We start from the raw sequence: 144,179 nt of genomic DNA on the forward strand, positions 1-144,179 counted from the left end.
ATGGTGTGGGGGCTTGAATTGGACTCCTCATGTGTGGAGGTTCGAAGGGCAATGTAGGCTATAGTACCACATGAGTATCTAGATAATTTGGAGTCTTTGCTAGAATGGGCAGTGTCGGGTCAAGGGTTTGATGTGGCTAAAGATATCCCACAACAGCACCGAGAACTTAGGGGCAAACATATGCATATTCCTTTCCTCCAATGACGAGAAGAGGTGAAGGCCAAGTTTTGTGAGACGACGAGCAGAGGATGGGAGGCTCTGAAATTGTATGTGCAAATTATGAAATCAAAAGAGGTTATTAGGCAGGCCCGCATGGAGGCAGAGGTTGAGGAAGGTGGTGGAAGGAGTCAGCATCCGATGACTAGACGCAAGAGTGTAGAGCTGGCAGAAAAGAACATGCCTCTGGCAATTCTCCTAAGTGAAGGATGAGGTGGGATGGGTGGAGAGGCAAGTGATGCGGCCATGGGATGAGAACAACCCAACTAGTTCTCGGGTACCTCTGTTTTTTGTCTGCTTTGTTCATAGATTTTGTTTAAAACTGTACTTGAAACTTCAAGTTTCATCTGTTTATTTCAACAGAATCGTATAAACTTAGCTCTACTAGTTAATTTTGTATAGCAATGACGTATCGAACCCCTTTTTTGAGTTCGAAAAACTAAATTTGTGTTGTGGGGTGGTGTTTTGGTGGGTTTATTGGATGGTGGTATTGACATCTGGTGTTTGTTGGGTGGAATTAGAAGGGGGGTTGGGGTGGTTTGATATTTGAGGATAATCCTTGTTGACAATGTACTGCTTTTTGCATAATATAATAAAATAAATCATATTACCGTTCAAATTTTTTTTTGGAAGAACTCTTAAGAGGATAGTGGAAGTGGTGGGGTGGACATTCAAGGAGCACATGAGAGTTTCTAATTTAGAGCACATTGTACACTTGAGATTGCAGTTGCTAGAGCGATTATGCATGAATTTTCTTTGTGCTTATTTAATTTATTTTCTCTTTGAAAATCTATAAATATCTTATGGGGTCTTGCCACCAATCTTCCAAATTTTGTGAAGTCATTTCCATGGTCTTCTTAGAGAAGTACTATTTTATGTTTAATTTGAGATATATTTTTATATTTCAAAATGAATATATTTTTTCCTTATTTTCAATAAGGAAATTTATAATTAGATATTTGAAAAATATTGATCAAATTTTATTAAATCATTTCTAAGAAAATTGAATATCTAAAATTTATAAAAAATATATATTTGAAGTAGTCTTTGGGAAATGAGAACCTAATAGCATGGGTTACCACAGTATCATTTTTTTTATAAAGATGTCATCTGCTTCTCAATCACTTCTAGTAGACAATTTGGAGGAAGTAGGGAACAAGAATCAACTATGGTTTTATAAAATATTTATAGGCTAATGGTCAAACAAAGATTGTCAATCAAATTACTTGCAACTTGCTTAGATGTTGGTGGTAGATAAGCTCATTTCATGGGACATATAATAACTTAGTGAGCTCATCAATTGAAAGAAAACTATTATTGTGGTGTATGGAATTGTAGATAGGAAAATAGAATGCATCAAAGCAATATTAAACTAGCTAACCACAAAACTAGATTGCAATGAAATGGATCCTAATACATTCAACAAAGGCATGAAGATGAAATACAAAAATAAAATGCAAACCATAGCATGCATCTCCTTCATTGTTCCTCCATTGTTCTTCTTTCTCCTTCAAATTTGTGGATGCCACCTACAAAGCAAGTGTGTTGCAAGCAAGATAATGATGAAATTGACAACATAAGGATACTCGAAATGCGGTTGATTCTGATAAGAAAAGATTGAGAAATTTATAGAAGATTGAAGACAAGATTGGAGAATCAAGATGGATTCAAAAAGATGGCATAAAGCAACTTTTGATTGGGCATATCTCATTTTTTGAATTTTAAATTGAGATTAAAGAGATATTTTCCAAGAAGATAAATCAACCAAATCAGAAGTTGACTGGTTACTTCTATTTTCAATTTTTAGGAAGATATGATAATGATTTTTGAAAATCATATAAAGCAGATGATGACATACTTTCCATTTTTTTAAATTGGGAGAATATGAGAAATAATTTATTTAAATTGGATAATGATTTATTTTATTTTTTAAATCATTTCTCGATTTATTGCCATTTTTTAATTTGGATGATGATAATTAGAAATTAAATTAATTAAACAAAAAACAAATAAAGATTTGTTTCCATTCTTGATTTTTGGAAGAAGATAATTAAGATTTTATTAAATAAATAAAAATTTATTTAATTGTGATGAAATAATTAGCTAATTAAATAATTTAAAGAAATTATTCAATTATGAGAAAAATGAAAGTGAATTTAATTAAATAATAAAGATTTTTTAATTAAAGTAGGATTGAACTTAATCAAATAGTAAAGATTATTCAATTAATGTTAGGAAATGAATGATTAATGATGAAATGATTTAAATGATTTGGAAAATAGAAAATTTAAATTAAAAGAATGACATAATGTAATCATATGATGAAAATCAAATGCGACATAGAAAACATGTTAGAAATTAGGTTAGCGACGCAAGAGTGATGACCAATTTTGAGTGTCTACATTTTGCCTCTCTTTGAGATAATGTGATTATGAGCGTTGTTTCAAAGAAAATTGAAAAAAAAGTCATGCCCCAACAAACTAAGGGATGGAGGTAGGATGCCCCCTCGAGAGATTGTTGATGGATGAAAGAAATGAATGATCTCTAGAAAGAAGAGAGGAAATGTTAGAAAGAGAAAATATGATGAAGGAGAAAAATGTTAATAAGAAGGGAATAATGTTAAGGGATTGTAGAAAGAGGGTTGATTGATATCAAATGAAGAAATTCTTGATTGATCAAATAGAATAGATAGCATGAGAATGATTGATTTGATGAATAGATAAAAGGATTGGTGAGATAGAAGAAATGTTAGCCAAAAGAAACACAAGTGATAAGTGGAGAATGATTAATGTGATGAAATCTTTCTTTCACAAATGCAACTAGTAGGTGAGATCCTTTATTTGATATGGCAAAACGGATGCGGCGCACCATGACAATGAAGGCCAGGATGATAATGCAATCCCTTTGCGTAAGATAGACATGTTCATAGACAAGGAATGGTTCAAATATCCTAAGACATACTCGCCCCAGAATGTTATGAAACACTCCACAAATAGAAGACAAAAACATTAAAGGACCATGAGCCATCCCGACCACTCTAAATCATTCAGTGACATCATCGAGCAACATAGGAACATGGTCGAAGACAAAAATAAATCAATAAAAAGATAAAACATGCAAATGCAACAATATCAGACTCAATCACTCGATCTAAATGTGGGTTCGTCAAGCAATGAACCACCACAATATGAGACAGTACAATTGGGACCACCTCCATATTATGATCCCATATTTGTGCCAATGAAAGTAGGATTTGGAAGTGTTCCACCAACACCATCAGGGAGTGCACCATTCGATTTCAATCAATTAAATCAGCAATATGACACGCAACCTCCAATTTCATATGAGGAACAAAACCTTATACAAGGATTTGGATCAAACCAAGACCTTCAACAAGAAATTGATCCAAATAACCCATCAAATTCCTCGTCAGATTTTGATGATTCAGATGATCTTGAAATGTTTATTAGCAGTCCAAAAATTAAAAATAAAATGAACAAGTTCTTCAGTAAAGTGTTTAGATTGTTTCCCGACAAGTATAGAAGCATGCTTGAAGTCGCTACAACCTCGAATGATCAAACTAATGTACAAACGGAACATGAATTTGATAATCTTTTGAGTTTTGAATCTCATCTAGATGAAACAAATGCACAACAGGAAGTACCAAGCACACCACTTGAGAAGAGTGTCTCTAAATCCTTGGGCGTGAGTGTTCCACTGAAATCAACCTTTGATACAATTAATAATCCATTGTTCAGCACTACATCATTTCCACAAGATCAAATGGTGATGGCGAAATCATTTACAAACGCAACGTATCCAAAGACATCACAAGTTGTCCAAAGTGGACTGCAATCACAAATGCAAGAGAATTTTACGACTGGAATGCCAAACATTACAGATCTCCAAACCAATCCAAGGATACAACAAAGTTCTTATGTTCACTCAAGTTTAGTACATGCGACAAATAGACATTCGCAAATGACACAAATTTTATTGACGAGACCTTCAATTATGGCAACAAAAGGAACAAATAGTGGCACACAACCGCAACAAATATTGCAACAATTTAAAAATGCAAAACAAGCACCATCGAATATGCACAACAATTTATTTGATAATGATTTATTTTAATTTTTAAATCAGTTTCTCGATTTATTGCCATTTTTGAATTTGGATGATGATAATTAGAAATTAAATTAATTAAATAAAAAACAAATAAAGATTTGTTTCCATTCTTGATTTTTGGAAGAAGATAAATTAAAATTTATTTAATTGTGATGAAATAATTAGCTAATTAAATAATTTAAAGAAATTATTCAATTATGGTAAAAATGAAATTGAATTTAATTAAATAATAAAGACTATTTAATTAAAGTAGGATTGAACTTAATCAAATAATAAAAATTATTCAATTAATATTAGGAAATGAATGATTAATGATTAAATGATATAAATGATTAGGAAAATAGAAAATTTAAATTAAAAGAATGACATAATGTCATCATATGATGAAAATCAAATGCGACATAGAAGACATGTTAGAAATTAGGTTAGCGATGTAGGAGTGATGACCAATTTTGAGTGTCTACAGGAACAAGTCCACATGGTGTCATAAATCTATTGAGGGTCCAAGGGCATACAAAAACTGAAGGGGGTTCATACACAAGTCAAGAAGCAAGTGGATGAGAGAAAAAAAAATCACAGAGCACAAACATATGTGTTTAGAAGGTAAACGAATTATTTGGAAGGGGAGTTGGTCATTATGCACCTAAGAAGAGTGTTTCCTTACATAACTTATAATAAGGACGAAAGCACATAAGTGATTCTTACTTTTGGGCTAAAATGAAAAATGTGGCCAAACAACACACCCAAAATTGCCTTAGTTAAATCAAAGGTATGTTTGATCAAACCTAGTCAATACATCCATGGTTTTATGGAGCACATTGGAGTGGAAAATTTTTAAATGGAAAAACCTTTGATCAAACTTACTTCAATCAAAACCCTTTGGTGTTTTTTCTATGAAAGAAAACATTAACCATTTATTTGAGCACTTCTTCCTATATACCAAGAAGATACTTCCTTGTGTGCTGAGAGTTGGTTTTAAGTAGGAATTTTCCTCCAATTGGCTAATGTCATCAACTAGATAGAGGAAAACCTGAATCTAAATCTTAGGTAAAAATACAAATTTGAGTCACTTTTATAAAGAAAATGGTCAACACAAATATAAAATTGTTAACATTGACAACTTAAAAGTGATTTTTTTTAAAAAAAATTTTAAAATGATGCAAGTTAATGAGATATAAGATCCTTAATGTAGTTTATGTTTATATTTTTTTTTAAATAGTTGAACATATATTTAATAATTTTAAGAGAAGAATTTTAATTGCCAATTTTGTTTTTTAAAAGAATGAGATCCATGGAGCATCACAAAAAATAAAAATAAAATCTAATTTTTTTGCCACAAATTAATTGAAAATCTAGTGCATGAAAATAATATTTTTTTAATTAAAGTTGAAGTTAATCAAAAGAGCAAGATTTCTTGGGTGTATGAATCTTGACCTTCTATGAAGAACCTATTTGTGAGCACACTCACAAAATATTTGATTAGGATGTTTGATGCAAGAGCTTCCTAAGGAATGAGCAATCTCATGTCAGCCAAAAATATTTCTTCCTTTTATTCTATTGTAATTATTTGCACAATGGGTTGGTTGTTTTGTTTTTAAATCTTTTTTGTTAGTTTTTGGTTTGAATTTTGTATGCATATATTTTTGGATCTTGAGGAATCTACCATGATAACATAAAGATTAGTGGATGTGACAATGGTGCCCCATGTGAAAAGAAGTTGAAGTTGTCTTGCTTTTCATAATTAGAGTGTGAATCATGTGGAATAGTGTAGAGAATGGTGTGTCATTTGTGTGCAACCTAGTGTTGCACAAGCTTGTGATTCCATGTAGGATCCAATCCATGCTTCAGAGATTGGATATGCAAAGAATCCATTTAGATCTCAAGAGGTGGAATAATTCAAACACCCTCTTGTTAGATATGTTAATTTATGTTAAATGCTAGATATGTATAAGTGGCATACAAAGGTGTTCTAGAAATAGTTAAGAAATGTGTAGATGGAAGTTGAAACATCATAAGATCTTGAGGATTTGATTATAGACAAGTGATGTTTAAAGGACTTATAATTACAAGACATGTGGGAATATCAAACAATAGTACACCAACAAAATGATGCTTATTTTCCTTCTAAGGACAGTTCCAAATCCTTGTGAGATTGAGAATTGAAAGTGGGGATGAAGTAGCATTTATAACAAAGTATTCATAGGCTTAACCATATATAAAAAAATATTCTTAGCAAATAGGTTGATTACTATTGACTAGATAAAATTGATTGGTTGGGTTAAAAACATTTTGGAATTCTCTGTAGAGTGTACAATTCTTTTTGCATATTAATAAAGCTTATGTTTTTTAAAATATTAATTTTTATTTATCCTCACTGTATATTTATTATGTAATTTTGTACAAGTGTAAGTCTATTATTTACTTAACTTGCTTACTATTTCAATCACACTTATTCAAGTAATTAAAAATAGAAACATTTATGCTGAGAAAAAAAAAAACATTCTTATTGACCATAAATATTATCAATATTGACAATCATAAAATAAGATAAGAAAGATGCTAACAAGGACTTTGATTTCTTCAACAATTTAATTTGGTGGTGAAGTACAACAAAGTAATTACAAATGTATGATAAATATGCTATGTAGACAACAATTTAAAAGTATTTTTTAGCTTCAATGATAATTTCACAATGGGAACCTTTCATAAAAAGGGCTTATCAGGAAGCATATGCACTAGATTTAAATTTTGAGGATGATAAAGTTAAAGGCTAAATACAAATTCAACTCTAGCTCAAAGATAAGATAGTCTAAAAATTAGAGAAACGCTTGAAAGGAAGATTTCAATCATCTATGACTATTTCCACATAACCCAAAGAGAGAAATTCATGCAAACAAGTATTTAGAATTTGCATGCAAAAGAATAGATAACATATTGTCAAATATGACATAAGATATACCCTAAGAAAATACTCAAGAGAGAAAAACTTAGCCTTCAAAAGTATTCATCCTCAATGTATTAATCACAATAAAAACTACAATACATCTACAAAGTCTCCATGAACACTTCTAAAGTATCAAGATCTCTACATCCTCTCCAAGTGAGTAAGAAACTTAGAATCGTGTAACCGTACATCTCAATCCACACTTCAAACCTTCACATGTGTAACCTAAAAGAGATGCAAACACAAGGAAACCCCAAGTTAGGGATCTTTTTTCTTACATGACATTAGAGTTGAGATTTATGTTGAGCTATTGTGATCACTATGTTTGTGGCCATGTGTTGTTATTGCACTTCATTACTTTTGAGTAGCAACTTGGAGGCTCTGTAATATCTTTCATTTGTTGAGTGTAGATAACTTGAGAGAGTTATGGAGACTAGTGGTGAAACTTGTGTTGTAGCAACTTTCTTTGTAGGTTTTACATATCATTGTGGATGCTTCTTAGTACTACTTGATATTGATTACTCTTTCTATGTTAGTGTTGTTAGTGGATCTTTAGATGCCTTTTTTTATATATATTTGATATTACCCATGTAGTGGAAATTAAATAAGATAGTGGGATTGTAATTGTGGATTGGATTGGATATTTTGATGGTATGAGGTTTACCTATTATGATGAGATACCCAGACATGTTAGCAACTAGTTGTGGTTTCTCTTTCAACTATGTTGATAAATACTTATCAACTACTCAAGCGTATTTGTTACCATTGAATTTAGTGTTTATGTTTGGATATTAATTTGAGGTAATACTAATTATTCCATGTGACACTTGGTGTGGCATCTCTTTGGATTGGACCTTATTTTATATGTATTGGCACAATGGAGGATGAGAGTGTTCTTGCTTGAGATGGTGATCACTTTGATTATTGTTCAAAGTATCTTGATGGAGCACTTGAATGTCTTGATGGAACATGTAGTCTATAGGGATTTTTCCCTTGATGTTTTGAGTTTACTTTTGACCCCCTATACAATGTATGCAACAAATGGGAAAGTGTTGGGAAATGGTATTGTTGGTGATATGAGCTATAGGCCCCAAATTTGTAAGGTGTTGTAATCTCCCATTTGCCAAGGGTGTCATCTTGGGGAGATCACTATAAACCTATCTTCAAGATAGGAAGCTAAGAACCAATGGTTGAGGTGGATAAGATTTCCTTCACTTTTTTTTTCAAGACCAAGGGGGGTTTCCTTAAGGTACTCCATTAATGATTAAAAGATTGAACACTTCCTCATCGAAAACTATATCCACTACACAATGTATCCAAATACTAGTGTCACAATATATCGATGTGCTAGGTTGGACAAGTAAGGCTTAGTAGCTTATTAAATAGATAACCTTCTAGATAAACATATGAGAATGTGTCTTATGATAATAGCTTGTGATGTTATGCACATTCAAATGTGGCAATAGAACACACAAACTAAAGAAACTAAAAATTATTTTGGTTGATTGATTTTGAGTGTGTGGAGGATGGTGAGGAGAGAAAACCAGTAACAAACTAGTGTCATATCCATCTAGGCAACATAATCTTGGATTTAATCAAATATGTAAAAATTGTAAATAAGGTGATGCATTAATAAACACACCACATAAGACTAAATCTTCCAGAATGTACAAGCAAGTTGGGATATACTTGTTCATTCATAGATGGTTGCAGAATATTAATCTAGTCTACTTGTAATCCATATGCTCATACATTTTATTTACTATGTTGAGAACATGCCTAAAAAAGCTATACAAGGACTTTACAAACATTTGATTGAAAAACTAAACAACATATAATCCAAAAATGCATACCATACAAAAGGAGACACTCAACTCAGGTTGATTCTACCTTTAATCATTTAATCTTCAAATGTTTACAAGATGAAATTACAATTGGGATAAACCTCGATCATTCCAATAAAAAAAATATGATTTCCCAACATTGGAAGTGTGAAACCTATGGCTTCTTGTGTTAAATCTATATCCTAGTGGCTTTGCATTGTTATCTCCTCTAAACAATGATATTATCCTCTGAAAACAAATTTTAATGTTCAATAAACCCATAACAAGTCATCTTGCAAACTTTTATAGGGTCATACCACACACACAAGTGCTAGTTGTGTCATCCCTCAAATGTCTAGATGACAAGTGTCCATAAAAATAAAATATGTTCATTAGGAGGTATGAATAAACATCACTCTAATCTACACCTCACTTCAGTATTAATGAGCCATATATACTTGGGTGAGAAGAACAAGAGAAATTACCCACAAGATATACTTAAAAATCACACCTAGAAGGATTCGTTCTAACATAAGAAGCCTACAAATCATTAATTAGGAATGGGTGCTATAATTTTTTCCTTATTCTTGCACTAAATTGCATTTACCATATTCTTTAAAATACTTGCAAATGTGATCATCTATTAATGACACTTTGAAATTGTTGGTGGAGAAATTTATGCCAAATTTGGTGTAGTGACACCCATTTAGGCCTTTGATGGACTTTCAAGCTTGGGCTTGTCCTCGTGTTGAAATAAAAAGCATTAAAAAATTCACAAGTCTAAAAATCCTTTACTTGCCAACCATCAAACTTTCATTCTTGTCAAGTAAAATCAACAGAAAAGGTAGGAGGAAATGTGAAAGGGCAAAAGGTTCATGCTAGTTAAAACTAGCACTCGCACCTAGAAGGGGTTCAAGGGTTATGTTGATAGAAAAGTATATTTAAATTGTCATGTTAAGAAGACATTTCCTTTATTGTCTATCTAATTTTATAGTACGACTTTAACATGCATAAAATATTTTTTGAAACATTTGAAAAATCTTTGTATTAAACATGTTTGCTTATGGTTGACTGAAGGAAACAAAAGCATATTTAAGTTGACACACTAAGGAGGCATACTCTTTATTGTCTATATAATTTTGTAGTACAATTTTGACATGCATACAATATTTTTTGAAACATTTGAAAAATCTTTGTATTAAACATATTTACTTATAGTTAATTGAAGGAAACATTTGTACCATTTTCAATTGTGAATATTCTACATAGATAATTGTTTCACATTGACAGTTGCTCCCTTTGTTTATATGAAAAAAAAATATTCAAAAGATGAAGAAAATTATATTGATATATAATTTACCAACACAATATCCTATTTCAAAGTGAAATAATATAAATATTGATATATTATCAAAATTTAAAACAAGAAGAAAAATATCTAACTAGTTTAATTAAAAAAACTTAACTTATGTAGTAAAAAAATTATCTCATAAAATATTTTGGATCCAGTTTTTTGAGATTTCATAACTAAAGAGGACATAATATAAATGCATTAAGGACATAATATAAATGCATTAAGATCTTCAACAATGGTATTGCTTAAGTCTAATTAGAGAAAATAATAATAGGAAATATAAATGACATGCTTGATCTATTTGAATAGAAAAAAGCATACATCAAATACATTACTAGTTAAATATGTATGCCATTATAATTAGTAAAGTTTACGAAATGATTTATTATGTAAGATGTTTAGTTAAAACGTAATTTATAGCATCTGAGATTACTAATCATTTCATTGTATATTAAATATTTATTTATATTTCAATAAAAAACTTATGACCTCTTTACAAAAATATAATTGTTTATCAATAGACCAATTTTAATGTAACATAATACTTCTAAAACATATGTATGAGAAATATTAACAAGATAATATGTAGTTCATGGAAGGATTTTGTAAACTTCCCATTACTACATTTTTTTTGTAGATCTGAAATGCCTAGCCCTAATTTATTTAGAAAAATAAAAAAGTTTAAATAAATTAATATTCATAATAAACAAATTAAAAATAGAACTTATAATAAAATAAATATTAAAAAATATATAATAAAATGTAGAAAATAAGTTCTATTGGATTTTTATTGAAGATCCAAAGAATGAAATAAAAGACCCTCCATTAAAAATAATGTTAAAGGCAATGATGAAGAGCAAAATAGAATGTGAATAAAGTTTTTTTAATAAATGTGTAAGAGATAATATTAACAATTGTCATGTAGTGGAATGTGTAAGATAGAATATTAACAAGTGTCACCTTAACAAGCACCACGTATTGACGAGTACTTATGTTTTAATATTGTAAGAGAAGTAATAAATGTAATAGGATAAGTATCAAAGATTTTAATTTGTTGTAACTATTATTATCTTTTAATATTAAGAATAAGAATAAGAATGGTTGTTTGAATTAGTTGATTATTAATCTATCTAGTAAAGTTTTATGAAAGTGAAATCATAAGGTTGAAGTTATATAATTTAGAAATAGAAATAGTCAATGTGATTTAAATTATAATTGTAACTTAAAATTGCATAGGTTGTAGTTAAATTTATCTCTGTTGTGATATGATTTTAATTTTCATTTTAAGAAATGAAGTTGTATTGAAACTAATAAGATATATTATTATATTATCTATTTCTATACCAATTATAAGTGATAGTGTATTAAATTAGATGAAGATAACCCTAATCTAACTCAAATAAATAATTTTAATATTATAACAAGTGCCACATAGTGGTGAATTAATCCATTTCAATATTGTAATAAAAGTAATAAATGTATATAAAATTTAATTTTTTTTGTAACTATTATTATCTTTTAATGTTAAGAATAAGAATGATTGTTTGAATTAGTTGATTATTAGTCTAGCAAAGCTTTGCAAAAGTAAAATCATAAGATCGAAGTTATATAATTTATAAATTGAAATAGTCAATGTGATTTGGGTTAACAATGGGTTTAATTATGGTTCCAATTATATCATAGTATTTTAATTATAATTATATATTAATAATTTTTATATCTAAATTTTTACCCAATTACATTTTAGAAAAATAAAATTTATAACTAAAAAGGTAATGTGAAAAAAAAATCATATAGTAGGCCCTAATTAGTATCTGACCTCTTTTATTTTGGGTTGAAGGTTCATTTTCCTATCTTGGCAAAAGTTCCCCACTTTTTCTTTACATTCTTTCATTTAAATATGGTATTAGTAAACATCTCTTGCAAGTAGCTAGCTTGAATATTGTCATTTTCAGGATAAAATATAATACCATTCAATCTATACCGTGTAATCTGGTTCTCAATTAGATTTCAGGATAAACTAGCAGTTGTAGGGGGAGTGCTTGCAACAGGACGACGATAGGTGAAAATGAGTTAGTTGTCATTTCAATAAAGTGAAGTGAACATAACATAATGTGTGTTAAGAGTAGGTATGTAAAATCACCATACAAAATTGTGAAGGGAAATATTTTTGAAGAAAAGAAGAAGTGAAAACTTAATTAAATGAAAATGTGAAACTGTACATAACCCAACCAATGTTTTTTAGTTGGTCCCAAAATTTGAATTTAACCACCCACCAACCCCCATGTTGCGAAAGGCAACATGATGTATAGTACGACATAGCAATCTAAAGAAAGCAAACTATTTTAGACTGTATAAAACTCAACCAATTTGATGTGTTGGTCCTAGAAAATCAAAATTATCCACCCTTCAACCCCCATGCTAGATTTGCCAGCATGTTATACAACCATCTAAGGTATTTAATTACAAAGTACATAGACCAAGTTATCTAATATGTTGGTCCCAAAGCTTGAATGAAAGCATTGAGCAGTTGTTGCTCTGAGAGAGGCATTTTGATGTAGAAATGGAGAAAGCCTTGTAATCTCAATGTTGTATTGTATTGTATTGAGGTTGTTCATCGTGGTGTACTTGTGAGCATTAAAATTGTATTAGAACATTGTAGGTGCATTAAATAATTTGAAGTGGAAAAAGCTGGAGATGCAAAAGAATAGGAAAGGAAGACACTCAGAGTTGTTGAAAGTGATGTGGATGATATGTCTGATGAAAGTTTGTCGTGGTTGGTAAATTTGCAAAGAAGATGAGAAGTGCAAGCAAAAGTTAGCATTACTAAATTGGAAGGTCAAACAGATTGTCATAGCCTTGAATCATGTGTGTTTGAAAACGATCTTTTTTTGATGGCCTACAAGGAATGAGAACAAGAGATAAGTATTAGCAAGACATGAGATACTATAATTGTAGGAAGTAAACAATAAAAAGAGGGTAACAAAAAGGAAGTAGAACCATGTGAAGTGTGAGTGATGGTGCTAAGCAAAACTATATTGTTTGAATGTGAACGACAATGAGAAAGATAAGTATGTAAAATTCTAGAAGCAGTGGAGAACGAAAGATAAGCATAGCTGGAAAACTTTCTTGTTGCGATAGAATCTATTACATTTGTTGTTGGCCCTGCAAGATGCAAGTGTTATGACATGTGGAAATACATGAAATAAAATATACAATATACTAAAGGGTATAAACATTGTGCTTGCAGTACCTATGTTGGGATTTTTTGCAAGTGATTTGTCTTTGTTATCTCAGAAAGCTTAAGTAAACGAGCTTCTTCATTCTTTCTGGAAATGGTTGATGGACCACCTTGCAATTTGGAGTACCTCTCGTAAGTGAAGGTTGGGTGAATCCAGAGATCTTAATTGATTTTACTCAAGATAGCGCTGTGAATGTGAGACCTGGTTTTTATGTTTTGACAATGTTAATTGTTGCAAAGTCTAGTGTGAGTCCCTGCAATTTGTGGATAGTAATACCCCAAGCCATCATTAATGGGATCTGTGTGTAGTTTCCCCTAGTAATTGGTGGAATGGGAACATATTTTGGATTGGTAGCATCTCATGGTGGTCCAATTTAATGTTGAAAGAGGACAACAACATATTTTGGTAAATCTGGTGGTTTAGAACCTGTATCATAGACAATCATTTTGATTTGTCCGAAAGAACCATTAACAAGACCAACTTCAATCCATAAATTTGCAATGAGCATGACTTACGAGTCTATAGAAAGAAGAATTTCAAATGGGAGTGGCTCATCTTGTTGACTATGTTTGTCTTTGTGTGTTGCTATGATTGTTGGTGCATGTGCAATGGGTGACTGCAATTGCTTTAACATTTTAATATTGTGCAAGTTTGAAGCTGCATTGGTTGCAAACAAATATTTTTTTTAGTCAAAATGCCTGTTTTGGTCAAGAGTGAGGGCATGTGTTGAGCACATTTGCAAAGTTTCGCAGTCTGATTGTTGAAATGTGGCAATTGATTAGCAAAGTATTGTACACTCAGCACGTATCCTTGCTAGGGTCTGGGGTTAGGCAGGGGTTCGGGGGCGGGAGCCCTCGAGAATTTTTTTTTTGCCTTTTTTCGTTGATGAAAACCGACATTGTAATAAAACCCTAAAAAGGCTGACTTTGTTTGTTGCCCTAAAAATGCATGTTATAAGCGGCTGGGATGCTTAAGGCATTGTAAGGTTGATGTACTGTTTTTGTTGGATAATAAGAAAGATTGGACGACTGTGTATGGTGGACGTAACCCATTCTGGGTGAACCACGTTAAATCTTGTGTTATCTGTGTCCTGTTTTATTTCTTTATCTTTTGTATTTAAATCTGCATATAATTGTTAGTTCATATTTGTTTTGGATCTGCTTGAAACTCTAACACTGATTGCAGTGGTGTTGCATTGCGGACATTTAGTGAAATTTGGCAGAATTGCATCTATGATGGGGAGAGGCCTTGTTATAGGAGTTGAGAAAATACAACACCACAGGAGCCCAAATGATCTCTACAAACTGAAAAACCTGTTACAAGGAGAAGCAAGGAAGCAAATACAGAAAAACAAATACACAGAGAATATGCTCAAAAAGAGAGAGCTCAATATTCACAAAAATATGTAATGTGATTCTTCTTACAATGAAAAGAAAGAACTCAACCTTTAATAGGTCAAAAAACCCTAAAAGGGAAAACCCTAGGCTTGCACATAATAATTAATAAAATAATTATTTAATATGCACCTAATGTTAGCTTAAGTGTAAAAAGATAATTGGGAACTTAAAGAATTAAACAAATATTGTTTAATTAATCAAGTAAATACCCGAATACTCTAACACCCCCCCTTAAGCTAGACTTAGGGAGAAGCTAAAACCTAGAACAACTACTGAAAGCAATAAAGATGGGTCCCAGCAACAAGGCCTGATTAGGTACCCAAATACAATGAAATCTCTATGAACTGGAGAAATAGAGAAAACCATGTGGGAAAAAACTCTACTCCAAAAAGAGATGGAAAAGAACACCACTGAAGCATGAAGAACCTGCAAACTCTGTCGAAGAATAATTGCTGATCTAAAGAACCTCCACTGAAATAGAACATGACCAGGTAGAGAAGACTGTAATTTGTATGAGTGCCCTCAAATGACACTACTCGAATCAGATGGCAAACAAGGCAAACATTGATCTCGAAGATACAGATGGCATGAGAAACCAAAGCCTGAAGAGCTGATCAATCGAACCACAGAAGCATTAGAATCAACAGGATAAACCTCCCCATAATACGGAAGAGGGAGAGGGACATGAACACTGAAAAGAACAGCCACGAAGAACTGCATGACGAAGAACCAGGAACATCAAAGGTGTTGAGAAAAGTACATGGTGTCGTGGAAGGAACACTCACTTGACACGCATCATGAGGTGAATTTCGTGGAAGGAACACTCACTGGACAAAGGCAGATGGCAAACAAGGAAAACATCAACCCCCTCATGGCACTTTATCAATAGTGCATGCACAACAAGGCACACAATGTGCAAGATCCCAAGTAAACAATGCATGATGGCACTTTATCTCAATGCGTTTGCATAAATACAAGCTACAATGATAAGAATACTGGAAATAGAAACGAGAACCAAAATAGAGACACCCTACTTAGAAAAGAGATCCCAGGACCCGAAACAACCATGATATCCACCAGAGTGTTGAAAAGAAAAAAACTGAATAAAATATGCATGGAGTAGAATCTGGAAATAAAACTCATATATCTAGAAAGTACACAACACACTCTTTCCAAAAATATAAAGTTTTTGAAAAACGGAGTTTGGATGCTCATTCTATGTCTCTCGGAGTGCAAAAATAAGACCTCACTTTGACTGGAAAAAAAACACAGTCAAATAGAAAAATTGGAAAAAATTACCAACATGACGAGGTCCGGCTCGGAACCATCTTTCCGACGCCTATTCGTTTTCAAAAAAACGACTCCGTATGCCCAAGATAGGGCCAAAAAACCAAACCCCCCCTGAAAAAGGCCAAAAAAGGAGGTCTGGTGGCTGGGCGGTGGTCCAGTGGCCGAGTGGTGGTCTAGAGGTCCAGAGGAGCTCCGGTGGTGGGAGTGGAGCAGGCCAGGGCTAAGCGCGGGGGCCAGGAGGTGCAGCAGCGACGACCGCAGGGAGGCCGTCGGTGGGAGCTGCAGGCGGTAGGGAGGCCGGGGCTGAGCACGGCGGTGCAGGCGGGCGGATCCTGGCTGAGCACGGTGGCGGGAGGCCAGGGAGCCAGAGGACCGATGGGGGTCGGGAACCAGAGGACCGACGGGGGTCAGGAAACACTGCTGGCAGTCGAAGGATGTAGGGAGGTCGGCAGGGGGCCGGGCCGGCGGGGGTTGAGAGCCGACAGGGGGCTGGAGACCGGAGGCGTGGGGCCCAAGGCCTGTAGGTCTGCGGGAGCGACAGGGGCCCCATGGTACCCTGCATACCATGGGAACCCCCCCCCCAAAAAAAAAAAAAAAAAAAAAAAGATTTTTTGCAAAACAACAACAAAAAAATTATAAAACCCTTTTTCGCCTCTTTTGATATATTTTTTTCAAAAATATCAAAATCTGGCCTGCATGTCGTAAAAAGGCAATATATATATATATATTTTTGAATTTTTTTTGAAATGCGTGCCACGGCCGTACGACCTGGATTTGAGAAAAAAAATACTGCCCAGAGGCTCAGGAACCAAAATAGGTCAAATTTTATATGACCATAGGGGTTTTTGGGCCTTTTGAGCACGATGGTGAAGTCTGTTAAGGCCCAAAGTGCTCAGAAAAAAGGTCAAACCCTAGGTACATAAAAAAAATTTGAAACCCCAAATCTGCTTCCAAAGCAAAAATTCTCAAAAACAAGAACAGGTAGCTGCAAATCTGAAGCTCTGATACCATATAGGAGTTGAGAAAATACAACACCACAGGAGCCCAAATGATCTCTGCAAACTGAAAAACCTGTTATAAGGAGAAGCAAGGAAGCAAATACAGAAAAAACAAATACATAGAGAATATGCTCAAAAAGAGAGCTCAATATTCACAAAAATATGTAATGTGATTCTTCTTATAATGAAAAGAAAGAACTCAACCTTTAATAGGTCAAGAAACCCTAAAAGGGATAACCCTAGGCTTGCACATAATAATTAATAAAATAATTAATTAATATGCACCTAATGTTAGCTTAAGTGTAAAAAGATAATTGGGAACTTAAAGAATTAAACAAATATTGTTTAATTAATCAAGTAAATACCCGAATACTCTAACACTTGTTGGCGGAAAGAAACATCTAAGGTGACGACATCAATGAAGGAGTGCCACAAAGCGAGTGTTGTTGAGTGGGATGCATACAATGGTTTGTCCATAACTGGGGGCAACTGATCGAGGTCGTCGACCAGCACAATTGAGAGGCCTGTGAATGGTTCATGTTGTCTCGTGGGAAATGCCTCTTGCAATCTGTTATCAGATTTAATGAGTAATTGTGGGCCAAGGAAGCTCATTTCATCAATTAAAATGTATCATAAATGCTTGCATTGCTCTTGAAACATTAATAAGGAATTTCCCGTTAAAGGGAGATATTCTTGAATAGGTATGCAGAGGGCAACATGGATTGTTGTTGCTTGAATGTTATATGCGGACACACCTGTTGGTGCAAGCACAAGAAATGGGTAGACTTTTGGATTTAAACTAATATTTAGCTTACTTTGTATACGACCAATAAGAAACAATTTACCAATACCTGTTGCGCCTTGGATGATTAACTGTAATGGTGAGGCATTCAAATTTTATGCAGCGCGAGAGGTTATAATATCAAGTGCAAGTTGTTGATTTGCTGCAAGTTCAAAAGTATTGGGGTGACTTGAGTGAATGTTGCCAAGGGTGGCGACCGATTGATTTTTTTCAGATGAAATGAATTGAGGAGCTATGCTATGAAGGAATTCACTAGGTAGGGATGCACTCCAATTAAAGTGGAGGTCATAATCATGCCTGCCAAGCATTTGAAGGGTAGATACAACAAAGATGTTTGAAGCACCCATTTGTGAGAGGAACTCCCACTCATAAAGTTCTTGATCAGTAGATTGTGGAATATCTTCTAAGTGTGGGTCTTCATCATTTTCAGGAGTGGAATTTTCTTGGATACCATTAATGTGCCATCGGACGTAATGAGTGCTATGAAGTTGTTTCCAATTCAGTATAACTTCATCAGTTGATGTTCCTATGTGTAGAGAAATGTAGCGGAAAGGCTTGTACAAAAACAATTTACTCCAACAAAAAGATTCAAATGTAATGTCATCTTCTGCAGGCAAGGATTTGAACTGGGGGAAGACATTTACAATGGCTTTTAGTTTTTTTTTTTGCCAGTTATTTTTTTTGCGATGTTGGTTGTATGTATATTGCTGGGCTGAATGAAGCAAATTAACGTTAGATAACTCAGTTGATCTTTTCATGTAGGCAGAAATGAAAGAAATGGAAGGCTGAGAAGGTTCATCATAGTTTGTTATACATTGGAAGATTTTTTTTCCAACATTGAGGGTGACAAATTGACGTGTGCAGGAGATCAAGGGGAGTTTGAGCAGCATATGGCAAGTTTCCTGAGCACTAATGTCCCTATCAACAATAATGCCCATCATAAATCTTTGATATGCTAAGAGAATTGCATCTTCTGTATTTGTTGATGTGACAATTTGTTTGAGCATGTCAGTATAGCTCTTTGATTTGCCTTCAGTTTTTGATGCGTATTTAGAAATATATTGGAGCACTACCTTTTTGAGCAGATAGGTTGGCAATCAACATTTGCCCTCCATATGGCTAGCATGGTTGGGTTGTGAACATTGAGATGACTATCATTCCTTGTTGGTTGATAGCATGGGCTATTATTATGGTCTATTGTTAATGTTGAATTTTGTTGTTCAGCCGAAGGTGCTTTGTAACGACATTCGAGAGTTGTGTTCTTCTTTTTCAAGCAAGTAAACTCTGAGCACTTTGTATGACACTAAACAACATTGACTAATTCAACATAGTCTGTGGAAGGATCAAATATTAAAATGACTTATGTGTTTGATAGGCATGGATGTGAAACAATAGGTGTATATTGCCTATTTGATCGCTCGACTTCACTGCTTGGATTCCATGATGTGATGTATTTGTCAAAGAAGGTTTTAGCTAATTGAACGGGTTCATGATTTGTCCAGTTAAGGTTGTCCATATTAGGTGCATTTGGCAACCATAGAAAGCCATGTAAGTGTGCGGACCCTCGGTGTTGCCATTCATACCTATACCAATGGTTGGTTGCGTGCAACAAATTGACAATTACTTCATCACAAAATATCTGGAATCTTAGATGCAAGTATAAAGTGGTTATATGCAGGTTATTGACAAGATTCTCAATACATTGTTTTCTTGTGGGTTGTAAAATATTTGGAGGTCTCTTTGGGAACATTTTATGTAGGTCAGGCCATTTTGTATCAGCTAAGCTTAACGTGAAGAAAAGTGTTGGTGGTCCCAACTGTTTTATCATTGTGGTGAGGTCTCTACGAGATTTGCTCCAAAATGCGTGTGTGCAGCGTAAGGAAGCAACATAGCGCATGATGTGGTTAGGCAATTCACTTGAAGGTGTGTTTTGCAAGTGCTCTCTCAGTGTTTGAACATTATCTGGAAGAGAATCTTCCAAATTTGTCTTAATGAAAACAACAACTGATTGTTGGGAGCGGTGCCTCATCATAAGATTGTAGATGTAATATCTGAATCGCACATGTTGACCAAATCTTTGATCATGATATTTAATCAAGTGCAAATCATATTCATGTAAATGTACATGTTTTGGTCTATCTTGAAGTAGCAAAGCCAATCCATTAGGAAACAATGTTGGAAATGCCATTGGGAGTAAACCTTTTGTATTGTATTCATTGATAGGCGAGGAACTGATTTGTGGCCAAGGTATCACATTATTTTTGGTAGTATATAGATGTAGTATTGTCCTAATTGCATCAAGTCCAGGAATTGAGGATGGAAGCCTTGGAATAAATGAGGAAGTGTTTTCCACTGCATCTTCGTAATGGTCGGTGGAGGCTACATCATCATTGTTCTGCATATGTTGTTCTTGAGGTGTGTGAACTCTATGTAACAAATCTGAAACATTAGTACTTATTTTAGGCAATAGGTCTAGTGCAACAATATCAATGAGTACATCTTTGTAATATTGGACATGCTGAATTTTGAAATTCAATGCATCCATGACGTGATACCTATGAATGTAATAGTCATAACTTTTCCCTCCCAAATTAGTTCTATGGACAACAAGGATTTCTAAATCCTGTATTTTTCGTGGTAGGGAAATAACAATTTCATAAATGTCCTATGGGAATTTAATTGTGTGGCTTGTATATTTATATTAGCCTCCCCTTGCATGGGAAACTTGAAAAATAGGAGCAACCCTTGCTATGAGCATTTCTTCTACTTGGGAAAGACGCTTTAAAATAAAAGGTCGCTCGCCTGGGTTCATATTGTTCGATGAAGAGAAATGGTGAATGCCTCTCTTAGTAGAACACCTCATGCAAGCAATAGCATGCTCTGCACGTTTAATAGTCATGCCCACATAGCTTTCTTTACAAACATAACACATTTGTGGGAGTCCTAACTTGTCAAATTTTTTTTTCGGAAGCTAGACAATGTGTGTTGAAAAGCAGGAGTGTGGAGGATGAGTTCAGGAGTAGTGGGAGGTGTTTGGGGAGCACTGTTTGGATGAGGTTGATCGCTTTGCATTCCCAACAATGTTTGGAAGTCACTATCGGGCGCTTGTTGTGCATGTCATTTCATTTGCCGTTTGTTGGAGATATCCACTCTATTCTTTGCATAGTAAATTCTATTTGTTTCCTCCACTTGGCTTTGACCACAACACCTTTTTGTGTGGAAGTTGAAGGGATATCTAGTAGTTGTAAGAGAAGAAAAGTGTATTAGAAGTATAATAATTGAAAAGGGTAAAGATGGAAGCATGTGTGACAACAACGATACAGTTACAGTGTTTTATATTAATGGAATTGCAAGAAAATGAAGGCACATAGTTAGACATATAATGCATATATCTATACTTACATATTTCTATATAGATAAACACGTTTGTATATGTACACACATGTAAATACATATGCATACATACATACATATGTAAATAGATATACGTATATTGTCACAACCCTCCTTTATCACTTTTGGATTTAAAAATACAACTCTATTATATTTTTGGATAAGCTACTTAAATGATTGAATAAATGTTCTAAAAAGAATGAAAATAATAATACCCACACACACACACACATAGAAAATATACATTATTTTTATTTATTTATTTTCCACATCCAATTATGGCACATGTTGTAGGAAGAATAAGAAGTTTCTTGAGGATTCTCCACCACCTTGCATGTAACTCCCCCACTAAGTTTAATCAATTGCATGAAGTCCAAAATTGGGAAAGAATCTCCCTTTTAATTAAATTTTCTAGATAGTGGAATGGAGGGAATTTTCTTATAAAATTGTAGGCAAGTTTCAAAGAAGGGAGTTGATTATGTTTTGAAGGAAATTTCCCAAGTTTTTTTTTTGTAGTCTCATTTTTGTTGCAAGATTTTTAAGTTGCTGGTTGAAGGATATCTCTCAAGCTGCAAGGAAAGATCAAAGGATAGCTAGAGGATTCAACATCAAGCTTCAGTAAACCAGGTTCTCTCCCTTTATCTTATGAGGAATTTGTATTAATCAAAACATATAGTTTCTAGATTCTTTGGTTGCATATAGTATTCTGAAGAAATCATTTCTCAATTGCTAGATAAGAAGAAAAAAAAATCTATTTTTGTTTCCTTTAAAGAAATACAGTGTTATAATCCCTTCTCTTTTAAATACAAATGCAAAATTCTCTTGCATATCTTATTTAATCTATTTAAAAGGTAGAGAATCAGATTTTTGCTTTTCTGTTTTCTCTTAGATGATATTGAATATAAAAAGAAATAAACCTCTATGTGTGAAGAAATAAACCTCTCTGTGAATGAATAAATTAATCTTTCCCTATATAAATTAATCTTTCTCTGTGAATAAATCTCTTTGTGTGAAGGAATAAATCTCTCTGTGTGAAGGAATAAATCTCTCTATGAATGAATAAATTAATCTTTCTGTGTGAAGGAATAAATCTCTCTATGAATGAATAAATTAATCTTTTTGTGTGAAGGAATAAATCTCTCTATGAATGAATAAATTAATCTTTCTCTGTGAATAAATCTCTCTGTGTAAAGAAATAAATCTCTCTGGGAGTATTGATTGAATCTTGTGAATATTGTTGAATAAATCTCTCTGTAGCTAAATAAAAAAAAATCTCCCTGTGAATGTTGGTTGAATAAAAATCTCTTTGTTTCCTGTGTTATCTCCTCCCTGTGTATTAATGTTTAAACTTGATTATTTTACATTAACTTTCTTTTGTTACACTTATATTTGTTCATAATTGTTCTCTTATGCTACCAAATAAACTAAGTAACCATGTATATATATATATATATATATATATATATATATATATATATATATATATATATATATATATATATATAATACTTCGCAAATAATTTTAAAAGAAAAAAAAAACCTTAACAAAAAAAAATATGTATTAAACTTGCACTGTTATCGAGAAAGATTATCACGATAACCAGTGCATGGGGAGGCGGAGGCGTACAGGGGCGACGGTTAATGTAACTGCCGGAGGGGATAGTGGTACCCCCCCCACAACCCTGCGGTCACTGTCATGGCAGTGGCCGCAGGGGAGTGGAGGGGACCACGGTGTCCCCTCAATCCTACGGGCCTGCGTATGCAGGACCGCAGGGGGATGGGACCCGCAGTCCCCACTCCCCCCCCCCGATTTGCTAAATAAAACAATAAAATGAAATTCGCTTAACTCATTTTTTTTTTGTAGATAGTTTTTTTTAATATATATATATATATATATATATATATATATATATTCTTTTATTTGCAAATTAGAATTTTTAGTAATTGCTTTGGGATTAAAATTCAATGGCTTAAATTTTAATTTTTAATAATTGTAATTTGGGAAATATTAAATTCCTTCCTTAGTATAAATTTTAAGTTGTTAAATTTAACTTAGAAAGGTTTATAAATATTGGGGATTATTGTGTAGTGAATTCATGATTAAGTATCCTTGATAAATTTTATATCCGCAAATTATATTGGATCAAATTCTTTTAATTAGAGTCATTCATTCCATGTAAGATCCATTGGGCGCTTAGTTGGCCTTTAGCAATTAATTCACATTAATATGATTTGGAACAAATGTCTAAATTAATCACTATTTTTGGATTGCTTAATCATGCACGCAAGTTACACTATTCTTATATCATGCAAATTACTTATAAATTAACTACATTTATTTGACGTTATCATATCCATGCAAGTACACATGTAATTAGTAATATGCAAGTTTTCGTATGCAAGTTATATTTCAAGTTATGGTTTTTATTCCACGTAATTCATCAAGTAGTTATTTCAATCAATTAAAATTATGCACGTTCAATTAGTAATTGTTTTCAAGCATGATGTTTTCATAGCTCCTTAGTTAGAAAACTTAATAAAGGAAGATGGAAGCCTAAACCTAGTAGCGTTCGGTATATACGGTGCCTCTGGGTCACGCTTACGGGTAATGTCGTCGTGTTGAACTACTGCACTTAACGCCTAATAAAGCTACATCAACGACGTCTATGGCGTCATCCCTATAAATCGTCGGGGAGTAATAAGGGACACTTGGAAGTTAAAAATCCAAGGGGCGGGTAATCCCCCTTGGATCGATAATCTAATAAGATAACTTTTAAATGATTTCACGTCCGTTGAGATAAACCGTAGTAAACTCCCTTTAGGGTTGGTTAAGTAAAATGCTTTTATGAAATTGATTTTTATCTTGAAGAGATATTGGTGATTGACAATTTGGTCAAGGGTGACGCTCATGATAGGTGTTAGGATGTAGTTGTTAGGCCACAAACAATAGGCCATCTTGAGCCTTTGTTTAAGTGCTACCATCATGGGTAGCAATCGTAGATAAACTGTCTGGGACATTGACCCTAGAAAGGGTTGCGTACCCACTAATCAGTTTACATCAAACCATAGAGTAGAAAATATAACTACATACTTTATGCCTTGATCCCGTGCCGAAGCGGGTATGTAGGCAGTCTTGGGACAGAGTTGTCCCTCATACTCAGGCGTTCATGGGTGGGGTCTAGGCTTGGTAAAGGAAGGATTGAGTAAGAATCCTATTTTAAAAGATAAGATAATTAAAATTGGAAAAAGTAATTCAATGCATACTCGGAAGGAATCCCGTATGGATTCGCTTGACTTCCCGAGGCTTTAAGCTAAATTCCGAGGCGGAATTCAAGCTTGTATTATGTTATTCAATTATTCCTAAGGACGATGACCTTGGTGCACTTCTATTAGAAGAGTGTAGTACTTAGCAAGTGACTCAGGACCCGAATGGTCCCGATGAGTCTAAGTCTCTGGCCAGAGCACCTCCTATCCCGATTGGATAGATCCCTACCCTGTATGGGTAGATGTGTTAGCAATATTACAAGGATATTGAGAAGGTTGTTGATGATTATGGACATAACTAATTAAAGATGTTTTACTATCTTGATATTATTATTTTGTCATTGATGTCAAGAAATTGATTTTCTAATTCAGTATGATGTTGCCATATCTTAAGAAATATGATATGAAGATTATAAAGAAGTCGGTAAAGACACAGGAAAGAATATGATGAATAAGGGGATAAGTTATTCAATGGGCAACTCTACCGAGTCAAACAATGATGAGATCTTGATGTTTTAGATTGTTTTAACATCATACATATGTTGTAAAATGTAAAGGTTAATACTATACTATGTTATCAAGCAAAGAACCTAATCGGTAAACCCTAAGGAACCTAGTCGGTAAACCCTAAGGTTATCGCAGTCGGTTAATGAAGACAGAATGTCTACCGAGTGAAGTTTAGTATTCACCGAGTTGTAACCAAGCTATAACAGAATGCATTAAATGTTTACATGTGATATTTAATGAAAGATGCTGATGAGCTGGAGCGGATCTATGATTGGCAAGCTGTAAAAGAAGTTTGTTAAATGAATCTAAGGCAATGGAAAGTCAGCAAGAAGATCTATAGCTCAGATTGAACCGCATTACCCTAACACAAGTTCCAAGGTGATTGTGCAAGTTCCAAGGCGGGGTAAAACATTTTCAGATCGAAAGATACAATGAACCTGGACAAGATTGAAGATCTGATGGCTATGATTGATCATGGGAAATGTGATCAAGGAGATTAAGCGGTTAGAAGATTGTTTATAAATAAGGAATTGTTGATAAACAATGTATGCGAGCAAGTGTATGCACAGGGATGCTACATAGTGATTACCAAGCACAGAAGCTTGAAGACCTGTTAGAATAACATAGTATTGATGCCCAACAGATAGACAAGATTAGTTCTATGTCTAGATTGTATTGAACAAATAGGAATCTGCTTTAGCATTTCAGATGTGAAGTTGCAGATAGATTGTATTACTGTTATTTTGTGAAAGTGACAGGAAATCTCTTAACCGAGTGGACTTAACAGTCTTATATGTAAATCCTCTAACAAGGTGACATTCCGATTGAGTGTTTGAAATCCTTTGACAAGGTCACTTCTAACAAAGTGAAGATCCTAACAGATCTGAGGGAAATCCCTTAATCGGGTCACATCTAGAAATGTGTTTGTAATCTTTAACATGATTTGCTTTTAACCGAGCATACTCTAGAAGAGTATATTTCTTAGTGGGTCTGAAATCCCACAGTGGTTTTTCCCTATTTGGGTTTCCATGTTAAATCTGGTGTTATGAGGTTTATATTGTTCATATGCTTTTGAGTTTGCATGTTTGACAGTTTTTTATTATATGACTAATATATGTTATCGAGGTTGAATCTGATGTTTTTATGGATGATTAAGTTTGTATGATTCACCCCCCCCCTCTCATCTTGTTGGCTATTGGATCTGTACTTATATTAAGTATCAGAACTATCAAGATGCCTATCCCATATTGGATAGATGAAATCTTATGTCCCGTATGGACAAATGCCTAACCCGTATGGTTAGATGCTCATCCCGGATGGATGGATGCCTAATCCAAATGGATGGATGCCCAGAGTATGCAATTGAATCAAACACAATGATTAAACCTATGAATGTTGGTTGAATAAAAATCTCTCTGTTTCCTGTGTTATCTCCTCCCTGTGTATTAATTCTTAAACTTGATTATTTTACATTAACTTTCTTTTGTTACACTTATATTTGTTCAAAATTGTTCTCTTATGCTACCAAATAAACTAAGTAACCATATATATATATATAATACTTCGCAAATAATTTTAAAAAAAAAAAACCTTAACAAAAAAAAATATGTATTAAACTTGCACCGTTATCGAGAAAGATTATCACGATAACCAGTGCATGGGGAGGCGGAGGCGTACAGGGGCGGCGGTTAATGTAACCGCCGGAGGGGACAGTGGTACCCCCCCCCATGACCCTGCGGTCACTGTCACGGCAGTGGCCGAAGGGGAGTGGAGGGGACCACGGTGTCCCCTCAACCCTGCGGGCCTGCGCATGCAGGACCACAGGGGGATGGGACCCGCGGTCCCCACTCCCCCCCCCGATTTGCTAAATAAAACAATAAAATGAAATTCGCTTAACTCATTTTTTTTTTTGTAGATAGTTTTTTTTTAATATATATATATTCTTTTATTTGCAAATTAGAATTTTTAGTAATTGCTTTGGGATTAAAATTCAATGGCTTAAATTTTAATTTTTAATAATTGTAATTTAGGAAATATTAAATTCCTTCCTTAGTATAAATTTTAAGTTGTTAAATTTAACTTAGAAAGGTTTATAAATATTGGGGATTATTGTGTAGTGAATTCATGATTAAGTATCCTTGATAAATTTTATATCCGCAAATTATATTGGATCAAATTCTTTTAATTAGAGTCATTCATTCCATGTAAGATCCATTGGGCGCTTAGTTGGCCTTTAGCAATTAATTCACATTAATATGATTTGGAACAAATGTCTAAATTAATCACTATTTTTGGATTGCTTAATCATGCACGCAAGTTACACTATTCTTATATCATGCAAATTACTTATAAATTAACTACATTTATTTGACGTTATCATCTCCATGCAAGTACACATGTAATTATTAATATGCAAGTTTTCGTATGCAAGTTATATTTCAAGTTATGGTTTTTATTCCACGTAATTCATCAAGTAGTTATTTCAATCAATTAAAATTATGCACATTCAATTAGTAATTGTTTTCAAGCATGATGTTTTCATAGCTCCTTATTTAGAAAACTTAATAAAGGAAGATGGAAACCTAAACCTAGCAGCGTTCGGTATATACGGTGCCTCTGGGTCACGCTTACAGGTAATGTCGTCATGTTGAACTACTGCACTTAATGCCTAATAAAGCTACATCAACGACGTCTGTGGCATCATCCCTATAAATCATCGGGAAGTAATAAGGGACACTTGGAAGTTAAAAATCCAAGGGGTGGGTAACCCCCCTTGGATCGATAATCTAATAAGATAACTTTTAAATGATTTCACGTCCGTTGAGATAAACCGTAGTAAACTCCCTTTAGGGTTGGTTAAGTAAAATGCTTTTATGAAATTGATTTTTATCTTGATGAGATATTGGTGATTGACAATGTTAGAGTATTCGGGTATTTACTTGATTAATTAAACATTATTTGTTTAATTATTTAAGTTCCCTTTATCTCTTTTACACTTAAGCTAACTTTAGGTGCATATAATTAATTATTTTAATTAATTATTATGTGCAAACCTAGGTTTTCCCTTTTAGGGTTTCTTGACCTATTAAAGGTTAAGCTCTTTCTTTTCATTGTATGAAGAAGGATTATTTTCACAATACATTTTTGGAGATTATTGAGCTCTCATCTTTTGGAGCATATTTTTCCTGTGTTTTGTTCCTTCTGTGATTTTCTTCCTTGCTTCTCCTTGTAACAGGTTTTTCAGCTTGCAGAGATTATTTGGGCTCCTGTGGTGTTGTATTTCCTCAACTCCTATAGACAATTTGGTCAAGAGTGATGCTCATGATAGGTATTAGGATGTAGTTGTTAGGCCACAAACAATAGGCCATCTTGAGCCTTTGTTTAAGTGCTACCATCATGGGTAGCAACCGCAGAGAAACTGTCTGGGACATTGACCCTAGAAAGTGTTGCGTACCCACTAATAAGTTTACATCAAACCATAGAGTAGAAAATAGAACTACATACTTATGCCTCAATCCCATGCCGAAGCGGGTATGTAGGAAGTCTTGGGACGGAGTTGTCCCTCGTACTCAGACGTTCGTGGGTGGGGTCTAGGCTTGGTAAAGGAAGGATTGAGTAAGAATCCTATTTTGAAAGATAAGATAATTAAAATTGGAAAAAGTAATTCAATGCATACTCGGAAAGAATCCCGTATGGATTCGCTTGACTTCCCGAGGCTTTAAGCCAAATTCCGAGGTGGAATTCAAGCTTGTATTATGTTATTCAATTACTCCTAAGGACGGTGACCTCGGTGCACTTCTGTTAGAAGAGTGTAGTACTTAGCGAGTGGCTCAGGACTCAAATGGTCCCGATGAGTCTAAGTCTCTGGCCAGAGCACCTCCTATCCCAATTGGATAGATGCCTACCCCGTATGGGTAGATGCCTATCCCATATTGGATAGATGAAATCTTATGTCCCGTATGGACAAATGCCTAACCCGTATGGTTAGATGCTCATCCCGGATGGATGAATGCCTAATCCGAATGGATGGATGCCCAGAGTATGCAATTGAATCAAACACAATGATTAAATTAAACACAAAAAAAAGAATGGTCAATTTTGTTGAGTTAATTATGGTGGGTTATTACATATATAATTGTATTGAGACATATGCATATACATAAAAACGTGCATATGTATATAAAAGTATATAAGTACACATATATGTATTGATGTGGACATATTTAGGTGTATACAAACGTATTCGCTTGCAGCATAATTTAATCTGAGTGAGTTGGTATGTTGTTTAGTGGTGGTCGTGACGTGTGTTGTGCATGCATCTTGAGGAAAACAACAATCCGTAAGTGGAAGCCTTGTGTTTTGGTTTTCATTGCTCACATTGTTTTTTGTCTGCAAGTTTTTGTTTCATTAGGGTTCCATTTGGCATTCACTGAGTGCACGCTTTGGCTGCAAGACCATTTGGTGAAGGCATTAGAATATGTTTAGGTGTGTTTTTTTACTGTGCACAAACATTATGTTTGTGTAATGGTAACCTAATTTGTAATTTATGTGTGTGTATATATACATATATATACATATGTATATATAGAAATATATCTATGCATATATATACATACATATATATATATATGCATAGATATATTTCTATATATACATACAAATATACATATGTATATGTATATATATGTACATATACATATGTATACATATGTATATGTACACACACACACACACACACACATATATACATACATATATATATATATATACATACATATATATATATATACATACATATGTATATATGTATGTATGTATATATGTATATACATATGTATGTATATATGTATATATGTATATATATGTATGTATATATGTATCTATGTATATGTATGTGTGTGTGTGTGTACACAACTATACATATGAATGAAAATATGTGTATAAATTTATAGACACATATGCACATATATAAATATATGTATATGTATATATAGCTGTACAACTATGTATATACATTTAATTGGACATACATGTATATATATACATATCTATATATATTAATATATATATATATATGTCTATGTTTATATAAAAATCTATATATACATTTATACATATATACATATGTATTTATATTAATAAATATGTATATGTATATTAGTTTTCATGTGTAGATTTTTTTTTGATGTTTTCTATGTGTATGAAGATTCAGTACTTATATATGGAAGACATCACAAGGAAATCAAATTTATTCTGCAAGGCAACTAACCAACATAGATGAGTATGTATTCAAAGACATTGAAGTTTGACAGAGTCTGGGACCTTGCATTGTGCAATGCAGCGAGGAGTGTTGCAACAGATGTTAAGCACCTTGTATATTTGCAAGTACATTTACATATGTATTTATCTATATGCAGAGATGCACAATCTTGTAATTCTTGTTGGAGACATTGAAAGAAAGAAGTTACTTATATAATAAAGAATTGGAAGCATTTTTATATTAGAATATGTAACTCTACATAAACGAAGTGCAAAACTAAACTTGAAAGTAAATTTGAAAAGTTGGAAATAAAGTTGAATGAAGAGAAAGTTTAAAGTGTAGTGTAAGCATCAGAGAAGGAAAGCATTTGTAAAGAAATAAGTTACAAAAGAAAGAATACACTTTGTTATATCTTGTTTTGCAATACATTTATATTTGGAACAATAGAATAAAGAAATCATTTAAAGGATAATGGGTAAACATTTGGGCAATAGGTTATAAAAGCAGTATATTTTTCATCATCATTTCATAGAGTGAAACATAGTGGAAAACATACTGACATAGGAGGAAGCATTTACAAATGCAAGATATATATATATATATATATATATATATATATATATATATATATATATATATATATATATATATATATATATATATATATATATATATATATATATATATATATATATATATATATATATATATATATATATATATATATATATATATATATATATAGGTACACCACCATTTACAGAAAGAAAGCATACATATATGCACATACAGACATGGAGACATATAAACAAAGGTGTAGATGACGTAGTATTAAAAGGAATAGTGACAAGCTTATACGAACATACAAAGGTACAACTAACTATAGAATTATGTGCAGATATAAGCTTATTTGGTTAAAAACCTAATTTGTCTACACTACTATACCTGCATATGTGTATGTGCACATATGAAACCCTTCTTGCACAAACTAAAGCCTTTAGGAAGGTATTGGAACCCAAAAGATATGCACATATAAACATGGAGGCATATAAAGAAAAATGTAGATATTTAAAGAATGAAAGGAATACTAATAAGCTTTTACAAACACAAAACGTTATAGGTAACTATACATGTGTGTGTACATATAAGGTTGTGGACTTCAAGACGTATAAATGGAACCTTAATCAAGTCAAAACTCGCAGATGGATGCACACACTCACCAAATGCACAAACCGAATGACAGATGGAACTCTAAACAAAACAAAACTTGCAAACCAAAAATATTTGAAATGATAATGGGAAATGAAAACCAAAGAAAGCACAACCCATCAGTTACTGTTGGCCACACCTCAACTCGGTCTAATGCATTTAGCACTCAACGAACACAAAACAAAAACCTAATCAAGTGAAAAATTGCAGAGGTTTGCATGGAGGCAATGCCCAAGAACCCTAATCAACAAAAAAATCGTAATCAAAACACCCAAAAACATGACATTAAACAAACAAAAGCCTTTCTACGCAGTGAAAATAGGTCACCTGCAACCACTCTAATGCATTCACCAAATGCACTCACAACCCAAGCCTACACTCAATGAATGCCAAATGGAACCTTAATTAAGCCAAAATTTGCAGACGGATGCATGCACTCACCAAATGCACAGACTGGACGGTAGATGGAACCCTAAACAAACCAAAACTTGCAGACCAAAAATATTCAAAATGATAATGGGAAATGAAAACCAAACAAAGCACAACCCATCACTTATATTAGACACTTCTCTGAGATTCGTGTAAGGGACACACGTCCAAATCTAAGCAAAACAACCAAGAAGCCAGCTGCTGCTTGCTGGGAAAAGTGATCAGTCATCGAAAAGAAAAAGTCACCGAATTGTATATAAACAAAGGTGCAGACAACGTAGGAATGAAAGGGATAGTGAGAAGCTTATACAAACATACAAAGGTACACCTAACTATAGAGTTCTATGTAGATATAAGCTTGTTTGGTTAAAAACCTATTTTGTCTACACTACTATACCTGCATATGTGTATGTGCAGATATGAAACCCTTCTCGTAGAAAGGGAAACCTTTAGGAAGGCATCCCAACCAAAAATACATGCACAACACATAGAGGGATATAAAGAAACTTGTAGATATTTTAAGAATGAAAGGAATACCAATAAGCATATACAAACACGAACGTTATAGGTAACTACACATGTGTGTGTACATATAAGCTTGTGGGCTTGAAGACCTATTTTGTCTACACTCCTATGCCTCCATATGTGTATGTGCACATATGAAACGTTTGTTGTAGTAAGGCAAGCCTTTAGCAAGATATGCAATTTATAAAAGGACACAAACAATTATAAAGAAGAATCAAACATATATGCAGCTACACATGCAAACAAGCAAACAAACAAGGCTATCATCAGAATAAGAATGAGCCCAATAGTTGGAATGGCTATGAGTGCATGTGTACATACATGTAACTGCACATAGAAAATATTTTACTGAATGCATTTGTAGATGTATCTTAGGTGAATGCAAAGACCTGTAAAGTGCAGCTAAGTATTAATAAACATCATCAGAATTGTTCGCCATTGTTGTCAATGGCTTGAAAATTTTAGAAACGTATTGGTTATCTATCATTAAAATAATTGGCATATAATTGTCTATAATGTAGCAGGATTGTATGCATATAAAATATGTAAAAATGCAAAAGAGGAAATGTGATAAGTCTTATATGAGACTAAAGTATTTTAAATCATGAAGAGGTGCAGTTTAGAGCTAAGGTTGTGCGGAGAGGCGAGCAATCTCTGCAAGTAAAGCGTTGCACTCAACTATATAGTCAACCTTGCAGACCTTGTGAATTGCAACCTTCAACTTAGGCTCAAAATTGTATGTGTCAGTAGAAACCAACATAGTGAACGTGTAGCGATGCAAAACAAATGTATTAATGATAACACGAGGTGCTTGTGTTGTGCTGACATCATTTTGGAGCATGTAAAGCTCTTTTGTAGTTTTTTTTATCAAATCTATTCCTACTTCATCAAAAGCAGGTGCCCAAAGAGTTCCTGTTGCATCTTGCAATTTCATTGGTAAAAGGTAACTATAATTGCATTCTGCCATGCTCATTTGACATCTAGGACAGAACCATGAATCATTAGCCTGTTGAGTGCATTTGTTTTGCAAGATTTACCAATTAACTTTAAGTGGACAAGTTGCATAGTAGAAGTCATCATCTGTTACGTTCACAAATCTAAGAACAACAACTATAGTGGTTTGAATTGTTTCTGGTCTAACACTCATGTGTTCACGGATTGATGCACAAGTCATCCTGATGTATCTTCCATCAATATAAGTAAATCCCAAAGACAAATCATGAGGTTGCAATGGAACAAGTCCTCTTAGCATGAGGGGTTCTGCCTCTGGGAAAGGAGGATTAATATGTAGTGTTGTTGTAGATGTCATATTGACAACCTTCCCATTAAAGTACCCTGCACAACCATTGCATACAAGAAGGATAAGAACAACATCAAGGTTTAACATATTTTTTAATTCATGGCCTCTTTATTCCGATGCTGGCCCCCATAGATTGACATCAATTCTGGAAGTAGAGAGATAATTAATTCTAACAATTAGTTTCTTAGTTTCACTGCCATCCTTTCTATGGATTGTGACGACATCTCCAACATAGACAACGACACCGATGATGTCAACCAATGTATTATTAGTCAACTGAAGCACTTCACTAAGTGGGATGAAAGGGGAGTGGCTCTGAGCATAATCAACATCAGGGGTGCAACGTTTCAATATTGAAGCATCAGATAAGAAGATCTCTAGATGGTTGTTTAATTTATTGTATTTTGTGTTTGCCTCCTTTATGGAGCCCTTTGAAATGACATAGTGAGCACCCACCTCAACACGATCACAATGTAGTTAAGCTATTTGATCGAAGCATGTGACCCTAACCTCACAACCCTCGGTGTCTACAATGTCAAAGTTGAAGACTTGGCCATTCTTGGTAGTTGTACTATATGGACGTATTTGGCATTTGCTGGTGACTTTTCCCTTGATTGTCCATATGTTTTGATAGGGATTTAAACTTTTGATAGGGCTTATGTTATCAGAGGTCGCGCTTTGTGGAGATGATAGTGCACTACTAACTTGAAGGGAACATTTAGAGGATGAAGGTGTTTCTTGGCCCAATAATTTTGGTTGTTGTTCTTTGAATAGGCATGCAGGTTTACCGAAGAATTGACAATTACTTTGTTTGACCTCTAGACTAAGTATTATAATAGTCTTGTAAAATGAAAAATAGTTTTGTTTAAGTTTGTAAAGTTTGTTGCAACAAAAGATTCAATATCAAAGAAGGATATTTTTACAAACATAGAATCTTTCCTACCATGTGTTCCATACATATCTGCAGGTATAACTTGTCAAGAGAACCATAGAACCTATTTTTAGTTTGTCTGAAAGTATCAGATCTACATACTTAGGTGGCAGGATTGTCACCTACATGTATTTTCCATCAGACAACACAAGTTTATATCTGTGCGTGTCATCTTCGTCACCCTGCATTTTCTAGAATGACAAAACCTGGAGCAATGCTGAAGGAAGGTCATCTCCAGCATTGATAGATTGAATTGCACATGGGTGGGGACACAGTCTTAGGCAAGTGCCTACAAAAAGATAATATCAACACTGAGGACTTAATGTGAAGGGGTAGTAAGAAATATATATGACCATCCCTTCACATAGAGTTGAGTTTTTTGGAATGCACACAATTAAAGAATCTTGAACCATTGAATGCAACAATCCAGTATAGAAAAACATTAATTAAAGAATGAATAACTATATTTTTTATGGTAGAAAAAAGAGAGCATGTACAAATGGAAGGCATGCAATCAATTTAAAATGTATTACGAATGAGGGATATTATGAAAGTAATGACCGCAAAGTTGGGATTCTAAAAAGGTAGAGCATATCAGCTTACCAAAGAGTCTGTTGCTGACTGTTGTGAAGATTCAGAGGGAGTTGATGGAGACGACATATTGAAACAAGATCTTTCAAATCAAGAGGAAGACTTTTCTATGGGAGCATTAAACATGCATAAGAGTACACATTTATTAACAATCTCTTATAATATTTCGCAAGCATATGTTTTTTTAATCTAAAAATTGAATATTGCACAGGTTGTTCTAAAACTAAGCTATTCACAGATAAAGACGTGCAGAAACCAATAACTTAGTGATATGGACATAATTTTGTGTGTTCTTATTTAACCATAGAAAATAAAGCATTTCATTTGCAGAGAAGATAGATGCACATTGGAAGAGAAGGATGGATTACTTGACTTTCAGTGGAAAAATGATTTCAGTTTCACTGTGAGGAAAGGAGTGTTGTCGTCTAGAATGGTATGTTGCTTTGTAGAATAAAGTTGATTGTGACCCTATTAGCAAACACATTGTAAGGAGGTTGCAAATTTCCTTATTAGAAGACACAGAATGACATAATAGATTGAGGAATTTTGTGTTGAGGATAGGGACCAAACTAAACCTTAATGAACCGAAAACTTGCAAATTGAAAACAATGCACACACAAATGAGAAATGGAAACCAAAACACACGAAAAGTTGCAGATATCCACTTCTTTTAATAATCGACTTAATTACAAACTCATTGGGAGGTGTATTAGAATGTTGTTGTAGATATTGTTCCACTTTACATCTCACATATTTTCATATCGTTTGGTACTAGTTTCAATATTAAACTATTCAGTATAGTTGTATAAAGGGCACCCAAATGGGCCACATTCTAATTCAATTAGGATGGACTACTTAAGATTTTCGATAATTAAAGTGCATGTCTCCTCCTCCTAAACTATTAATTACACACCCATTTCTCATTTTAATCTCTAATTCTCATCTATCAAAGGACACTTACAGTATATGTCCTCTCAGTTGTTAAGGTTGAGGAAAGGCAATACAATTTACAGAGCAGTAAAAGATTCTAAGGAAGACCCGAACTCATACTCAACATTACAAGGGAAGCTCAGTATTGAAAATAATGGGAAAAACCAAAGGAAGATAACTACAAAAATTGAAGTGGAATCTCCCCTTGATGCAATTTTGAATGTTTTGATAGTTTTTGAGAAGCTGGCTAACTTCATTCCAGGACTTGCTCTCTGCCAGTGACTAGAAATATGAGAGAATTATGATAGGCTATATCAGGTATTCATCCAGGCTTCATTGTATATATAGATATATGTATCGAAATAGATCTAGGGTCATACGCTATTATGAAGCTCCTAGGTGTTTGCAGTAGATTCATATTTGTGTTTCTTTTCCTTAGGCAAACAGGGTTACACTGCTTAGAGAGCATACCATAAAAGTATAAAACCTAGGACAAATTTCAGCTAAGAAGCTAAATCGTGATGGGTATTGCATCTAGCATTAATGGTAATTTCTTCTATCTTACGAGTAGAAAATAATGGGAAAAACCAAAGGAAGATAAGTGCAAAAATTAAAGTGCAATCTCCCCTTGATGCAGTTTTGAATGTTTTGACAGGTTATGAGAAACTAGTTGACTCCATTCCATGACTTGGTCTTTGTTAGTAACTGGAAAGATGAGAGAATTATGCCAGGCTATATCAGGTATTTATCCATACTTCATTGCATATATAGAATTATGTATCCAAACAGATTCAGAGTCATATGCTATTATAAAGTGCGCTGATCTTAGCAATATATTCATATTTATGTTTATTTTTCTTAGGCAAACATGGTTACATTACTTAGAGAGCATACCATAAAAGTATAAAACCTAGGACGACTTTCAGCTAAGAAGCTAAATCGTGACGGGTATTACATCTAGCATTAATGGTAATTGCTTCTATCTTACGAGTAGAAAATTGCTAAATAATAGCCACTCCACTAAAATAGGAAAAGAAATCAAATTATCCTTTTCTCACAATTTAAAATTTGTCTAAAAATACTTCAACTCTTTAAAATTACACACTTAGAGAGTCATGTAAAACAAAAATTAATATACCTAACTATACACCATTAAGGTGAGAAAAACAATTGCTAATTGTTTTAACATATCTTACAGGTACTTATAAACATCCAAAGCATCCGATTTTACAATTATTTAGCTCTGATGCTCTGCAAAAAGGATTAGAAAATCTACTTGATGGCAACACACACAAGAGCACAAGAAACAAACATTAGTGTTAGCAACAAAAGATTATCCTAAACAGGCATATCAAGAGAGATATTAAGCATGAAATAGAAAGCATACAAACATCGAATAGATAAACTATACTCCTCCAAATGCTAATCAAGATGTTCATAGTTGCTCCTCCCTTGTTCCTCTCCTCTCCAAGTTCCACATGAGTGTAACTTTCAGCTTTTAGCACTAGCCATGGATGCCATATGGAGATTCAAGATGGTTGAATATGATAAGCAAATGCTATTCAAGTGTAGATAGTGATGCTATGAAAAAACTCTATGCTAATACCAGTATAACAACAATACTCTAATGCTTCCTTCTTTGCTTAAGGAGAAGGGTTCTATTTATAGAAGAAATGGGGAAATGAAGGGTTAAGATTGAGCAAACTTAACAAGGGTTAGGATTGAAAGATATTCAATCCATGTGAGACTTTCAACCCAATCCAATGTTGACAAGTGTCACCTTGAGGAGGCTTGAGAGGAGAGATAAGGAGCATTAAATGTTTAAGGGGAAATGATGTTTACCCTAGGGGGTTGGGTTAGGGTTAGGTTAATGGATATTCTTTTTATCCAAGGGATAAATGAATGTGCAAGGGTTAAATGGTTACCTTAGTCAAAGAAATAAATGCTTTGAAGAGACCCATGAGTCAAAAGGATGGTTAAGTTAGAGGAAAGTCTCTAACCAAAGGTAAAAGGTGAGTTAACCATAAATGGTTATGTAAGAGTCTTTAATGGTTTGGAAGACTTTAGAGGTTAACCATTTGAAGACTTAAAGCCTTAATTGCCTTTCAAAGACTTTGAGGGCTTTGAAAAGTGACTCCAAGTTGTTTAGGAATGTGACAATATTTAGGGGGTGAATTAGGCTAATTAGAAGGAGTTAGAAGAATCTAGAATGGATTTAGGCATGCAAGTGGATTTTGTAAGAGAATGCAAGTGGGAGGAATTTTGGGATTTTCAATTAAAATAAAATCATTTATTTCAATTAAATGGTGTAATTTGCATTTGGATAGATATTTAAATAAATATTAATTTATTTAAATGTAAATGTGAATTTTGGATTTAAATAAATCTTAATTTATTTACATGAGAAAAAGGAAGATAAAACATTTAAATGCTTGAAGACTTTGAGGGAAACCATTAAAGGCTTAAGAAGACTCTAGAAATAAGCCATTAAGTTTGAAGACTTCAAGGGAAACCATTAAAGTCTTAAGAAGACTTTAAGGGAAGCCATTAAGTTTGAAGACTTTAAGGGAAACCATTAAAGGCTTAAGAAGACTATAGAAGGAAGCCATTGAGTTTGAAGACTTTAAGGGAAACTATTAAAGGCTTGAGAAGACTCTAGAAGGAAGCCATTAAGTTTGAAGACTTTAAGGGAAACCATTAAAGGTTTCAAGTGGGCGAGAATAAATAGGATTTTAAATAAATAATTTATTTAAAATAGTTGTGCAACTTGCATTTGTAGGAAAATACAAGTGGGTGGAGGATAAAGGTGATTTAAATAAATGTTAATTTATTTAAATGTGAGAGGTGGGATTTTGGGGGAATTTAAATAAATATTAATTTATTTAAATGTGAGAGAAAATTTAATTAAATAAATATGATTTATTTATTTAATTAATGGTATGAATTTTTTAAGTGAATTAAATCAAATAAATTGAATAATTTATTTAATTAATAGGAGAAGAAGGTTAAGATGAATTAATTAAATATATTAATTTAATTAATTATTGATTGATGGTTAAATAATCAGATAAATACTAAATATTCATTTAATTAAGTGGATAGATTTATGTGACTACAAGCTCAAATAATCCAATGTATTCGTATGTCTCTATAAACAAAGAAAATGTCAACATTCATCGTAAAACATACAATGGACTAGAAGGAAACCCAAAACAGAGTAAAGTAAACCAAAAGAGAAACAACAAAGTGTCGTGTGGATATTTCTTTTCTGTTAATTGTAATAGGTAGACCAAGACAAAAACTCACAGTACCGATTTATGAGTTCTACATATAAGAATGGAGTACGAAAAGTATGAAGATCACTTCAAATATCAAAATATTATCAAAATTAGAACTAAACCCATGAGACAACGACTAAACAACTCTAATAAGTATCTACCCATGCAACCCACCCATCTTGGTTATCATTCCACTAAAGGATCTTATCTCCTAGTTCAAAAACACCTACTAGATCAGTTAACTATTCAATAGTGGGTATAGGAAGAGGCCGAAGACTGAGTTCGTTAATACTATCATCATCATTCCCCATACTGGGAATGGTGGAAACAAGAGTGGCAACAACAGGAGGAGGAGTTATGGCCTGCCTGATCATTCTATGTTCCAGTTGATCAAGAACCCTTCTGAGGTTCTCCTTTATCCTGTTGCTCTCTTCCAAAAGCTTCCTGACGATAGTGGTAACGTCCTCTCTTTTTTGGATCCCTCTACTCATTGTAAAATTTTGTTCAATTATTTGTGTCATTATTCTGTGGGAACCAACAGCTGAAAAACGCATCAATAAGAAAATTCTCAAATATCATTAAAACAACATGTTACCTTGCATATTAGTAAATGCATATTCAATATTCTAGTTTTGTTTTGGGTTGACTGCCCTTTTCTACCTCGAAAAAGGTAAAAAATGAGGAGAAAAAGGCGGCAAATTCCAAAATAAAGCAGAACATTGTTGAAGTATGCAAGAAGGAGTGTTTCAGTTCCCACGACAACCACCAAACTAAACCCTAATCATCCAAAAACTTGCAGAGAGAAAAAAAATTCACAGGAAAATGAAAACCATAAAACAAAAGAGAAGAAATTACAGAAACCGTTTTGATTCCTTAATAAAAAAACAAACACGAAAAATTGCAGGGGACCCTTAAATAAAAGAATTAAACCTTCCTAGGCGGTGGAATAACTCATCTCCACATGGAATACATTCAACACTTAGCGAACACCAAATAAAACCCTAATGAAGTGAAAACTTGCAGAGGTTTGCACCATGCCAATGTCCAAAAACCCTAATCAACAAAAAAACCGTAATCAAAACACCAACAAACACGACATTAAACAAATAAAAACCTTTCTACGTGGTAAAAATAGGTCACCTGCAACCGCTTTAATGCATTCACCAAATGCACTCGCAGCCAAACCCTGCACTCAACGAACGCCAAATGGAACCTTAATCAGACGAAACCCTAAACAAACCAAAACTTACAGACCAAAAACGTTCGAAATGATAAAGGGAAATGAAAACCAAACAAAGCACAACCCATTAGTTAACTTGCAAACAGATGCACGCACTCACCAAATGCATAGACCGAACCGCTCTAATGCATTCACAAAATGCACTCACAGCCCAAGCCTGCACTCAACGAACGCCAAACGGAACCTTACTGAAGCCAAAACTTGCAGACATATATACACACTCACCACATGCACAAACCGAATGACAGATGGAACCCTAAACAAAGCAAAACTTGCAGACAAAAAATATTTGAAATGATAATGAGATATGAGGGAAATGAAAACCAAACAAAGCACAACCCGTCAGTTAACTTGCAGATGGATGCATGCACTCACCAAATGTATAGACCGAACCACTCGAATGCATTCACCAAATGCACTTGCAGCCCGAGCCTGCACTCAACAAATGCCAACGAGCTTGCACTCAACAAACGCCAAACAAAACCTTAATGAAGCCAAAACTTGCAGACGAAACCCTTTAAAAACCAAAACTTGCAAACCAAAACATTCCAAATGATAATGCAAAATGAAAACCAAACAAAGCACAACCCATCACTTACCATTTGCCACTTCTCTGAGATTCGTGCAAGGGACACACGTCCAAATCCAAGTCAAACAATCGTGCAAGGGACACACGTCCAAACCCAAGTCAAACAACCAAGACGCCCCCTGCCGCTAGCCGAGAAAAGTGACTGGTCATTGGGAAAGACCCCTCGCTGGAATGTCTTACACTTCGGTGAGCAAAAATCCCCCACTAAGGCTTAAATAAAGTATCATTCAGTCTATACCGTGTAATCTGGTTCTCAATTAGACTATGAGCATGTTCATTTGATTTTGATTTTTAATTTTATGTAAAAAAATTGTCATATTCTTAAGTAAAATTCAACAAGTGTTTTTTACTTTAATTGCTTTGTTAACAGGTCTTAAGTTCAAATCTCAAAAACATTGTTCAATAAAAACATTCTTAGTAAAAAAAATTCCAATTCGATGAGTTGGGAGGCAAAAAAGATGCATGCTTAGGGTAAAACCGCCTAATGCACGTGTTGGCACCTCCCATCCTCTTTTGAGAGTTTATAAGGGTCTTCATACCAATAATTTAATGGAGGATCTTGCCATTTTGTATGCTCTAGATCGTAGTTGTGCTCTTGGCTGGAAGAGGATTATTTGTGAATTAGATTCTCAAGTGGTGACTTTGTTGTTCGAACAACAGTTGGATGATGTTAATTGGCACTTAGTTGTGGTTATTAGACAGATTTTGTGGTTATGTGGCTCCTTGGAATCTGTTTCTTTTAGTCATATACCTAGGGAGGGGAATTGGAGTTGCTGACTGTTTGGCTAAATGGGATCATGAGCATATGCAGGGTTGGAACATTGTGGATAGCGTGCAATTGTCTCTAAATTTGTCTTTGTATTTCTTTCTCTATTGATTTTTTCTTTTTTAATCAATAAATGGTAAAGCTAGAGAAAATTATATTTAAAAGTTTAGCCGATTACATGAAAGAGTCAAAAACTTTAGAGTTATAAAAAAAATTAAGGGTAAACTCCCCAAATAAACCAAATTCTTCAACAGAGGAAGAACTTATGAGAGTAATCTCCAGATTTTAACGAAAAAGAGGCAACCTAACAGCCTCAAAAGTCTTAGCTTTATAACCAATCCCGTCTACCTCCTAAATTCTAAGAGATTCAACAAAACATTGATCAACAATTTCAAAAAAGACAGAAGTTTTCATAAAAAATAAAATTCATGTATGTCCTTCATATTCCTTCCAGCCCTAAGATGAAGCTCCAGCTCGAGCATGACCCCTGCCTCTCAGACGACCTCTTCTTCTACCAGACTCACCCGTCTGCCCACAATCTCAGCCCCCTTGCAGAGCAACACTACTACCAGCAGGTGCCAAATCCTCATCACGTTCTACCTTTGGCAAAAGGAAACCATTAAGTCTAGCAAAGTCTAAGAATTCGTTCTCCCTATCTTTGTTGTTTGGTTCATCCCCTAGAAGCTTCCACTCGAGGAACCTGACCGCCATTGTTACAAAAGCCTTATGTTGCGTTAGGGCAGGGCCTTTGAGGTCTAGAAGAAATGGATAATAGTTAATTATTTCTCCCAGAATTGAGAAAAGGACCATGTCTCCTGGATGGGGCATCCCAGTGTCAAGGATAGCTCAGTTAAGGACTATATCCAAACCTCCCAACACCTCCTGCTCAAACAAATGGATAGTCAATGCCATCACCTGTGCTTTAGGTACCTAGTTGGCAAGAAGAGATGCCACAAACCTTGAATAAATATGAGAATTGTCCCTCAGATATTCCCGATGGCTCCGAAATTAAAAGGAGCCTTTTAAGCCTTAAGGCTGAAATATCTCTGAAGGATACTTGACGGCTCATGTAGGAGAGAGAAATGGGAGTATCTGCCCCAAAGCAAGAGATTGGTTGTGGGAAAACTCTCAATATGAAATTGAAGGGTTCTTCCATTTTTGGCTGAGAAACTAGAGAACTAATTTATTTTTGCAACTTAGATGACCAGAGCCGAAAGAAACTTTTGGAGTGGCAGAATGACAACAAGAAGCATCGACATAAGCAAGAGTAACTACCCCAAATTCTTGCTACTTCCAACACTCATTAATGCAGTATGCCTTGATTAAATGAATCAGATGGGAAAGGTGGCGGAAAAGCCTTCTTCCAAGATATGGAAATTTAATATTCTTTCCTTGGAATTCTGCCAGCAGGACAACTCGACTCTCCACTTCATGATGGTGACGTCCTTTCAATCTTTTGAGGAGGATTTGGCAGATTTTGATGACCTCATCCGTCCAACTTGGGACATGCCATTTTTGGTTCATTTAATGATGTCAGACTTAGATCGTCACCAAATTAGGGGTAATTCGTCAAATCTCTAAAGCTCCTCTGTCTTCTAGCAACAGTCTTATCTGAGTAGACCATACCTAGGCGAAGGGACACCGCAACATCCAACTCAACAATTCCAACGCGATCTGAAGGAGTCAAATCTGAGTGGTTCGTGACTAGATAGTAATGCACCGCAACTTTCAGCTCAACAACCCCAACGCAATCCTCACTAAGGTGAGAAATTTGATACAAAATAAGAGCTGTTAGAAAACTTAACGGATAGTAACATTCACATTTTAACCAAAATTCCATACAATGGAAGACCTTGGGTGAGCCAAGAGAAAATTACGATTTAAAATGAATGCTTTAGCCGTTTGAAAACCTCCCTGTTTCGATAACTGGAGTAATTAATTACTGAGATCATCTGCCCACCAACTGAGTGAGGTACCATCAGATGTGATCTTGGAGAGGGCATCCGCGTCAATGTTTGCTTCTTTGTAGATATGTTTGCAGGAGAAGTTGTCAAACATGGACAGGATCACTAAGATTTTATCCAATAGTGCTTGCAGCCTCCAATTTGGGGGTTTTGAGGTTTTGACTGCATTAATAGTTATTGTGAATCCCCTTCAATTGCCAAGATCTTAATTCCTCTTTTGGAACACTCTGCAAGGCCTATCAGAAGAGCCTTAAATTATGTAATGTTATTTGTATCCAGAGGGATGGGCACAACCATCTTGCCTTTAACTATTCCTCTGTGATCTCTCAGCACACAACCAACTCCAGAAGCACCTGGATTACCTTTTGACGCCCCATCAAAATTCAATTTTAGCCAACCAGTCTAAGGCGGGGTCCAACTGCACTACCTCTGTTGTTACTCTTCTTCCCCATAAATGGGGGAATTTTTATTCCATTCCACCTGAACCTTATACTCCCATCCCAAGTCGTGAAGTCTTTATTTAGATTTGAAGAGAGAGCTAAGAGCTATTCTAGTATTTATATTCTCAACTATTGAAGCTTCCAAGGAAGAAAGGACTGACTCTAAATTTCTAGTGTTGTCTTCAAAGAGTCTCTTGCTACGCTCTTTCCAGACCTCCCAAACAAGGCAAGAGGGAGTAATTTCCCACAAGGAACTCAAGATGCCATCTTTTGGTCTTATTGGCCAACTTTGAAAAAGTGAAACAATGTCATTTGGGAGGGTCATAATCCAACCAAGTTTGGCACATAACCACCTCCAGCACTTGGTTGAGAAGGGACAATTGAGGAGAAGGTGATCTACGGTTTCTTCGTGATCTTTACAAAGAATGCATCTGGATGGACCCTCAAATCCCACCTTTTTGAATCTCTCCGCTGTAAGGATTTTCTTTTTAGCTGCCAACCACGCAAAAATACTAGCCTTGGGAATAATTTTACTATTCCAAAAAAGCTTTTGAGGAATTCCCTGATCCTTTGAGGCCCCTTGGTTTGCAAGAGTATTATATCCTTCCTTTGCTCTATATTGACCTGATTTGGATTGGGTCCAAATCAGTGAATCTGCCTCTTATCTAAAGAACAGTTGCCTATCCTTAATTAACTCAAAAAGTTAGTTTAATTCATTGGATGGGAGAGGAAGGTCCTCCATTTTCTTCCAACTCCATCCAAGGAAAGAGTTCTCCGTTGAAAAGTTAGCATAGTCCTTGATGTGGATCCCCTAATGAAGTCTTCGCCATTGTCTTGTTGTTGGTCTCTAAATTAAGCTATCTATACTTGGATACCCCACCCATGAATCTTCCCATAAGAGGCATGATGTTCCATCATGGACATCCCAAGAGACAAAATCTGCTATAAGATTCCTACACTTGAGAATAAAGTTCCAGATTTGAGATCCTTTAGGGAGGTTCATGATCTGCAAAATATTAATAGCTTCCCCAGCTGCTACTTATTTAGTAAGCATCATTCTAACCCATCTTGCTTTGGGATCCGTGAGCATTTTTCAAACTAATTTAGCTCCCAAAGCCTTATTCTAGATCTGAAGATTGCAAACTCCCAAACCTCCTAATGATTTAAGTTTGCAAATTTTTTCCCAAGCAATTAGAGCAACTTTGTGCTTTTTTTTCTGTATTTTGCTAGAAGAAATTCCTCATCTTCTGAATGATAAAGGAATTCATACCTGTAAAGAGGGCTAAAAAAGACATGAGATAAATAGGGAGAACTGAAATAACTACTTGAAGCATAATGTCTGCCCGCCCAAGAGAGCCACTTTCCTTTCCATGAATCAACATTTTGATCCATTTTTATCTTCAAAGGATCCCACAAATTTGAGTTCCTCAATCCCCTATCCATGGGAATTCCCAAATAAATACAAGGCAAAGTACCCTTTTTGCAGTTAAAAATTCTTAAAATCCTATTTTCCGTGGACATTGATGTAGAGAAAAAGTAGATTTCTGATTTATCCTTGTTGATCACCTGACCTGAAATTTTGCCATAAAAAACTAGGAGCTCCTGAAATTGGGTTGCCTCCTTCGATTTTGCTGCTCCAAGTAGGATATTATCATCAACAAATTGTCGATGCATGGCAACAAAGTTGGTGGTAATCTTTATTCCTTCCAAATCCTTACTATAGTGCTTATATTTTATAGCTCTTCCTAGGGCTTCTATCATTATAATAAAGAGAAAAGGGGAGATTGGATCCCCTTGACGTATGCCCTTATAGGATGAAAAGAAACCCTCTGTCTTACCATTAATTAGAATAGAGAATCTAGGTGTGGATATGCATTGAAAGACCCAATTGATCCATTGTTTACTTAAACCAAATGCTTGCATGGTTTTGCATAGAAAACATCAATCCACATTATCATATGCTTTGGATATGTCCAATTTCACTATCATTCTTGGTCTTTTCGTGCTTTGAAGAGTATGAATTGCCCCCTGTGCCACGATTACCCCGTCTAAGATCAATCGCCCTAGAACAAAACAAGTCTGCTCTTCTAAAATAATGCTATCCATAAGAGGTTTCAATCTATTAGTCAGCACCTTCGAAAGGATTTTACAGATAATGTTGCAGAGAGAAATTGGTCTATAATCCTCTAAACGAGTAGCTTTCTCCTTCTTCCGAATAAGGGCTATGAAAGTATTATTAATTTCCTTTAGAAGATTCCCTGATCTTCTAGCAAATTTCCGTACATCCACTAGGTCATTCCTAATAATCTCCCACTTGTAGAAACCAGTCGGGAAGCCATCTGGCCCTGGAGCCTTGTCAAAGGAGAGTTTATTTAGTGCAACTGATACCTCCTCCAAAGAGAAACTTTCATTAAGCATTTTGTTTTGATCATCCGAGATCACTTTGGGAGTCAAAGATAACAACTTCCTTTGTTCTTTTAGGTCAGAACCCTCCTCATTGTTGAGCAACTTAGAAAAAACAAACAATTTCATTTCTTATGGCCACTGGGTCATTAATGGAGCAATTACCTTGAATCTCCAGCCTAGATATTTTTTTTTGTTCCTTTGGATCCTCGTGACGTTATGGAAATACTTTGTGTTCCTATCCCCAGCTTGAAGCCATCCTTCTCTAGATTTTTGCTTCCAAAAAATTTCTTCTTTGGAAAAAATATCCTCATACTCGGCCAACAAATGTTTTTCCTCTAGAAATAGACTTTGTGTCATCCCCTCCTTAATGATCTTTTCGTTTAGTTCTTCAAGGTGGGCTTCAATATTTTTTTTGACATGAAAGATGTTCTGAAAGTGTGAAGCATTCCAGTGTAACAACTGCTTTTTGACATATTTAGGTTTGGACACAAAACAAAAAAGCCTAGAACCCTCAAAGCTTGCTTCTTTCCACCATTGGCCAATTAAAGTTAAGAAGGAAGCGTCGTTCATCCACATATTCTCAAAACTGAAAGGCGTTTTTGAACATCATGAATCACCATGAAGGGAAAACAGAAGCGGAAAATGATTAGAGCCCAAACAGGGCAGAACAACACAATCCATAGAAAAGGGAAATGACGATAGGTCACCAGCCAAAAGAACCTATCTATTTTCTCGGCTATATAACTAAAACCTTGCCTCCGATTATTCCAAGTGAAAACGCTATCACCAGATTCTATCTCCAGAAGTCCATTTCTGTCAATCCAATCATTAAAATCCTGTTGGGATCTGCCAAGTATAGTGATGCCACCCCTCTTATCCTTAAGACTTCTAATGGCATTGAAGTCCCCTCCAATGAAAAGGTATTGAACCTGAAATTGAGAAATCACTCCATCCAGTTCCAACCAAAGAGCACGTTTGAATATAGGAGATGTTGGCCCATAGACATTAAGCAATAGAAAATAAGCATTTGTTTGGAGATGTATAGCCTTCACCAACAACCAATTTCTATTGGAAGCTACTCCCTCAATTTGGACCATGGAAGGTTTCCATACTATCAGCAGTCCCTCGGATGCACCTTCTGCTAACACAACCACTTGCTTGCTAGCAAGGTATTGATGCCCAAACCCTACACCAAAGGATTCCACTTCTTGGCAATCTAATTTTGTTTCCTGAAACATTACAATTTCTACGCTGATCAGAAGAATTCTTCTTTTGACCAAGCACGGCTTGTTAGGGGCATTACATTCCATGATAGTATTTTCATTTTTGTTCAGGAAGGGGGGGGTCCCTTCCCTACTTACCAAAGATCAGTAATCTTGACCTGACCCTCATTATCACCATCCTGTGTTAATAACTCAGGAACGGATTTCCTGCCTCTCTTAGGCAATAGAATACCAAACTCATGAGCTTCTTTCCCATCAATCATTTTCTTAAGACCCAACTTCCTCTTTTCTTTGATTTTGGAGTACATGGCTGCAAGGGGAGTCTCCATGACCTACTCTGGATCACTTTCTTCATCCAAATAGTTTTTAAGAAGATTCTTAGATTGGAATCCAAGTTCATGTCAAAACAAGAAGCCTGCATATTAGGAGAGTCCATGAAGGGAATAGGAGATTCCAAAGAGAGGTTAAAGTATCTCTGCTTAATAGGAGAATCTTTGAAAAGGGGAGCCATGAGAAATTTCAGAATCCTTCTTGAGGGCTCTTTGGAGACTTGTTTTAGGAGGCACCTCCGGAGCCTCAAAATGTTGGATAGAAGGATCTTTGGATGCATTCAACTCTTGAATAATATCTTCCTTGAGAATCTCTGCCTTGAAAGAAGATTAGATAATGCAATATCTTTGCCCTTATATGGAGCTACCTGGTTAGAGATCCCCCCAGCTAGCAGCCTTCTAATTCGATTCCATTTTTTGGATGCCTTACTCAGTTTGGGAATGAGGACATTGAACACACCCCGATTTAGGAAGGGTTTCTTCCTTGGGCCAAAAAGTTTCCTTGAGGCATTTTTACCATTCAACTTTAACCTTGGAGCAAGGATGAGGTATGAATCAACATAACACTCATGATCTTCGGAAGGGTTTGAGTAACCTTGTCCAACTGGAATCTGGATATCCTCAATGGGCTCTTGATGGGGAGTGTCATCTGAGGTAGCTTTCCCATGTTGATCCTAGGTTTCCGTAGAAGGCGCCTGTTGGAGGTTACCGTGTGTGTCATCGTGATGAGAATGCTCCTTTGTCTAGAATAACAGACCCCTTGAGCCTTGCATATAGTTCTCATTTACTATCTAATTTCTAAGAAGACATTTGCCAAAAACTCCATCATTCATCCTTTTGACCTTTTGCTTCCATCTCCCCACCTCAAATACTATTTCCATCTCTCCATAGCAGCCTAGTTCTAGGTCTATTTCAACTAATACATTAGCAACATCCCTTTTTTTCCCATTCAAGAAATCCTCTTCTATACCCACCAGGGAACCAAGAACATCTCCAATATTCAAGAGAGCCTCCGAACACCAAAATTCAGAAGGGAGTCCTACTAGGCTTAGCCAAATCAGAGCTTTTTTTATTCTATGGTTAACAGGGTCAAAGCCACGAAAGAAAAGAGGACTACCATGAATAATGCTTTCTTTCAAAGTGGAGTCTATACACTCTATAAATAAAAAAATCATTTTGCTAAGGACAAATGGAGACCATACCAAAGAAGGAGCGAATCCACTAGTCCATGATTTCTTGGCTCTCACCCCCTATACCACACCATTTAACAAAGAGAGCATTTTCCTTTAGGCACCCAATCTTAGGATTCATCGCATTCGTTGGCAAAACAAAGATTTTACTACCAGGTTCTTTCTTCTTCCAATCTACATTCACAGCCTTTGAACCATGCTCTGTTGTAGCCAAAAAAGGGGGGCTCTTCCAACCCACCTTTCCATTATTTCTGAAATCTTACGAACCTTGCTTTCCATTGGAAGTGTACTAAAAATTGTTATTAGAGCCTTTTACTCTAGAAAAGTTAGAATAGCTTAGTTTTGCCAGAGTATTAGCTCGATGACCACTAAAAGAGTCCTTCACATTTTCTCTTTGGACACTGTTAGAGTCCTTCACCATCGAAGGAAGGACCCCATTTGTTCCATTGAAGCTTCTATTAGACCAACAATTGCCTCGAATCTGGAGGGGGATGTTGTTCGCCCCAGTAGCCACCCTTTTCCCCCAAGTAGATAAATCACGCATGCTCCTTTGACCTTTTGAAGGGATCCTCGGGTTACTTTGTGGCTTGGAGGATGAGATCCGCAGGTCTGTAGAAAACCAACTAAAATTTATCGATTGATTGCGAGCAAAAGGAAAAAGATTGGGCCCGACATTAGGATGGAAGCCATGAAGGGAGGAGGACTGCGGTCGGGAATGAAACTAAAAGCTCCTCGATCCAACATTAGGATGATAGCCATGAAAGGAGAAGAACTGAGGCTGGGAGTGATATTGAATGTTCCTCGCCATTTTTATTCATCTGTATTATCTCTCCTCACCATTTGAATAAATTTTTACCCCTCTTTTAAGTTAATATTCCTTTGAAAGATATTCAGGGATAAATTAAAAGAAAATTACATTAATTTAAATTTTTGCAATATAATTTTTCATCACTTGATCGATAATTGAATATTCCTATAGTTGAAAGATTTTGAAGTATAAATTAAAAGAAAGTTACAACTGCAATGGAAAAATCATAATAGTTATGGGAAAGAGCTAAAATTCATGAAATTTCAGTTTTGCAACTGGATACTATAGTACAGGAGGAGATAACGATGTTTCCAAGAACATAAGATGAGAATGGCAGCAAGACATAGTCAGGAAAGACCACCAATAATCAAGTGCCAAGAGAGACCTAGTTTACATTCATTGTTACATCTAGAAAACAATTTAGGAAACTTGTTCTAGAATTATCAAAATATTTGATGCATAAACTATAGCAGAGGTGCTGGTTTTGGTTCCAAAAGCCTATGAGCAAAAGAAAGTAGTTGTCGGAAGTAAATTTTTGTCTCCCAAATAAGAATGAGATTGTCTAATTAATGCAATCAAATCAACATGGCTAGTATAGTAAATTTTTGTGAGTAAATTTTTGTCTCCCTACCCTTCCGCCTTTTTTTAACACAAAAATTTAGAGCAGGAGTAGATTATCATATTGAGCTTCTCACTTAATATTTTTGTTTATTTCAATGATCAAACATAATAATGAAAAATGTTATTTAAATTAATTCAGCTTTTTTTTTCCCAAAGAGCAACCCATTGAATGGAAAAAGATCCACGATACCTGAGCTATTTCAATAACACCCTAAACGATACCTTGAGTCTTGGAGAGAATTTGATCCCTTTTCAAGAGGAACAAACCATTCCACGAGTAGGTGGTGAAAACCTGCATCAACTGTAGTCAATGTACTCACAAAAAATGAACTATACTAGCCATTTCTTCATCATTCATATTCATAAACACAATGTAGAGTTGTTTGATAGGGAGGTTTCAAGGATTTTGGCCAAGTCTTGGGGATCTTCACAAGTGGATCTTAGAGACCTAGGGCCCTAATATGGTGAGTAATGTGCAGATCTACCCATGAGCTCGAGGCTTCTTTGTGGTTATCTTTGGCAAGGTGGAAGATAGGAATACAATCTTCTGCTCATCTCTTTGGAGGTGGGAGTGGAAACATACTTTGTTGCTCAAACCCTAGCATCTAGCATTTAACCCAGTCATTGAATCTTTTGATCGAATTCCGATTTGTGTAAGACTTCCTAATCAACCACTTCAATTTTGGCTTGAATCTTGCTTTAAAGCAGTAGGAGATTCTTTGGGAAGAATTTTAGGTGTTGATAAGGGCTCCTTGGATTATCTTCATACTACTTATGCACGCATCTTAGTGGAAATGGATTAATCCAAAATCCCACCTGCAGAACTCGTTTTAAAGTTTGTAAATGGGACTTGGGTGCAGTCAATAGATTACGAAGGTATTTCATTTAGATGCGGGAAATGCTTCCAAATTGGGCATAGGGCAGCCAAATGTGAGAAGCAGAATAGCAATAGGAGGGCCTCTTGGTGGAAGGATGTCTCCTTTCATCATTATTCGGTGAAGGATGTAGGGAACATCCGAAAAGCAACCACAGACAATGAATCTTTTGTGGATGGACAGGAGAAACCATATTTAAATGCCTTCAACTAGGAGATTGGCAAAGGCAAAAAGGATAAACAATTTTCAGACTCCTCTCCTCCAAACCCTGGAAGGGTAGTAGAAACAAATCGACAAGAAGTATTGAGCCCAAAGGCTAAGACCGAGACAGGTTCTTCAAGCAGGAGGAGGAGACCATCAAGTATGGGGTGTTGAGCATGGGACTTTCAAGGGTCTCCCTTTGCTCCACATAGGCGACTTCCTCCCAGGAGGGAGAATGGCAGGAAGTTAGAAGAAAGAAAGGAAGGAAAGCTCCAAATGTGATTCCTTCCAGCCCAAATCCGGAATTGACACAATTTTCTAGGATGGCTTCAGCTTTGGCTGGATAGCTTATTGGCCCTACCTTTTTTTTCAAGTTAGATCAAGCCAGTTTTGGAAATTTCAAACTCTGTTTGAGGTTTTTGAGTTTTCTATATTATTTTATCCATAATTATATGATTAAGTTCTGGTTTATTGCTTGGAATCCTCTGGGTTGTGCAATCATATGTAATTTTCTACAGTTGATGTTCGGGATAACAGTTCAGATCATGTGGATCTGAAAAATGTCTAATGATGAAGATAAGATTAGAGCTCCGAGTCAGTTGCTCATGGTGGCTAAAACTGTATTTTTTTGTGGTTTAGCTATCATCCTGGTCAGCAAGGACCTTTCTTGTTTAAATTTTGTAAAAAACAACTTTTTATTATTGATATAAATCTCTTGGCTCTGCCTTTTATCGATTAAAAAAAAAAAAACAATGGTTAAAAATGATCTCATGTCAGTTTTTCCCAACAGTGTTTAAACCAGTCGAAGAGCTAGTTCTAAACCTTTTTTAATAAAGAAAAAATATTTATTCAAAAGATAGTAAGGTTACCAAATTTGTTGTCAAAGTATTGACCTTAGAGAGGAAGAATAAAAGGACCAGTGAATGGAATGCCAACATCCATAACCAGAAATAGTATTGAACTAGTGAAATCTTACAGCAAACGAATAAAACAAGAAGATTTACTAGCTGAGTTTTGAAACCATCATTAACATAGTATATATTGAGAGAGCATAGATTTAAACATATAAACTCTTGAGATCATTTCAAATTCCTATTTGCAGAGCATTGATACTAACCTACTTGACGCTGAAGTAGAGCAGCCATCGATGCTCAAAACCCTGTTAATAGTTCCTTCTCATGTGGCTTCCACTTGAATGTCCCAAGGTATACCTTAACAAGCTCCTTTGTTGGCATGGAAATTTTTGACTGATTAGGGCCATTTGGGACCAAAGCTATGTAGAAATCATTTGGGACAGCAGAGTTTTATCTTCAGATTAGTTCAGCAGATATGATTCTTTCAATGGCTTTCGTATGGTTGAGTCGAGTCTGGTAACACTGCCTCAGAACCACTAATTCTTCGTTATTATTGAGGCACCCACTCATGGCCCTTTGATTGTTTGAATGGCTTGCAAATTGCCAAGTAGCAGTTTAACAAGGTGGTGGGTGCTTCCTTGCTGAGATATTTGAATCTCAATTGCTTTACTAAGGTCAACGAGGATATTATTAATATTGGCCAGAGCTATATGAATAAGGGTCTCCTTGCATTTTGGAGCTGTTATGGATTGTGTTGCATTCTCCTCAGAAGGGTTCAGTAAAGGTAATATATAGGAGTGACATTTTCCTCACAATTTTCACTATTGTTAGAAAGCATAAAATGAGCACCAAGTCTAAGTGAAATTGAGAAATGAGCACCAAGTCTAAGTGGAATTGAGTGATACATTGCAGACCTGCTGTCCACATTTTGAAGAATGGGAATGCTGGTAGTTAATATGGTGGAAGAATTTTTAAACCTCCATTCAGTATACAGTATATATTACTTTTCTGAAAAAATAAATTATATTATAGAACTCAGTTTTCATAAATATAAGAGATAATGTAATTTCCTTGACATGTTTCTAGTGACAACTAAATTTATCAGACACCAGTAGTTTTTATCTATGAGAATTTCATCAACCTGCAGATATAATCTTCTCCTCATTTCTGTCTGTAGGAAATGGAAAAACAACTATAAATGATGTAAGGATTATTTCCATAAACATCGCAACAAGGAAAGGAAAAGAATGGTTAGCATATTACAAGTAATAATGTTACAATTTCATGACTGCAGCTGAAAAGATTTACAGCTCGTCATATTTTGCCACAACTTGCTTTGACTATAACAGCTAGACTTGCACCTCAAGCCTTCTGTATACAGGATATCAAAAGATCATATTTCTTCTCCAGCATAAGGCTTTCATGAAGCCCTAGCAAGGCTTACAAATTTTCATAAGATGTAACATAATTTACACAAGATTGTCAAATAGTAAATGTAAGCCATGCCAAAAAGCCCGATCCTTTGTTAGATGGCCTAAATAGCTCACTTCATATGTTGCTGCAAACTGAATACTTTCTCGATTGCAGTCAGTACAAAATCCAACAATAGTTGTGCTCAGTTTTGGTTAGGATATTTTTTCCACAATTGCCACATCTGTTACTCTACTATTGTAAAGATTAATGAAACCATATACTCTCCAGCATGCTTCAGATAGACACCAGAAAAATTATTTGCTGAAAGGGTGTTACATCAAAAAAGTATTAGGAGATTTTATGTTGTCATCTTCTTTGCTTGTATAGAAAACATTATAGTTGTCCTGTGATCCCCTCCACATTGTATTTTTCATATATTCGCAATCTGTTCACAGCCCACCATTCCTCTGCTTCTCTTTCACTGAAACGCTTTCGGCTGCAAAAATAATTTTTGACAAACTCAAAACATGAAGAAACAAGTAAAGAGATGACAAAAAAAAACTAGAAAATGGATACATTAAACATGGGATAAAGTTTATTTTCTTTTGTGTTGGATATTCCACTATTCCTCCTGCCAGTATTCATTACATGCTAGAGATAATCCTCTTAAATGCTCTATCTAAGGCATAGTATTCATGTTTGAAGTGTTCATTCATTTGATAGAACGTTCAACGGAACCAGAAATCCATATAACTTGTTCACGCATCAAATGTGTATGAGAACATGACTCACTAATTTTTTAACCAGAGCATTAAAAGTGAATAGGACCTCTTCTATAACGAGTTAAATAGTAATATTAATTCCTCCCAAGTTTTTCAGACTGTTTAAAACCAGCATTAATAATGGCTCTCTACATTCGGAATTGGAGTCCATAGTTTTCATATGGATGGATATTTATGAAAATTTGCTTTGGACTGCAGCCACAGGTCCTCAAAAGAGGCACTAGATTACTCAGCGAGGCCATTTAAAAGAAGTGCATTATTATAATGTCAGAATGTATTAACCTTGATTGATTAAAATGAAAAGGTTTGAAAGCAAATAAAGTACCTTTGTCTGTCAAGAGTTGAAAAATCAGATCAAAAAGCACCCCAAGATCAAGAAGGAACTATAATATCTATATTAATGATAACCATAACTAATTTGAATATACAAGATAGTAACCTCTACACTATTTTAAGCGAGTTTAGTTGCATCCACAATATAGAAACTTAAAAGTCAAATTCCTCTTTCAATCCTAAAGGAAAAAAAATTGTATTACAGCTTCATAAGACCATTTATTTGCCTTTGACAACTAACAATCATCATACATGTAATTTAAATGTGGACCAACTAATTCAGATATCTTAGATATACCTATCTGAAAAATGCTGAGACATATCAATCTTAAGGTGCCTATCATACCAACATGACAAATCCAAAAATAAGGTGCCTCAAGAATGATATATGTGAGCATTCTTTAGGTAGATATCTAAGATATCCAAACTAGTTACTCGTTTTGTTCACAATAGTCTCATGTTAAAAAATTCATGGACATTACTGACTATGACCACCCTCAGATGCAGCTATAGGTTACATCTCTCAGACTTATAGAATTAATATTATTATCATTATAAAGTGAGTTCCATAGAGATGCATGCCCAGCCTCCAAGCCCAGTTCCCATCCCCAATGGCATTTTGTGTATGCTGGGACAGCAGGGGACATCCCTTGGCCATTCCCAAAATTCTTTAAAATTCCGAAATGTTTCTGAAATACATTGTGCAAATAGGAAACACTGTGGGGACATTTAGCTGTCCTCAAGGCGGCCGAGGAGATCTGATATATCCGTCAACCGTCCCCAACATTGACAACAAGGCAAGTTTTTATATTGTTAAAAAAAAAAAAATCATTCATGATATAAAAATTGTTCTAAACAGCATATCTAAATATTCCTTTAATCTGTTTTTACATAATCAGAAACTGGAATATCATCTTGAAGAGAAGGTATGCTTCATCACTAAACTATCTTTTGATTCCTTAAAACTTAAAAGTTTGTTAAGATTCTGATATCTTTGATTCCAATTGGACTATTATTTTAGAAACTCCCTTCAAGGTTGGCTCAATATCTTCTGAAGTATGATTGCCATAGTTCTCGGGATCTGTGAACCTATAACCATGGCAGCCTATGTCACATGATAATATTTCAGCAAGCTACTAATGAAGTCAAAGCGCATCCATAGTCTTTGAGGCATGAGATGCATTTTCAGATTCGATACATTAAGTTCACTATTACAGGGGGGGAAATGATGCAGAACAAACATCCAAGAATTTATTGAAAACTGGGATGGCATGGGTAGAGAATACGATAAAAACGAAGTAAATTATAGGCTAGTCACCTTGACAATATCTTTGTCAACAAATAAGCCCATGGTACAAGTAAATTACTCAAATAAGAGTAATCGCAAGCACTAACAAAACCTGAAATGAGAACACCAATGATTTAAGAGCTGACATTAGTCTGCCACAAAAATGCATTAGTCACGACTCAACCAATTACCAACCAGACCTGCTATTACCCATAATACACATATAACCTGCCATTACCCTTTTTTATATATATATATATGTATATGTTATCTGCCCCTCTGAACCAGATCGCAGGCCTTCTTACCACCTAAAGAGAAACCCGAATTCTTGTTTATGTCAACAAGTTCTGCGCACACTTGCGACAGGAGTCACTGTAGCTTTTCTTGCTCTTACTGTACTATAAGCAAAGCAAAAGACAGACGGTTATTACTCTTTCTTTCCTTCTCAAATATGTATTCTGCACAAGATCCTTTCTCATAATTTGACCAAGAAAACAAAAACTTCCCTTAAACTGTTATGTCAATATGAAATTCAGGTGCAAGAAAGAAAATTATTTAATTAAAACAAGTTGTAGATATACCTGAATCTCACGCGCTTAAGATCTTTTTGACCATCTGCTAAAGACACGAATGTGAAATACACACCAGGCTCATCTTGTTCTACCCATTCCGTGTAAGGTGGGTGCCCATTGTCTGATTTGCATAGCTTATCAATGTTTTCTTTGATCTTGTTTCCTGTACGCCTTGCACCTTCTGTTGACCTAGCTGAATTTTGATAATCAAAAGCCCTTCCTAGAGCACTCGTTGGTGTGTCACGTGTAACAGGTGGACTGCATGAACCATTTACTCGTATGTCTTTAAGAACACGAGTAGTAGGACTCAAATAGAACTTATGATCATAGAATTTAATATCTTCTTTTTCTGGAACCTCTGTGTGACCAGTGTATGTTGGAGATAACAATTCATGCAAGGCATTCAGATGGGGTGAAAGAAATGTGCTCATATTGCTTGTTTGTGTTTTCATTGGGAGTTTCTCAGCCATATCCTTCAGCTGCATAAAACAAACACGATAGAAAGCCCCATATTTTCAGTTAATGGATTGTACTCGAGTGTCTAATTCAAACATGTTGAAATTGAACAATAAAGTTGGAATCACAAACATATGAAAGATATCACTGAATTTCATTGAAAAGTTTATAATGATATAGATGGCTGATCATTTGGTAAAAAAATAGGTGATAATTATATGTATTGCAGCTGATTAAATAAACAAGTTGCTTTTCCAAGATTGCTAGCAACCCACAAAAATAATTTAGTTCCATGTTTAAGACAACTTAGGTATATATGTTTTACAGAATATTATAACAACTGTTATTAATCATGACAAAACATCAACAGTTACTTTCAGTCTTCAGACAAGCCTTCAGCCAAGATAAGGATCAACACATTTTTCAAGAAATTTAAAATTCACAATTTAATCTTGTGTGTTTATTGATATAAGTTGACTTAAAATAGTCATGAATTTATATAGGCCTATTATTCTTTCTAAAATCATCAGTAGCATTTTAAAATATTCATAAAAGATGCAAAAGCAGACTCAGAAAGACCAAGTTAACTTGGTCAAATCCAGGAGTCAAGTTGAACATTACTTTGTGATTTTGTATCTTGAGAACGGGGACATAATATTTTTGTTTATGAAAGCTCCAGATTTATTATCTAATCAGATTTGTGTTTGATGTCAAAGTTTTGTATAATGGACTGCACGCAGGTTACATGGTGCAGTTACTACCAGTTGATGATGTAAAGATCACCTACTATATATCAAGATGATTTGAAGCAAACATGACGATTAAGCGGAAATTGGAATTTATTATATTTTGTTAAATGAGATAAAATTGTAACTTCGGATAAAACCCAAATCATGCAGAAGTTGATCTGCTTCTTCATTAAATATTTAGACCTTTTCTTCTCTTTTTCATGTTTTTCTCACATACTATTATTATATGACTACCGATGGCATCATATGGTTGAAGACAGATTAATGAAGTTGCATCTCAAGTATCTCAAGGAGAGATCATTCCTAGGATTCAATCATCATTATATCATATGGTCATTAGAGTCCTAGTTATCAGGTCTAAATGCCATTGAATAGATTTATTTTATTTTTTTATGGAAAATCCATACTCACTGTCCTTTAGTTATGAAGTTTTCTTATATTTGAACAGATTTGTCCTTGGTAAGGTGGCCAGGATTTTTATTTATTTTTTAATGTTCCCTTTTTGAAATAGGATTTAAAAATAATTAAAATATAAAAAATATAATAATAAAATATAAATTTAATTAAGTTTAATGAATGGCCAAAGGGCATGAAATAAAGAGTTATGACTATTGGAGAACTAAAGGTATAAAAGGAGTGAATCAATCTATCAGCTTGGGAAGGAATGGAGGAAAATAAGTGACTTGAGGAAATATAAAATTAATAATTATTTTCAAATGGCAGTAATTAAGGCTGAATAGATGTGACTCTTTTAAAAGGTAGAAATAGTGAAAAGGTGCAACTCCCTTCCAATTTTAAATATAAAAAGGAGATCAAATCATTTGGAGTGGCACCAATTCAGATCACAACAATTCAAAGCAGAAATTCAGAATGACTCTCAGCAATAAAGGAATCCAAGAGATTTGGAAATAATTTATTATTCTCAAAAGGCAATAATGAAGGGTGGTGATTCAAATCTTGTGAAAGGTGGTGACTCTTTCACCAATAAAATATAAAGGAGAGATCATTCCTAGGATTCAATCATCATTATATCAATTTGGCAATCATTCAGTCATATCATTCACCAATACATGAAATCAACAATTATTAAATAATCACTCATGAATCCATCAAAGGAAATCATTTAATCATCCAACAATCATCATTGGAGATTCATCAATTCAGAAATTCATCATCAAATATCAATTCATTCAACTATATATACAAATTCAAAAATCAATCAACAACCATTTTATAATATCAATTTACAATCATCTATTATCAATAAAATAACTCAATTCACCAATTCAATTGAGGATTCCAAAAATACACTCAACAATACAGATAATTTCAGAAATTCATTCAATAATCATTCCTAGGAACATTCAAATATCATTCAAGGGATTGATTGTCAATCCATCAAGAGATATTATTTAGCAATTGTCTAGTACATATAGCAATTTATCAATTTTGAATTCTAGTTCGTACTTGTGAACCGAACGGAGTTTGGGCCCAAGGGGTGGGCTAAGTTTTGGAAGGATGTGGTTTTTTCCTACCCTTTGGTGAGCTAGGGATGTGATCCTTGGTATTGTCACTGGATAGGGTTTAGGCTCACAAGGTGAGCTAGAGTTTGGAGGGGCAAGGTCCTTTTCCTACCTTTGGCAAACTAGGGATAGGATCCTTGGTTTCGTCATTGTGGAGTTAGGGACGGGGTCTTTAACTCAGCAGATTTGCAAGGTAATTTATGGGAAATTCAAGATTTTGGTCAACTTGAGTATTTCTAATGATGTATTAACTTGAATACGTTTATATAGATTGCATTTTTTCTATAAAACTACTATATCTTGAGTGAATTCTATTATTTTAAAGAATATCCTAAAAGGGGACATTACATTTGTATTTACGGATTTATATTATCTCATACCTATTTGTCTTTTAGGTAAAGGTTCCTTGGAGTGTAGCTCCTTTCTTAGGTGTCAGCATATTCCTTACAAGGAATTTGCAGTGTAACTCCTTTTTTAGGTGTCACTATATTTCTGGCTAGGAATGCTGGAGTTTAACTTATTTCCTCTGCACCAGTGTGCACACCTCGTCATGAGGAATAGGACACAAGCACACACTAATGCTAGGTGGCAAACATTGAGGCTTAGAGTTATATGCATAACTTGAGTTGACGGATCAGGCTCAGTCATACAGCAATTTTCTTCCTCGAAATCAGTATGGATGGGTTTGGCCACATAAAATATATGCATATTTGATATCCCCGTTAATGTGGTTGGTGGGATTATTGCCTCTTCCAAAAACAAAATGGTGTTGCCCCCACCCACAAGTGGCCACCTAAAATTGAATTTTGATGGAGCTACTCAAGCCAATCAAGGTATATCCAGAGCTGGTTGTATCATCAAGAGTGAGAAGGGGGAGTTAATATAGGCCATATCGAAGAAATTAGGGAACAGAAAAAATAATAAAGCGGAAGTGCATGCACTCCTAGTAGGGTTACAAGTTTACAACTATGAATGCAGAAGCAGCTCAATAACATTCATATTGAGGGTAATTCAATAATATGCATTAAAGCAGTTTGTTGTTTAAGGACTGCTAATTGGAAATTGAGGAACATTGTACAAGTCTTCTGGCCAATTATTTAAATTATAAATATAAGGCATTGCTGCAAAGAAGCTAATCGTCATGTTGATCATTTGACAAACTATGCCTATGATCATGCAGAGAAGTTGATAATATTGAATATCTAGGAAAGTTGGAATAACTTCGAATTACAAACAGCTTAGAACATATAATGAGATGGATTACTAGCTTGCATAAAGGATGGAGGTGTAAGCTTGCAAACTTAATGGGTAATTTTTTGAGGATTGTGATGATCTTTAGAAATTAGAAACAAAGTAACTGTAAGATTACCATATAACCATCCCATCACACCAACTCATAAAAAATTCTATCCCAACATTGAATTTCCTCATTTATTGGGGAAGCACATTATCCGACTGGATCAGCTTTAAAAAGAAAAGTAGTTGAGCATCCAATCCAAACAATGTCTAGCAGACTGCTCATTTGTGAATGTGTTTGTGAATGCAGCAATGACAATGTCTTTACAATTGAGGAGACATTCTGTATAGGCTCAAATGAGGCGGAGAATGCCCTAAAAGCTAGGTTACTGGTTCGGATCTGATTTGGCCCGGTATCCAAGTTCAGTTCGCAATGGGATCCGCCTAAGCTCCTTTAAAATCACGGTAGGTTTGTCTGGGACGAACTCAAGCTAATTTGGTATGAATTTTTCAATATTTTTTTCTGCTACTGCAACAAACATTCATTTTTCCTCCCACAGGAAGACAAAACGAAATAGTTAGTATGTTTTTAACGCCTCTGTATATTGCAACGCGACTATAAAAAGGGCATATTTATTCTCACGAAGTATCTTTTGGTCTGATCATTCAATCAAACCACAAACCCGACGAAGGATCGACGCTCCTCTAGGTGATGTTTCGTCTACTAAAGGTCAAAAAAATGGTGCCCTAAATCAGAAAAGGAGTAAGAGAGTAAATTGCGTGAAAATACATAAATGTTCATACGTTATGATTTTAAAGGTTTCATGATCATCTATCCACTTTTGAGGGTGAATGTATTACAATTTTATTTTTTGTTTAGTTTTAGGTTAGAATTTGGGTTAATCTATTTATTTATTTTTATATGTTTTAAAAATTAATTCTAATTATTATTAAATTTGCAAGGTTTATATTAGAATAATTGTATTATTATAATTAAAATAATAAATTTTATTGTAAAATTAATTTTTAATTATATTATTTTATTAAAGTTAGGCTTATCATTAATATCAGATAAATATAATTAAAATCATATAACTTAGTATAACAATTATGTAAATAAAATAAGTAATTTATTAATAATATTATTATTAATAATAAAAATTATTAGTATCTATGTTAATTAATTTCTAAAATTAATAATATATACTAATATTTGAGGGCGGGGGACTCGTTCCATTGGCTCAAGCAAGTGGTCAGGAAGTCTAGTCTTCCCCTATCCTTGTGGTACCAGGTCACATGAAATTTTTTTTACCAGACACACTACAGTTTATAAGGGGCGCTACCCAATTCCTACAGTCTAAAACAATAAATCTAAAATTAATAATATATACTAATATTTAGTCTTTTTTCGAAGACTGACTTTCTTTATAATTTTATTATTATATATATATATATCTGCTTTTATATGTTTTTGTATGGATGAACTAAAAACGATAACAACCCCAAAAACCGAACTTGCAAACCTGAACCAGTATCAGACTCGATAACTTAGCATCAAAGTCATAATTGGCTTTGAAGGAAGGAATATAAATGATGACCATTTGATGGAAGAGTGACTAACAGACATATTACACATAATGGGCCAGAAGATGTGGACCAAATCGGTGGCTAACAGCTGTATTCAGAAACTGTTATGTGAAGCTGGTATCAGTGTTATATTGAACTTCAACAGAAACCCCCAAAGTTGGTGTGATCCAGTGAGTATTCAACATCACCCAAATGTGGGATAATGGAGACCTAAAAGAATCAATGTGTCTATTCAGGAGAGGGTTGGTTAAGCACAAGATGGAGGTCTTCAAGTACCTTCTCATTCAGCACCTGACTCTATTTACTCAGCAGCAAAAGGACCAAATTAGAGAGCTAATTGAAGGCCTCCAATTTTTTTTTTATAACAAGAATAGGGGAGGACATGAATCAAACAAATAGCATGTAGATGGAATTATTTCCTTTCCAGTCTCCTTGAAGATTTGTAATTTTTTTTCTTTTAATATAAAAGGGAGCTACCCCCAAGGCAGCAACTTATATATATATTATAATAATTGACTTCTCTTCCATCGTATAATTACCACACTGTGGCTTAATTTCAAATGCACATACAACTCTTCGATCATCATATATGCCATGGTTCATCGTCCAATTATAGGCAGAAGCCCATTAAACAACATGCAAGCAAAGAGTTCTAACCCATGAAACAAGATATAGTAGCAGAAAGAGACAAGTGTGATAAACATGATGAATAAATGAGGCCTTGGGGATCTATTTGCAGTCTTTCTTTGATTTTCATTTGTTTTATTGGTGGTGATATCTACTTATAACTTTCCTTGTGGCTAACTACCATTAAAATTAGGGCTGGGCATGGTTTAACTGAAATTATATGGCCTTATCATGCTTTGTACTAATATCTTTGCAATGTGAAAAGCTCTCATAGATGGTAGCTTGAAACATTCAAATATTAACTACATGTCCACATTTTGGTTTTCCCTATGGAATGAAATTTTGAACCTGTAGAAATAAATTCAAGCTGCTTTCCAGGAAACAATCAGTTCTGATGCATTTCCGAAAACATTTAAAAGTTAAAGGCACCATCAACCAGACATAATTATTTCAGCCCTAAAACTGTGTAAAACATGATAATTACTTTTAGAAACTAAGTTTGTAGAGGTTACCCCCTACATTGAAAAAATCTAATGTGATAAATCACATGAACATTTATTAAAGAATTTTGCTTGAATACTATATGAATGTGAAACATATATATATGCCTTGTAAGTTGTAAGTTATAATATCTTCCAAGTATGCAAGATTTTTTTGTGGTAAATTCAAACTCTTAGAGGTGTTACATAGTCATCTTGCTATCTTGAAATTCATTTATATTATATATGTGGGGTTTTCTTCCGTCAAATGGTTTCCCCACTTCATGAATCTTTTTCAACTTTGTTATGGTACGATTTTATATTATTTGTTAGAAAAAATCTTATGATTTGATGTCTAGTAATTGATCTTCACATAATATTTTTCTGACAAACGGACAAAAAGTAAGGATCACAGGTTATCAAATTATTCTTCATTTCAGATGTTTTATGTAGAAGCAAAAACTGATTGATAAACTTAGGAAATAATTAATGAGCTTGAAGAAATTGTCCAACAAGTTCATAGGTTTATTGCACAGGAAATTAGCAAACCTCTCCAGAAATCTGTAGGAAGTTAAAAACTAATTAAGCAAAGAATAGACAAGACCTACTTTAAATGCTACACTACAAATGCAACAATATACAAATAAAAGGAACGGACACCAAAATTGATTGTATGAGAATATTGCAATTTTATGCTTTCGAGGGAGGGCCATATATAAATCAGGATACATCCCTGACTGCAGGAATTCTACTTAAAAGGCAAAGAGTTATCAATTAGACCACAACCAATGTGTAACTGTTTCTAACTATTTATCAATGATACCCAGGGACATGTTCCCGATTTTTCTCCAGGCATCCGCATATGCCTTGGAAACATCCTCAAGGCTGTCCTTGGGCCCCTGGCCAGACCAAAAGTGATTGGGAGATACAGGGGAGCAGCAGAACATGTCTATCGATGTCCCCTGCCATCCCAAGGATGCCCATGCATCCCCTGATGTCAACACCATTTGAAGCTCCCTTTAGCTAGGGTTTTAACTTAGAAAATAAAAACAAATAAAGAAAAATGGAAGGGGTAGGGGCCCTGCAAGGTCATTAATTTTTTTGATAAATCTCAGAAAATAAAATATTTCTGATAATGTTCTCTTCTCTATTTTATTTCAAAATCTATATGGTATGATATTTTTCTTCTCAACACCTGTAAAATTTAAAAAATTTGTCATTGCATGAATATCATATATCACACAGTCTCTTTGAATGATTTGATTCCCAAAACAAATCAAGCTCTCAAACAAGATATAAACAGGGAAACATGTCTGTAGAACAATAGAAGAGGATCCAATTTTGTCTATATTACAGTTCTGTGAAGTTTAGTTCTGTTTTTGCCCGAACACACACAAATCTGTACTTATAAATTGTTGCATTCTAATAAAGGTTCTGAAATACAACATTCAAGAAACTAGTGCAGAAGGTTGTCATAAAGAAGCTGAACAAAAATAAAAAAGTACAGGCTGAGGATAGTTTTGAAACATTACAGCAGGGGCAGAGCCATCATTATGGGTCTCTTTTCATTTATCAGCACAAATTCTCTTCTTATAGATATTAAAGATGGTTGTTGAAGTCTAGTTGATTTGTGTTCCAACTCTCATGTGAATTCTCCATTAAACTCTAATGTTCTGTAATGTGGTTCTACGATGAATATGATGAATTGACTAATATAAATTTCTAAAATATACCTGCTTGTGTAACAAGAACAAATTATAATAAAATCTGCCAGAATCATAAAACCAGCTCTCAGTAAAGCAGTATACAATCTTGTATTCAATTTCCAGAATATATTTGGCAAATCATTATCATGAGTCTAGAAGATAGAACAAAGAGCAAAACGATGTTTCATCTTTCAAATTAGAGTTCTAGCGTATAAACCATAGTTTGCAAACTTTGTGAGTACTCTCCGAGTTGCCAAGTACTCTATTTTTTTTGCTGGGTGAGTTTTCAAAAGTTTAAATCTCGTGTTTTAATAGATGCAAAAAAACATGGGCAAAATGTCAACACAAGTAAAACGCTGGTTAAAATGCATTTTGCACGTGTTATTTTTGCTATATAACCATGCATTTTCTCTTTTGAGATGTCAATTTTTAATTTAATACATTTTGTAATTGAATTTTACAAAAAAAATATGTTTCTTTAATAGATTTTAATTTTTAGTACTTTCCAAATTGCCAGTTTTTGTCAAGCATTCGCCAAGTTGAAAATTTTGGGCTTGCAGAGTACTTTCCAAGTCCGAGTCTATGAACAATGGTATAAACCATACTCTGAGAATGAGAATATTAGAAGCATACCGATCCTCCAATGGAGTACATCCTCGGATTTTGGCATAGGTAGGAAACGATGTAACCTTAGCGCTTGTGTTTATAATCGCAAGCATCAGTCAACTCAAGTTGGTTTTGTGTCATGTTTTCCGAAGGTAGCTTATCTGTTGTGGCTGCCAACATCTATAGTCTTGCCCGGATCGAATTGAATGCTGCTTATTGCTCAATCCCGACAAAGACTTCTTAGCGATCATAATAATTTATTCAAATTGACTAAGAGCCTCTTTCAATGATATTGCCCTCCTAGTCTCTAGTAGCTATGGCTCCATGTGGATCTTCGATTACACCCGGTGCTCCAACCTTTCAACTTGCAGCAACATCCTTGCTTCTATGATCACTATCTTGATGTCTCTTTGAATGGTCGTCCCAAATAGACTCCTCACACCCAATAATCGCAATTCACCCATACATGTGGAAGCATACAAAATATAAACATTAGCATATAATATGAATCGGCCTCCAATTATCCCCACCAACCTTAGGGATGAATAAGCCCAAGCTAAATAATCTCCACCACTATAAAGTCCTGCCTGAAATATGTTATTTACTCTTTAAGTAAATATCTCTAATGTTCAGTTCCTCCAATAAACATAAATATTGCACCAATATTAAAGACTCACAAATTGATGATATAACTGCCACCAATAACTTTAGAAATTGATATTATATTGTTTTAGACTGCATATGAAGATTATTGATCACAAACAATAGAATATATGAAGCCAATCTTTAAGCAATATAAACTCTGTAATGTTCCCTATTCGAAGCTGTCATGGTTCAAATAATTTATCAATCATTAATGAATAAATTGTCAATTTATCATACTAGATAATTAATTCTATCATCCCTAATCCATAATTCTTAATGCAATGTACCAACCTTTGTTACTACTTCAGCTTTAAGGAAGAAGGAGGATATGTATGTTACCAAAGTGCTTAAAGACCAACTACAATAGGTTCCCTCAAAGTTTACAGATCCAAGCCCTTACCTCTCTTGGGTCTATACCCTCAAGGCTTATGGGTCGCTGATCCCCACCCTATCTTGGGACTTAACCTATTGCTTGGATTTAGACTGCCCCTCTTTGGAACATCTCATTCCCATCTTCTTAAATACTGACAGTAATAACTTGATTTAGACTATAAGTATACTAATTTCTTATGTATTATGAATATATATCAAATTAAGTATGACTGTCATACATATTGCAGTCCATATTAATATTACTATTAATTCTGCATAAGAACATTATCGGGCTTCATATATTAAGCATATTTATTAAACACATTCCCATGCATACCACCAAGAACAAAGATGTTACTGCCTGTAACTTAATAACAGTTCTGATCTGATCTGATCCATGGTGATACCACTAGATGCTTTTGATTCCATCCCTTTATATCTCTCAATGTGAGGGAGAGGTCACACCTCTTCATCATGTATGTCCTTTGGCAAGAGACACACCCTTTTACCATTAGCACCCTTTAAAAGAGTGCAACTCTTCATTCTTTCTGCCCTTTGAAAGGGACACAACCTTCCACAATCAGATCTGCACTTCTTATTTAAATTAGATCTGCACTTCTCATTTTCCAAATTCTCCCCTCATCAAATGAGTTCTCTCCTCCCTTTTATACCTCATATTTGCAGGAGTCACAACTTATCATTTCATGCCTTTGACCATTCATTAACTTTAATCAAATCTTAATTATATTTAATTATATTCTTTTTATATTTTTATTTTTATTTTTATTCTATTGCATTTTAATTTTATTATTATCATTTATTATTAAATTATATTTGAAAGTGGGGACATTACAAACTCTTTGCCATCAAAAATATAAATTTCACCCATAAATATTCAGAAAGATAATAATCCTTTTTCCCAATGAAAATACAGATGCAAATATCTCTATTTCTGAAACAAACCGTTACAAATTTGTCTCCAATGAGACTTCACAAATTTGGCACAGCTGTGAACTTTGTCACGAATCCACTCCTAGGAAGAGTCAAGTTTCCGTTCAACCCCTCTGTCAACTCCTGAAGGTTCTCGTCTCCAGAAATCATAAGTCATTTATCATATCCATAAGCATACCTCCTACAATCCCAGGAACCTCCTTATAACGACCTCTAGGAAACATCTAGAAGATTAAGCCGACTGGAGACTTTATTTAATATGCGACTTATTTTATTATTTTTATTATTTTCACTTTATTTGATTATTAAATTAATAAATTAAATTCGTCCTTAGGAAATAAAATTTTATGTTGGACAACTTAATTAAGTCACTTTATAAAAATTTGGGGACATTACAATCCTCGTGGCCCAAGCATTGCTTGTCCTCAAGCAATTCTCTACTACACCACTGGGATCCCAAACTAACCATATGAAAAACACTACATCACTCCGCTGCTCCACTCTGATGCAACTAGTAGTTCTAATGTCTGCTATTCCATTATCCTGAAAAATTCCCACTGTCAAGTTGATTAATGGATCATAAATCATCAGGTTCTCACACCAACGAAAAGTGGAGGGATAGATGTCTCTTATCATGCCACCAATGCTCAATGTCCATCTAAATCTGTATGAATTCCCATGGATGTGAACAATGATCATCCGAAGTGCATAATCAGTCATGACAATACACCATATGCTGCTGTTATGAATCAGGACAGCATCTATCCGACTAAGAACTTCACTCCAAATGAAGCAATAAGTACCCACAATGACAAAGGATGATGGGAGTTTATCAATAAGCCACCCTCCAATAAGAAAAAGATGATACAATCCTCTCTGACTCCTCCATTGGCCGGTTTCCCCAAAAGACAACCTAAAATCTTTGTGGTCAGCAGTACAAAGCAGCTGTCTAACACCAATGTGTGGACTACAACCCAATTAATTAAGGTTGAATTGCTTCTCTTGATATGTAATTCATCATGCCATGCACTAGGGCTCAGCTGAATCTTATCCACTCCAAGTAAATGCCACTCATCATGAAGAACATTGATCTTGCTTGAAAATCATCATGAAGAACATTGATCTTGCTTGAAAATTGAACAGCTCCATACTCCAATAATGCAGCATGAGAGAGAAATGTATCAATAGCTTCTCCAAGAGTGTCCACATGCTTAAACAAGGCTGAATCACCAATGCCCCTATCCATGTACACTCCTTCATAGGCTGGTCCAAAAGATGTAAGCTCTACCATGTGAGCCTCTACAAGAGATAACTCCTTAAACTCTCCACGAATGACCAAAATCTTAACCAAATCACTTAGGCCTCCCTCTATGTGTGTAGGTATAACACTAGTGGCTAGTCCAACAATTGTGTGCTCAACCATCCCATCTTCCTCTACGATTTGAGCCTTCAATGGGTTCTCTAAAAGAGGAAACTCATGAACCTCATGAAGCCAACTAGATACCCCGACAGAATTTTCTGAAACATACCTCTTTTCTTGTTCACACACAACTACATGTTCCTCTTGCTTCCTCATCTCAAGAGGCTCATCCCTTGTATGCTCCATCTCCATGTCTTCTTCCCTTGGAAGAAATAGTGAAAGAAGATAGCTTCTCTTCGTTGTCTTGCTTGTTCTATATGATTGCAGCGTTCCTTGACCTCTTGAAGTGCTGTCTTGTTTGGGCAGCCAGCAACCTTGCCTCCCTAGCTCTTTGTAGCCACCCATCACACATAATTTGTGTCTTTTGTAGATCTTCCATGCTGAAATATTGAAAGATCCCTTTCCAACTGTTAAACTGATTTTCTAAGTTTTGAACTTGCTTTTTGAGGTTTTTTGTGGAAGTTTGAAGTGGTTTTGATTGCTATTTGTTCTCAAAGGATCATATAGGGTTTATGCTTGCTTCTTTGCCAATGAACAAGTGATTTTGAATGCAAAATATAATAAAATAATGGACTGATAAACTATTTCAGAATTCTGATTTTTATATCAGCAAACAATAACTTCAAATTACAGAGATTTATTACACCAGAATAGCAAGTAGCATACTAGGAGTCCAACACTAAGCTTGGAAATGAGTGTTTTATTAAGGGTTCTGGAGAAACTTCACAATATAGGCGCCTTCAGGAAGTTTCAACACCACCAATGTGGTTTATTTGCATCTACTACAATTATCAAAAACAATTCATGAAAGAATAGGCAGACCTGCTACAGTTTCTTCCAGGCCTCCAAGCATTTGACTATTTTTCCTCAAATAATTGCTGATATCAATCACATGAACCTTATTTAGCCTGATTAAAACCCTGATCTGCTGTTATTAATACTGACAATGGATTTCCAACCTAATCCAAACCCTTATTGCTGTTATATAATGAAATTGATACCATAGGTGCCTCCAAGTGGTACGGCCCAGCTAGGATTAGAAAGAATTAATAAATGGCGGCATTCCCTTCCCGGATCTGCATCTCCACAATTCTAAATTCTAATTCTGCCTTGTTCTGCAAGTAACTTCAATAATTTTACCAACAATTGCTGCTAATTTGCTGTAATGAACCTTTGCTGTACCTGCCTTGCCTTTCTGATAATTAGGGCCTGATCTATCCATTGAAGGTTGGATTTAGGGCCACAAAAGGAAATTACGGTTTTCTGCAACATTTAGATATTTTATTTTATATGTCAGCAGTAATATTAGATTGGTGGCATAATTATTGCAACACAAAATACATACACGACCCATTCTAGATTTTGAGGATTTTCCAGGTTGGCTGGGCTACCCATCCAAACCCATCCCGTCTCTTAAGGCTAATAGGGCCACCTGAGGATGGGCCCAGCATACCCCTGGCTTGCACTCATTATCTTGAATGTACTAACAAACAGAGGATATCAGGAAGATAACAAATGCATACATAAAACATAGATTCATGACTATATTAGTTGGTTAACATTTATCCATTATATATAAATTTGTAGGGATTAATTCATTATATTTGTGCCTAGTTGCAAAAACATGACTATCATTAATTAGCATTCCTTTTCTCTACATATTAGTTGTGTCTGAGAATGAATGAATTATTTTTATTCTTTTATCTATCACTAAAGTGTATTTTAATGCAACATTCTAAACCTGATATTGCAAGTTACCTATCTAGCGTGAAGATTAAGTTCATTTTACCCTTTCGTACATTACAGATGTGCTTAGTTCATTTGGTAAGACATTCTTAGGCATGGAACCGATTTAGCAATTAATCTGGGTCACTAGTTAAATTATATTAATTACTGTTATATGAGGAATGAAAACAGATTTAATACAACTTGCACAAAACATACTTCAACATTTCGACATTAAGTGGATTGGCCTGGGGACGTACCAACCTACTAGTGATGGGAAGGAATGCTTACTAGGCGCTGGTTCGTCATCGCTGGGAAGAACCAGCGACTAGCCCTTTTACATCGTCTGCTGACTGATGCATTCTCAGGGCAATCCTCATGGTTGTCTAGGCATCATAAATTATGAAAACTAAAATAAATATTATTACTGAGTAACGAAGTTACCTGTTGGATGCTTCTCCTTGTCCTTCTCTCCTTATCACCCCCTCTCTTGTGTTTCCTTGGGGTGCGGTTTTATACCTTTTTGAAACCACGCGATTCCCTTTGAAACATGGTGTCTATTCCGGAGGTGGCTTGGGAATGGACGCATCCTTTCATTACTAGTTAAGATAAAACGTATTTTAAGTGGTAGAAATAATTTATGTATTGAATATATATATATATATTTATGTACATGTATTGTTTAATGTTTCTAATCATTGCCTGTTGTCTACACGGGAATATGACATTTGCTCTTTCCAGCTGATAACACAATGAGAAATCCCTCCACAGGCAAACTGGGGTGGCGTCCAGCTTGGGTTCTTCAAGAGTTTTTGTTCTTGAAGGATGAATATGCTGCAAACTCTGACCTCAGAGGTTTAAACCAGAATGCTCGAATAAATTGAAGAATGAATGAATGAATAGAATGCTGGAAAAAAACATTAAAAACTCCTTTTATTCTTCCCAAAGGCTCGATCCATAATTAGGGCTCCACTTTAATACATTTCATAAACTTAATTAAATTCTCTCCCTTCTAGGAATTCGACCCACCATGATATCACTAACCCATTAATAAAGTGGCCATCATTTATTTAAAAACAACTTAACACTTGTGCGCCTAGGGAAGTGTGCCAAGGGCACTTTATTATATTTTATTATAAAGTATAAAGTGATTATAATGATTCAATTTATAATTATTTATTTAAATCCAACTTAGGAAATATTAAATGTTTCCCAATTAATTCATAAAATGCTCATCTGGACTCAGAACTGAAATCTGACTCAAGACCCCTGATCATGGATGACGTTTGCATCCTATCGGCCAATTGACAATTCCCCCCAAAAAATAGGGATCCTCCCTAAAAAAATTGGAACTGCCTCCAAAGTCTCCAAAATGATCCTGGAGGTCCCCTGACGCGTCCAAGTCAACTACCAGTCAACCCCTAAAAAATAGGGGTCCCTCCTAAAATCTAGGAAACTGTCATAAACTGCTCAAAACTGCTCACAAAGCCCCTGCAATGCTCCAAAGCCTCGGAATGAGTCCCCTATCCATACTATTGACCTACGGGAACTCAAATAATAGGTCAACCATCTGTCATCTGCCTGTCTCCTAGAAAGGGGACATTACAAATATAAAAACTCAGACCTCTTGTGGCTTGGATCCATAACAAATGCCTTATGTTTTACTCCAATCTTGAGTGCCAACATTGGAAGACTCCATAACATTATCATCTTCATGTGTAAGGGCTGCCAACTCATGATTCTGCATAGGTAAGGGACTGCTATTCCAAATCAGGAAATTAGTACTTTCCTCTTGCCTTTGTGTGATGCCTTCATAGATCTTAATCACCTCTCCATTTATGAGTGGATGTTAATCCACAAGTGCTGGTTCAAGAGATGTTTCCAATTAAAAACCAAATGTACCACCTGTCATAACTTATGTCCCATGGTTGCAAGTTATACCTCCATCTTCTCTTCTAAAAACTTCACATTGAGGTCCCACAAAACTTTCATGTGTCTACTCTTCACAATCTTCATATTAATTTGTTCCTCTTTGGCTGTCACTATTGTAGATGATTCAGATGATGAAGAATGTGTCAAGCTCAACTCCAAATAAAGCTCATCAACTTGATTTTCTGATTCTTGAAGGGCCATTTGAGTACTCTTCAAGGAATCCGTAGTAGCCTTAAGCTAATAGGTAAGCTTCTACTTCATCTGTTTTTCTTCTTAATGCATCAAAATATATTTCATTAAGCTAGAGGAGATGATCTCTATCTAAAAGTAGGTGCTAGTAATTTGATTTCATCACAACCAAAGCTTCTTTGAGTACATATAAGCCTACAAGAGATGGTTCTCCTTCAAAGCCTGTGTGTCTCCCTTGAGCCATCCAAAAATGATCTGTCGTCATCTCATGCTCTTCTTAAACTGCTGATACGAAATCAGACTGTAAGCAATCTGAATTTCCAACTTTTACCTCCTACTCATCAATCCACTCTTGGGTGTCCTCGATGCAAGGCTCATGTGATGAAAAAGGACTGCTGATCAAACTCAGAACAATAGAATCATGTTCATGCCTCTTCAAAATGTCTTTGTTGTCCTTTATTGCATCTTCTTCCAAGGTAGTTTGCTTCTTCATAAGTGCTGTTCTATGAGGTGTGTCCAGCTGAAAGTCACATGTTCTCCTAGCTGCCTTAGCTGTCATTGAACTGTTCCATACCTGCACCTCCTTAGCTGTTATGTTTTATGCCTCCACCCAACTCCACAGTGAAGCATCCATTACAAACCAAACATTATCAAATTGTAGGACCTTCTTGTTAGGCAATCTCTTAGTCTCTATAATTAGCTCTCTAAGACAATATGCTTCATATGATCTTAATAGTATTCCTCCAATGTAAACATGTGTACGAAACAAGGGAAATCACTCTCACTATGGGATATCATACCTTGCATGTAGCTGGAATCTGAGGATTGAGTTGATTCTTGCTTGTCCATATCATCATATGGTTGAAGTGAACTTGTGAACATGGCTTCATCCTCCATGGGGCTTCCACATGTTTGGCTAGAAATCCAAACTTCTTGACATGTTGATTGATTTTTGTCTTTTCCATGAACATTAGTAGGCTGCAAGTCACCAGCAAACGCCTCTTTCTTTCCCATCCTTTCTTCAATAACTTCTGAGTTTTCTTCTTCCTTAAATATTTCTTCTGACTCTTCGCTCTTCCCATTCATTTCAATCTCTCCATCCAACCCATCTTTAAGACAATACTCTGATTCATCATACTTAGAACCTGTGTCTTTAGCAAATTCCGCAAGCCTTTTAACCTCTCCATTTCCACAAGCTTCAATTCCCTATTGACTAGACACAGTTTGATCCTCTTTTGATTCTGGTTGAGATTCTGATTCAGCATCCATTTCTTCTTTCCTTTTTCTTATGTAGTACCTATCAAAACACTCAGTGGCTTTGACATCCTCGAGTTCACTTGAGTATTCATCAAAAACTCTAATAAGCTTTTCATTCACAGGTATAATATTTCCTTTCCGACTTAGATATTATTGGAATGTTAGTAGAGTGTTAAACTTTTGATATTTGTTATACCACCCAACAATGTTAGAGGCTGCAATTTAATTGTTCTTTTCTTCCATTCCTGGTAATCAACCTAAGCACCCCAAAGGCTGGCAGAATTTTGGCTCTGATACCACTGAAGTATACCCACTTATTTAACAAGAACAAATTATGAAAAAATCTGCTAATATTATAAAACAAGTTCTCAGTAAAACTGTAAACACTCTTGTATTCAATTTTCAAAATATATTTGTCACATCATTATCATTAGTCTAGGAGATAGAACAAAGAGCAAAACAATGTTTTATCTTTCAGATTAGAAGTCTAGCATATAAAACCATACTCTGAGTATAAGAATATTGGAAACATACTAATCCTTCAATGCAGTACATCCTCGGATTTGGCATAGGTAGGAAACGATGTAATCTTAGCACTTGCGTTTACAATTGCAAGCATCAATTAGCTCAAGTTGGTTTTGTGTCATGTTTTCCCCAAGTGGCTTATTTGTTGTGACTGCCAAAATCTATAGTCTTGCCCAGATCGAGTTGAATGTTGCTTAATGCTCAAGCCTAACATAGACTTCTCCAACGATCATAATGATTTATTCAAAATGGCTAAGAGCCTCTTCCCATGATATCGCCCTATGTGTCTCCAGTCGCTATGGCTCCATGTGGACCTTCGATTACACCTGGTGCTCCAACCTTTCAACCTGCAGTAACCTCCTTACTTCTATGATCCTGTCTCTTTGAATTATCGTCCCAACAGACTCCTCGTGTGCCTAACAATCGCAATTCACCCAGACATGAAGAAGCATACAAAATATAAACAATTAGCATATACTATGAATCGGCCTCCAATTATCCCCACCAACCTTAGGGATGAATAAGCCAAAGCCAAATAATCTCCACCACTATAAAACCTCAAAATATGTTATTTATTCTTTAAGCAAATATCTCTAATGTTTAGCTCCCTCCAATAAACATAAATATTGCGCCGATATTAAATACTCAAGGGTTGATGAATTAACCACCACCAATAACTTTAAGAATCAATATTATATTGTTTCAGACTGCATATGAAGATTATTGGTCACAGACATTAGGATATATGAAGCCGGTCTTTAAGCAATACAAGCTCTTCGCCATTAGAAATATAAATTTCCCCAATAAATATTCAGAAAGATAATAATCCTTTTTCCCAGAGAAAATATCTTTAATTCTGAAACAAACCCTTACAAATTTGTCTCCAATGGAGACTTCACAAATTTGGCATAGTTGTGAACTCTGTCGTGAATCCACTCTCAGGAAGAGTCAGGTTTCCATCCAACCCTTCTGTCAACCCTTGAAGGTTTTCGTCTCTAGAAATCATAAGTCATTTATCAAATCCATAAACATAGCTCCTACAACCCCAGGAACCTCCTTATAAAGACCTCCAGGAAACATCTAGAGGATTAGGCCCATTGGAGACTTTATTTAATAAGTGACTTATTTTATTATTTTCACTTTATTTAATAATTAAATTGATTAATAGAAGTCATCCTTATGAAAGGAAAATTTATTTTGGACAACTTAATCAATTAACTTAAGTCACTTTATAAAAATTTGGGGACATTATAATTTCTTATAAATTTTTTAATTTCCCTATTTTTTATTGTAATCACTGTTGTACCCCCAAAAAAGGTCTCCCAATCCGTACCATCATTGTCCTCATCCTGGAACCACCATGGAACATAGCTATTTATTAACATAGCACCCTTACCTGACAATTAGAAAACAAAACAAATCAGTCATCGAAAGACTACAAGTATTAACAAACCATAACAAAATACATTGATTACATCATCCCTGCGGCCTCCCTCCCACCCAATCCTAATTCCCATTCTAATGAAATTGGTAAATAGATTTTAATAACTTGAATATAAATTAAAAAATATTAACAAATATCTTTCAACCTCCTGGGTGGCAAAGATAGATTTAGCCCCCTGTGGTTGCAACATTAAAGCCAAAGAAAGATTCAATGTCATGGTAAAGAAAGTGCTGTTTTTTTAGCACATATATGTATCTCTCTATGCTAGATACAAAGGCTGAAATCAAATAAATAAAAATAGATCTTATGTAATTAATTGAATGGATCTTTATGATTAATGTCTATTTTCAATTGTGTGGTTGCTGTGAAATTAATGGCTGTAATATTGCCAAACAGAAACATAAAATATTCTTGTCCTAAAAACAATGTGCTTGCATTGGCAGCAACAAAAAATCTCTAATTTGGCTCATAAAGAAGTAACATGGTCATGCAAAATATTTTAAAATTTGGGCACAACACTCTTCCATTTTGGAAGTTGGAGGCTTCATAAAGCCCATAATGTGATCCTGCAGAACAGATCATACACTCTAGCTCAAATCAAAGGAAAGTCTATGTAAATCAGAATACCGTAACCTCGCAGATAAAAATGGTCAGATTGAACTTTTCACATTTATTTAACAAAGAATAATAATGAGTTTAGCCTAAACCCTAATGCACTTGTGCCTATAAAACCAAGAATAATGAAAAATCACATGCCACATCAACCATCAACCACATGAAAAACACAAAGAAAGAATGAAAAGAAAACATACCTGTCCAGTCAATACTCTGATAACCTCTTTCGCAGCTTTACATCTGGTAGTTTCCTCCCTAGCAAGTGCCCGAGCTTCTTCAATTTCACACTCATATTGCTCAAATTTAGCATCTTTGCTTTCACACTGTTGCTTGAGATTCTTTACCTGTTGGAAATAAAAAAACAAACCCAAGAAGCACACAAATGTAAGATCTATTGTAAACTCAACTGGTGAGTATTAAGTTTTAACAGATTCCAGAATTTTACGTAAGTCAAAGCAAATAATCACAAACATGATTATTTTCTATAAACAGTTCAAGTTGCACATGGAAAAAAGGAGAATTCGGATTGTTTAAAGAGATTTACTAATTTATCTTAACCATGCAAATAGTAATTAAAAAATGGGATATTTGGGTATGCATCTATCAACAAGAAAATGGTGTTGTCTACAATACAATGTCTTGGTTTTAGAGTGTTTAGAACTGAAAGAGTGACATGCTTCCCAAAACGAAAAAAGACAGCAAACCAAGGGGACATGTTTCTAAGGGGGGCGGGGGGATGTGGGGATGAGTTTCAGGGACCCAGGGACCAAGGGCTTAAATTTGGGGACAGTTAGGGGACGGCAGCAGAGCGGTGGTGGTGGGGCATTGCTGATAAAAAATAGAGGTGAATTGAAGTCTTCAAGGCAAAATCTGCAATATAACATCTCTGTGAGTGTCCCAAGGAAGGCCAACTAGTTTTCATGAAGTTAAAGGTTGCAATCAGTATGTAATGGCATGTGCCATATACCAAGTGACCTGGCGACGTCCCTGACAGAGGTGGCAGAAGTAGTGGTGACGTGGGGAATGTTTCCCCCAAGTCCCCAAGTTTTGAAAACGTCCCCCTACAAGGGACCCAGGTTTTTTTGGGGGGAAGATGAATCCCCATGGAACACTAGCTTATTTTTTAATTTGTCAATTTAGGATGAAACTTTTGTGTATCCTTTGCTTCCACACTTCATGCGACTTGAAGTAAGAAAAAGAAAAGTGAAATCCTTAGTTGACAAAGATTAAGAACAAATATTTTTATTTTTCCATCCTCTACTTCTGAATTTCATGTGATCTGAAGAAAGAAAAACAAAAGGAAAATCTGTTTTAATCCTTTACATTATGCTGCATGCATAATCTGAATTTTAGTTTTTTATTTTTTAAATTATAAACTTATAAATTTTATATTGTTTATTGTAGAGTCACAATGAGTTCTCATGGTACGAGTGAGGATAACATTGAGAGTGAAAGTATGAATCCGATTATGCATCTAAGTTAAAGGCAATTTGTAGATATGAAGTAGAGGCTAGAGAGAAAAGCAAGTTGACAAGTGGTGCTCCTAACTCAATAGCTGAATATTCAATGTACAAAAGAAGGATGATGTAGATGATGCCACTGGCAAATTCTTCTTTGCCAATGGCATTCCATTCCATGTGGCTCAATCTCCTTATTATAAGGAGGTGATGGCGATGGTAGCAAGGGCAGGACCATCATATGTACCACCAAGGGAGACAAAATTGAAGACCATGATCTTGGATAATAACTATTCCAAGATAAATGTGTTGATGGAGAAAATGAAGGAATGTTGGGTGGCAAGTGGATGAAATATAGTCATGGATGGGTGGATGGACATTAGACATCATCCACTCATCAATATCATGGTTACATGTTCAGAGGGCCCATATTTTCTTGGGGAAGTTGATTGTTCAAGGCATTGCAAATATGTTGATTTTTCTTTTCAGATCCTCAAGGATGCTAATGAAGAGGTTGGGCCACAAAATGTGGTACAAGTAGTGATAGATGCAGCCCAAGTGTGCAAAGCAGCAAGGAAATTGATTGAGGCAGCTTATAGACATATATGGTGAGCTCCTTGTAGTGTGAATGCCATGAATAATGCACTCAAGGACATGGGAAAGATTGATTGGATCAAAGCAATGGTCAATGATGGTAGAGATGTACAAATGTTTATCTACAACCACCACACTTCACATGCACTCTTCAGGACCTTCTCTAAGAAGGAATTCTTGAAACCTGTCGAGACTAGATATGCATCCTATTTCATTCTCTAAAAGAGAATGCTTGAGTTGCAAGAGGCATTGCAAATAATAAATATTATAGCAGAATTGAATCGTTGCCCCGAGTCCAAGACAGAGAAGAGGATGAGGCTGAAGGATATAGTTGATGTTGTTTGGGGTGATGCAAAATATTTAGTCTCCATCGTTGCTCTAGTTTTCCAAGTAACTGGATATGCGGATTACAATACACCTAACCTTGGAGAGGTGTATGAGTGCATTGGTACTATGCTTGACCAAATTAGGTTTGTTGTGCGATAGAGGGACCCTGCATCAGCACTCTACAATGAGTACATTCAGCTAATCATTCATCAAAGATGGAAGAATCTCAACACTCCCTTGCACACGGTTGCCTATGCATTGAATCCCAAGTGGTGCAAACAAAGGCCTAGTAGAGTTACACCTATAGATGATGCTAAGATGAAGGCAAGGTTCTTTAGGGCCATCAAAATGATGTATGATCTTGTAGAGGCTAGTATCATTCATACTAAGTGGACAAAATTTGCCACTCTTAGGGGTTATTTTTAAGCGACCAAGATGAATATGACAACTATGACAAGGACCCAATTTTGTGGTGGAGTTGGCCATGAACCAATTTCTCTGACTAGCACTCTAGCCATTCAATTGCTATCTCAGGTTTCTAGTTCTTCTGCTGCTGAGAGGAATTGGTCTACTTATAGCTTCATCCACTCTCTAAAGAGGAACAGCCTTGCCTCTAGAAGCGCATATAAGCTTTTGATTGTATATAGTGCTTTGCATCTCATTGACTGCAAGACACTTTTGTACAAAGAGAGTCCAACAACACGATCAAATGTAGAGCCAAAGGAACTAGCACCGATTGATGAGGATGCTACAGTTACACAAACAAGGCTGGTTGCTATTAGTTTGGTGGAGCTTGATCATGTGGAGTCCACTTCCAAATGTTCTAGTGATGAGGAGCTTGGGGATGCTTAGAGGCCTCACTTCACTCGATTTTGTTAAATTGACATCATTGTACTCATCGTAATCTTTATGAAATCTTGAATATAATATAAATTTTGAATTTTCATTGGTCAATGTGAAATTGTTAATGTTCACTTCAAAGTTCAATAGTATTTAAGTTTTACTGATTTGTCAAAGTTCCATTTGTTATTCTTATACATCTTTTTATAATTATTTTTTCAAATACTGTATATCAGTTGACACCTCCCCTCCGTCATCCCCAAATCTAGGCCCTTGGTCCCCCTATCCCCAAAACCCATCCCCCCATTAGGAAACTCCATGGAACTATGCAAACAAATGAATTTTGACTGTTCATCAAAATATGTAAATCCTAAAACATTATTTAGATTTTCTCAATAAGGAGCAAGTCAGCTAGGCTGGCATATAGTATGGAAATAAGTGATCAATGACAAAATATAGGATCCATTTTCTTTGTTTAGTACTAATAATTTTCCAAACACTATTTTCTCAATCATGTTAATATATTATATGGCTAGAACCAACTACTAGCATTTATCCTTTCATCTAAGCAATTTTGTTAATAAATGATCAATGACAAAATATAGGATCCATTTTCTTTGTTTAGTACTAATAATTTTCCAAAAACTATTTCTCCATCAATTTTGTTAAAACTTAATATATTATATGGCTAGAACCAACTACTAGCATTTATCCTTTCATCTAAGCATTTAAAATAAGTACACACACACATACACATATACATTGGCATATCTAATTTGACTCATTTCTTAATATATTAAACCTATCTCTATCCATGTGACTACATTTTGAATGTCGTCTTCTATACCTAGGGCCATCCATATCACAACCTCAAAAATTCAAAAGAATTCTCTTTGATCCTTTACATAATACCTTCAAAATATGTTCATGGCACTTATTAAAATAGACATGAGTTTAAATGAGAAATTAAGACTATACAAGTAAAAGCCCATACCAGGTGCTTGTTAAGGAAAATGGAAGAAAATAAGGTAAAAGGATACACCATTCATAATTATAATCAGATAAAAGATGGACCACCTCATATTACGCACTAAGGCCTAGAGAAACAAACTTGAATACTTTAAGACACCAAATAAGAACAAGAAGGGTAGCCTACATATGACACCAAAGAACCACAGGAATTCGAACTTAAAAATTAGAAACTAAGGGCACCTTATCAATTAAATTGAAGGTCATTTGAGAAATCATTATGTGACCTTGAGGTTTTCTCAATGATGAGAACTTTCACGAGCATTAGGTAAGCTACTATGTTGCTATTGCAAATGAGGAACACAGTAGCACTCTTAGGTTAAATGGACACTTACAAACAAACACATGGAAGCAAAGGGATAAGTACGAGAAGGAGATATCTATGCACATAAAATAGGAAAGGAAGTAGATGTATGAAATACACCTCCTACATTAATTTATGAGATGAGTTGTGTGCAAAAATTAAATTGCTCACATAGTTACAAGGAAATAAACACAAAAGTAATATGCTATAACATGGTGATTTAAATGGGGAAAACCATTTTGAGAGAAAAATCCCACACTCCTAAGCAACTCAAAGTATTATTCAATAGTCAATCATTACAATACACTTGCAGAGTCCAAACCTTTGTAGAGTATCACCAACAAGAGATTTGGATAATTCTAATGACATAACAACTATAAAATTCTCTTAGAAACCTCCAACTCAATCACCCAATAAATAGAAGCAATACATGAAAGTATCAAATGGTAAGTAGGCAACCGTGAGCTAAAACCACCCAATACATGAAAGCAATACATTTAACCATCAAATGGTAAGTACAAAACCATAAGCTAAGCCTACAACCACTCAAATTGTGGCATCCAAATCCTTTATTCAAAAATCCAACACCCAAATCCCATGAGGAGTCCATAAGCTAAAAAAGCATATTTCTTCCACCTGCAATAAGCTTATCATAATCCACTCACCAATTTGGGTAATCCAATTTAGCTCCTTATGTCATGTCATAGCATGTATCATTAGTTAGTCCACAAGCATAACTCCCTCTTATAACTCTCATATGTGTAATTGATGCTCTTACATTTTCAATGTGGGAGGCCCAACTTTCAGAGGTTGTCTCTTTTGATTTAGAAAACTAATACATGAGAGCAATACATGGAACTATCAAGTAGTAAATGGGAAACCATAAGCTAAAACAACCCAAAATGTGACATTTGAATCCCTTAGTAAAAATCCAATGCCCAAATCCCAAGATGTGTCCACAGGCTAAAAATAGCATATTTCTTCCACTTGTCATAAGCTTGTCATATTCCACTCACCAACTTGAGTACTCCATTTTGGCTCCATTATCTACATTGAAAGAAGTCTTATGAGGTGTCATAAGATGCATCATTAGTTGGTAAGTGAATTTCCCTCTTACAACTCTCTTATGTATCATAGATGCTCTTAACATTTTCAAAGTGAGAAGACCAAGTTTTGGAGGCCATAATTTTTTATTTTTTATTAAAAAAGTTGATTGAGCCCATTTTTTAAAATTGCAGATCTTGAAGAGGACCATGTTGTTGTAATTTGCTTTCTCCAAATAAGGCCCATTTTGACTTTTTTGGGGTGCTAAGATGTGGACCTCTAAAGCCCTAAAATTTGCATTTTTTGTGGTCTATAGCAAATAATTGCATTTATTTTTGTTCTTAACATAGGATGCAAGGTTAAGACACCTTTTCTAACATTCCCCCACTTGTCAAACACCTTGCAAGAGCAAGGGGAGTAAAAATGCTACAACTATCCACTAGGATAGACTCACTACACCACTTGAACTTCTCTATGTTGACTAGCTTTGTCAATGCATCTATGACATTCTTCAAAGAGTCAACTTTCTCCAAAATCACCCTCCCATCTCCTATCGTGTCACAAACAAAATGTTATTGGACATCTATTTGCTTAATCCTCACACAAAAGGTCGAGTTATTTGCCAAAAATATGGCACTCTATCACAAATAACTTTGATAGCTCCCTAACTCAACCCCATGTCTAGATACAATCTCTTAAGCCAAATGGCCTCCTTATAGGCATGACTAGTTGCAATGTACTCAAACCTTTATACTGGACAAAGCAACCACAACATGTCACTCATTCATCCAGCTTATAGCTCCACCAAATAAACTTAAGACATATCCACTATTGGATTTTTTGTTGCTAACATCTCTTGCCCAATCTAAATCCATGAATCAATGAATATCCACAGAGTGTTGGGCCCCTATAGAATCCCCATGATAACAAATATAGTATTTTGAGGTACCCCACAAATATCTAAAGACTCTCTTAAGTGTATCCCAATGATCTCGTCCGACATTAACCATATAACAGTTGAAGACTCCCACTACTTGGGTAGTGTATGTTGCGCGACAAACCATAGCATACATCAAAAACCCAACTACATTGGAATGAAGAACACAAGCTATATCCTCCATCTTTGTGGGTTCCATTGTTCAAATGAAAGCTTAATTCCCATAAAAATAGGAACACTCAATGGTCTACTATTTGTCATGCTAGAATGCTACAGTACAAAGTCTGTATACTTACTCTAGCCCAACCAAAGCTTTATATTCACTCTCTTTTTATTTCCATACCAAAGATATACTCAGCAGCCCCCAAGTCTTTCATGTCAAATTGTGCTGAAAGTTGAGACTTCAAATCACAAATCATGTCCTTACTATTACCAAAAATTCAACATATCATCTACATTAAATATAATATAGTGTTACCCTGAGTTTCCGAGACAGGGGGGACGGGTTTCCAAGACGTTTTTTTTTGGACTGGAACGAGGGACGGCAGGGGATGGCTAGCTATATATATATATATATATATATATATATGAATAATGAAATTTAATAATAGCAAGTAGCAACATAATAACATTGAGAAGACAAATCATTAAATATTACCTTAGGTTAGGATTGTCTTTCCAAATGTATCTACATTCAAAATGGAACTTTACTTCTTAGTAAAAAAATGTGAATAGTGAGCTTTATTTGTGCTTTTTTTATTCACCAATAGAAATAAATACAGGATTTGTCATTTTTTATCCATTTCCTATTTGTAAATAAGAAAACTATTATCTGTTTGTACAGTTACGCGTGAATACAACACATCCATTTGTGGTCGAGAGCCTATTTTCACCTGTTGGTCATATGCCAAATGGTGAAACCTTAGCTAATTGTGCCATTGGTGGTTTGGTTTTCTTTTTACTTATGCGTGACTATCCCATATGATATCATCGATGATAATAATAAAGTTAATAAACTTATTAACTTTTCTGCAGACTATAGATTATAAATTATTATTTTTTTATTTTTTTTTGGTAGGTAATAGGCCGAAGCCGCAGTATTTTATTTATTTATTATTATTATTATTATTATTATGTTTGATTAGATTGACCCTAGACCTTCCCCATTTTTATGGAAGGCCAAGAGTCACAACTTAGAATTCATTTTAGATGTCCCTATTGGGAATTGAACTTGGGTCTCCGCAGCGAGAACCCAGTGTTTTAACCAATTAAGCTCAACCCCTTGGACATAAATTATAATTTATTAATTTGTAATTTTTAAATTATAAAATTATTATAATATTTATTATGTATTAATAATTATTAATAGATAATAAATATTATAATATTATATAAGTGATTTTTAAAAAATAAAAAAAATTACTTTAACAATCAAGGATCCAAAAAAATTTAAAAAAATTAATTGCTCTTAAAATAAATATAATTTTTTGAATTTTTTTTTTAAAAATTTTTTTTATTGTTGTATGAGCTGGAAACAACTAGCCGTCCCCGAGATGGCTTGGGCATCCCCTGTCGTCCCGGGGACGATCAACAGTCCTCGGGGAAAATGTTGACCGTCCCTGAGTTTCCGGGAGGGGAAGGCTTGGGCGTCCCTTGCCGTCCCAGGGACAATCAACGGTCCCCGGGGAAAATGTTGACCATCCCTGAGTTTCCGGGAGGAGACGGTTTCCAAAAATTTTCAGGGATCTGGGACGGCTGGGAAACGTTTCCGGTCGTCCCCCAGTCCCCGGAACTGAGACAGTTTCCGAAACAGGTGCCTTGAAGCCAGAAACGCATTTCCAGGTAACATAGATATAATATAAAGAATTTATCTCAGTCCATTTTATAACAAACACAATGATCGAATTTGAATCTCAAAAATTCCAAGCTCAACACAAATAAATAAAGTTTCTAGTACCACATTCACGAAAATTGTTTGAGACTATACAAAAAAAAAATCAATTTTCAAACTAATGACTCCTTGCCTTTAACAACATACTGCTTTGGTTGTGTCAAGTAGATCTCTTCCTCCAAGTCACCATGTATAAATGTTGTTTTAGAATCCATCTATTCCATCTCTAAATCAAAAGTTGTTGCTACAAATAACAAGAATTTGATAGATGTCATCTTAGCCATTGGGAATAAACTCCTACCAAAGTCTATCCCAACTTGTGAATATCATTTTGCAACCAATCTTGTCTTGTATGTCTCAACGCCACCATTTGAATCAATTATCTTCTTGAACACCCACTTACATCCAATAATTTTTCCTCCTGCTAGCAATGATACCAACTTCCATGTGTCATTCTTCTTCAATGTAACCATCTCTTCATCCATAGCTACTCTCCCAAACTCAGAATCACCCATATCCATCACCTCCTTCACAGTTGAAGGCTCATTAGGATTGGTTATCACTACAAAAATACATCTCTAACTAGGAGTATATTTGTATGGTTGTTGTATCCATCAATTGGACCTCCTCAAGACTTATGATGAAGTTTCTATCTCTTTTGAACTATCATAACTATCTGTGTTCTTCTCTTCTACCTCTTTTGAACTATTAGAACTATCTGAGTTCTTCTCCTCTTTGGGTCCTTCATGAGCTTGTGGTTTCATCTTCTCAATCTTTGGGGTCCACATCTTTCCTCCCATCCTCTCTTATAGCTGCAACACCATGAAAGAAGGTTAATCTCTCTAAAATTATCACTTTTGTTGAACAAAAGTCTCTTGGCCACAAGGTGCCAAAGCTCGTGCCCTTTCACACCAACACCATAGCTGGTGAAAATATGTTTTACTACCTTGTTCTCCAACTTTATATCACTTCTCCCTAGGCACATGTGTGGATGCATCACAATCAAAAACTCAAAGATGTAATGAGGGTCTTTTGCTCGTCCATGCCTCCATAGGAGTCTTATCAACAAGAGCTAATGTAGATATATATTAATTAGGTAACAAGCCATAGTAACCACTTCTAGCAAGAACTTCTGCTCCAAGCCAGCTCTATTAAACAAAATCCTAGCCCACTCCATCAACATCATGTTTATTCTTTCAACAAATCCATTCTACGAAGGGATATATGGAGTTGTCATATGATTCTTAATCCCATGCTCTTTATGAATCTATCAAAATTTATGGAAAAATACTCACCATAATTGCAAGTCCTCAAAACCTTAATCTTCCTACCCGTATGAATTTCCAAAAGAGCTTTGAACTCAAACCAACTAAAGACTTCAGATTTGCTCAAGGAAATATGGCCATGTCCTTCTAGAATAAATATCTATAAAAGATGCATAATACAAAAACATAGAAATGGAAGGAACATTAACAAAACCAAATACATCTGAATGAATCAAGTTCAACACCCCAAAATATTTGCCCCTAATGATATAGACCCATGTCCCTCTAGAATAAGCATCTATAAAAGATACATAATACAAAGACATAAATTGAAGAAACATTAACAAGCCCAAATACATCTGAATGAATCAAGTCCAACAGCCCAAAAGAACTGTTAGAAGTAAAATAAGACTAAATAAAAAAAATTTACCATATATACAATGTCCACAAAAATCAAATTCAAGTGCACAAGCAATCAAACCCTCAACAATTTTTTTTTTTAAGTTCCTTAGACTATTCTCACCTATATGACCTTTTTCTATAGTGCCAAAGCATTGTTTTCTCTATAAGAAACTTGCATTTTAAAGCAAGAGCTCGCTTGAGTACCTAAAAGGTATGACCATTGGGAGGCAAACAGCATTCATCTTTGTTGGTTCCTATGGTGAAGGTTTAGTTTATGCATATCTTTTCACTACAAGAACAAAAGACCTATTGCACTAGGTAGTGCATGCATCTAGGTGAAACAAAGTGCCCACATGAACACCCTTATTAACCACCATAGCTTTTACACCATCTTGCACCCTCCACTAGAGAAAACAACCTACAACCACATCATTGAGTTTACTAACTGATAACCAATTTTGTGCCAAACCAGGGATGTGAAGCACACCATTGATCCACTTTGTTCATCCATCAAGGAGTCTAATCTAGACTGTTATGTAGCCAGCCACACTCAAATGAGAATCATCACCGAGGTACACATTCCCACCATCATATTTTTCATTCTTTAAAAACCACCCTCGATGGGAGGTCATAGGGAAGGAAGCTTTGAAGACTATCAATCACATAGCTTCTAATCCATGAGTTGCCAAGGTCTTGACAAAGGAATTTATATCATCTTGAGAAAAAAATTCAAACTCATCATCTGAATAATTTTTCTTTTTCTTTGTCTCCTCTTTATAGTCTTTGGGGAAGTGCCCAATCTTGGCACAATTCCAATAGCTTGCCTTGTTCTTTCCAAAAAAATTGGATATTCCATTGGACCTGGATGTAGGATTTTCTTTCTTCTTGTCCTTTCCTTTCTCCTTTAGTAATCCATGATTCGCTAGGGCCTCCTTAGTAGATATGGAATTTTTTTGTTGTCTCCTCCAAGAGTAAAGCAACCATTACCTCATCCACTTGAGTTTTGAGGTGGTGCTCTTGATTGCCATCACCCACTAATCCCACGAGTCCAATAGAGAAAATAGAAGTGTCATGCAATGATCTTCCTCCATTTTCACTTCAATAGAGTGCAACTAGGTCACAATCATATTGAACACGTTCAAATGCTCAACCACAAAACCACCATCATTCATTCTCAAGGTGTACAACTTCTTTCTCAAGAAAATTTTGTTAACCAAGGATTTAACCTAGTACAAGTCTCCCAACTTCTTCCAAAGCGTTTGTGCGGTCACTTCTTCATGTATCATTCAGAAAAACAAATATGTCAAGCAAAGCCTAATGGGGTCCTACAACTTTATGTCCAATAGATCCTAGTTGGCTTATGAAATTGTTGTGGGTTTACATCTAGATACACCAGCCCATTGATCTTTGTCTACAAGCATATCCTCCATTTTGAGCTTCCACAACTCAAAGTTAGTATGTGTAAATCTCTTCATCTATATTCTCAATGTGCTTGTTATTTTTCTTGCAACAAGATCTCCTTTTATGCAAGCTCCCGCTCAAATCAAGATTAGAACAAAAAAACCTATCCCTAACACCTAGGACCCAAGATGAACAAGCTTTGCTATCAAATGAAAGGAAGTCGAGGTGAAGCATACACTTCCTACACTAAATTATGAGAGGTGCGTGCAAAAATCAAATTAGTCATATAGTTACAAGGAAAAAAACACTAAAGCAATATACTAAAACCCTTTTGAGAGAAAAAACCCACGCTCCAAAGCAACTCAACGTATTATTCAATAATCAATTGTTACAATACACTTGTCGAGTCTAATCCTTTACAAGAGTATCACCAAGTAAAGATCTAAAGCAATTTTGGCAACATAACAATACTTATATACTCCCCATGAAGCCTCCAACTCAAACACCTAATAATAAAAGGTATACATGAAACCATCAAATAGCAATTAGGAAACAATGAGCTAAAATCACCCAAAACGTGGCACCCAAATCCCTTAGTCAAAAATCAAAAGCCCAATTTCCAAGATAACCCATGGGTTAAAAACAGCATATTCCATTCACTTGCCATAAGTTCATCATAATCCACTCACCAACGTGAGCACTCCATTGTCTCCATTCAAAGATGTCTTGTGACATATCATACAATGCATCATAAGTCAGTCAACAAGTGTAACTGCCTCTAACAGCTCTCTTATGTGTTATAGATGCTCTAACATTTTCAATGTAGGAGGCCAACTTGCAAAGGTCATAAGTTTTGATCCAAGAAGTCAATTGAGAACCCCCTTTTTAATAGATCTCAAAGAGATCCATGTCACCATAACTAGCCTGCTCTAGTTAAGGCCTGATTAGACATTTGTTTGAGGCCAAAATCGACCTCTAGAGCCCTAAAATTTGTATTTTTAGTGTTACATAGCTTGAAAACATCTATAATTGATGAAAATATTTCCATTAGATACTCTAACTTGTGAGTTGGTCTTGATATGATACATCAATCCTAAATAAAAAATGATTATGAAATGAGTTTTGACCAAAAATAACTTAAGAGATTTGATTCTAGTTAGCAAGAAAGAAGAAAAAAAAGTATATTAACATCCACAAATGACCAAAAATAGATCAATGGGACTAGAACAAACAGCAAGCACAATGACAAAGAATTGGGCGGGAAACAAAGGCCCTCGACAAAAAAGAAAACACAAATGAAGAGTAACCTAAAAAGGGGGCAAAACCACAAGCACATATTAAAAAAAAAGGTGGGGGAAGACCCCATAAGGTGATAAAAAGAAGGCCATCCAAGTGAGTAACCAAAATCCTTAAGTTTCCATGTTTCAAGATGCAAAGTCCAAGAATGCTCACCTGGGAGAATCTAGAGCTAAGGAGGGCAGGATGGACAACCTAGGTGGCAAAGATCAAATATAACCCCTGTAACATTTGAGGCCAAAGAACTACTGATAGTGGGGAAAAAGCTAGTTATGTGAGCCTACGGCTAAAATCTACTTTCTTTGCCAGAACAAGGGGTTAAAAGAGATCTAATTATATCTACATGAGGAAACACGGTCAATTTTTTTTACTCCTTAAGAGATTTTAGAAAAGGAACATAATTACAAAGAAGTTCTTGGACAATATTTGCAACATCCGAATTTCATTGTAAGGACTAAAATTTCATGGAGATATAAAATTTACTCGCCAAAAGGCACCTAACTGGCATGAGCCTATGGCACAATGATAGCATATAAATGAGTCCTAATCACCCAACGAACATAAGCTGATAATTGGTACATTTTTCCTACCCATGCTCAGTTCACATATACTACTCTGATATAGTGTTATTTCCTCAAGCAAATGTGTAGGACACCGATTGGCATGAGCTAGAGTGTAGCAAGATGGTGAGCCCTAAAACGGATACTCGCTGCAGTCAATACATGAAGGACTTGCCCAAAGAAAAGACAAAGTATTTATTCACTAGCACCAAAGACATTAAACATGAGAATATGTAACCATTTTATATATCTGTGTCCCCTTCTCCCACATTTGATAACTTAAAGGAATATAAACATGAGTTACAGAAATCCTAGCGCCAGACAAGTGTGGCTGTTACAAATTGTTATATCAATGAGCATATAAATTAAACATATGATACAACACTGCATGAAATTGCCAATTGTTTAATAGGAGGAAATTGTCCCCGTTTTCTAAGCAGACGTAAAAAATTCTGATACGTGGATTAGGAGGTCCACATACCTTCTAAGCACATTATACTTTTCTATTGACCAAGCACATAGTGGCTTGCTTGTTTTGTTTTGTCCTTGTCAAAGAGCTAAGTAATATATCTTCCAGGATGTGGATCTAGAAGTTTGGATTTCCAACTAATCCCCTTTGTTAAATGTGAAGGACTGTATAATTTTTTAGGTTAAAGTTATTTGCCTCATTGTTAACACCTAGATGAGCAGAAAGACCTAGGCAGAAAGCATTTGGTTCAATGGCTTGTATGCTTGAGATATTGGTTCTTGAATCTCTGGTATTATAAGTGTAGCCAGACTATCTCCTGACTGCAAATAGTGGTTGTTAAATGCTTTATCTGTGAGGTTCATGTTTGTTGGATAATCTCTTTGAATCTGATACTTTGCATAAAAAATGTATGACAAGAATAGCTTTTCAAGCTACTTTTGTTCATGGGAAGTGCAGGAGAATTGAGAGCTCATATGGTGCAAGAAGCCAAAACCCTAAATAAGGGAAAGATTGTAATTCTTCAAAAAGCATGAAACTATTATTTATTCGAGACAGAAAATATTTCTTTGCCTTTAACAAATTTCATGCAAAAAACAACAAATCAAGAAATCAAATTAAGTTTCAAGAGGGTTACCTGTTCTTGCAATCTCAGAATTTCTTCAGTTAGAGTTCTATTTGACTGTTTCAATTCTTCAAGTACAGTGCTTGGGGTATACATAGTGGAAGTTGGTGGAAAAACATTTTTTGATCTGGGAGGACTCTGTTCCCTTGAAACTGGTGAAGGAGCTAAAGATGTGTTTTGGAATTGGAGAATTGGTGCAGGAGATGGGTGAACTCTAGCATTTGAATGAAAAAATGCAGGACAGCTCACCTGACCCCATCTTTCAGATGTTGAAGTAAGATTCAATGTTTCTTGCTTCTTACTCTTTTTTGAAGAAGTGTCTCCATCAAATCGCTCTATCTTTTCAACACTTGTGACTTTGGGTGAAAAAAATGGCGATTTCAGAGTCTTCGTTTCTCGAGAAACCATTGTTTGATGCATTAAAGAGAGCCTCCTAGATCTAGATCCATTTAATGAGGATCCAGAATCACCAACTTTATTTAACTTAACATAACAAGGATCACAAACACGATATGGCTTGCTTCGATTTGGTGCTAAACATGCACTTGTAGCCTTCTTGTTACTGCATGCATGACAAAATACAAATCCGCAGTTATAGCAGTTATGCCTTTTTCTCGTGAAACCAAATGGCATTTTACATTCAGAGCAAGATGACTGGTCCACACCAGAGATTGATTTGTGTAAGCAAATCACTGCTGTAAAAGCAGACCCACATGAAATAGTTTTTACCTGCCTATCCTTTAATGCTTCTACTACTGTTGGTGTGCTTCTGTCTTCAAGGTCACCATGTCCTAGCCTTCCATTTGCACCCTTCCCCCATGTATAGACCTCACCTTTTGAGGTCAAAACTGCAACATGGAATGAACCAGATGAAATCTCCTCAACAAACTCTCCTTTGAGCTTACCTTCAACCAGAACAATAGCCTTTCCATCCGCTTGGGGGTTTCCAAGCTGACCATGGGCTCGACTTCCCATTGTATAAACCTGACCTGAGACTGTAAGAGTAACAGTGAGAGTTTGTCCACAAGCTACTTGAATAAAAGAACAGTTACCAAGGGCTGCAACACATGTTGGAACTAGCTTCTTCTCTTTATCTCCATGCCCCAATCTGCCTTTGTCACCATCTCCCCACGTAAATAATTTCCGAGCAGAAGAGTTAGAACTCAAGTTACCTGGTAAAACCTCAACTACAGCAGCTGTATGCCATGGGCCACAAGCTACTGTTATTGTTTTTAAGCTCTTCAAGGATTCAACTTGTTTTGGAACGAGTACAGATCTGGTGTCTCCATGTCCAAGAGCTCCAAAAGATCCATCACCAAATGTAAACAATGCTCCAGATGATGCCACTACTGCTGTATGCCACTCCCCACAAGAAACCTTAGCAACTCGAATCCCATCTAATGGACCAGAAAGTCTACGAGGCAGCCAATGGCTTCTACTACTGCCATGTCCTAAAAGACCATCACCATGGCTGCCATCTCCCCAGATGTAAAGCTCTCCAGCAACACTTATTGCACATGTATGATACTCGCCACATGCAACAAACTCAATGTTGTTATTAGCAAGGGCCTCCACTAACTTGGGCTGAGAGACATCCACATCAACTTTATGACCAAGCCTTCCCCCATTTTCCTCCCCCCAACAGAAAATCTCACCTTTCCTGGTAACCAAAGCAGCATGTCTGACTCCACATGCAACTCTGTGAACATCCAGCATTACAGTTGATTGCACTGCTTTTGGCAAGAGTGCATCTACCTGGGTATGAACAGCAAAACCAGACTTATGCACACCGCCACCTAATATACCATCTTCTATACCTTCTCCCCACATTAATACATCACCCAGAACATCACCATCTTCAAGCACAGATCCCTGGCTTGATGAACTTATTACACTTGACAAACTCACTCTAAACCCTTCAGAAGAATTTTCTTTAATTTGCACTTTAGAAGTGTCTGTTCTCAAATCCAATGGAAATGAATGTAAGGAGTTGACCAAGGAATGCCTTTCAAAACCTTTTTGTGACTCTGTTGAGTATAAAGGCCTTGCTGAAAAACATTTTTCTGTAAACTGTCGTGGAGGGCTTCCATACAAACTTTGCACCTTCAGGGGTCGCACACAATTCTGCAATGGGTTAATCCTCATCAGATAAAATCATATAAGTAACCTTTGAAATATGTGGATGTAACACCTACTGCAGACAAAAGCAAGTGATGCACTCAAACTATATCAAAGAGCAAATGAAAATAAAAAAGAACTAAAGATCTTTGCATTTCAACTCAATTGACAGTATTGAAGGACTAGAGACTCTCAATGTTGTCCAATCAGGGAGTGCTGCCTAACAATCAGATGTGAGAGAATTACCAACTTATCAGCTTTGAGGTCAGGGTATATGTAACCATGCTTAAGTTACAAACATAGTTTCCCTATAATCCCTCACACAGACATCTGTCTAAGCCAATTATAAGGTTGGTGAAATGTAAGCATCTAAAACATTAACATATAATTGGAGATTCCAAGTTTACCGATGCCCATTAACTAATTATCAATCATGACCATACAAATATTCTATCTATTTATCTCATAGTCACAAATTACCCTTTGAAAGCATGTACACCAATCTCAACATGCAACAAAAGCACTGAGATTTGAAAAATACAAACAATTACAAGCATGTGGATTGGCAAGATTCCATTTACTCCCAAGGTTAACCACAAACACCAAACCAAAGTGATTAGAAAATTTGAACAACATATAAGTCAATGTAGGTAGAAATCTCCTTGTGAACTTCCACAAGGTACATCTCATAAACCAATTTGGTGTCTGGCTTTGGCCATGACCCAAAAATGACCATTTTGCACATTTAAAAAATTAATACTAAGATTCGAAATAATTTGAATATTGCACGCATTTAATTGATGTTTGTTGGTTTCAAATAATTTTGAAAACAGAGTGTACACAATCAAAGTGCAACAATGTATACACAAGACTTGATACTACTATAGGGATTCAAAATATGGAAAATTTTCTTATCTATTCTGGCAATAATGGATTACGTTCATCCTTTTGAGCCTAGGAAAGAGAAAATGGAGTAATGAAAGGACAAATGGGATTGAGGTAAATGATAAACTAAGTGTGTTGTCTAAAAGGGAGGATATCTACCTTTTGAACTGTTCAAAGATGGCCAACTACCAAACTGCTATCTGGTCCAATTTAGCATGCTTGCCGAATATCAAATATGCATTACCTCTTCAAAAGTGACCAAATGTTATAACTATTAAATTGATTACTGTTTTCAGATAAGATAACACATACATTTGATCCTGAATGTGAGAACTTTTCTATATCATCCACAGAAGGTAATGGTTGCTTCCTTCGTGTGTGTCCAGCAGGGCTGCTAGAGTTAGATTGAAGTCCTCCATCGCTCCATGAATCCACATAGAGTTTGTGAGACTGAGTCCCAGAGATTAAAGCCTTTAGGCCAACAAACCAAATTTCTGCCTGCTCTTTGTCCTTGCAAATCTGAAAACAGTAATATCTTATGTCAATAAAGATATAAATGTGTAATATTATAATAAACATGCAACCAGATTATTGTCTTAGCATGCCAACTCAACAACAACAAAGATCTCGAACATAACACCAGTCTGTTGTCCAATTATCCTTTTTCTCTGCTTTCTCTAAAAGAAAAAGAAATTAGTCTTTAATGCTTCGTTTTACAGTTATCTAGGACTAACACTTAGATGGAAGATATTATTCATTACGAGCTCTTAGGATTCCAACTTCCCTGAAACAGAATATGCATGATTTTGCTAGAAATACACTACTTACAAATTCTGGGATCCGAACGATAAAAAAAAATTTAAAAATTGAATCATGGATATTTCTATTTCCACGTGTAATGGGGACTGGCAAGAAAATGAGATAAGATCATGCCACATGTAAATTGCTGTCAAGTATGAATTTATGACACTATTTATCTCTTGTAGCTGTATTTGACTAACAAATTTGAAACAATGAATTTGATGATGTCCTTGCCTACTTGGCTAGAAAAGCTCTTATTGTATATCCCAATATCAATCAATTTTTGTATTAAAACAAAAGTATAGGACTTTTGTGAGATCAAAAATGAATTAGTGCAACCTTTTCCTATTGTTATTTATGCAAATTTAATAAAAGTTAAGAAACCTTTGAAATTAACCAAAAAAAGTGTAAGAATTGAACAAACATGCAATTAGGATATAAATCCATAAAAAGTGTATTATTTATACAGATCTATATATAACTGCATTTTGTTTTACTTTATTGCAAGCAATTCAGTGGAGATGTACCATATATTAAAAATAAAATAATATGCTAATTTTGGGTTTGCATAACATAATGTTCCTTACGTGGAAATAATAATAATGCTATACAAGTGCCATGAGAAATCAAGAAGATTTAATTGTAGATGACATGTCTTACTGTTTTTGAGATCATACGGAAGAAATTTCAATTTGAAAAGTCTCAAAATCTATTTTGAAAATATTGGAATAATGTCCACAATTAAAAATAGTCATTTGACGCTATTTCTTAAAGCCATAAAAATAGTCATTTCTGAATCCCTATTTGTTAGGGGAACAATTATTGTAATTTATATTCATCCATCAGAAATTTAGTAAACTTGGAAAAGATGAAATGTGAAGGCAAATTTGCACAGGACTACTCAGCGCAAAATATAGTCTTCACAGATTATTATTTTCCAAATCCTTGCCCAAAACTTTTACTTGGTTTAGAATTATGATTAGACAATTTCAAATTTTAATAAATCTAATCATAAACAATTTTTAGTTTTTATTTAGGGTAAGGAATTCACTAATTTTAATTTTTACCAACTCTAACCTTAAACTAATTATTCTAGTTTAGGCTCTGTTGTGTTGCAAACATGCACACCCCATTGCAAATGGGGAACCCCTCTTCTTTTTGCTTGTTAGCATAGTCGTTTTTGCTTAGTTTGTTGGGTTTCTTAGTCTTCTAGCTCTTAGGGAAAGGTGATGTCTTGTCAATCGGGATAGGAATGTATTGTTCAATCCATGGAGTAAGTGTTTGAGTTCATCCTTGCTAGGGGGATGTTTGGGTCTGGAATAGGTAAGTCAAGTCAAGAATTCCTGGGTTGAGATGTGGAATGAGGAAATTTTCCAAGGATTGAATTACAATGTAAAATCTATGTTTGAGGTGGATTTCCCTTAGGAAATCCGCCTCTAGGTCAAGGTTCCCCTTCAATCCTTACATATGTTGAGTTTTCCCCTTCCAAGATCCGGAATTGAGATGATGATTATTTGGAAATCCATGTTTGGAGTATGGAAATCCAGAATTGGAATGTGGATATCCTTGTCTAAATTGCAAGATCCAAGACAAAATTCAAGGATGAGAAATGGGGTGAGATATGGAAATTCGATTGAGAGAGCATGGAGTGAAATTGTGAGGGAAAAATTGTTAGGAGAGAAATTGAATTTGAAAGTTGTGAAAGGAAAATTCCTTAGCTAAAAACTGAAATTTCAAGGAAATTCCAAGGAAAATCATGGAAAATCGTGAATTATGAAAGAAATTTCCTTTCCATCACATGGAAATGCAACAAATTTCCTTGCTCAAGGTGAAGTGTGCTCAAGATTTCCACTCCAAGATGAGAATCTGCCCATCATTTCTCCTTCACAGTGGAAATGTGCTCAACATTTGCTCTCTGGCACGGAAATGCACTCTTCAAATTTCCCCTCACCCTCTAAAATGCGCTCAACATTCCAAGGCACCCTCTAAAACACGCTTAACATTGTAAGACCCCCTTTCAAGTGTGCCCTACATTGTAGCATGGGGTGGAATTTGTGCTCCATATTGTTGAATAGCCCTTCATATGCACTTCAACATTGTATGTCACCCATTCACATGTGCTCCACATTGCAATACACCTCCCAAAGTGCGCTCAATATTATTGAACACCCCCTAACATGCGCTCTAAATTGTTTAAGGACCCCTGATTTGCGCCCAGAAATGAAGATCAACCTCCAAATCTCGCTCAGCAGTGCAAGACACTTCTTGAAATGCATCATATTCTCAACAAGAGTTTTGTTCCAAACAAGAACCATTTAAAGACCATATTCTCAACAAGAATCTACTACCGTCTAGTGAGAATGTAGTCAGGAAAAAACCGAAGATTAAAAATGAATGTATAATGTCTAAGTTTATTCAAAGCCAGGCACATTATGATGTAAAGATTGCTAAAAATATTCTGCTGAATTTCAATGAGAAGACTACCAAGAAATTCCAGTACATAAATGGCAAAAATTCACCCTCATAATTACAGTTGAATCAGATTCTACTGTATAATTACAGTTCTGCAACTAGCATACAGAAATGTATTTCCCTAAGAAGTACTTGAAATCAATGAGAAGTATAATGATGTAAAAATTGTTACAAATGTTCTGTTGTGTGATATGGATGACGATATCATGTCCACATTTATACAGTACATAAAAAAGTGTGAAGAGTTTTCAGAAGCAGCAATATTATATTGTGATGAAAGGTGTTATTCATATTCATTGGTAGAATAATGGTAACGCTTGTATGAAAGTTTCTACAAAGGATATGGCAATTTGGTCTTTTTTTTTGTTCAAGTTACTTTTTCAATCGAAAATTTCAATTTGACCAAAGTCAGCCAAAACAATCTATTAATGAATGACAAAGAGAAGATGAATTTGTCATCAATCAATATCACAAAGAACATCTCAATGTCAATCAAGAACATCATAAAAATAAATCAGGTTGACCAACCACAAACGTCAATCAAGAACCTGATGAACAGCATCATGACAAACACAATGATGTTCTTTTGTACGGTACCAGTGTCTAATGTGAGCAGAATAAAGATATGATTAACCAAGGACATGCAACTTTTTTGAAAGGGAACAGAATTCCCTAACTACATCAACATGTACTTATTCTTTGTAGGTAATTGTTAGCCCTTTTCCTCGTGATGAAGCTTCCACTTCTTCCTATGCTTGCACTTGTGCATTCTTCCACTTGTGTTTTGGATGCATTTTGGAATCTTCTAGCAGTAACTTGCACGTTTATAATGCAGCTTCCATTTGTTTTTTGCATGGTTTGTGAATATTTCACATGTAACTTGCATGTTCATTGAATCTAATTGTACTTGAGCATATCTTATGTGCAAGTCTACTTAATAAGAGCATTTTCCTCTTATTGTTCTCATCCCAGATTCATGCATTGTCGCACATACTCGAGGATTATATAAGTATTTGGATACACTAGTAACCATATTATTTTGCATGTACTACTGGTATGAGTGCTTTTCTATTAAGTTTTTATTCTTGAATCGTTTTTGAAGTTTGGAAGTGTATTTAATCTCTTAAGGAATAATAATTATGGTATTAATTATAAAGGGACATCATTTGAAGTCATATGACTTTTAGGATTCTGTCTATATAAGAATGAATGGTAGTATGTCTTAATGGTACAAGTGATGATGGAGTATACCCTGTGAGAATGTAAGATTCCACAACATGAGATGTGATGCTATAGATCTGAGAAGAGTACTAGAGGCAAAATGTACTTTGTTATTGTAATGAAATCGAATGTATCACCATGAAATTTTTGGGTTTATGCTAGCTAGCAGATATTGTACAAGTGTCTTCCATATTAATTGATTTATAGGCAGACCTGAAGGTTTACAGCACTTGATTTTACTATTTGATGATGGAGAGAAAGAGTAGGGTACCAAATGAAGAGCATACTGTAATAAACATAGTTGTCATTAAATCAATCAAAATCAAGAACATACTAATATCAATTTTATCATTAGTCAATTCAATTCACTGCACTTAAAAGGCAATACCTCCTTTTTTAATTTACAAGAAAACAACACACTAAACATTTCATTACAATATTTGAAACCCAGAAACAAATAAGCAATATTTATATAAGTTTTAATCATTAAGGAATTCACTAACTTCATCTTTAGAGGGGAAAGATAAAGACTAAAGCAGATATAGAAAGTCAAAAGTTATCCAGCATCTGAAATTTCATTATGTAAATAATGATTATAGGAACTCACCAAATCAAGCGACTGTTCCCCATTCCCATATATTAAAGAAAATGATTGATACTCCTTTTCAGGTCGAGGTTGCCGATGGAAATTTGACTGAAAATATTACAGAGAGCAACAAATATATTTAATTCTAATCCAATCCAAGTAGGTTTATAGTCTTGAAAGCCATTTATTCAAAAAAAATTTGAAGACCTTAACTATTTTTAATGAATAAATGTTTTGTTCAGAATAAACTTACAGTACGCTGGCCTGCAATGATCTTAGAAACAGCATTCAATCTCAATTGTTTTTCCTCCTTCCCAGAGAACCAAATTAAAGATCTCTCATCCTGAACATCCATAGACATAACAGCAGAATATCTAATGCCTTTTTAATAGTCTGAAAGATCAATAAGAATTGAAAAAAGGTTCCAAGCCTAGCCAGGAATGAAATTATAAAGATTTTGACAACCATCCTAATCCTAGAAGTGAAAAAAAATATTATAAGCATTTCTATTAGCAATGACAATCCAGACTTTAATATTAAAATTTGATATAAGTCAGATCTCAACAAAAGTTTACAGGAGTGTAAGACACATGAGGACAAGAAGCAAAGAAAAAAATGTAAATCATTGGACACATAGTATAATTGACCAAAATACCATAGATAAGCAAATATCACTGTCAAAAAGGAGTAACACTTAAAGCCAATCTCAAACAGAGATATAAGGTGAATTCCTGTGCAAAACCAATCTCAAATGGGGATATGAGGTGAATTCACGTGCAAAATATTTTATACTGTTTAGTCATTCAAGAGCTAAGATATTGACATGAAAAGGTAAATCTACAGTGATAGACATGCCCATTGGGATTCAGGATGAGCCCTGCCAATACACAAGTTATACAACTATTCCTAAACATGCTCCCTTTCTTCCATATGACCTAATAGTTGGCAACCACTTTACGAATTGCAATTTGTATGCATGAGAAGTGAGGACTAATGATTTTCTTTGAAGGTTAGGGTGCATTAAACTCCCATCGCAAGAGAACTTGCAAATTGGCACTAATCAAAACCAGGCGTGGCATCAACTTCCTAATGACCCAGAGCCTTACAGCCCTCTGGGTCCCATAGACTACCTCCTAGTTCTTTATCGAAAAAACCCCCACTACTTTACCTCATTGCACATACATCTAGATACACATCTCATTAAATATATGCAACATGCAACTAATCTTTTTAGGACTTTGGGTAGGTGGGTTAGTCTAAAGATAAAACCATCACCCTTAACAAACTAGTGATCCTTGAAGGAGTGTACAATACATTGAAGATGATCAAGACTGGGCAATCTGCTGAAGCTATGGGATGCCAAAATACATCGGTAGGGAAGTATTCAGCCTTAGAAAGAAACATCTACACAAAAGAAAATTAGTGATGAGCCACCAAGTTTGTCTTGAGGCACGTGCCCATGCATTTTTTTTAATTATTAGGGTATATGCAAAAATCCATGATTGCTATCAGATTGGCAAATCATATCAATCTATTTAGTGCTCACAAATATTGCTCTCACATTTCCTTAATGCACTTGCTTATTGAAAATCAAGCTCTCAATACAATGAAGGATCAACAAGATCTGGATCATTAATTGGTCTCAATCCAAGTGGAACCAAAGGAGTACTAACAGGCTAAAACTACATTTGAAATCTCTTCCCCATTTGGATCATTAACTTACCCTAGCAAAAGAAAATCTTACCATTTTGGAACTCCCAAACAATAGTGCAATTACCTAGGTCTTGTTGTGACCTTTTCACACATCGCCCCATTGCAAATGAGGACCCCCTCTTTCAAGTTTTCCGGTTTTTGGTTAGTTTAGAGCTTTGGAAGTTAGGTGACAATTTTGAGCTTTTAATGTCCGAGTCTCGTTTTTGGATGTGATCATGTTCAGAGATCTTCAGATGCAAGCGAGGCCAAATTTTTGAGTTTTGAAGTCGATAGCATCAATGGGTTGAAAAGATGTTAAAATGATCCTAAATTTTCCTAAGTGTTGAAGTTGCAACTCGCCTTGAAAATGTTAGCGAAAAATGTTAAAAATGTTGCAAATTGGTGTGAATTTTGTGCTAAGGTGCTAAAAGTCCCTATAGGAGTCATTTTTCCACTCCTAGGAGGTTAAATAAGTAAAAAATGCATAGTCTCGATGGACTTGTATTTTCCACCCTTCAAATCTTAACAAAATGTTAAAAGTCCGATGGAGATAGAATTTCCATTGCATAAAATGATAAAATTGGATAAGTTTGGACTTTGAGTGTGAAAATCAACTTAGTCCTGACGAAAAACATTTTTCCACTAAGCAATTAAGGCATAAAATCAAAAGTCCCAATGGGAGACATTTTTCCACTTAGTTATAAAGATGAAAATGATGAAAGTCCCGATGGTGCATGATTTTCCACTCCATTTTGAGCATGAAAGAGTTGATTTAATGTTAAGGATGATGAAAGTCCCAACAGAGGCCGTTTTTCCACTCCACGACTAAGTTTGCAAATGATTTTGTGGAAAGTCCCAATGACTCAAGAATTCCACTCAGGGCAAAGGTGTGTCCCGATGGAGGTCATTTTTCCACCAGGCCCACGAGGAAAATACATAAGGAAAGTGAGTCCTGATGACCCACGTTTTTCCACTCGAAGGTAAAATGATCAAGATAAAGTGCAATTTGAGTAACTTGATGAGGTGGCATTTTCCACTTGAAGGGAAAATGATTGAATGAGCGAAATAAGAATGAATTTATGTGTCCTGATGGAGGTCGATTCTCCACTTGGGATGAAGATGTGAAGATTTAATGAAGTTTATGTGTCCTGCTAGACATCAATTTCCACCAAAAGGGTATTTTGACTAAGTTAGATGAAAATTTCAAGGAAATTGTGTCCCGATGCAATGTGAATTTCTACTTGAGGCTAATATGTAATAATTTGATCAAATTTGTGAGTCCAAATAGGCATCGAATTTCCACCTAGGGGAAGTATGTGAAGAATGAGTTAATTTTAATGTCCAAAAGGACATCAATTTTCTCCTTGCATGATCAAGTGAACTTTCAAAAGAAAAATGAGTGCTTTTAATGGCAAATCAGTCCCAATGAATATCGATTCTCCACCATTGCATTTGGTGGACAAAGTGGGAACGAAATGAAGTTAGATTTAATGTCCCTATGAAGTGCAATTTTCCACCTTGTTGGGTTAGCAATTTATTTGTCCCAAATTCGCTGTGTGGTGACATTGCAAGGCAAAATGCTAAATAAAAGACCAAAGCCAGGGATTATTAAAATACTGTTAAGTGGCTGATGTGACTCTTGGCGAACTGGAAGAAGAAAGATTGAGGATCACCATAGCTGGTGTGGTGCAATTTTGGTGTCTAAGACACTAAGTGCACCACCATTGTGTAATGTCCCCATTTCCGACCCTTCTTGAACATCAGCTATTTTCTAGGGATTGGCCTATCAACAAGGTCCCGTAGGTCAATGAGATGGATAGGGAACCCATCCAGGGGTTGCAAATTCACTCAAGACATCTTCTGACTGCATTTTGGGAGTTTATCTAATGTTTCCAAGGGTCAAAGAGAGTCTCCTAAAATTTAGGAGGGGCTCCTGTTTTTTAGGAGGGGGCCTAATTTTGTGGAGGAGATTGGCAGAAGACTCTGTGAGTTGTTTTGGATGTTTGGAGACAATTTCCTAAATTTTAGGGAAATCCCTAATTTTAGGGAGGGACTAATAGTTCACTCGGAGATCACTAGGAGCCTATAAAGCATAGCAAGAGACCTTATGAGCATTTTCAGTCGTTTGAGGATTGTCTCCTATTTTTTAGGAGGATTCCTATTTTTTGGAACACACTGGTAGTGACCAGTGGACCCACCAAGACGTCAGGAAGATTGGCAGAGAGCCAGTGGGACAAATTTCAATGGTCAGAGACAGTTCCTTGGTCTTTGGAAAGGATCCCTATTTTCTAGGAAGGGACTGGCAGTTGGCCTGCCTCATCTAGTCAGCACCTCAGTATCAGTGGCGATTTCAATTTTCAGTTGGAATGGCCAATTGATGGTTTGAGAATAAGAGGTTGAAAATTAAGGTGATGACTTTAATAATTAAATAATCATAATAAAGTATTGGTTTAATAAAGTTACTTTATATTATTTAAATAAAGTAACTAATAAGGGGACCACCATGGATCATGATACCTAGGGAGGCTAAAATAAGTTGTTTTAAAAACAACTTAATAAAAATAAAAGGGGACTTTGAGAAAGTTAGATCAGCAAGGAGGGAAAATAAAGTGAGTTTTGGAGGGAAAAATAAAGTGAATCTTTGGAGTGAGAATAAAAGTAACTTTTGAGGGTTCATTCATTCATTCTTGAAGTCTGATTTTGGAGAACAGCAACAGCTTGGAGAAGTTTCTTCTCAGATCTGTTGTGGAGGACGAAATCCCTTCACAATTCAGTGGCCTACAGTGGTGAAAGACACTCCAAGGGTCATAAATATTCATTTTGCTACAGGTTATCAGCATTTTGGAGGGCATTTGCAGGCATCACAGGATTTCTATTTGAGATGGTGCTGCAGACTTGGAAGGTATTATTGCAGATTGGGGTCTCCTTTCAGCACATATCAGCATTACTTTAATTTCCTCAGCTGGCCATACCATCTAATGATCATTTCCAGCCAAACCCTAATTGGAAACTAGGGCTTTCAGGCCTCTTTGTGGCAGAGCAGACCTAGGAATCAGTCTGTAAGCTGGATCAGACTTAATAGAGGTGTTCTATATTGTTTCCACAAGCCATTGGTGATTTATTTGCTGGCCCAGATTTTGTATCAGTCCTATGTTTTCTGTTAAGGGTATGTAACCAGCCCTCTTGTCAAATAAATATCAAAAAATTGTTATTGCTTGCAATTGTATTTGTCCCTTTCATTTCCAGCAATCATATCTCTTTATTGCATTCGTTTCCAATTTGCAAACAATCCAAAACTCAAAAAAAGTCAGAAAAAATCACAATAAAATCAGAGAAAAAACAAATCTTCAAAAGAAAAGAAAAAAACAAATTTGCATCAGCCAGCTGGGGGTGATATACTACACATTGGAAGTGTTTTGCAACATTATTGAAGTCGCCATTGCTGATTGGAGTCGCCATTCCCAGCTGAATCAACATTACCAGCGATTATCCAAGAGGGAGCAACATCACTGTTTATGCTAAAAAACGTCATTTCCAGCTAGGCAAGCACAAAATTGCATCAAGTATATGAAGTGCACCATGAATGAGATGATTTTCAGCCACTAAAACACAAGTTGCAGAGGTGTATTCAGACTTCTAACTCAGAAAATCAGACCTGAACAGCATCTTGGACATCAAATTACATCATTTTCTCAGTTTAAAGAGGAGTTTTCAGACTTTGACATCAAAATCAGACTTACTTCAAGTCTGAAACTGAGGTTTTTAGAGGGTGAAATGCCCATATCATGGTCCAGATTTCCATTATGGTGAATTTCTGATTTTAATGTGCTTACAAGTCTGAAATTATTCAAAATCAGAACTTAGGGTAATTCTGAAAATTAATTATTTAAAATATTTTACAAGGTTATTGACTTCCATCTTTGTACAGGTACCATGTCAAAGGCGGGGACAGCTGCGAGGAAGACTCAATTGAAGATTGTGCTGGAAGGATACTATCCGGAGTCGCAGATATCTTCCAAGTAGAAGAAAGTTGGAGATATGAACATGGGGTACCTGGATAGGAAGAGGATGAAGCAAGGAATGAATGAAACGAAGAATCATCTACCCTCTCCCTTGACAGTCAACATCATGAAGAATGGAATCTACCACGCAGTTGGCTTTCCGCCATCTATTCAATGCAATGAGCTTATGGTTGAGTATGCAAGGCACTATGATCCACAAGCCAAAACAATCAAAACACCTAAGGGGTTGGTGCTTGCATACCTAGCCAAGGAGTCAATTGGGGAAGTGTTGACGTGTTTTTTATGATGTCTAACACCGAATAAAGTTGCCCAACAGTCACTTTACTCTCTCTTGATCAAAGTTCAATCGTATGCTAAGATTGCAGTAAGTTCAAACGATTGACTCCAAGGTTCCAGTTATGCAATGGATGTGACTCGATAGGCTTGATGTGATATGCCAGTAATACAAGGGAACCTACGCACACTTGAAGAAGATTTAAACAATTTTGTGACTTTCAAGGAATTTGGTCACGAATGATTTATTAATGGGAAGCTCTCTTTTTAGGATTTTTAGATTGAAAATGCTGAAAGTAAAAGGGAAGGGTTTAGAAAGCTATGCTAAATCTAAGAAAAAAGAGACAATGATTTCTTGAGCGAAATCAACCACACTTTGCTTTGCCAACTTCGTAGAACTATACAAAGGCGGTGCAATCTTCAAAGGTTGTGCAAAATATTTTCATAACACCAATGAACACCATCAAAGAACAATGTCCACCCGATGATCGAAGTTAAGTTTCCACATAAAAAGGCTCAGACTAACCTTGCAAAGTTAATAACAATCAACTATTAACAAAAGGTATGAGCAAGGATTTCACTGCAAACAATCTCATCAATCCCATTTATCTAAGTGCAGAGAAACAAGTCTACTCTAAGTGAGGAAAGCAAGGCCTTGCAAGCTACAAAACAGGACAAGTATATAGGTTCAAAAAGAACAATGTATTAAGTTTACTACTTCAATAGCTCTTCGCAACAATCTTAGACAATCACTCCTCCCTTTACAAATGAGGGGGGTCACCCCTTTATATAGGCTTCAGGCCATGATTACATGCAAAACCCTAATTAGGGTTTGCCATAAAAGATTCTCCACACATGATGCAACATGGTGGGAATATTCATTAAATGCCCATTAAACCCACTAACAATAAATTCTTGCATGCCCAAAATGGTGTCCACTTTGTGCATTAAATGCACCATTTTCTATCAAATCTGCCCAATACATCATAAATGCAATAAACATTCTTCCATGCAAGATTGCCCATGATGCCATAAATGCCCATCATATCCTAAATGCGACGGCTACATGCAACAAAGATGCTCCACTAATTGCATGCGTTGACCCAACCACCACTTGGTCAAATATTCCAGCCATGCATGCACCATTATGTCAAAAGATTCTCGTCTAGGGATGGACGGCCATTATCTCGCTCATTAATGGCATAGGCGACAAACCTGGTGACAACGGCCTTTGATTCTCCTACGGATATACTTGGCATGCTTTCTATCCTGAATTCCATCAAGGCAATTTCCTCTTTGCACTTGGAGAAAAACTCCTCCCATTCAGCCGCCAACTCCTATGTCCTCCGCATTGTGCTAGAAAATAAGGAAACATTTTCCAAATGTGCCTTGGAAAATGATTCTACAAAGAAATATTCGTGTAAACGATCCCTTAGGAAATTCACCGTCATTTCTTCCTCGACCAACGTTCTTGCGAATAACGCCTCAACTACGTTGAGGATTTCATCTTGTACCTTCCTGATTGAGTCCTTCAAGGTCAAAGACTCTAGGTTGAATCTCTCAAAAGATTCCTTTCTAGAGTAGACGGCACAAAACCATCGCGGTAAGTCATAGATTTCATTCTCCTGGACTATGATGTCCCCAACAAAACATGAGCACCGTATCCCCATGGATCGAGCAGGAGTAGAGATGAAGACATTAATTGAGGAAATATGGCATTCGTGCATCAGCAGGATCGTCACTGAATGGACAATCGCAGTTATCGGATACCGTATCAATGGTCAATAACAATGCAGTTTAGATCGGATCAGGACTGTTATCCAATTATAGGCAACGACATCCTTGTTTTGAATGTTTGTAATGGTAGTGAATCGTGAAGACAGGGAGAATATCGCGATTTGTCACAGCAACTACACAGATGGTGTCGATCACTAATCAACAGTGATAATGCTGATTAATGATAAGACGATAATCCGAGATCCTTCATGAATAATACTTAGCTACTAATAAGAATCAAAACAAGGGACCGATGATCAAAGTTAGGATGTAACAATACTCAGTCGATGGTCGATTAAATGGGGGGAAGACGTGATCCCTTGGACACATTCTTGATTGCAACTATTAATGAATTATTAAAAAACTAACAAAATATCGAATATCGGCTTTGGATTAAAGCCAGAAAGGGGGTGATCATTAAATACGATTAACAGTTGTCAATCTTCCTTAAACTAATGCGTTATTTAGACTTAACAAATAATAAAGATGAAAAGGCGTGGGTCGAAGAAATGTATCCTTTTAATTCAAAAGGAGTGTCGATTCAACCCGCAAGGTATAAGAGGACAAATGGAGGATTTCTAGCGGGCATCATCAACTATCGATTAGAAAGTGGAAACTAGTCAGACCATTCTTTGAGGAGTTTTTCCTAGAATCAAGATATCTATTATCCAAGTGAAGCCGTTTAATAGCAGGAGTGGCACATTGCTCTGTATATCGAAACTGTAGATTGAAACAATATCATACTGTAAATTTTAGGAGTATCAAAGATTGGAACTGTCTGTTCCATTCATACTTGTTCTTTGGTTAATATTATTAATGTTCACCTATATTCCCAAAAATTCAGAATTAATAGGTAGCTGTCCCTTCATCATAACATATTAAATGAGGGGGCATCACAGTGGTATCAAAGCCAACAACCCTGCCATCCTGTGGGAAGTTGGTGAATGCAAACGTATCGATGAAGAAGGGGCCAAGCAACCATGGTGGAACAGCTGGCAAAGGAAATGAAGGCTTTCATGGAGCAAACCAATGACAAGTTCGAAAAAACAAACCAACTAATACTCCAAGCCATCCAAGGTATGAGCAACAACAATACAAGGGTTAATCACAATGGGGCAAGAGACACACATTCCAATTAGTCTGAAAATGAACATTCCTCTCAAGGATCCATTCTAAGACCTACTATGCCATCATTCTTGCCAAGGAAAGAGCCCATGTTGGAAGAGGAGGAACCAGCGATTGAAAGTGTAGATGAGATAGCAATGATGTATGCAAGATTGGACCCTGAAGTGCAAGAACGCATTCCCTTTGAAGTTTAAAGAATATTATGAAGTTAAAACCCAAGCCAACCCAAATAGGAGGTGTTTACCCTCTAGGTGAACAGTTTAAAACATACAAACTGAATGCTTACGAGAAACAATATGCCATAGATACCAAATGATAATATCAAGTAAACAGAGAAGATACTATTTCCATTCATAATCGTGTTCTTATACAAGTTACCTTCCATTGTATATAAAGGTACTGGGGGGGTGCGAGGAACAACCGTCACACCCGTAACTACCATCCCTCGGTTACATTACTAACAAAGTAAAGTACTACCTAATTAATTACTGTTTATTCCCATACAATATTACCACCAACATCATCCCCCCAAAAAAACAAGGTCGTCTCCTGACGACTGAAAAACAAAATGGGATGATTAACAACATAGAATTCAGGACTGAGAATGGGGTTGAGGAAGTGTCCCTGGTGAGGAGGGTGCTGATGCGCGAGGGACGCTTCCTCTTATTTTTTAGTAGGATTTGGTGGTGATACATCTGCAAAAATCAAAGGTAAAGGTACACTTGTTTTGGATGATGGTGAGACCAAAGTTGAGAATGTTTTATATGTATAAGGTCTGAAACACAATTTGTTAAGTGAGTCAATTGTGTGATCAAGGAGACACTTTAGTTTTCAATTCGGATTGTGTGAAATCAATAAAGACGATAAACATATTGCTGATGCAGGTAGGGCTACTAACAATCTGTACATTCTTGATGATATCAGAAGTGAGAAGTTGGGAGTGATTCCACTCCATCTTTAAATTGTTGTTTTAACTTAGGGGGGGGTTCCATTGTCATATTCTTTCAGCCCCATTTCAATTATGCAAGTTGGTTTCATTCATTGATGTCGAAGGGGGAGTAGTGAGTCGGGGGGGGCAGCATTTTTTTCAGAGCAATTTTGGTTTCAATTTGGTTTCAAATGGAGTTGCCATCAATAACAAAGGGGGAGATTGTTGAACATTTTATCATTGATGTCAAAGCTAGTCAGCAATTTTCTTAATTAGTGGCAATTATATTTTATCCGTGCTATTGTTTGGTGAAACAAATATCATATGTTGGACGTGATAATTTAGTGAGGTGATATGGTATTATTCTTGGTGTATGACGGCTGTAGGTGTCTATATACTCTGACAATTTCAGACTTTGATTCTTGGCAGTACATTAATTTATTTATCCTTCTTGAGAGACGGCAGATTCTTCATTTGATTGTGAGTGGGGCGGCTTTTCCTGACAACGGTTGTGTAACGTCAACACTAAAAAGGAATCATTTTGAATTTTAGTAATTGATAAATACCTCAACCATTCCTTCCTTGTTTAAAGTTTATGGAAACAAGAATGTATGCTGCATGTTAAGCTTTTCAAGATTATTTTTCTGCTGTTAATTGTTGTCTTCATTTTTTGTGTGGGATATATTTTAGTTTTCTTTTCAACTTGCTGCAGATAATAAGCCAAGAACTATTTCAGCAATGTTAATGTTAGAACCAGAAACATAAGACATAGAAATCTGAAACTTAGAAAATCTCACAAGAACAAGTAACACAGAATTTTATCCTGGGAAAAACCCTCCACTTGAGGGTGAAAAACCCAGCCACACCAAAAAAATCATCCTTTATTAAAAGCACAAATCTGATACAAAGCTTCACAAGCTTAATCACTTGACAATTAACAGAATAAGTCGATAATGTCTCAGACAGCTGATAGCTGCTACAATACGGCTTGAACATAGGTTTTTTTTATATGACCAATCACTTAAACTTCACGCCCCTCAGCATATATATATAGCACATGAACACGACACGATATAACTCATGAAGAAGGAAGACGAAAGGCCAAGCACCAAAAGAAGTTGACAGTTACACAACCAACATACACAAAGAACTTTCAACGGATGAAATCCACGAAGGAATAAACGGCTGCCAGCACATACACAGGTCAGAGACAGTAAAAGAGGAAGTTGTTATACTTCCAGCTAAACGCCGAACAAGAAAGCAAGACGATTTAACAACCAACGAATAAATAAAATCTCCAGCTTTAACAAGCAAGATGTGCGTAATTTTTGTATGGTGATTGAAGTGCTCAATGTATTATGAAAAGTGTTAACAAGTTTCAGTGCATTCAAATTTGTGTGAAAACTGAAGTTGGTGCTTCGAGGAGAGTTGGTGCTCACTTATGTAATCTAGGTTGGTGCCCATTTCGCGAATGAAAGCTATCGATCTACCATGGTTTTTTTACCCGAAAGGGTTTTCCACATGAAATTTGTTCTCCTTGTTGATGTTTGCTCTCTCTATTCTATCTCTTTGTTTATGTGGTTTCATGTGTTTGAAAGTTCAAAATACTAATTCCCCACACCCCCCCCCCCCCACCTCTCCCCCCTCAGTATTTTCTGTGTGCTTTTCACTTATCAAGTATATCATATGAATATTTGAAATTTTCTTAAATTTTAAAATTTTCCTTTTTTTTAGTAGTCATCCCCTGCCATCCTCTGAAAAAAGCCTAAAAAAAATTGTCCTAAAAATACATCTCCCCATCCCTACCATACTCATCCCAAAAACTAGGGGCAGGATGGAAAAATATCAAAAGGCTTGCACACAAGAAAGACAAGCATGCATAGAGAAACAAAGAATAAATTAACTGCATATAGAAAAGTGTGCATGCAAAGAAAAAAAACTAGGAAAGGATCAAAGGCAGATTTGTGAATGATGTGCAATACAAAAAGTAAAAGCAGACTTTGCTTTAGAGGATTTTTAAGTTTTACTTTCTCAACAAGTAATGTAGTAATGGTGCATGTCCCTTGAAATGTTTGTGGGACTTGCTTTCTTTTCAATAATTTAATTTTAACCTTCATGAAAAACATTGTAACAAGATAAATATCTAGTGTTTGCAAATTGAACCTTTAACCTTGTACTTGATAGATGACAAAGCATTACACTAGAGGACAATTACATTTAATCAGCAGATAATAGCAGGCTCCTCTGCACTAAATGCATGCAAGCCGGTAAAAAGGTGTATAATCAAAAAACTATCATACGAGAGGATTCCGGCCACCAACACTGCAGATTCAAATAAATAAGATGCAAGATTAAGAATGAAATATTTGTGTCTCTACAAGTATGGTATGTTACTATACTCATGGATATCTTACTTTTACTAAAATCAATAATAGTCTAACACACCATAATTGACGTTTCCTTCTAGAGCTGCCACATAAGTTTTGATTCAAAATCTATGATAATATAGATGTTATTGCCTAAGCATCCCTGCCTTTTCCTTAAACCATGTTGTTTTACACTTGTCACTTGAGAAACTAAGGGCAATAGGACAGTAAAACTAAAAGAAAAGCCCAGAAACAAGTTCATCTATAGCATCTTTTCAAATGAAATAAGCAAATACATTGATATCTAAATTTAACAACTCACTTACCTCCTTACGTGATTATTTCCCTTTTCAAATATTACTACAAGATGGGAGAAATATCAAACAATGATAGTATGCATGCAACTAACTGTGTTGTGTACATTTTTTTTCATCTATGGTCTGGAAATGCAGAATATTAACTTGTACACAACAAATTAACTTACTTTAGATAGCCTGAAGGGACAGAACCTGGGCTTTCCTCTCCTTCCATACTTCAACAAATGTGCACCTTTCTTCAAGGCAATAATTGCCTTCATAAAATCACAACAAAATTATGCAAAGTAAGAAACCACGGTTCGACCCTACTTCAAGGCAAAAATGGCTTTATCAAAACAAGAATTTCAAGTACGCAGAGCGCTAAGTCTTGAATATTTTCAAATTTTCAACTACCAAACAGGTCAAAGTACCCAAAAAATGTTCCAATCTCAGTTATTTTATTTAAAACATATTTTTTATGAATCTAACATTAGCTAGAAACTCCTATAAAGAATCTATATTAACCAAAGAAGAGGAATGCAAAAGCATTTCAACTTATAATAGAGACATAAGTTATTTAAATTCTCATCCTGGCTAGCATATGTTGGACCCCTGAAGAAAAATGGCATATCCATTGGAAGCAAGGAATGTAGCCAACTGCTGGGAAATCATTTTGTTGAGGTATGGATGATCCTGGTATCAATCACGGAGAACATCGATGAAATCTATTTAAAATAAATGAAGTAAGCCAGCACTATACAAAAACCAACATTAGATTCTTAAAGTATAGAACTGAGCCAATGATTGAGGCTATAATCGTTAATACTATCATGCACAAGCCAAATCTCCACGTATTAAAAATTGTTTTCAATATCTATGGGTGTTACCAGATTATCCATTTCCCTTTGGTGTTAAAACGCCAAATATTGCAAAGAGCAATAGATGTGTGATATCAGGCCTGCTTTGAGATGGATTGGGTTACTGTAGATAGAAGAATGAGAACCTGAGTTGCAAGATATACCATATAAGTCCAAAATATTTGTTGAAAGAAGGGATACAAATATTAACCTCCAAATGAAGCAAAACAAGGAGGCAACGTCTGATCAGTGAAATCAATAAGACACTTTAGGTTCATCTACGTAAACTACAGGACTCTCCTCCGACAGTTGGAAGTATTGTCTTTGGCTGTGCCTGTCATTACCACCATCAGAATTCAAACATGGGTATTCAGTTTTGGTATTGGTTTTCACTCCATTGATTCCCAATATCAACAATAGAAGCTTATAAGTTAACTCTTAAGTCAGCCTGATCGACTTGCTTGTAACCATACAGTAGTCATTATGCATTACACTTGAGCTCACAGGCGTAGGTTGGAATGTCATACTTGGTTGTTATTAGCTTTTAAGGCAAGCTGATCGACTTGTTTGTAGCCAATCGGTAGTCATAATGCACTAAACTGTAACTCACAGGCATAGCTGTGAATGTCATATTTAGGTGTATTAAAATGTCAAGAGTTCAAGTTCTATGACTTTGATGAATTGGAGCTTATTATATTTACAGATCGCTAGTTATGTCATAAGCCCCCCCACAGAAAGTACAGATCCCTTAAGAAACTTTGAAATTAACAATGCTTGAATCAATTTGCCGTGCCTTAAACAATGGTCACGCTACAAGTTTTCTCCATAGGAATGAATTTACAATGTTGGAGTGGGCAAGTTTGAAGGACTCGAATAATTTGCAAAAGATATATTTGGAAGGGCTTCCTATGTCGCTACCGCTCACATTGCCCACCAGTGAAACCTATACTTCTGATCCAGCTGAGATGCTCATGATAGAAATGTAAATTTCGAGTATTGCCCTAATTACTAGAGAATTGCTGGCGTTATGCATTGTCCAAGTGCAACAGAGAGAAGGGTACTAAAGAAAAACAAAGATAAACGGCTGTGTGGGGCTGTGAAATGTGTGGAAGTAAAATGAGAGATGAAAGGCATTTAGGATGGATCACCTGTTGTATATCACGGTCAACTGCTGTTGCTCGTCTGGGCTCCCCCATTGTTGCCGCTACCCTGATCTCTCCCTTGGTTTTTAAGACTACAATTGATGTTTACAGATACCGTCATCAGCAACTGCTCTGAGTTGGGTATGCTGGGAATGAAGTAGATTTGAAGTGGGCATTGGGGAGGCTGACAAAACATGTAGGCTGCCAAGGGGATCTGCCTAATGAAATACTAGAGACAAAGACCAGGCAGAGCGTTGTAAAATCACATGGACGGTCTATATCCTCTGAGCTCTACCAACCCCTACTCCCTCTTCTCGCTGTCCTCTGATGCCGAGAAAGGACCCTCCAATTCCTAGCCTGGCTTTTCAACAACTTTCTCCAAACACAGTTCTCTGTACTTCACATTTTACTTGTCTACATCCTACTAGCCTATTATTAGTTGGTTTTATTGACCCTCTCATTCAACAAAATAAAACCGAGCCTCATCATACACGTTGTCAAAAGTTTAGAGCTCCCACACGTGAGTTGTAGTTTTTTAAGTATTTGTTTATCAATTAACTACAGAGTGTCGTTGCTAAGGACCCTAGATCTGACTTGGAATTAACAGTCCCATTGTATTTAAATTATTGCGTTGAACGGCAATTTTTAGACACCGGCTGATTCTTCTCCTTTCTTGTTACTCTCGGCAAAGAGGATATCGACATTCTCCAAATAGATGTGAAGCTCAATTATGGATGTTGTTCTTGTTCTTCTATTTATAGTGGACTTAAAAAAAATTAATATCAATTTAATTTGAATTTTTTCCTACATGAATTAGAATTTGTTTTAAATTTTATTTTCAGATTAATGTATTTATTTGTATATCGTGATAATGGAAAAGAATATTTTTATTTTTTTAATTTATGATCTATGTGATTATCATCTATAATTCTTGTGATTCTTGTATGTAGAGCTCCTCTTATTATGATTGAAGATTTGAGCTTTTGTATGGATGTATCTCTTTATGTAAATTTGTAACCTACACTCTCTCTTTGTAATAGAACTTTCTTATTTTCCAAAGCACATTAAGAAAAGGAAGCTAACCACTCTACTCAACCTTTGGATACTCTCAAATCAATAATTAAGTTGGATCTCATACAACCAACATGAATTTGGTTCATCTAAAATATTTCTTTCATCATTTAGAATCAAGTGTATTATACCTAATTTCTTGCTTTCAAACTTCTCCATGTGTAAATTACTTGTACTTAGACAGAGGTGATCTTATTGTCACTCCCTCCTATTATTAATAATACTTAACCTATAAATTTTTAAAATGATACCTCAAGCACAACTTTACCAAGAGATCACTTGTTTGTTGTCTTTTAAGTTCTAAGTACCTACAAGGTTCCTTTAATGGGAATTATAGTAAACAAAGAGATGGAATTAAAGCTTATCAATATATCTCCCCTAGTTTGTTTTCTTTAGTGAAATCTACAAAATATATTGAGTCGTTTATGAAAGAATGGGAATTATAGTAAACAAAGAGATGGAATTAAAGCTTATCAATATATCTCCCCCTAGTTTGTTGTCTTTAGTGAAATCTACAAAATATATTGAGTCGTTTATGAAAGAATGAGAATTTCCTTCTAAATGTTATATATGTTTTCAACTCATATGTAAGTGATTCTTCTAGGACCCTGTCATTATGAATCTTAGATCACTTCCTCATTTTTAAGAATTTGACTTTCTTTATCTCCACATTTAGTGAGGAGTTTCAATTTATTATAATTCCTCTTGAATTAATTATATTTACAATTATATTTCGAAAAATCCTCTATTTTATTCAAAAAATCATGTTTATGCCATTGTAGTTTATAACAAAATATATGAAATGTAATTCAATTAAAAAAATTGTTACAATAAAATAAAGCTAATATTGGTTCATGATGAATGTGAGTTCATGTATCTAAGTATTTGTAATATAAATAAAGGAGGATAGTTGAGCATGTATTAGGTAAAAGATTGATGTTATTATCAATTGGTCTAAGGTTTATAATATGAATAAAGCATTGATTCTCTAAGGTATTGTTCAGTACTTGGGGAAGTTCATACAAGTTTTTTTCACAATTGTAGTTGCTTTGCATGTCATATGTGGAAAAGGTGTCATTTTTATTGGCTAGAATTAGAAAAATATTTATTGTTAGATAAAAATGAGATTAACAATGTTGTCCAAAAAAATGAATCTTGAGTGTACACTTGACCATTAGGATCTTAGTTGTCCTAGTTTGTTAGAGTGTCACCAAGAAACCTAAAGTGATGATTTATCATCAAACAAGTGTAATAGGGATGTGGAGATGACTAATATGGATTAGGGATGGTATGGGACAACTGATCTTTTTAGGTTTGGTTCTTACTGCTATTGACCTTGTAAATGTATTTGTGTTACAAGGAAAAATTGTATGGATATGAAATAATAAAAAATTAATATGAGTACATATTTTGGTTCCTCTCAAAAAAATTGCAATTTTAAAAACTAGTGCCTTGTTTTGAGTTCATATGCAAAACTTATGGCTTCCAAAAAATTAGGTCAATGAAGGTTTTTGAATTGGTGACCTTGGAGTGTTTGCCCCAACAACTTTGTTGTGTGCCTTGGAAAACACGTTTTCGTTGTTGCAAAATTTTCACTAGTAAAGTGGTGAACACATCTTTGTGTGACCAATGAGTTGGAAGTTAAAATGTTTATCCGTTCACCTTTTATTTGGAGATATAATCTTTCATATTCTCACCTTCAAGGAGTTGTGGGAAGGTGCAAAGTTACGTGGTCACATTTCGGAGATGATTAGCTTTTATGTTTTTAGTGTGTAATTCCATTGTTAGACCATGCAAATGAAAATGCAAGTTTATTTATTTGTATTTGGGAGTGCATTAGAAGTCGACTATGAGTTCTATAATTGTCTTAGAGTTTTTTTTATGTTGTTTTCAGCATTCTTAAATATTTCTAACAATATTTCATAATGGAATAGAGAAAAGCTTACTATTAAATTTTTCACTTGAAGTGGGTTTTCTCTAAGTGACATGAGTTTGATCAATTTGTTATTATTTGTTGTGTTTATTTTTGCATATGTGTATGTTAAGATCTTATTTAGTTCATTTACACATGTCAATGGTATCAAAAGATCCATTGTCGTGTGCAAGTATGTGTAGCTTGTGTAGATATTCATAACTAGTATATTTTCTTTAATAGTAGTGTATAGTATGACCACCCTATTTATGTATCAAGTGGTATTAGAGTAGTCAAGTCCTTTGGGATTTTATGTATTTTCTAGATTGTAGAGGTTGCAAGTGTATGACATCCACATAGCTAGGTGGAAAAGGAAGATTAGTGCCTTGTGAGCCCTAGATTGAGTCAAGTGCATAGTGTTGGTATTTGGGATATGTTGATATGGTTTTGTCATTGATGTCAACACCTGTCATCACTTGTCAACACTTATCAGCACTTGGAGATTTTGGTTATGTTCACTGGCAAGCCAGAGACTTATACACAGTCACCGGTATTTGGTTCACCGGTAGAATATACTATTCACCGGCACTTGGAATGACTTGGAGACTACTTGGTTATGTCAAAGACATTATTCGATCTCTTGGTTTTGGCGATTTGGTTATTTGTTTATTTGGGTTTGCATATTTGTTGTTACCGGCAAATAGGTCCAGGATAAGCACCGGCAAGCATATCTATTCCAGATCAGCACAGCAAGTAATGGAGACGATTTATTATTGTTGTAAATACATTAAGCCGACATGTTGTATCGAATATTGATTTATTTATTGATTTTATTGTAATATCTTTTAGTGAGCTGACCTATTCAAATTGGTCTTAGGTTATGGTATATATGTAAGATCTTATTTGTAAGATCAGAGTGTGGAATGTGAATGCGAAAAGGATTGCAATAAGGTATATGCGAAAATAAGCAGAGCTATACACGCAGGCATCATTTGAAGGTTGAAGGAAGGTTTTTGTGAAGGCAATTAGAACTTAACCGGTACTGAATCCAACATATGAAGATGCTATTTTGTGCAGTACATTATCATTGGATTTAACCATCCAATTGTAGTCAATGTGACTCTCATTTTGTGATTAAGCAGTGAGCTCTAGGCAGTTGGCCTTTCTACATGTGCAGACTCCATTTTGTACACACGTACTATCTGCAGTAGTATCATTTGATTGTGGGTAAGGCTTCCCACCGTGGTTTTTCCCCTTACAAGGTTTCCACATACAAATATTTATGTTATGTGTTTGTGGATGTTATTGTCTTTCTATTTCATGCATTAATCTTTACTGGTATTGCAATTAACTGTTAAAACTATCTACACGCATAAAGTTTGGTTTACTGGTATTAAGCATTAAGTTTTGGTTAAGTTAATTTTGGTTGAATTTATTGGACAACTAATTCACCCCCCCGCCTCTCAGTTGTCTCTGGGACCTAACAATTGGTAGAGCATAGTCCTCTTTTTGCAGAAGTTTAACAGCTTGAGGAGATCCAATGTCTTCTAACTATTTCAGAAAGGACAGTCTGAAACTTGATGGAACTAACTATGGCATATGGAAGATCAGGATGGAGACACATTTGAATTTCATTGGAAAGGACATATGGGATGTTTATACTGCTCCTACTCAAGGTCAACCTAATCCACCTACCTTGGCTAAAGATGAGGAAAATGATTGCAAAGCAAGAGAAGCACTTTTGAGCGCATTATTAGATCAGCAAATCATGGGATTGTCAGACAAATCTACTGCTAAAGCTGTTTGGGACAAACTTGAAACATTGAATGAAGGAGATTCCACAGTCAAAATTGCAAAACTTGAATGCTTCCGGGTCAGGTATGAAAGTCTGAAAATGGAAGAAGATGAATGAATTTATGCTTTTATGGAAAGAGTAAATGAAACTGTTTTGGGTATACAATGTTGTGGAGCAACCTTAAGTAAAGATGAGATTGTCTCTAAAGTTTTAAGAGCTTTGCCACCGGCATATAAAATGAAAGTTGCTGCTATAAATGAATTGAGAACAATGCCTAATGCATCAGTATCTAGAGACACTTTGGTTGGAAAACTTTCAGCTTTTGAGCTTGAGGAATTTGGTTTATTACTACTATCAAGACAAATCTAGCTTTTAAGGCATCATCATCAACTACAGCATCATCATCATTATCTAATAAATCTGATTGGAAAGCCTTCTATGCAAGAGAACTTGAAAAAAGCAAGAGAGAAAATGAGGAACTTGAAGAACTTGAAGCACTATTTGCAAGGAAAATGCCTAAAGGTCCTATTGGTAGTAAGTATGAAGGTAAAGCACCCTTTTAATGTTTTAACTATAATAAGATTGGTCATATGGCTTCTAGATGTCCCGATAGACATGCAAGATTAAGGGAAGAAGATAAAAGAACATATAAGCCTAACCCTGACTATCAAAAATACAAGTTTAGGAAGAATAGAGACAAATCTTGTTATTATGTTGATGAAGGAGTTATTGATGATTCTGATGAGGATCCGACAGACAATGGATGGGCTTTTGTTGCTATAACAGAAGATCAACCAGCACCTATTGTTCAACCGGTAGAGCAAGCCCTGGCAGCTAAAGTTGAAGATAAGGATGAATGGATCATTGATTCAGGATGCTCACATCATATGACTGGTGATAAGAGTAAATTCTTAACCTTTCAGGATTACAAGGGAGGTCTAGTAAGATTTAGAGATGATAAAGCTTGTTTGATCAAAGGAAAAGGAACTATATCTTTTGATGGTAAGCACAATACTGATAATGTTTACTATGTTGAAGGTTTGAAGCATAATCTTTTGAGTGTTGGTCAATTAGTTGAGAAAGGATTTCAGTTACAATTCAAGAATGGTAAATGCAAAATCTTAAATAGAACTGGTTTGGAAATTGCAACTGGTAATCAGACTAGAGGTAATATCTTTCATTTGAACAACAATAAGAAAGCATGTTTGATTGCACATATTGATGAAAGTTGGTTATGGCATAAGAGACTTTGTCATGTAAATTTTGATTACATTGTGAAAATCAGTACTACTAAGGTAGTTAAATATTTACCTAAGATTGTTAAACCTCACAATCCAGTATGTAAGGAATGTCAATTAGGAAAGCAAGTTGGAGCAACTTTCAAGAGTATTCCGAAGAAGTCTAATAATATTCTTGATTTAATTCATACTGATTTATGTGGTCTAGCAAGAACTAGAAGTATACAAGGAGATATATATTTTATGCTAATCATTGATGACTATTCTAGAATGTGTTGGGTTACTTTTCTCAGAGAAAAATCTGAAGCATTTGGGAAATTCAAACTATTCAAGGTGATGGTAGAAAATGAAACCAACAAAAAAATTAAATGTTTGAGATCAGATCAAGGAGGTGAATTCACATCTAAGGAATTTAATACATTCTATGAAGTGAATGGGATCAGAAGACAGTTATCAGCAACCCGGACACCCCAGCAAAATGGAGTTGTGGAAAGGAAAAACAGAACTATCTTGGATGTAGCCAGAAGTATGATGTTAGAAGCAAATCTACCTCATATATACTGGAGAGAAGCGGTCAATACAGCAGTTTATACATTCAACAAAGTTCACATCAGAGGTGAAACCGGTAAGACCCCACATGAACTATGGTTTGGTAATACTCCTACTCTTAAATATTTCAGAATATTTGGAAGTAAATGCTATATTAGAAGAGATGAGTATATTGGCAAATTTGATCCTAGAAGTGATGAAGGAATCTTTCTTGGTTATTCATCTAAGAGCAAGGCATATAGATGCTTTAACAAGAGATTCCAGAAAATTGTTGAGAGTGCAAATGTGAAGATTGATGAACAGTTCAGAGGAAATTCAAGGTACGCAGACTCTGAACCAGCAATAGAGATAATCACAAATGAATTTATTATGAATACACCAGTACAAAATGATGATCCAGTGACATCGGCATTATCTGAGGATTCAACAATCACTGAAGAACAGCAGCAAGTAAAAACACCCTAGTATATAAGATTGAATCATTCTGAAGATCAGATAATTGGAAACAAATTTCAAGGAGTTATGACTAGAGGAAGACTGACAAATGAAGAGGTATGTCTTATTTCTCAAATTGAACCTACATCAATTAATGAGGCATGTGAAGATAAATATTGGATTAAAGCTATGGAAGATGAATTGGAACAAATTGAAAGGAATAACACTTGGTCATTAGTTCTCTGACCTAAAGACAAAAATGTAATTGGAACTAAATGGGTTTTCAGAAATAAACTTAATGAAGATGGTATGGTAATCAGAAACAAAGCAAGATTAGTGTGTAAGGGATATTCACAGAAAGAAGGAATTGATTACAATGAAACCTTTGCACCAATAGATAGAATTGAGGCAGTCAGACTTTTATTGGCTTTTGCAGCACACAAGAACTACAAAGTATATCAAATGGATGTTAAATGTGCATTTCTGAATGGAGATCTTGAAGAAGAAGTTTACATTGAGCAACATGATGGATTTTCTTTGACAAATAACAAAGACATGGTTTGCAAGTTAAGGAAAGCTTTATATGGATTGAAACAAGCTCCAAGAGCTTGGTATGCTAGATTGGATAAGTATCTTTTGAAGCTTGGTTACACTAAAGGTAATGCTGACAACAATCTATACTACAAAGTGACTAATGATGACATCTTGGTTATTGAAGTTTTTGTAGATGATATAATCTTTGGAGATGGTTTGTGTAGAGACTTTTCTAACAAAATGCAACAAGAATTTGAAATGTCTATGATTGGAGAGATAAAATTCTTTTTAGGATTGCAGATTTCATAGACTGATAAAGGTATATTCCTATGTCAATCTAAGTACTTAAAGGAATTACTAAAGAAATTTGGCATGGAAAATTATAAACCAGTAAGCACACCTATGACTACAAATGATAAATTATCTTTGAAGGATGAATCAACACCTGTTAATCCGACTAGATACAAGTCTATGATATGAGGTTTACTGTATTTGACACAAACAAGACCTGATATTATGAATGCAGTATGTATTGTTTCAAGATTTCAGAGTAATGCTAAAATCAACAGTGAAAAGGATTTTCTGGTACCTACAAGGCATTACAAATCTTGGTTTATGGTATCCTAGAGATGAAAATTTTGATTTATGTGCATACACAGATGCTAATTGGGCAAGAGATGTGGATGACAGAAAAAGCACCATCGGTGGAGCATTTTTTCTTGGTAGCAGACTAATTTCATGGTTGAGCAAGAAACAAAGTTGCACAAGTCTATCAACAGCGGAATCAGAATATGTTGCAGCAGCAACTAATTATACACAGGTATTATGGATCAAACAAATGTTGAAGCACATAAAGGTAAAATGCAAGGAACCTATAACTATTTACTGTGATAACATAGCAGCAATTGATATATCTAAGAATTCGGTTTACACTCTAAAACCAAACATGTTTCTATCAAATTAAATTTTCTGAAAGAGAATGTTGAAACAAAAGAAGTGAAATTGGTTTATGTGAATACTAAAGAGCAGATTGCAGATATTTTTACTAAGCCTTTGCCTAAAGAAACTTTTGAGTATCTCAGAGAGCAACTTGAAGTCCTACCCCCACTGGTAGAGACTTAGACAGTTGATGTTTTTCATCAACCGGTAGAATTAATAGAGAAATCTTTTATTTCGGCTTTGATGAGGAGAGCTACTTCTCAGGGGGAGTAGTTGGTATATTGAATGAGTTGGTATTTTGTGATAAGTTCTTTGAACTGGTTGTATTTGGTTTTGTATTGCTTTGGCATTTGATGTCAAAGGGGGAGAGATTGATTTGGAAAAACACATTATCTTTCTTTTGGGGAGAGATTATTCCTAGGGGGAGAAATGTTATGTATTTTGATTTCTGGTTAATAATCTCTTTGGGAGATTGTTGGTTTTTGGTTTTTGGCATTTCTGTTTTGGCACTTTGATGGTTTTTCCATCTTGTGTTGCCATCAATGCCAAAGGGGGATATTGTTGGTATTTTGGATATGTTGATATGGTTTTGTCATTGATGTCAACACCTGTCATCACTTGTCAACACCTATCAACACTTGGAGATTTTGGTTATGTTCACCGGCAAGCCAGAGACTTATACACAGTCATCAGTATTTGGTTCACTGGCAGAATATATTGTTCACCGGTACTTGGAATGACTTGGAGACTACTTGGTTATGCGAAGACATTATTCGATCACTTGGTTTTGGCGATTTGGTTATTTGTTTATTTGGGTTTGCATATTTGTTGTTACCGACAAATAGGTCCAAGATAAGCACCGATAGGCATATCTATTCCAGGTCAGCACGACAAGTAATGGAGATGATTTATTATTGTTGTAAATGCATTAATCTGACATGTATCGGATATTGCATCGGATATTGATTTATTTATTGATTTTATTGTAATATCTTTTAGTGAGAGGACCTATTCAAATTGGTCTTAGGTTATGGTATATATGTAAGATCTTATTTGTAAGATCAGAGCATGGAATGTGAATGCGAAAAGGATTGCAATAAGGTATATGCGAAAATAAGCAGAGCTATACACATAGACATCATTTGAAGGTTGAAGGAAGGTTTTTGTGAAGGCAATCAAAACTTAACTGGTATTGAATCCAGCATATGAAGATGTTATTTTGTGCAGTACATTATCATTGGATTTAACTAACCAATTGTAGTCAATGTGACTCTCATTTTGTGATTGCGCGGTGAGCTCTAGGCAATTGGCCTTTCTGCATGTGCAGCCTCCATTTTGTACACACATACTATCTACAGTAGTATCATTTGATTGTGGGTAAGGCTTCCCACCGTGGTTTTTCCCCTTACAAGGTTTCCACGTACAAATATTTGTGTTATGTGTTGTGGATGTTATTGTCTTTCTGTTTCATGCATTAATCTTTACCGGTATTGCAATTAACTGTTAAAACTGTCTACCGGCATAAGGTTTGGTTTACCGGTATTAAGCATTAAGTTTTGGTTAAGTTAATTTTGGTTGAATTTATTGGACAACTGATTCACCCCCCTCTCAATTGTCTCCGGGACCTAACACATAGTCAAAGAGTAGTGAGCATAGTGAATAGTGAAAATGATGGAGAAGTGAGATTTCTTAGGTTGGAAGAGGATGTGGCAAGAATATTTATCGTTGAAGAAAGATATACAAGTTGGAAACCATGATGCTCGTCTTGATAGCTAAGATAAACATTTGTAAGGTGCACCAAGAAGGAGGTAAATCCAAGAAAGTAGGTGTTAAGCAAGGAGAAACATTAAAATTTGATAAAATTTTCAAATTCAAGGCCAAGATAGATAATGTCATCCCTCATATAGAAAATTTATATTGTGTCAAGCTACAAGCTAAGATTCATACACCATCTTTATTGATTTGCAATACTCTACTCAAGGTCATCTTCAAGAACCTTGGGATCAATCAGCCGTTGTCATTATTCCAATCAAGTTTTCAAATATGTAAGTTGCAGTCAAATCCTTATCAATTTACAAGAATTTGCATTTAAACTCAAATTGTATTATCCTATCAAAATCACCTTATTATTATTTTTTTTTTATATCAACAAAGGATGCTTGATTTTAATGGATTGTCAACAATAAATTTATTTTAACCATGGTTTTATCTCTAATGCATTCAAGTTTTTAAAGCTTTCAAAGATGCCTAAAGTTTTGAGGATAATTTTTAGACACCATGTAATTGTCTTTTATAGTACCTAGGGATTTCATCATCATATATTGTTGTTGTTGATCTTTGACAACTAGGAATTAAAATATGAAAAGTTTATCCTTTGGTAAATCACATTTAGATTTTAGTTAGGGATTGTTGTGCTTTTCAATGGGATTTCATTAACTAAAAAATAAGATATGAGCAATATGACAACAATCATATTGACTCTTTTCAAGAGGTAGTTGCCTCTATTTTACTGACTAAATTTTGAGAGATTTGATAGTAATTTTATCATTTTTTGTAGTTTCTTGGATGGATGTTCATCATCATATCATTATTATGACAACTTGTAGGGTATTTTTTCAATCGAGGTTTGTGAAAGAATCATGAAGGAGATTTTTGATTCAAAGCATATAGGTGAATTTCTTAAGTTTCAAAGTGTCTTTAAAAGATTTGTTGTGCTCAAAACATAATAAAAAATTTCATTGCAATCATCAATAGAATTAACTATATAATTGTTTTTAGCCATCATCTTTTTAAAATAAATGCTTATATTTGAAGGCGAATATTTTAAGCATCTTTGTATAGATTTTATTATGTTTATACAATCATCTAAAAGAAGTATTGTTATTTTATAGTTATCTAGATCAATATTGTAAAAGATTGACATAGGATTTGGTATTTGTGGATACACTTATGTAATAAAACTTGACATATGCAAATAATCTATTCAAAAATAAGCGTGTTTTTTATATTTTATTTATTTTTCATGCAATGAATTATTAATTCTTATAAATAAATGTTCTTGAAACTTATTTTATCATTTAATATCATTATATAGAATTCAATATACCTATTTTATTGTTGATTTTTTTAAAAGTGTTATGTCTTATTTGTCTCTTGCTTTTATGAGTTAAACATTGCTTAGTCAATGTAGGAAACTTTGTATTGTAGTAGATGTAAAGTTAATCACTATAGCTTTAAATATAATTACTATGCTTAGTTTATAATTCATACGGTAGGTGCAAATGAAGCAAATTGAAACACTTTTACCATAACTTTAGGATTTTTGTCACGTGTCTTAGTGAAGTGGTCTACAAGCTTTGTATCATCTCACTCATACAGTTCATTGATTCCTTGTATTACTTATTTCAATCTTAGTATTATGTGCAAATGCACTACTTGGGCTCTAATTTAGCTAAATAGTATAAGTTTTGAAGGTTTTTATTCTATTTAATTTTTGTGTTGTAATATAAAAAATATATGTTAATATTTATATGTATAAGCATGAAACGATCTTATATAAACTATAAGTAGCAACAACATAATATTCAATTTGGAGTTTTTAAGTTGGTTTTAATTTACAAGGAACTGCCCTTTCTAATTTGAAGAGCAATTCTACAAAAAAATAATTTTATCACAATGAAAGGTGTCAATTAAAATGTTAACAATTTTGGTGACACTATTGGAAAATAATATGAGACTACTTTCTTATCAATTGCATCATTCAAGTCGTGCACACAAGATGTATACAATAATAAAATACAGTTTCATTGACCCAACGTGTTAATATCTCAATAACTCATCTCCAAGAAATATATATTCTTCATCTTCTCTTTTAGTTCTAGGTTTCATGTATAAATATTTTTTGGGTTTCAATATAAGAACCACATCAACAAATGGTTGATCTAGATAAAAACAACAAAAATCGAGTACCTTAATAACTATAATAGGGAAATCATATTGGTTTGTTGGCACTTGCAACTCATTGTGATATTCTCACTAGATCAATAAATTTTTTTCCTCAAAGTTCTATGGTGATGGAAAGCAACATATAAATGAACATAATTCAAACTTGACTGATGTATGTAGAATTTTGGAAGTGGAATATGAAGATGTTGCAATATATTTATTTGTATAAATATTGCGAGACACAACGGCTAATTCGTTTCACCATCTTGTGCAAATTCTATCAATAGTTGTGTGCTAATGAGTGATGCAAAGCCCTATTCTTACTCCATAACTTTTTGATAGCATCATCTATAAGAAAATTAAAAGAACTAAATCTAAAAGGGATAAATAGATGGCAGACCTATCCTTTCTATCATATTTATCTTAATATTCAATGATAATTTTATTGGACCTAGCTAGCCACAACAAGCCATTTTTATGATTCATTGGGAGATTCCTTTGTATGAATCTTCCATAGTTCAATTTTTTTGGTCATTAGATTTTATAATATCCATTATGAATATGATCAATTTTTTTTGTACCTAAAAGAGGAGCCACCTACATACATATTCCACTTAAACTAATATTAATATAGTGTCATATGTCCTTTCCTCTCACAAATATAACAAGTAAACTAGTTTTGATACCAAATCAAATGAATGTGACTAATCTAATGGGATGAACTAAGCTAGAAGGTTGCATAATCCACCAAAAAATAGTAGAATAATGGTACACAAAACAAGCTTTATCATAGGATCCCCTTGGAAAAAATCAAGCATATAACTATACCAACAACAAGGCACAAATCAACAACATAAGAGCATCACATAACATAGGATTTATGTGGAGAAATGCTTGTAGGAAAAAAATCCACCAGAAAGAGAGGCCAAGTATACATTATCTTAAATTAAATGTGATAACAATGCTTTCACTTCCATTCTCCTCTTTGCTTCTATCATGGAAACATTGGTGTACCCATGGACAACTTCTTTATTCCTCAATTTGTCCTTATTCCTAAATCTAACTCTTCAAAGATATCAAATTTACACAATCCATAATATTATCAAAGCTAAGTTTTCAAGATTAAATTGTGTGAGTTTTTTTGCAAAAAACTAACTCACAATCTAATCCAAAAAAATCAGTTTTGATACTAACTCTACATTCAATTGTTCCTCGTTATTTCTACAACCAAGGACATGATTCTATAGACATGCAAAGATACCATCAAACAAGGCATCCAAAGATGAATCTTCATTCCAAACATCTCAAACCTTGGATTTTCTTTTTAGAATGTGAAATGAAACTGGTTTTGGCTCCAATACTTTCTCTGCAACTTGGACACCCAAACATGGAAATGAAACATTGCATTAAATGAAATAAATGATGGAATACCAAGAGACACGTGTTGCCTCTTTCCAAGAACCCAGTTGGAAAAAAAAAATTCTCTTCAATTTTCATTAACCATCCCATTCTAGGAATCCACATGTGGGAAAGCAATATTAAATATTCATGTTCACAAGTCACCTCAACTATTTCTAGTGGAACCCATCACTCCTTATACAAATTATATATTAAAAACAATAATGAGAATAAATATTACAAATTAACTTCCCAACTCATCCTAAGTGCCTATGAAAATTGTCCAAGGATGTCAAAACCATGTAATATGACATAGGATTACAAGGTAGATGACACCTTAATCCTAACACCAATGTCAAATTTTAATACTCTCTTATAGACATCACAATATATAATCCACATAGAAAGATGTGTCATGCAAGTAATCATGAGATTCCTCCTATATATGGTAAAAATGGATGATGAAAACAATAACATTAAAAGACTAACATAGATCCAACCACAAAACCCTAGCCTAACAATGAAAAGGATCCATTATACACAAATGAAGATACCTAAGATCATGCAAATCAACAAAATAAAGCAATATTACCATTCACATGTCAAGTAGGATTTCAATCTCCATTTCTTCCTATCTCCATTGATCTTGTTTGATATATTTGCTCTCAAATTTTATGTGTGCACAAGAGCTCAACAAAGAACGGAAATGTGATTGATAGCTTGATCGCAAGAAGGCTTGATTCCATAAGAGATTTAGATGATTAGGTGATTAGGGTTGATAACGAAGGAGAGTATCCTATTATATAGAGAATACTATAAGAAATGGAGTGGTGTAGGAGCACCTCATCAACAAGATATTCATGACCCTGAGGATGAAGACTGGGACCATTAGGATGTGTTAGAGTGTCTTGTGTTTCATGTATGCAAATAAACCCCACCATGTAAGCTCATGTCACTAATTAGGCAATTTGAGAAGCCAATTGGGACAATGTGGTAAAAAGGGGTAGTAGATTAGGCCTAAGACTAGGGAAAGTGTGTGTAGTTTCATCCAAGGTGTAGAGTCCTTCCTTGCAGGACCCTTGTGAGTAGTTGAAAGGTCATTAGCCTAACCTGGTTTGGGCTTGTTATTAAGAGTTTGGGTAGGCCTTTGCATCAAGTGGTATCAAAGCAAAGGAGTGTCCTTTGGAAGAGAAGGAAAAGACAAGATGTCAGAAGAAGAAGGATCCTATGAGGCACCTTCCAGAATGACCAATGCAGAGTTGAATGTCCTGGTGAAGAAGCAGATGGCAGAGAGTAGAGCAGTCAGGTCTGAGAATCAAGCCTTGAGGAATGAGATGGATCAGTTGAAGGATAGAGTGGAGAGGGGAGAGAAAGACTCCGGAGAAGAAGGGGATGAAGAGGAGATCCCTATGCAGGAAGAGCTAGAGTTACCTGTAGACCAGAGACTTGGTGGAATTTCATCCAAGATGAGAGGGTGAAAGAGGGAAAGAGAAGAGTAGCTACATGGAAGAAGATAATTGCTTTGGTGAAATAAGCATATGTCCCAATGGATTACAATATCCAATTGCATAGGAGGAGGTAGAATTTGAAACAAAAGGAGATGGACCTGAGTTCCTATACCGAGGAGTTCATGAAGTTATGTGTGAGGACTAAGGTGAAAGAGAGTGAAGATGAGAAGGTGGCAAGGTATCTCAATGGGTTGAGGTTTACAATCCAAGAAGACTTGAATCTCCACACCCCAAAGACAGTCCAAAAGTGTTTTCAATTGGCACTCAAGGTGGAGGAGAAGTTGAAGAGAAGGCAGGAGGAAAATGGCAGAGGTAAAGGGATATAGCAAAGAGGAGGAAGAGGCCCTTTCAGAGGTAGAGGAAATGGTTTTGGATACCAGGGAGACTCTAACCAAGAAGGCAATAGAGGAGAGAGCAGTTACAACCAAGGAGGGGGATACAATCCAAGAGGGAGTTTCAGGGGTAGAAGACCACCCTCTAGGGGGGATCCCAAGACAGAGGACCTCCTAGGTGCTACAATTGTAATCGAGAAGGACATATGGCCAACAGGTATCTAGAGAAGGCTTCTAGCTCCATGGGAGAAAGGAGAAGCAATTTGGTGCAAGAATCTGATTATTAAAGTGTGACAAGTGCAAGCACTTATCAAAGTGTAAATGCTTCTGATAGTTATGGACATCCTGAAAGAGGAGAGGCTCTGATGATGAGGAGAGCAGTAACCACCATAAAAGTACCTGACAGGGAGCCTACACAAAGGAAATCTCTTTTCAAAACTACTTGCAAGGCAGGAGGAAAGGTATGCAAAGTTCTGATAGACTTTAGATCTACTAAAAATTTTTGTATCACTTGAAATGGTAGAAAATCTTAAGCTTAGGAAGCTGCCTCACCCTTACCCCTATAAGGTTTCATGGCTCACCCAAGGTCAGCAAGTAGTGGTGGAAGAGTGGGCTTGGGTGGAGTTTCAGATTGGATCTTACAAGGATAGATTGCTATTTGACATAGCCAAAATGGATGCATGCCATCTCTTGCTTGGGAGACCCAGGCAGTATGACTTGAAAGCTCATCATGATGGGTTGAGAAACACCTATTCAATCACCAAAGATGGGAAGGTGATAGAACTCTTACCTCTGATAGAGGAAGAGATGAAATCCAAAGGGAAGGATACTTGAGTGTTGATAGTAGAAGGTAAATAGATCATGAAGGAGATTGCAGAGAAAGGTGTAGTTTTCTATGCCCTAGTGCCTAGTCCCAAGGTGACAAGGAAAGAGTAGTTTGTAGAAGAGAAAGGAGGACCAAAGCACATAAACCCGACAGTCAGACAGTTGCTTGATAAGCATCAAGGCATCATCTCATAGGGAATGCCAAGATCCCTACCACTGGTAAGGGACATTAGTCATTGCATAGATCTAATCCCTGGATCTACATTGCCAAACAAAGCAGCCTACAAGTTCACCCCAGACCAAAATGCAGAAATGGCAAGACAAATTGAAGAATTGCTTGAATCAGGACTGATTGGCAAAAATCTAAGCCCATGTGTAGTACTGACAGTCCTTGCACCCAAGAAAGAAGGCACTTGGAGTCTTTGTATAAACTCAAGAGCCATCAACAAGACAACCATAAGATAGAGGTTCCCAATCCCTAGAATAGAGGATTTGCTTGATTGCTTAGGGAGCGCTAAATATTTTACAAAAATGGATCTAAAAAGTGGATACCATCAGGTTATAATAAGGCCAAAGGATGAATGGAAAACAACTTTTAAAACTAATGAGGGGTTATATGAATGGAAAGTCATGCCATTTGGGTTATCCAATGCCCCTAGTACCTTTATGAGGTTAATGAATGAAGTCTTGGTGGAATTCAAAGGGAAATTGTCATAGTATACCTAAATGATATCTTGATCTTCAGTCACACAAGGGAAGAGCACCTCAAACACATAGATATGGTTCTCAAGAGGTTACATGAAGAGCAACTAATGATCAATTTGGAGAAGTGTTTGTTCATGTAGGAAGAGATCATCTACTTGGGTTTTGTGATCTCACAAGGTGAGTTGAAAATGGATCAAGAGAAGGTGAGTGCTATATTGTCTTGGCCTACACCTAGAACTATGAATGATGTATGGAGCTTCCATGGTTTAGCAAATTTTTATATGAAATTCATAAGAGGATTTAGTCATGTTTGTGCACCCATGCTTGACACCATAAAGGGAGGACAACAATGCAGGTTCAGTTGGACCAAAGAGGCAGCTGATTCATTTGAAACATTGAAGAAGAAGGTTGCAGAACAACCAGTCCTTGCCTTACCAGAATTCAACAAGATATTTCATGTGGAATGTGATGAAATCCACATGGCAATTGGAGCAGTACTCAATTAGGAAGGAAGGCCTATTGCTTTTTTTAGTGAAAATCTAAATGATGCTAAGAAACGATAGTCATCTTATGACTTGGAGATGTATGATCGAGTACAGTCCTTGAAGAAATGGAGGCACTATTTATTGCCTAAGGAGTTCATAGTGTTTACTAATAATCAAGCACTCAACTTCATAAATAGTCAAGAGAAGCTTAATCACCGACATATGAAGTGGGTAGAGACCCTGCAAGCCTTCACATTTACCCTCAAACACAAGAAGGGAGTCAAGAACAAAGTTGTTGATGCTTTGAGAAGAAGAGTCTTGACTATAAACCAAATCAAGATGGAGAGTGTTGCTATTGATTCCTTGACAAGTATGTATGTTGCTGATGAAGATTTTGGAGAAATATACAAGGTATGTGAAACTTTGAGTGACCGGTATCATATTGATTTTTCTAAGTTTCTGATACAAGATGGATTGTTGTTCAAGGGAGTGCAGTTGTGTATTCCTAAATGTTCCATGAGGCTGAATATTATTAGGGAGAAACATTGTGGAGCTATGGCAGGTCATTTCGGTCTTGACAAGACCCTAGACCTTGTGAAGAGACATTATTTTTTGCCTAAATTGCAAGCAGATGTGAGAAAGTTTGTGGAACCATGTGTCATATGTCAGAAAGCCAAGGGGAAGTCTACAAATGCAGGTTTATATCAGCCTTTACCCATTCTTTCTAGGTCATGAGAGAGCATAAGTATGGACTTTGTGTTGGGTTTGCCTAGAACAAGGATAGAATTTGGCAGTGTCTTTGTAGTAGTGACAAGTTTAGCAAAATGACTCATTTCTTGCCATGTAAGACTTCTTGTGATGCATCATATGTTTCAGACCTATTATTCAAAGAGATAGTTTGGATACATGGATTGCCCCTAAACATTATTTCAGACAGAGATGTGAAGTTCATAGGTCACTTTTGGAGGACTCTTTGGAAGAAGTTGGGAACTAACCTAGTTTTCTCATCTACCTACCATCCTCAAATGGATGGGCAAACTGAGGTTGTCAATAGATCATTAGGAAACCTATTAAGGTGTTTAACAAGGCAACATGGAGAGAAGTGGGACAATATTTTGTCACGGGCAGAATTCTGATACAATGACACCATAAATAGGAGTATCGGTAAATCTCCTTTTCAGATTGTTTATGGCATACACCCAAGGGGAGTGTTGGAGTTAAGAGATCTACCCAAAGAAGAAGACATTAGTGCAGATGGTGAAGTCTTTGCATTAGCCATTAAAGAGGTGCATGACCAAGTCAAGTCAAGTCTCCAACAATCTGCAGTGAAGTATAAAGCTCATACTGATAAGAAGAAGAGAGATGTACAATTTAGTGTTGAGGATTTGGTATGGGTACATTTGAAGAAGGAGAGACTATCGAAAGGAAAATACACCAAACTCATGTAGAGGAAGGTTGGACCATGTCGGATACTGAAGAAGTGTGGAAAAAATGCCTATGAGATCCAACTTCCTCCTAATCTTAGATTATCACCTATCTTTAATGTGTTTGATCTTACACTTTTCAAAGGTACTGACAATGAAGAAGAGGAACCAATGCAAGTTGCAGCAAACAATAACATTCCAAGGCATGAATCACCTAAGTTGAGAAAAGTGATTGAAACTAGAGTCACAAAGAAGACAAGGAACAAGGATTACATTGAGTACTTGGTGGCTTGGCAGGATAAACCAGACTATGAGGTGGATTGGATGACAAGTGAGCAAATATCCAATCATGGTGTAGATTTACAAACTCTGATCTCAAGTGGACTTGAGATCTCTTCTCTCGGGGAGTATGGTGTAGAAGCACCTCATAAACAAGCTATTAATGACCCTGAGGATGAAGAATAGGACCATTAGGATGTGTTAGAGTGTCTTGTGTTTCATTTATGCAAATAAACCCACCATGTAAGCCCATTTCACCAATTAGGCGATTTGAGAAGCCAATTGGGTCAATGTGGTAAAAAGGGGTAGTAGATGGTTTAAATTTATGTTTGATAGGTTTTAGACATGTTTTGTGTATGTTTGGTTGGTCCATTTGTGTGGATACCAACCTTAGGAATTATGACAACGTTCTGTGCAAAATTGCAAAAATGCAACTTTTGTAAAATGTAACTTTTGAGTGCAAAAATTCAACTTTTTGTAATTCAGTTGGGGGAAGCCTTTCAATAACTCCAACCTACTCAAAATTTAGTTGGAAACCATTGGAGAGTTGTATAAGCATCATGGGCTTGATTCCCAAGGTTTCTGATGTTGGAGTTGGAGTTTATGAAGCAATAATACTCAAAATAATTAAGTTTTCCCAAAAATTATGAGTTTGCAGGTGTTGTACGTGACTGTAAGGATTGATTTGAACCCCACCATCCATGGAGTAGATAGGGATATGAATTATATTTCTTTTGGTGGTGGTATGAGGTCTTAATTATTCGGGAGTAGAGAGAACCCTTCATTTTACTGACTGTGACCCAGAAATTGAGGGTTTGGAGAGGGTTTTGAATCAAAATGGCTTTATCTTAGACTCCTGTCCATTAAAAGACTCTTCCTTTGGAGGGATGCATGATAAGACCTTTTATTTTAGTTTTTTTATGTTATTTTTTAGGGGAGAATTTGTTGTGTGGAGAAAAGAACAGATTTAGGTAGGCATCTCTATGTGACTACCTAGGACAAGTTTTAGGACAGTCATCATAATTTGTCTTAGATATGAATTCCAGGTGTGCAAACCTAGAATTAGAAGTTTCTCACTACCCCCCACATTACCATTAAGGTTATTCTTCATTTGGTCTACCGGTAGAGATAGTTGCTTTGGAAAATAGGGCTAATTGCTCTTATTAGGTCTCTTAGCCTCTAAAAGGAGCAGACCTTATATTTGTAGATCGGCCCAAACCATTTTGGGGATCAATATAAATTCCAAAAGGGTGTTTGAAATGATAATTTTTTTGTATGGGTGTGTGGAAATTTTTTTATTTAAGATCCATTCTATCATCAAATAGGGCTACAAGCCTAGGGGGTAGGTTTACAAAGAAGGTATAAGGATTTGATGCCCAAGATCAAAACTAGTACTTGGAAGAGGTCTTAGATGATATATTTTGGCCAAATTACAAATACCAAGGAATAGGGATCATCGGTAAAGCCTATTTGAAGAGTTGAATCCTTTTACTCATCTTGAGTAGGCCTAAGACTAGGGAAAGTGTGTGTAGTTTCATCCAAGGTGTAGAGTCCTTCCTGTTGGCCTATGTGATGAGTTTGATGACATGATGATATTATATGTTGTCATTGATGTCAATATGCTGAAGTATGAACCGGTATATTGAAGTAAGCAAATTGGCAAGTGAACCGGTATGATGGTATGAACTGGTATATGAAAAAAGTGAACCGGTATGTTGAAGTGTGAACCGATATATACAAATTTTGTATCGAGGTTTCATTTGATATGACTATCAATTGGTAGTCTTAGCTTCAAGGTTTTTAGTTGATTCATTCCAAGTTTGTGTGATTCGACCGATGACATCTTGTGATGAGTTAGCAATGAAAGGAAGATCAGACCGCGTTGCCACGTCAGCCTTGTGCGCGTGAAGAATTTCCTTGAGGATCTTGCATGAAGAAGATTTATTCTATCTACCTCGGGAATGTGCAAAATTTTAGTAAACGGTGGAGAGTGCGTGATGGGTTATCAACTTCCAGAAGTGGTGAAGAACGGACGATGGAGAATGTCTTGAGATTTGTTCAAGATTGTTTTACTCTATGTAATGTGTTTAAACGACCAAGATTGGACTGACTATATTGTTAACCTAAATGCTTAGGGTATTAGGTTTTGGGCACCGACCTAATTGTTGACTATAAGGTCGATGATGATTTTCATTTGAAGTTGTTGGCAAATGAATGTATGTGAAGTGATTCTTGCCAGATCGGAGAAGAGAGTAGAGATCTATAGAGTGTGATTGCAGATGTAAAGGAACTGAAGTGGATCTGCCTTGGCATTGAGTGCTGTTATCAGATCAGTGTATTACCTATTGACTTCTAACCATTTCAGTAGTTGGAAAATCCATTTACCGGGTAGCTTTAACATGATTTTTGTAAATCCTTTAACAGGGTGACTCAGAATCATTGAGTTCTTTAAATCCTCTTACAAGGTAACCTTTAGCAGGGTTTTAACCTCTAACTGGGTATTTAGTCATCCCTTAACCGGGTGATCCCTAGCAGAACCTGTTGTAAAGTCTTTAACTAAACTAGGCTCCTAACAGAGCGGACTTCAGAAGCGTTCAAGAACAACTTATGGGTATTCATCCCCACTGTGGTTTTTCTCAGTTGGGTTTCCACGTGAAAAATCAGTGTATTATGTGTGATGCTTTTTCATGTGATAATTTAGTGTTTTCTATTAAGCGGTAATGCATGCTGATCCAATGGTCATTATATTTCTGATGTTTTACTTGCTTAAGCATATGGGTGAAGTTGAGATAAGATATTAGGTTTTGAGATGATCTAGATATTATCGGTTTATGTCTTTCACAGTCATACTGTGTCACCGGTATTGTCTTGATTTAGATCGGTGATATTGTCTACCAATTAGTGCAGTCTTTGCAGTTTAAGTTGTTGAAGAAGTTTTTCTCTATACTAATTCACCCCCCCCCCCCCCCCCCACCCCACCTCTTAGTATCTGTTGGTTATTTACTGTTCATCATTATTCATCACTTCCTTGCAGGACCCTTGTGATTAGTTGAAGGGTCACTAGCCTAACCTGGTCTGGGCTTGTTATTAGGAGTTTGGGTAGGCCTTTGCATCATGGAGGGATAAAATTAAGAGGTGTAAAGATAAATGGTCGGCTAGGATTAAAGGGTGGGTAGAGGAAATAAGAAAATAATAAAGGGGTAGGTAAGAGAAGAATTAAGAGATGAATGACATGTGTCATGGGTATAAAAGGCTAATGAATTAATTAAATAAATAAAGATTTATTTAATTAATAGAAGAAGTGGGATCAATTAAATAAATAAAATATGTATTTAATTTAGGAAAAGGATAATTTAAATAAATAAAAGTATTTATTTAAATGAGAAAAGGCTTAGAAGAGGATTAATGAATTAATTAAATAAATAAGAATTTATTTAATTAATAGAAGACTTAGGATAAAATAATTAAATAAATAAAATATTTATATAATTAGAGAGGACAATTTTAGGTGTCTACACCTCCCAAGTGTGATGACAAATTCAATGACGAGAAAATTTACATGACATTACAATTATATAGGTTTTCAATGTGTAATACATCTAGCCTAATAGTGTGATGCAATGGAAGTGAGAATGACCTAGTGAAAGCTCTTGAGTTTTGTCACTTGATGAAAGGGATAAATAATCTCTAATAAGCAATGTTTGTGATACTAGATTTGGATTTTTTTTTGGATTCTTAGATCATACAAAATATCAAAGGTTAATTTTTTTAATTTATCGTATCATAGGCATACTATTTGAAATCCTTAGATTAAAAAATGATTAATACTAGCTAGTTAGAGGTAGGTGGAGCAGGCCAAGGATCTAATTAAAAATTTTAAATGCATGCCAAAATTATTCCTATAATGATTGATTTTACAAGTAAAAAATCAACCTAGATGTGATGGCATAGTGATAACAACAACACCATTCGAGACAAAAAGATATGTTAAATAATATTATTTCACATTTATCGCGAGAGAAAATATGGGTGAGAAAAATAATAAGATAAAACAAATCTAAGTAAGTGAATGACTATGAAATTAAAAGGAGGTGGAAGGTGGATCACTCATCCACTAAGAAGTATAACTCCCAAGATATGAATGCACTCTAATATCCAATTAGGAAAAGTGAAAATCTTAGAGAAGAGAGAGACACATATCACTCCTATACACCATCACTAATTCTAAATAATCATAAGCCAAAATAAGTGAAGGGAAATAAGTAATAAACTGATAAAAACATAAACCAACACCTATCTTTAGTACAGCTTATATCGGTCCCACAATGTGTAGCATAATGAGGTTCACATATACAATCTATTCTCCCTATAGAGTAGAAGCCCCCATCCCATAGAAGAGAACGAAGAGGAGACATAATGGGTTCTCAAGAAGATGAAGATGATGATGCTTCCAATCATGAAAGAGGAAAATTAAGTCCTAAAATTATTTACAAGATTTCAAAGGTAGGACTCCACAAATAGATGTAAGATATCCTAGTTACATGGATTAGGAAGAAGAATATGGACTTTTTTGCAAGAATCACAAGATTCCTTCATAGATGAAATATTAAACTTTATAAAATAACCATAATATGGTGGTGGAATCTCAATACATGCCTCTACAACCTTAGTGAAAGTATGTAAAGATTGAGATTACCATATTGCGCAGATTGAATTATCCATGTTAGATACTTGAGTATAAACATCAACTATCCCACTATGTGTAATCTACTAGATGGAAAAGGACATTAATTGAAAAGGAACATAAAGATCATAATTGGGTGATTCTTTTCTCATATTAACATACCATCACCTATATACACTCAAATAAATATCATTGTCCATCATAATGTGCAAGGCATAAAATAAGTTTTCAAATAGAAAATACATCCCAAGGCATAAAATAAGTTTTCAAATAGAAAATACATCCCATGATGAGAACTTTGGAGTTGGGGGTCCATTTATCTTAAAAATAATATACAAGAATAATAAGTACCTTCCCCCTATTCTTCTCTAACTTAGAATAAAAAAAATATGACAATGAACATGATGTTGATGTTGAATCCTATAACAAAGATGAAGGCATTTTGATACTATTCTTCTATTAAAGATGCAATATCTCATCAACCTATTTTTTATAATACCAATGTTCATCATGCCCATATTTTTTTCAATATGTAGATGAGGGATTCTCCTTCTTAGATTAATGTCCTTTTTAATGAGAATTAGAATATAATTTTGAAGTAGATAATAATGACAACATGTTATTTTTCTATAGATCTTTTTTTTTTAAAATCCTATAATTATTTATGTTGCTTAAGTTGAATTAAAATGTTAAAAAATGCATCACAAGTGGGCACACCATACACAACTACCATAAAAATTTGATGAGTATGAAAGATAAAAATAAAAACTAAATACTCGAGACTAAACTTAATTAAATATTCATAATCAATTATAAACCTCTTAGTTGATTTTGTAATCCTTCAATCATGCTCTTAATCATTAAACTCTTGAGATATAGTCATGGATGTCATCATAATTATTGGGATATAGATTTATTAAATAATAATCTATTTGAGAACCTCTAATATTATTAGTTTTCCATAGTAATTGGAAAGACTGTATCAAGCCTCCTTAGGTGTTTGACAATTGTCCACATGAAATAAAAAGATTAAAGTATAGAAGTGTGTGAATGTAATGAATAACTTCCTAACATTTAACTTTTCATTCTCATTTTCTTAGCATATAAAGGTTTGATATTTGTTTAATCTACGTACTTATCATAATCTAGATGCCTTAAATAATTTCATATTGACTTTTTCCATGAGTAATAATTATGCAAAGTTAAGAGAAGGATTTTGGGCTTATTCATTTCGATATAACATATCAAAAAGAACCAAAATCAAAAGGACACAAGTATACCTCCTAAAACTAGTTATAATCAAACCCAATAATTACAATGATAGAACTTTGTCTCGATGTTATCATAATGCAAGATTGTGTTTTCCAAAGTACTAGTGTCTAAAAATGAAAAAAAAAAACGTTGAAATTCTAAAGCATTTACAAAAAAAGAATTAAATCTACACAAAAAGTGTAGACGTTAAAAAAAATAACATTTTAAAAAAATAGGGCTTGGAAAGGAGCTCATGTATGGAAGTTGTAAGTATTTTAAGTCCTAAAAAGAACAATTAAACATAAAAAATATTGTAAAAATAAAATACTGGAAAATAAGAGCATCAAACCCATAAAATAACCACAGGGTAAGAAACTAGTGAAAATATATCTCTCATAAAAAACACTTGAATAGGCTTTCAAATGTTTGAGATATAAGCCTATGAAGTCAAGGTACCAAATGAAAAACTCCAATTGAGAATTATTGAAAGGAATATAGTAACCAATAAAATATGCTCCTTGACAAGAACACAATGTCTAAATATAATCTATGAAGTTAACATGACATCATCTTATGGTAAACAATAGAAAATGCTCCTTGACAAGATCAAAAAGTCTAAGATATAAGTCTATGAAGTCAACACAATGTCATATTATGGTAACCAATAGAATATGCTCAAAAAAGAAAACCTATCAAGTTGTGAAAACCACATTAGTTACCACCAAAATACCTTCTAATACTAAAAAATGTTGCCCTAAAACATTAAACACCAAATCATACTACATAGGCAATATTAAAGGAAAATTTTGGTTTTAAGAATATTTTGATTCATGATGAGAATATGCTTGTGTTGACTTGCTAACTATCTAAATAGTAAAAGGTACGATGGTTAAGTGATGGCTTGATAGGTTACCACTTATGTCAATAGTGACAAGGTCATGTATAGAGGACCACAAGCAAGCAAAACAAATTTTGATTCGTAGAGATGCTACCAAAAACTACTTTGAGTTATACTACCAAGAGGAATGATGCCAAAAGAGTTATTAAGTAAATGAACTAGTTGTTGAAAATGCCATGAACTACAAAATTTTGCATGACCTAGTCAAAGGTACTTAGAGGAACCATTACATACTTTAATGTTTGTAAACAAGAAACAATGGTACTAGAAATAATATGACTCCTTACAAACCTTGAACTACTATAACTTCAGAAAATAAAAAAGAATATTCCACAAAAACTTAAAAAAAATAAAAATAACCCACAACTACAAATGGATGTTATGACCACCTCAATACAAAATGGAAAATATCAAGGAGTCCCCACAAGAAGTTGGCATAGATAGGTTAATATTCAAACTCGATGATTTTAGTGTTGCTTAATTTAATAGTGCACATACTTTGTACCACATGCAAAAAACCTAAGCATGTAGATATAGAAAAATCACCAATGATAATTGAGCTTCCCAAAATCCAATTATGTGAAAATTTCATACCCAACAGTTTTAATGAAAATAATAGATTTGCAACAAAATAACAATCTTCACAAAACTCTTCCCAAACAAAAATAATAAATCATACGCAAATAACATTTATAAAATAGATAATTGTAGCTTCATAATTATACACCTTTATTAGTGTGTCCAATTTCACACTCTCCTAGCACCTATTTTAGTATTTACCTTTCCTATATACATTATAGGACCTTTATTGTAATTAATTAATATTTAATTTAATATTATGGGTATTATTCCACTTTATTACACCATCACACTCTTATTAGGGCCCTTAATTTGAGGTGCAACCTTTATCATTTTATCCTAATTTATCCTTAATCTTACCCCAATTTCAACTCTCAAAGCATATTTCGCATATCTATGCATTATGGTTTGAGCAACCAAGTTGGATTTAGTATTAGATTCCCATTATCTTGCATCCGTAGAAATTTGGAAAATAAAAAGTTGATAGGACCAGGTCGCTGTAAGGAAGTTAAGTAGTGGAACAACTTCCTACACTAACCTTGAGAGGAGGGTAATGCAAAAAATTTTACAGATTGTTATAACAATTACATAAACTTAACAAAAAAAAACATAATATCACGCATACCACAACACAGTTATTTACGTGGGGAAAGCCCTTTCGGGAGGAAACCCCACACTTCAAAAGCAGTTCGATATATTATTCAACAATAAAAAATAGATTACAATATACTTGTCGAGCAATTTCTTCATAGGAGTACCACTAATTAGAGATTCAAAGGTAGCTCAATATCCATAAGGATCTTACATTCAACCTCTATATCACACACCTCATATATATGAAATACAATACAAGAAATCGTCAAACGGTATTACAAAACCATGGCCTAAAACCACCCAATAAAGTGGAGTTGAGCTTATCTCCAATCTAGATGCCCTATGACATGTCAAAACACACATCAACACGTGTTCCTTTTACAACACATTTATGTGTTTGATGCAATTTATATTTCCTATTTCAAGAGTCCAAACTTCCAAAGGCCATAACTTATGAAATGTGTGTCTGATTGACTAACCGTTTGAAGCACCAAAAAGCTTGCGAAGTGCTCTATCACCTCATAAACCACTACACTAGTTAAACCCACTTTTCAAGACATTTCAAAGGGTCTAAATTCCTCAAAATTAAATTTAAACCTTTCATCGCAGCATCCAAAAATGGAAACTTCGATATCTTCAAAACTAGCTATGTTCTTGCAACGAAAATTTGTTGGCATGCTTATCTAGCCAATCCAAAGCTTTGGGGAGAATTTCACACCATTTAGTGCTCAAACAAAAACTTACTATAAATAGTAACCTCATGTAAATGAAAGGTTGAGACACCATTTTCCCAACATTCTCCCACTTGTTGAACACCTTGCAAGAACAAAGGGAGTATCAACACAATAAATTAATTGCTAAGGGTCATGAGCCCATAGCATTTGAACACCATCAAAACTTCTCTATGCTCACAACCTTAGTTAAAGAATATGCAACATTCATCAAAGTTTCTACCTTAACCAACTTCACTCTGCCATCTTCGACCATATCTCTGACATAATGATATTGAACATCAATGTGTTTGGTCTAAGCATGAAATGTCGAGGTCTTAGCTAAGAAGATCACACTCTGACTATCACAATAAACTATTACTATACTTTATTTTATTCCAATATTTGAACACAGTCTCCTAATCCAAGTGTCTTCTTTACAAGCATGGGTAGCTACCATATACCCTGCTTTCGTAGAAGACTACGAAATCACAACTTGTCACTTACTCATCCAGCTAATTGGACCACCCAATAAAGTAAATATATAAGCATTGGTGGATCTTCTACTATCAATATCACATGCCTAATCTGAATCCACATAACCATGAATATCAAGGGAAATTACGAATCCAACCAAATTATCATGATAGCATAAAGAATACTTTGAGGTACTCTTCAAATATCTGAAGACTCTTTTGACTACATCCCAATGAACTCTACCAGCATTAGACATATATCTGGAAATAAGTCTCACTTCTTGGGCAATGTTTAGTCTAGTACAAACCATAGCATACATCAAATGTTCAACTACACTCTGGTAAGGCACTCTGCTCATGTCTTCCATCTCTGATGGGGATGTAGGACAATCTAAAACAAATAATTTTGTTCCAACTGTAAAAAGAACACACAATGGTCTATAATCTTGCATGTTGAACCTTCGTAAAACTAAATTCACATACTTACTCTAGCCTAGCCATAGCATTTTGTTCAATCTATCTCTTCTAATTTCCATCCCAAGAATGTGTTTTGCTGCACCAAGATCTTTTATTTTAAATCTAGTAGTAAGGTGAGACTTTAGTTACCTTTCCCCTTACCAATGAATAACAAATCATCAACATATAATGCAATGAATAGGAAATTATCACCATCAAATAAATGTAATAAACACAATGATCTGATTTAGAACGGTCAAATGCCAAACTCAACACATATTTATCAAATTTCTGGTACCACATCCTAGGACTCTATTTGAGGCCATAGAAAGATTTCTTCAATTTATAGATTAAATTACTTTTACCTTTTACAATATAGTGCTCTGGGTGTCATATAAATATCCTCCTCC

At 35.1% G+C, this 144,179-nt stretch overlaps 1 protein-coding gene across 4 annotated transcripts; it reads right to left on the reverse strand.

Moving 5' to 3' along the window:
* Positions 1-54,552: 54,552 nt before the first annotated feature.
* Positions 54,553-115,341, reverse strand: LOC131060981 (PH, RCC1 and FYVE domains-containing protein 1). 4 transcript variants are annotated; one of them, XM_057994475.2, is made up of 9 exons: positions 114,754-115,314; positions 112,937-113,023; positions 100,524-100,644; positions 100,292-100,378; positions 95,503-95,709; positions 92,200-94,311; positions 77,947-78,093; positions 57,715-58,184; positions 54,553-55,226 (listed from the first exon to the last, which is right to left on the reverse strand). In XM_057994475.2, the coding sequence occupies exons 2-9, from the start codon at positions 112,981-112,983 to the stop codon at positions 55,124-55,126; spliced, it is 3,294 nt and encodes a 1,097-aa protein (XP_057850458.1). In that variant the 5' UTR covers positions 112,984-113,023; positions 114,754-115,314; the 3' UTR covers positions 54,553-55,123. The 4 variants fall into 4 exon arrangements, with proteins under 4 accessions (XP_057850458.1, XP_057850457.1, XP_057850459.1 ...); XM_057994474.2 differs by having other exon boundaries at positions 100,524-100,613; positions 114,754-115,312; XM_057994477.2 differs by lacking the exon at positions 54,553-55,226 and adding an exon at positions 77,024-77,086 and having other exon boundaries at positions 58,059-58,184; positions 100,524-100,613; positions 114,754-115,341.
* Between the last annotated feature and the right edge of the window lie 28,838 nt (positions 115,342-144,179).

The sequence above is a fragment of the Cryptomeria japonica genome, chromosome 9, assembly GCF_030272615.1.
Source record: "Cryptomeria japonica chromosome 9, Sugi_1.0, whole genome shotgun sequence".
Lineage (NCBI taxonomy): Eukaryota > Viridiplantae > Streptophyta > Pinopsida > Cupressales > Cupressaceae > Cryptomeria > Cryptomeria japonica.

Bases quoted from the DNA above. Each gene is read 5' to 3' on its own strand.
- LOC131060981 (XM_057994474.2), bottom strand. From the start codon at position 114,801: ATGGGGGAGCCCAGACGAGCAACAGCAGTTGACCGTGATATACAACAG. The intron at 95,710-100,291 runs GTGAGTTCCTAT...TACTGTTTTCAG, and splicing joins GGGAACAGTCGCTTGATTTG to ATTTGCAAGGACAAAGAGCA. The intron at 94,312-95,502 runs GTATGTGTTATC...AACCCATTGCAG, and splicing joins TCTCACATTCAGGATCAAAT to AATTGTGTGCGACCCCTGAA.